The sequence below is a fragment of the Oncorhynchus mykiss genome, chromosome 31 (assembly GCF_013265735.2).
Source record: "Oncorhynchus mykiss isolate Arlee chromosome 31, USDA_OmykA_1.1, whole genome shotgun sequence".
Classification (NCBI taxonomy): Eukaryota; Metazoa; Chordata; class Actinopteri; order Salmoniformes; family Salmonidae; genus Oncorhynchus; species Oncorhynchus mykiss.
This window is the reverse complement of record NC_050571.1, coordinates 41870078-42014256: the sequence shown is the minus strand read 5'-3', so window position 1 is coordinate 42014256 and position 144179 is coordinate 41870078. Positions and strand designations below refer to the sequence as shown.

The following is a 144179-nucleotide window of genomic DNA, read 5'->3' as shown; positions in this document are numbered from 1 at the left end:
TGTGGAGGATGAGGACTGCAGCAGGTATCTAGGAAAGGGAGAGTAAGGACTGAGAGGGTTTTATAAATAAGCATCAACCAGTGTGTCTTGTGACAGGTATACAGAGGAGTATAGAGTGCAGTGATGTGTCATATAAGGAGCATTGGTAGCAAAGAATGTCTAGCCCCTTGAGAGCAACCTTACCTGCAGATCTATAATTATGACTCCGTAATCTAGCATGGGTAGGATGGCCATCTGAATCACGGTTATTCTATATTTAACTTTAGCCTGCAGCTTTGACATGTGCTGAGAGAAGGACAGTGCACCATCTAGCCATACTCCCAAGTACTTGTATGAGGTGACTACCTCAAGCTCTAAACCCTCAGAGGTAGTAATAACACCTGTGGGAGGAGGGACATTATTTTTACCAAACCACATTACCTTTGTTTTTGAGGTGTTCAGAACAATGTTAATGGTAGAGAAAGCTTGTTGGACACTAAGAAAGCTTTGTTGTAGAGCATTTTGCACAAAATCCGGGGAGGGGCCAGCTGAGTATAAGATTGTATCATCTGCATATAAATGGATGAGAGAGCTTCTTACTGTCTGAGATCTGTTGTTGATGTAAATTGAGAAGAGCGTCTGGCCTAGGATTGAGCCTAGGGGTACTCTCTTGGTGACATACTGAGACAGCAGATTTTCTGACTTTATACACTGCACTCTTTGAGAGAGGTAGTTAGCAAACCAGGTCAAAGACCCCTCAGACACCAATACTCCTTAGCCAGCCCACAAGAATGGAATGGTATACCATATCAAAAGCTTTGGTCAAGTCAATTAAAGTAGCAGCACAATATTGCTTAGAATCAAGGGCAATGGTGACATCATTGAGGACCATTTAGGTTGCAGTGACACATTGACACACAAGAAGGGACTTGGGGAAGCTACAAATACCACTCTGTTCATCCTCAGCACGCGCAGCTCCTCTTAATTTTCTCCCCTTAGTGGGCCTGTGAGCCACAGGAATCTCATGGCGTCTTTGTCTTTCTCTGCTAGGGATATCTGCAGGAAAGCCTTCTTGATGTCTGCCATGAATGCAATCTTGTGTAGTCTGAACTTCTTCAGAACGCTGAGCAGATCCGGATTCAGGTTCGGTCCTGTGAGTAGACAGTGGTAAGCAGTATTTCCATTGTCTGCGCTTGATGCATTGTCCTTGGGCACGCCCTCTGCCATATTGTGTTGTAAGTAGTCCTCTACTACTTCATTGCATCTGCTGTACAATGTCACATCCTTCTTCAGTCTCTTCTTCAGACCGTTTCTTGGCAATTCTATAGTAGTCTTGTAGTTCTGGCATTTCTCATTTCCAAGGCAACTCCACATGGCATCGTCCATCTTTGAAGGTGGTTGTTCTCTTGAACCTCTGCAGAGCCTCGTTTTCCTCTGAGTTCTGTGTTTTCTCGCTTGTGATACACAGAGTCTAAAGCTTCCAGAATGTATTCAGTTGTTTGGAGACTGGTGTGTCTTCATCAAATGGGATGAACATGGATGTTGCCTCGGCGACACTTGACATGGACACTGGTCCCTGCACCGACCATCCAAAGGTGCTCTCTAAAGAAACCAGCGCCTCTGTCAGTCGCTCCCTTCGGCCTGATACTATCTGCCAGTAGTAGTTTGCTCCTATCAGGATAGTTGTCATATGCTGGAAAGTCTGCGAGCTGCAGTTCCTTTCTATTGAGCTCATGTTGAATCTGCTCACGAGGAACCTTCATCACACCTCTATTTCAATTCTCTGCTGTTTGTCCCAGACATTCTCCAAGATGAATTTCACTGTGTTGCGTTGGGAATATCTAACAATTTCACAACAAATACCTAATGCACATAACTCTATGTAAAGGAATGGAATTAAGAATATATAAATATTTGGACGAGCAATGTCAGAGAGGCATAGACTAAAATACAGTAGATAGTATAGAATACAGTATATACATATGAGAAGAGTCATGCAAGATATTTAAACATTATTAAAATGGCATTATTAAAAGTGTTCCATTTATTAAAGTGGCCAATGATTTAAAGTATGTGTATGTAGGCAGCAGCCTCTCTGTGCTAGTGATGGCTATTTAGGAGTCTGAGGGCCTTGAGATAGAAGTTGTTTTTCAGTCTCTCGGTCCCAGCTTTGATGCACCTGTACTGACCTTGCCTTCTTGGTGACAACGGGGTGAACAGGCAATGGCTCGGGTGGTTGTTGTCCTTGATGATATTTTTGGCCTTCCTGTGACATCGGGTGCTGTAGGTGTCCTGGAGGGTAGGTAGTTTGCCCCCTGTGATGCGTTGTGCAGACCGCACCACCATCTGTAGAGCCCTGCAGTTGTGGGCGGAACAGTTTCCGTACCCGGCGGTGATGCAGACAAGCCACATTTTTTTCAGGCTCCTGAGGTTTAAGATGTGCTGTTGTGCCTTCTTCACCACACTGTATGTGTAGGTGGACCATTTCAGTTTGTCAGTAATGTGTACGCCAAGGAACTTTCCACCTTCTCCACTGCTGTCTCATCGATGTGGATAGGGGGCTGCTCCCTCTACTGTTTCCTGAAATCCATGATAATCTCCTTTATTTTGTTGATGTTGAATGAGGTTATTTTCCTGACACCACACTCCCAGGGCCCTCACTTTCTCCCTGTAGGCTGTCTTGTCGTTGTTGGTAATCAAGCCTACTACTGTTGTGAACAGTGAGTACAGGAACTGGCTGAGCATGCACCTTTGTGGGGTCCCAGAGTAGAGGATCAGCGAAGTGGAGGTGTTGTTTCCTACCTTCACCACCCGCGGAGGGGCTTAATGATGAGCTTTGAGGTTACTATGGTGTTGAATGCTGAGCTATAGTCAATGAACAGCATTCTTACATAGGTATTCCTCTTATCCAGATGGGATACGGCAGTGTGCAGTGTGGTGGCAATTGCATTGTCTGTGGACCTATTGGGGTGGTAAGCACATTTAAGTGGGTCTAGGGTGACCTGTAAGGTGGGTACTTCTTCTTTGAGTTTCTGCCTATCGGAAGGGAGGAGTCGTGGTCAGATTTGCCGAAAGGAGGGCGGGGGAGGGCCTTGTATGCATCCGGAAATTGGATTAACAATGGTTGAGTGTTTTTCCAGCACGAATACTACAGTCAATTTGTGAATAGAATTTAGGAATACTTTTCCTCAAATTTGCTTTGTTAAAATCCCCAGCTACAATAAATGCAGGGTCAGGATATGTGGTTTCCAGTTTGCGTGAAGTTCCTTGAGGGCAGTCGTGGAATCGGCTTGAGGGGGGATATACACAGCTGTGACAATAACCAAAGATAATACTCTTGGGAGATAATATGGTCAACATTTGATTGTGAGGTATTCTAAGCCTTTTGTTCAAAAGGACTTGAGTTCCTGTATATTATTACAATTACACCATGAGTCGTTAATCATGAAACATACACCCCGCCCGTCTTCTTCCTGGAGAGCTTTATTCTTGTTGGCGTGATGAACTGAGAATCCAGATGGCTGGATCGACTCTTGCAGTATATCCAGAGTGAGCCATGTTTCTGTGAAACAGAGTATGTTACAATCTCTGATGTCTCTCTGGAAAGAAACCATTGCCCTGATCTCATCAACTTTGTTTTCCAGGGACTGAACATTAGCAAGTAATATACTCTGAAGCGGTGGATGGTGTGCGAGCCTCCTAAGTCTGACCAGAAGACTGCTCCGAATCCCTCTTCTCCACTGGCGTTGTTTTGGGTCGGCCTCTGGAATCAGTTCAATCGCCCTGGGTGGTTGAGAACAAAGCATCCGCTTCGGGTAAGTTGTATTCCTAGTCGTAATGCTGGTAAGTTACCGCGCTCTGACAAACATTAGTTCTTCCCGGCTGTATGTAATAACACAACATCTTCTGGGCAAACAATGTAAGAAATAATACATACAAAAACTAAATACTGCAAAGTTTCCTAAGGCCTAGAAACGAGACAGCCCTCTCAGTCGGCGCCATTATATCTGCAACAATCTATCTTCCTGCCCAATGGGCCTTCTACCCATGCCTTTGCAGTTTGTAGCAACACATTGTTCTGTCTGATTTCATCGTCACTGAATCGGGAATAACTGAGGAAACAACAGCATCTGCAGAAACAGTAAGGGGTTGCACCTCACGGTACACTCAGCAATGTGTTGTCTGCTTCCTTCCACATGTTGGACATTACACATCTTTGACTTTAAAATGTTTTGCTCTGTGTTTCCTAAACATACAAAGCATTTAGTTTCTCTTTGCTTGCAGCAATATTGTGGTCTGGGCAGTTTTCAGATTTTTGGTCTGCACTGTCACAGAAGAGACAGTTTTGTTCCTTCTGGCTGGCTGTTTGCAGTGCCACAGCAGATGGCATGTTTGGTCTTTTTGTTTTCATTTCATTGGAGGAGCATGACTTGTTCCATGGTTTGCACTCTTTCTGTTGGTTGTATGATCTTGTCATGTGTAGTGCTCTCTCCCTGCTCTGAACCTCATTCTGAAAGAAACTGACTATCTCAGACACTTTCCATTCATCATCTACTCCCCTCTGACGACTATAGTTAAGCACTATGCCCTCTGGAATCAGCTGCAGTAAGATTGGGCATAGTAGGCTTCCAGAGGATTCTGACACTTCACCCGATGATTCCAAGCTCCTAATCTGAATTTCACATTCATCATATAGCCGTCTAAATGCATTTATGTCAGAGGATTTCTTTACAGGAGTGAGATTCAGCAGCTTTTGACATGTGAGCACTAAACACAAGATCCTTCCAAATATGCTCTTGAGCAGAGTGATTGCATCAACATAGTTATTGTCTATTAACAGCAGTCCTTCTACTACCATTGCAGCTGGTCCAGTGAGATATGTTTTCAGGTATGTAAACTTCTCTTTATTGCACAGTAAATCAGTGTTGTGAATAGCAGTCTCATACTGGCTCCAAAATTCCTGCCACATTACTGATTGTCTCTGTGATCTGTTTGAGTTAGCATCACTCAACCTCGCTGGTAGTGGATTGAGGTCCTGTTTTTTCTTTATCACTCATTGTGCACGGCTATTCAGCATGAGAACACACTCTTTTTAATCTCCCGTGCATGCAATCTCCGCCTCCAATCCGGCCAATGGAGTTATTTGTTCAATTCCATGATCAAGACCAAACAAGCTTTCCTCCTTAGCCTACAGTCGTGGCCAAAAGTTTTGAGAATTAAACAAATATTAGTTTTCACAAAGTTTGCTGCTTCAGTGGCTTTAGATATTTCTTTCAGATGTTACTATGGAATACTGAAGTATAATTACAAACATGTCATACGTGTCAAAGGCTTTTATTGAGGATTACATGAAGTTGATGCAAGAAGTCAATATTTGCAGTGTTGATCCATCTTCTTCAAGACCTCTGCAATCCGCCCTGGCATGCTGTCAATTAACTTCTGGGCCACATCCTGACTGATGGCAGCCCATTCTTGCATAATCAATGCTTGGAGTTTGTCAGAATTTGTGGGGTTTTGTTTGTCCACCCACCTCTTGAGGATTGACCACAAGTTCTCAATGGTATTAAGGTCTGGGGAGTTTCCTGGCCATGGACCCAAATATTGATGTTTTGTTCCCCTAGCCACTTAGTTATCAATTTTACCTCATGGCAAGGTGCTCCATCATGCTGGAAAAGGCATTGTTCGTCACCAAACTGTTCCTGGATGGTTGGGAGAAGTTGTTTTTTTCGGTTGATGTGTTGGTACCATTCTTTATTGATGGCTGTGTTCTTAGGCAAAATTGTGAGTGAGCCCACTCCCTTGGCTGAGAAGCAACCCCACACATGAATGGTCTCAGGATGCTTTACTGTTGGCATGACAAGGACGATCGCCTTGTCTTCTCCGGACAAGCTTTTTTTCCGGATGCCCCAAACAATCGGAAAGGGGACTCATCAGAGAGAATTACTTTACCCCAGTCCTCAGCAGTCCAATCCCTGTACCTTTTGCAGAATATCAGTCTGTCCCTGATGTTTTTCCTGGAGTTAATTGGCTTCTTTGCTGCCCTTCTTGACACCAGGCCATCCTCCAAAGGTCACTGTGCGTGCAGATGCACCCACACCTGCCTGTGTCATTCCTGAAAAAGCTCTGTACTGGTGGTGCCCCAATCCCGCAGCTGAATCAAATTTAGGAGATGGTCCTGGCGCTTGCTGGACTTTCTTGGGTGCCCTGAAGTCTTCTTCACAACAATTGAACCGCTCTCCTTGAAGATCTTGATGATCCGACAATGATTCCAAGCACCACCCTCCTTTGGAAGCTTCCCGTCTGTTATTTGAACTCAATCAGCATGACAGAGTGATCTCCAGCCCTGTCCTCATCAACACACATACCTGTGTTAACAAGAGAATCACTGACATGATGTCAGCTGGTCCATTTGTGGCAGGGGGGAAATGCAGTGGAAATGTCTTTTTGGGATTCAGTTAATTTGCAATTCACCTGATCACTCTTTATAACATTCTGGAGTATATGCAAATTGCCATCATACAAGCTGAGGCAGCAGACTTTGTGAAAATTAATATTTGAGTCATTCTCAAAACTTTTGGCAACGACTGTATATGGGGCTTTGGTGACAAAAATGGATGACACAGTGATAGACTGCATCCAATTTGTTAACTTCTTATGGGCAGGTGGGATGCTACCATCCCACCTGGCCAACATCCGGTGAAATTGCAGAGCGCGAAATTCAGACTACAGAATTAAAAATAAAGCTTAACTTCTTGTTAATCCAGCCGCTGTGTCAGATTTCAAAAATACTTGACAGCGAAAGTTCACCATGCGATTATCTGAGGACAGCGCCCCACATACAAAAGCATGAAAAACATATTTTAACCAGGCAGGTGCCATTGGGTTTACTTGATAACTACTTACACAAATAGCTAGCTAGAACAAAGTGTTAATAAGTCAAAGTCAGAAATAACGAAATATTATATACGCCTTACCTTTGATGATTTTCTTCTGTTCTTCTGCACTCCAAAGGGTCCCAGATAAATCACAAATGGTATTTTTGTTCGATAATGTCCTTCTTCATATCCATAAAAACTCAGTTTAGCTGGCGCGCTTCAGTCATTAATCCACCCAGTTTCCCTCCATTAAAATACATACAAAATGAATCCCAAACGATATTAATAAACTTTTCCAAACAAGTCAAACAACGTTTACAATCAAACCTTAGGGTACCTAACACGTAAATAAACAATACAATTTAGGACGGAGAATCGTTATTGTCTGTACCTTGAGAAAAATACCAAATAACGCTACTGCCAAAATGGGAGCCAACTAGAAAAACTACAATTTCTAGCTCATTTTTCCAAAAACCAGCATGAAACTCTTTTTAACTCTTTCTGACTGTTCCTAGTGGAAGCCCTAGGAACTGCAATCGGGGAGGATTTCGCCTTATAATAAAAGTGACAGCCATTGAAAACAGTGGTAGGCTGGGGGGATGGTTTGTCCTCTGGGTTTCGCCTGCCATATCAGTTCTGTTATACTCACAGACATAATCTTAACAGTTTTAGAAACTTTAGATTGTTTTCTATCCAAATATATCATTATATGCATATCCTAGCTTCTGGGCCTGAGCAACAGGCAGTTTACTTTGGGGACGCTTTTCATTTGGACGTGAAAATACTGCCCCCTACCCAAAGAGAGGTTAAGTAGAGTGTTGGAGAGCATTTTGTCAATGACATCGCCGAGTTCGAGGATGGATAGGATGGTCAGTTTTACAGCATGAGTGAAGGATGCTTTGTTGCGAAATAGGAAGCCGATTCTAGATTTAATTTTGGATTAATGTAAGTCTGGAAGGAGAGTTTACAGTCTAATCAGACACCTAGGTATTTGTAGTTGTCCACATATTCTAAGCCAGATCCGTCCAGAGTAGTGATGCTGGATGGGCGGGTGGGTGCGGGCAGTGATCGGTTGAAGAGCATGCATTTAGTTTTACTTGCATTTAAGAGCAGTTGGAGGCAACGGAAGGAGAGTTGTATGGCATTGATGCTCATCTGGAGGTTAGTTAACACTCTATCCAAAGAAGGGCCAGAAGTATACAGAATGGTGTCGTCTGCATAGAGGTGGATCAGAGAATCACCAGCAACAAGAGCGACATCATTGATGTATACAGAGAAGAGAGTCGGCCCGAGAATTGAACCCTGTGGCACCCCCATAGACTGCCAGAGGTCCAGACAACAGGCCCTCCGATTTGACACACTGAACTCTATCAGAGAAGTAGTTGGTGAACCAGTTGGTGCCTTGATGACAGCTTTGCACACTCTTGGTATTCTCTCAACCAGCATCACCTGGATTGCTTTTCCAACAGTCTTGAAGGAGTTTCCACATATGCTGACCACTTGTTGGTTGCTTTTCCTTCACTCTGCAGTCCAACTCATCCCAAACCATCTAAATTGGATTGAGATCGGGTGATTGTGGAGGCCAGGTCATCTGATGCAGCACTTCAAATTTGCGATTTTTGGTTCCTGCCGCCCTGTCTTTGTGAGACGCAGAGTAGGTGAATGGATGATCTCTGCATGTGTGGTTCCCACAGTGGAACTATCATTTGTTTTCAACAGGACAATGACCCAAAACACACCTCCAGTCTGGGTAAGAGTTATTTGACCAATAAGAAGAGTGATGAGTGCTGCATCAGATGACCTGGCCTCCACAATCGCCCCACCATTAACCCAATTTTGATTGTTTGGGATGACTTGGACCACAGACTGAAGGAAAAGCAGGGCTCAGCATATGTGGGAACTACTTCAAGACTGTTGGAAAAGCATTCCAGGAGAAGCTGGAGAGAATGCCATGTCATTAAGGCAAAGGGTGGCTATTTTGAAGGATCTCAAATATAAATTATATTTTCATTTTAATTATACTTTTTTGGTTACTACATGATTCCATGTGTGCTATTTCACAGTTTTGATGTCTTCACTATTATTCTACAATGTAGAGAATAGTAAAATAAAGAAACATCTTTGAATTAGTAGGTGTGTCCAAACTTTTGACTGGTACTGTACATGTTTTTTTTTGGGGGGGGGGGGGGGGGTTGGAAATGTGACCCCATTTTCATATCAGCCGGCCCCACATGGGGTCGTGTTCTCTACTTTGGGAACCTCTGACATGGGAGGTATGACATGAACTGTGAGGGGTAGCGTTAAAGGGATTTCTACTCTGACTTCAGTTAACCATCTTCCTGTTGATCCTTTATCTTTGGACTGTCTTTCAAATGACAACAGTATGACTATGGTATGCTCTCAAAGCAATAAGTGGCGTTTTCACTCTAATTTACTTTTGTAAACTATATGTAATGGTTTGAAGTGTAACATTTAAGTAAAAACAGTTCTATTTAGTGCCTTTTCACATCCAACTGTTTCTTTCAGGTGTTTAACAACTAAAATCACCCGAAATTCAAAGGAATAACTAACTATGCATTACTCTCCATGAGTCTGACTGAGGCATTTTGAATACATTACACTTCATGAGTCAAACTGAGGCATTTTGAATACATTACTCTCTATGAGTCTGACTGAGGCATTTTGAATGCATTACACTTCATTAGTCTAACTGAGGAATTTTCAAGACATGCCATATCATAGAACAGGGTTCACCAACTGGTCTTATTTGGCTCCCATGTTTTCTGAGAAAAAAGTATACAAATAATAACAACTTTAAAAACACCAGGAAATCAGCTCCAAGTGATTTTAATTTCAGAAATCTGTTCCCAAGTATTCCCACACTTTATAGAGTGACGTGATCTTATACAAATGTAAGGAAGGTTTAAAATTATTATATTTCAGTCAAACGTTTTATCTGTTCGGTCTTCTTGTGGTCAATTTGCAATCTACAAATTATTTGTAATTTTGTTCCGGCTCCCAACCATTCACTCAAGAGAGAAAATCTGCCCGCGGCTGAATCTAATTGATAATCTCTGTCATAGAAGATCAAAATGTTGTGTTTTTCCAGCTACTGTAGGCCTTCCGATATTATTTTGACCAGAATCTATGAAACAAGTTTATTTTGACCTTGACGTCCTGGTAATAGACATTCCTCTGCCGATGCTTCAATTCCAAGGACCGTCGGATACTCTGTCAGGCTATGACATCATGTGTCATCTGTACTGGACATTCACTTTGATCCGATTGCAGCAATGTGAGGTGTCAAGCCAACATGTGGCCATGATGAAATCATCCCGGCCTTAGCCTGATTCCTTTCCACCAAGAAACCATTATTACATGGCTGTCGCCTTAGATTGTTAATATAGAACTGACGGAGAAAGTGGAAAAAAAAGAGAAAGTAGTGAGAAGCTGCCTTGGCCTTAGTTGCCGTATTTTATGTGGACGAGTGACCTCACTAAGTCAACAATGGTTAATTTAGAGCCAACCAAGAGGAAAATAATTGATATGGTTGTAAATAAATATCACTTCACCAATTTTATAACACCCTCCACACCTTGCCTTATAATAAAGTGTGGGAAGAAATCACTGATATGCAGACAATCAATGACGGATGAAGTTATTCAGAATCCATGAAGAAAAGGAGAATCATTGATTACCTCAGAATTGAGTGGTGGACACTGAGAATGAGATTTTAGCTGCACTTTAATGATGTTTCAATTTCAAGACCTTAGACATGCATTCGACTCTCCAGACAGCCAATTGTAGATCACTTTGTGATCTACAATTGGGGAGCAGTACACACTACAACCATTAAATCTTCTCAGCAGTAATTGAGGGAGGGCAAGGGCGAGAGCAAGGCTCTCTTCGAGGCACACGGGCGACAGCTAGGTGATCGCTGTCTCGGCAGTTTGATACGTGCTCCGTTTGAAACTGAGGTCGACCTGGACAAGGCAGGAGCCTCCCCTCGCCTTGCGGGAAGCAGCTCTGCCTACCCAGACTCCCTACTTAATGGCAAATTGTCACTGTGGAGCACACCTCGTCCGTAGGGAGATGGCTTGAGGATGGCGGGGAGAATGACCTCGGTGAGGTTGGAGACCCACTGCCAAGGGGGGTATAAAGACACTATAGAGTTCCTTGCTAATCTCCTAGAACAACCAGGCCATGGATTTAAGATGGTTAGACTCCTATGATTAGTGTTTTTTGGGGATCGTGAGCTGTTGTTGAAGCAGCAGCTACTCTTCCTGGAGTCCACAAATGAACTGGATTAGACTCTTTATCATTTAAATTGACAAATATAGCAAAGCCAGCTCAGAAAGGGAACCCGAAAGCCACATCCCCTGAAATTGCACCAATTAGATGCTAGTAATAATCATGCCTACCTAGTTTGGTGATTTTGTTTTTTAGGCCAGGGTTTCCCAAACTTGGTCCTCAGGACCCCAAAGGGTGCACTTTTTGTTTTTTCCCCTAGCACTACAGAGCTGATTAAAATAACCATCCAATCATCAAGCTTTGAATCAGCTGTGTAGTGTACCCTTTAAGGTCCCGATGACCGAGTTTGGGAAACACTGATTTAAGCTGACCGGTTCTGCTCACACATCCTGCTAATCATCTAATCAGATCTGATGTGATTGGTCAAAAGACCAACAGTGGAAAAAAGATCCGAATTGGGCTGCCTGTCTAAATGCAACCATGCTGGTAAATGTGCATCACTGATCCAGGATAACCCATTCTACTACGTAAAGCGAGGTAATCACAATGCTGCACCTTCCATGTTATTTCTCTCTGATCACATGGACTGTGCTCTGAATGCGAAGTACTATCCCGGCAAGGCTCGTCACCCAGCCGTTCCCAGGTGGCAGTACATACTCTGCAATTAGGGCCTATTGCACGTGGCGGCTCTAATTTTTTGGAAAGCACACCAGTTTAATTGCAGCATAACCCCAACTGATGGAAATGTCTGGTCTGTCTAGAGCTACAGTCAGCTGAAAAACATTGCTTGCTAATTTGTGCTGGCAATTTTAGCATATCATAGCTGACTGATGAAAACCTCAGAAAAGCTATTTTGAATCCATTTTCCTGGTTCTAGAGTCATGACATTTTCAGAATACAATCAACACATTTTAAATTGGGAAAAATTTTTAAAAAATTGGGAAAAATGAAAAGAATTGATTATCCCTTCAGGTATTTTTCCAAGCACTCTGCATCAAAACATGCCAAGGCCCTATCATAGTTCAATGTGTAGCTACGTTGTTGCAATTACCGCCGTTCAACTACCTAACCTTTCTCCAAAATGAATAAAGCACTTCATATGATAGCGAGCATAGATATAAACACGCATCAATGAAAGCGAAGTTTCAGGGGCACGTGGCATTCTTTTCTCGTTACACACACACTCCTCTTTTGATGTAAACTAGCTCAACTCATTTTTTGGTCGGGTGCTCACTAAAGAGCTCAAGGTAATCTATCAATAAGCTTATACATTTGTTTATTAACAGAGGGCCATAGGATTTTGAATTGAGCCCAACTCAATGAATAATATTGCTACGGTGTGTAGCCATGCTCTATAAAGTCTAGTGACCCGGTGAGCTCTGAATAGGGTTGCAAAGGGAGCGTATATTACTGTAAACTTTCAAAGGTAATCAGTAAACTACCAGATGTTGGGTATCTTTCAATGATTTTATGTAATCTAACACAAGATGTCTAGTGGCCCTTTAGGGAACTTCAGATTGTCACATTATTGTCACATTATTGTCACATTATCTCTGGCCCTCTGTGGCCTTATCACATTACAAATATATGAAATAATTAAATAATATGATTTTAAAAAATTATTTTGTGAAATGTTACCCTAAATACAAACCATTGACCTAGTGAATACCATTCATTGGTGTTTAATATTAGGGTTTCAGCGTAACATATACTTTCCATACATTTTTTGTATGTATTTGTTGTCAATGTTTTGGTGTCAAACTGGTGGCAGTTGTGAAAAAAGTCAACAGTTGGAAGTATTGCATATAATGCCATGGTATTGTTGATCAGATGCTTTTTTTCATTAATTAGACTACTTTCTCTTCAACCATATGTTCTATCTACTAGAAACTCATGGACAGAGATATATTTAAAACATGTATAATGTGTATTAAAGTTATTCAAGTATAAATGACTAAAGTTACAATAGACTGCCATGGATTTTCTGCTAATTACCAAAATTACTGAAGTCTGAACTTTGGTAAATTATCGGTAGGTTTGCAACCCGATCTCTGAATGCAGTAAGGCACAATGACTTGATTGAGTCAGGGAGGAAGGGTGAGGCAGAGCAAGGGAGGCCACTCTCACACACTGAGGGTAGGGAGCATTGACTAACATCCTTGTTGAGTAGGACGCACTCGGTTAGCCAGCACCTGAGCGGTCTCTCACTAGAGAGGATTTCATTACTCGGAGGTTCGGTAAACACTTTCATCCGAGAGCTGCCCGGTGATCACAAACACTCTGGAGAATCATCTGTCTCTTTAAATTGTGTAAAGCGTTTAGTTCGCTGACTGCACATACCGGTACTACACAATGTCACTCACATACACACACACACACGTGCACCTCATTCACAACCTCTCTCACTGATACCCCAGCAGCAACCCTTCCTCTTCATTCTGTTTTTCAGCATGTGTTCATCTCATTTCGCTCTTAATTTCATTTTCAAAACCACTCATTTGAGACATATTCATAATTACTTGGATCCAACCTCATATTCATATTGATAAGCCTCGCATGTGACTTAAAATGAAAGGAGTTTATTAGTTAGTTCATTACGCATCTATTTAATCTATTTAATGATCAGAAATGTTTTTCCCACTGTGACCTGTGTAAGCAATATGCTGTAGTTCCATAATGGTTCAGTAGTTATTATATTTTATTTTGTTGTTGACAGGACTAATTGGTAATCTGCTGGAATGTAGTAGGAAAGATATTTTATAATTCAAGCAATTCACACACTACCAGTTCTGTCAGGTCATTCCTTCTTTAGCTCCTTGATACCTGGATCAGCGGAAGTTCTGTTCTGTGTGGTGCTTCTCAAAGTTCTGCAAGGTAACACCGTCATTAGCATTTCCTTGGTATAACAAGCGACCTAGGATACTGTGCTTTGAATGGAACACTTCCTGTGACATTCCTCTATTTGATTCTAGGCAGTAACCTTGGCAATAGGCTCAATAACAGCCAATTAATTCTAGTCACGGCCCCCGTTGTATCGGCCAATGCATTGTACTACCCAACCCTGATGCACCCTGAATACCAGCTAAGCCACAACGATTCCCAGGTCCCCAGACCCCCATCGGCACCTGTTTGCTCTCTCTCTCTCAAACTGGGCCACTTCTTTGTCTGCCCACCGGTTTTAGCTGCCAGATCATGAAAACTGGGTCCCGTGTGGCTCAGTTGTAGAGAATGGCGCTTGCAATGCCAGGGTTGTGGGTTTGATTCCCATGGGGGACCAGTACGAAAAATGAATGCACTCACTACTTCAAGTTGCTCTGGATAACATTGTTCGCTAAATAACTAAAATGTCAATGTAGAAACATTTTTTTTCCACCCAGCCGCCGATCATGTTGAGAAAAACTTTTTTTTTTTTGCCAAATCGGATTGGTGAGAGCATTCTGTCACTCAGTCCCTATGCATGAGCATGTGATCATGCGTACACCTTAGTGATTGTGCGTGCCTGTCTGCCTGTCTGTCTGTGTGTATATATACATGAGCTGGTGCGTCTGTAGTTTGCTGTCGGACTACCAATAAGGGCCGACACTCAGGGATCTCAGGTCACTACTCCAGAGGCTCATTGTACATTCAGGCCACAGCGGGCGAACAAAGACAGCCCACTCAGAGTGTGTTGAATACAGCCTCAGCACTAAGAGCAAGCTTCCCCTTTTAAAGGCCTTGTTTTCAGGACCTCCAATAAAGTAGCTGCTTTGATGCCCGGCAGGTAGCCCTCTCTGCCTCTTTCTTTGTTATGGACAATTAATGAGCCATCGCATACAGCAGCAAGGCATTCTGAATATTGTGTCTGCTTTCAATAGTGCAGAGATGTAAGAGACAAAGGGATGAACCGGGTAGTGGTTGGATAGGACATTTGACTGTTCTAAAAGGAATGGGTTATCCTTGTTTCTTATCTGACTCCTATAATCTGTATGTTTGTATGCTCCATCATAATATATTTGTATTGCTCTGCCATCTATTCAATTTTTGGTGCATTGACATTTATTACCTGTAGTTTTTTCCTTTGTTTTTTCAGTTATTCATTTGCCTGTGTGTTACCAGAGATGGTAAGGTTGAAGATGAGAACGTCAGTTGAGGAATAGTCTCTGAAGGCAACATGTGGTTTCACATGCATCTTAGTAAAAATTCGGACTTTCATTCAGCCACGTTGCATGACACATGACTTACAATGTTGTGTTCCATAGGGCACAAGAGGAGCATGTGGAATGTGGTTGGTCTCTATAATTTCTCTCAATTTGATTCTTCTTCTGCAAGAATCCATGTGAAACATTTTGAAGCCTTTGTCTGATACATCTCAGTCAGTCATAAAAACTGTAATTGTATGTCGGTTTGTACGTCCATTTCCTCAAGGTCTCCTGTCGCTGAGCTCCACAGTGTTCGAGCTAGAACAGCAGATGCCCCACAACTTCATTCACAATAACTGCAATACAACTGGATGGCATCAGACAATTTCATCTTGGAAAACTGCCATTACTTTCCACTGTTGTTAAAAACTGTATTTTCTATTTGTAGCAAAAAGCAATGCTGTCATGTATCAAAGTGAAGGGCACTGCAGTCGGAAGCAAATTCCAACATGCCATCATTTCAAATTCAAGTAAAGGGCACTACAATTGGTGACACATTTGGAAATTAGTGGCTATTTTGAAAGTCCCTCTACGGTCTTTGTCTACCCTTTCAATCGAGTGTTATTTTAAAAAAAAAATGCATTTGGACACTGCTGACTGGATTCATTTGCTACCTTTTTTGGCAATAAGCTGGCCCTTTGCTGATGCATCAGACACACTCTCTTTAGGGATCTATCACACCATGTTTAGTGGAAGCCCTGACCCCAACCCGCCGGGGTTCTGTTTGCCCATTGACAATGGGTCAACTGAAAATAAATGAGTTGTCGTTGTGTTGCATTTGAAAAAGAAACCAGGCAATAAAACAGAGGCCTGATTGGGGTGGACAAACAGATTGAAATTGCAGCACTTGAGGGTGGCAGCAATAGCAATTTGTTGCGTGTACGGCAGACATGCATTAGATTCACACTTCTGAGTGGGTCTATATATGCCTATTCTGTAATGGTTGAACTTTGAGACATACACACAAGCTAATGTTTATAGTATAGATTTTGTCAACAGGAAATTATGAATGGATACTGGTTGAGGAGAGATGGGAATTGAGACTAATAGATGGAGGGATGGAGGGGGGTGAATGACTCTACGGTGGGAGGTTGTGGTGGACCGAAGGCATCTGTCTGAGAGTGGCTGTAATTGGCTGCCGTGTGGTGCCGTCTCATCAATATGGAGCCCAGGGGATGGAGACCGCCAGCTTCCTCCCCTGTGTTGGACTGTTTGACGGCGTAGTCATTGCTGCTAAACGCTGCACACCCGGGGTGCCCCATGCCTGTTGCTGCTTTGCCTCCTTGCAGCCTTGCTTCTTTAGCAACCCCCCAAAAAATTATTAATACCACAAGTCAAACAGAGAGGCAGGGGGGGGGGGGGTCGTTAGCTCAGTCCTGGCCTGTTACTGAGCTTTCTTGTCATGCTTTCAGGGGTCCAATAGATGGATGCTCCAATCCGGCAGTGTCTACTTGGCCTCTATCAACATGCAAAGCGATTTGAAGAGGGTTGCCTCCCTAATTCGCCTGTCTGGAGAGTCTCTGGTTGTTAAGATGGAGCACAGAACCAGACCTTGGTTAAAGTACATGCATCCGTGAATGCTTGAAGAGGGATTAAAAGTAACTCAAAAGACTTTGGGCATGCATAATAGATTATAGTCCTATAGTCATACCAGACATGGGCCAAAAGGTGTTTGAGGTATACTTCACTGAGTTTTCCCTTTTGGGACTATTCCATTGGATCCATTGGTTCCACTTGGTTACTCAAGCGTAGCTCAAGCATTTTTATATAATTTGACCCAGGCCTATACATATTGTAAGAGAGTGTGTACTGTATGCTATCTAATGGACACTCCAACAATTGCTAGAGAGCACATCCTGAACACTCATTGGCTATCAGATCTGCAATAAGACCATGCAACTTTCCCCTGCAGGAAGGCCCAGTCAGCAAGGTCTTCTCAGTAGCCATTACCGTTATTTTAACTTTACTTTACCGGTTGTGTTGTCCCAGTAATGAAAATGTGTTCCACAAAGGCTTGCAAATCAGGCAAATCCTTCCTCCATTATACTACATACTGTAATTTAAATTGGACTTCTTCCGAACAAAATTTTACTTAACAGCTTTTTGCCATATCGCCAATCCTCAGTCCCTTGGAAAGAAGTAGTTTCGATTAATCTTGTACAGGATTATTTTAGTACATGACAAAATTATTATCAAAAATGATTAACTTTTGAAATATATGAATGTTTTCATAGAGTAGCATTTTGTTTTCTTTATCTTTTCTAGCAATAAGAATGAAGTATACAACACTTTACATGAGCAGAAAACAAAGTCATTCCATCTTTGTCTGACTCGTGCAATATGAGAAATTATGTCAGTCTAGCAATCAATTATGAAAGCCTTTACATTTTAAAGTGGTATTTCTCTTTTTCCTGGGTCATGATGAAGAGGATTGTAACAATAATCAATATCTGAGTACAATGTTATGATATAGATAATACTGAAGAATTTGTGAGTAACCATCAAGCTGAATTAAAGATTGTGGCGATAAATGCAGATGGTGAGAATGTAGTCATGATGAGAACGCTGCATTTTAAGTTACAAAAACGATGGCATAAAAATATAGCTGTAGCGGTTGCCTCTATACATGCAATAGAAGAAGAATCTGGTTATGTTACATAATCCGACGTGAAAAACTCATTAGGATTGAGATGGAGGAAGTGCTCCAACCAAAACTGTGTCACTTCCACTTTGTTTTACCCAACACTAGACATCAGTTAATCATTAATTATAAAATATGTCGGAATACACTGGAATTCCCACAGCAGCGCTTCGCTGTATCCACGGAGAAGAATCACGCAGGGGAGGCGCAGGTCAAATTAAATAGGTTTCAACAGGATCTATTTAATGATAAAGACAGGGAAAATGCCCATAATTGGTTTAAAACATTGAAGGACATGTGAAGGACCCATACTTGCCCCACGGACAAATTAGCATTTCTCGCAATCGTCTTTGAGCAAAGTTAATAAGTCTTCAATTAACCATCAGGGGTCCAATCTTTGATCATCTTCCTCTGATAAAGGTTGTGCTGAAATCAGTAGGAGGTACCTGGAAGCAGTGATGTAGTCAAGTCACTAAACCTCGAATCCAAGTCAAGTCCCTAGTGTTTTATATTTGAATCCGAGTCAAGTCACGAGTCCTGGACTCGAATATTTGAGTACTACTAATTTACTACTTTTATTAATTATTCAGTTGTGATACAAAGTAAATAGCTATATTTTAAGTAGTTACCGTATTTGCTGGTGCCTTGTGGATAAAGGCAGTCACTGTACTGAAAAAAATGCTCTTACAGTACATTACCAGGGCATGCCCTTTAATATTATGTTTCCCATGGTAAACTATACTCTACACACTCTCCCCATTCCTGAAATGCCCCCTTGAACTCCCCAAGCGGCTGGCCGAAACTCTATAAAATGGCCACCATATGAGAGACCTGATGATGTCACCTTGGTTAATGGGATCTGACCCCCAGATGTTTAAATTATTCAGTCCCTTTTTAAAGGAAAAAACGGATAAGCTCTTTAATTAATACAAAACCCTGAGTGAAAGGGACCTGCGGCTGCCTGCGCTTTGTAACGATGTTTGGGCCCAATGTCCATTGTTTTCTTCCTGCAAATTGGAGTTTTTTAATGAGTGACCACCATGTCTCACACTATTGTCTTCGGCACAATCAGCCACAGTTGGACCGAAGGGGCTGAAAGATGTTTCTCTGACTTAAATGGGATGAGTTGTAACGTTGTTGTTTTTTTCAGCCCTTTGGTCGACAGGAAACCTTTTGCAAAACTATTTTTTTCATGTTGCTGTAACTCTCTCCTCTTTTTTTCTGTCTTGCTGTGTTTCTGTTCTTGTTTTGTTTTTCCTGTCAGTCTTTTTTTCTTTGGTATACAAAGTCTGCATTGTTGTATTGTAACTTAAACTACATTTGAGACCAATAATTTGTTGTGCACATGTAGGATCTGTATTTCTTTTAATAACAAAGAAAGGAAATTACAATATAGTTCCTCTGCTTGGGAAATTGGTCCAATCACCAAGTCCACAGCCCAGCCACAAACTTATAGCAATGAGGGAAATAATTTCTCTCCACAAGAAAACATCAATTTTGTTTTCCTCAAACCTGATGCTATTAATTATATTCTCCCTCTCCCTCAGGGGCTTTGGGCTTATCTGATCTTTTCACATTGCGGACATTTTTTTTGTTTCAGTATATAATAATTGCTCCGGAGGGGGGGGGGGCTGTCGTTTTACTGGCTCCTAACCAACTGTGCTATTTTGTTAGTTTTTTCGCATTGTTTATAACTGATTTTGGACGTAATGTTGCTGCTACCATTATGACCAAAAAGAGCTTCAGAACAGCGACTACTCATCTCAAACTGGACAAAGATTTTTCCTTTAATGAGTCTGAATTGGAGGATATACTGCTTCATCGAGACGAGGCCCAAATCCACATCATCAGCATGAAGAATAGATAGAGAAAAAGTAGAGGAGGGTGGTAACTTGTAAGAATTTGCCAACAAGGGACATCCCGAGTGGCGCAGTGGTCTAAGGCACTGCATCGCAGTGCCACTAGAGATACTGGGTTCGAGTCCAGGCTCTGTCCAGGCTCTGTCTCAGCCGCGACCAGGAGACCCATGGGACGGCGCACAATTGGCCCAGCATCATCTGGTTTAGGCAAGGGTTTGGCCTGCAGGGATGTCCTTGTCCCATCGCGCACTTGTGACTCCTGTGGCGGGCCTGGCATGCTGACATGGTCGCCAGGTGTACTATGTTTCCTCCGAGACATTGGTGTGGGTCGCTTCCGGGTTAAGTGGGCATTGTGTCAAGAAACAGTTGGGTTGTGTTTCGGAGGACACACGGCTCTCGACCTTCACTTCTCTCGAGTCCGTACTGGAGTCTCGGCAATGAGACAAGACTGTAACTACCAATTGGATACCGCGAAATTGGGGAGAAAAATGGGTAAGAAAAAAAAGAAAAGAATTAGACGACAAGTAGGTAAACCATCACTACCGTCAGTATTATTGGTCAAAGTGCAATCATTTGAAAACAAACTGGAAGATTTACGATTAAGACGATTATACCAATGGGATTAAAAACTATAATACCTTATGTTTCACTGACACTTTGGTGAACGACGACACAGTTAATATAGATCTGGCTGGCTTCTCTGTGTTTTGGCATGACAGAGCAGCTACGTCTGGTAAGAGGAGGGGCGGGTGTGTCAATAACAGCTGGTCCACAATGTCTGATATTAAAGTCGCAAGGTATTGCTTGCCTCATGATAAACTGTAGACCACACAATCTACCAAGAGAGATCATCAAAATTATAGCCGTCTATTTACCACCACAATCCGATGCTGGCACTAAGACCGCACTCAAAGAGCTGTATAAGGCCATAAGCAAACAAGAAAATGCTCAACCAGAAGCAGTGCACCCAGTGGCCGGGAACTTTAATGCAGGCAAATTTAAATCCGTTTTACCTCATTTTTACATGTGCAACCAGAGAGAAAAAAACACTCTAGACCACCTTTACTCCACACACAGAGATGCATACAAAAGCTCTACCTCGCCCTTCATTTGGAAAATCTTATCATCATTATATTCTCCTGATTCCTGCTTACAAGCAAAAACTAAAGCGCGATGTACCAGTGACTCGCTCAATACAGAAGTGATCTGATGACGCTACACTACAGGACTGTTTTTCTAGCACAAACTGGAATATGTAACCGGGATTCATCCAAGTGCATTGGGGAGTATAACACCTCAGTCACGGGCTTTATCAATAAGTCAGTTGACGACGTCGTCCCCACAGTGACCGTGCGTACATTTCCCACAAGAAGACATGGATTACAGGCAACAGCTGCAGCGAGCTACAGGCTAGAACTGCCGCTTTCAAGGAGCAGGACCACTAATCAGGACACTTTCAACAAATCCCGTTATGCCCTCAGATGAACCATCAATCAGGCAACGTGTCAATACACTTCTAATATTGAATCCTACTATACCGGCTCTGATGCTCATTGGATGTGGCAGGGGTGCGTGCTTAGTCCCCTCCTTTACTCCCTGTTCACCCACGACTGCGTGGCCAAACACAACTCCAACACAATCATTAAGTTTGCTGACGACACAACAGTGGTAGGCCTGATCGTTGACAATGATGAGGCAGCCTATAGGGAGGAGGTCAGAGACCTGGCAGTGTGGTGCCAGGACAACAAACTCTCTCTCAATGTGAACAAGACAAAGGAGCTGATTGTGGACTATAGGAAAAGGAAGGCCGAACAGGCGCCCATTAACATCAACGGGATTGAAGTGGAGCGGGTCGAGAGTTTCAAGTTCTTTGGTGTCCACAGCACCAACAAACTATCATGGTCCAAACACACCAAGAGAGTTGTGACAGGGCACAATAACACATTTTGCCCCTCAGGAGACTGAAAAGATTTTGCATGGGTCCCCAGTTCCTCAAAAAGTTCTACAGCTGCACCATCGAGAGCATCTTGACCGGTTGCATCTCCGTCTGGTATGGCAACTGCTTGTCATCTGACCGTAAGGCGCTTACAGAGGGCAGTGCGTACGGCCCAGTACATCACTGGGGCCAAGCTCTCTGTCATCCAGGACCTATATACTCGGCAGTGTCAGAGGAAGGCCAAAACAATTGTCAGACTTCAGTCACCAAAGTCATAGACTGTTCTCTCTGCTACCGCAAGGAAAGCGGTACCAGAGTGCCAAGTCTAGGACTAAAAGGCTCCTTAACCGCTTCTGCCATAGGACCGCTGAACAATTAATCCACCCGGACTATTTGCATTGACCCCCCCACCCCCTTTTTGTTTTTACACTGCTGCTACTCGCTGTTTAATATCTAAGCATTGTCACTTTACAAATTACCTCGACTTACCTGTACCCCCGCACATTGACTCGGTACCGGTACCCCCTGTATATTGCTTCGTTATTGTAATGTAAATGTATTGTTACTTTTTGAATGAAAATATATTTTTTTACTTTAGTTTATTTGGTAGATATTTTGTTAGCTCTATTTCTTGAACTGTATTGTTGGTTAAGGGCCTGTAAGTAATCAGTTTTTGGTACAACACCTGTTGTATTCAACGCACATGACAAATACTATTTTATTTGATGTTGCACTGTGAAGATGGGCAAGCCAAGATGTGAGTACAATGTAATTGATCAACTCCATGGTGCATATGTAACAACATTATAGAAAAATTTCGAAAATCTTTATGGCCCCAATTGCTCTGATACCATACCTCAAAATACAACATGGACTAAAACATAAAAAAATGGACTTGGCTGTCAGGTCTTCTGAGCTGTTTATCTGGTTTGATGGGCAGAGCCTTCAAGGAGAGGTGTAAAACCTACAGCCAATGTGTATTTTAGCAGTAGCTGTAGGTAGATATTAGAAACAGTTCCTGGAGAAAACAACACTATTCTTTATCAACACTTATGAAGCCACATCCTCAATGTGATTGCCAGTGAAATTAGAAGCATTTAATAGCACACTTTGCCTACTGATAAAACTTGTCCCAAAACCTGTTTTAGCATGGACAGCGCAATGTACAGATTTCACCAATTTGAAGTAGTCACCTGGGTGGGACTTCAGACACTAATACATCTCCATGTACTACTATTAAGTTCTGATTTGTGTATAGCAGGCATATTCAGTAATACAGTACTTTGTTACTGCAGTCTGATTGGCTATGTTAATTCTAAACGCTATGTAATCACTCGGACAGACATAATGCACTGATAAGTCAACAACCCCAGAGGTTATATCAAGTTACTCCTCTCTTTCATGCTCTGTTCCACAAGTAGACAGTTTCTTATGTGACGTGTGTGATATTTTGTAATGGTGCCGTGATAGTAGGAAATGTATTTTGACCTTAAGTAAAGTCACAGTAAACTACTCAAGATCAAGTCAGATGGAGTTTTTTGCCGACGGCAGGGCCCGGCACGGACACAAATGCTCTGACATCCTCCACAGAGCTGAATACTTTCAACCAATGAATGTGGTGGTGATAAACCCTGACTAAAGCTATCAGAAAACCGAGATCAGGTATGGCCGCTGACCTGTGTGCTACCGATGAAAGCGTCCTGCTCTGAATGGCATTACTAATCTCCTGAGTCCTGGAAGAGCTTTGCTGTGTGGGGCAAAAATGGATGTCGCAAACGTTCATTCAGACTGGATTATACATTTACCGCTTTCGTACAGCAAAGCTGGGAATACAAAAATGTGTGTGCGCATGTGTGTGTGACCCGATCGGGTTTGATTGACAAGATGGGGATTGTGGATGTTTAAATGCAGGTTTCAGGCAAATTAAACTGAGGTCTCAGAATAGGAGCGAGGTGTGAGTCACACAAATATCAAACAAATGAAATGTCAAAGATGATACCTCGCACAAATACAATGTCAGGGACAATTCCTAGGTCTGTGGCCCCTCTCACTTGGCCTCATCATTCCCAGCCAGTCATATTTTTAGTTAGGCAATGCGAGGGCACAGTAATGGGCACTCTCCCAGGCATGGAAATGGGCATCCGTTTGACCCGTCAGGACCCCATTATTTGAACTGCTGAATGGAACATACCAGGGGCTCCTCCAATCTCCAATCCACCAGGTCACAAAGCATATTTTCTCCACCCCTCGCCACCCAGGCACTTCTCCTCTCTGTTTCTTCCTTCTCTCTGTCTGGCGCTTTGCCTCAGTTCCTCCCATCGCAGCATCCCATCCTCCCCTCCACCAACTGACTATCAAAACAACAGTCATTAGGCAAATTTGCTTTGGTGCAAGGTTATGTTAATTATCATGGAATTATCACTTCATTAAAGCGGGCAGAGATACATTATCTCAGATTAAATGGATGCGAAATGGGAAAATAATGATCTGGCGACGAGAGGAAAAAAATTTAAGCGACTACTTGACAATGGAAATAGTTAAATGACTCCCCATCTCGTTCCCAAAGAGCTGGCCAAACCCAAAGAGACAATGCGGGCACACAATGCGACATGACAGGGCACCCCCGTGCCCGAACACGACTCGTGAGGCAAAAGTTTCTTCGCAAGATTCCTCTGCAGGTAACTTTTTTCCTATAGTGAGTTGCAGGTATCCATTAATCACACCAAATACCAATTACAGTTTTAACGAAGGCTCTCATCAGCCTGGCGGAGCTCCTCTTTGTTTCCCAAACAAAGTATGGAGCTCTACGGCAAGACTGGGGTGTGTAATTCAGTGGATTGATGTCTCTATAATATTGATTCTAATAATGACCGTTATTATTATTGTTGGTATTATCATGGTGACAGCCTTAGTTTCAGTTTCTTTTCAGCAAAACGCAATTACAATAAGTTGAATGTCAAAGATGGAATGCTATGACAATGTACAATCGTGGTGTGAGGGGAGGTTTGTTATGTCGGAAGCCAGGGCTGTCTTATCTAAATATATATTGCATTTGTCACCCGGGTGATGAGCAGCACGGTGACCACAGGGACGCCGTTAAGGATACGCTCTACTGGTTGATCTGCCATCATTAAAGAGATCATATTGCTATGGCAACTTCAGCAGGACTCCTGTCTCCCCGTTGCTCGGTGATAGATAGTGACTTAGGCAGTTGGTCTGGCCTTCGACAGCAACCAAATCAGGCAGAGAATAGGAGGAATCACTCAAGCCGTGGCGGTCGGTTCTCTCTATCTGAAATTCCAAAGAGACACGGGTCAGAGCCATGATGTATAAAAATGAATAGTCCTGCTTTCACCTCTGTAACACTTCAAGTTATAAATATGGACCAGGGTTGTGATATATTTTGTGTTTGGATTTTCTTTATAATCCAATCAGCTGGATGCACAGTCCATGGGGGAGTGCTGTACAAATACATGAATACATGAATACACAGGGCAGGTAAGCGTGTTTCGGGGGTTACAAAAGCTTGTGAATAACAGAAGCAGTCTTGGTCACGATCCATGTACTAGAAAGATTCAGTTAGTGTTCTGCAGTATGAAGAATGAAGCAGATTGAAATTAGCATAATATTTGTCTTGCATGGGACAATGTCTTATGAAATGGAACAGTGGATGTAGTCAGTGAGCAGGTTCCAGTAGACTTATCAAGACCTCTTCTCACTAAAATCTGTGTAATGGACCTATGATTTCTAAAATGTGTGGTATTATCCAAGAAAGAGCCCACAAAAGGTTTCATTTTAGTTGCTTACTCATTCCCAAAGTTCCCGGTCTCCTCGCTCTTTGGAATTGTACCTTTGTGTGATCTGAGTGGGCATTCTATGTTGTCTGTCTAGTTTGTCTGTTTCTGTGTGTGGCCTGATATGGTTCTCAATCAGAGGCAGGTGTTAGTCATTGTCTCTGATTGGGAACCATATTTAGGTAGCCTGTTTGGTGTTGGGGTATGTGGGTGATTGTTCCTGTCTTTGTTACACCAGATAGGGCTGTTTTTGGTTTTTCACGTTTCTTGTTTTTGTATATTGTTCTATTTTCATCTTTATTAAAGATGTATCAAAATAATCATGCTGCGTTTTGGTCCGCCTCTCCTTCAACAGAAGAATCACGTTACACTTTGCATGACTTATCTGTGTTGGAGGTGACTTGAAAAACATTTAATGTATGTGACCAAGCATCGCTAACACCATTTACCCTCATTATAAAAAGTGCAAAGTTTGCTTGCTCCCATGGTTATTTCAAGTCTAAACTCAGGGGGAATAAGTCAATGTAAATGCAGCTAGACCTTATATTAATTTCACAACAGACTAAGGTAACTTTCTGCATTTGTTTACACTTTTTCAGATGTTTTTGTGTGGATTTCCATACTTTTCAATAGTTTTGATAGTGTTTTAATTAACATTATTTTAACAATGACAATTTCAGATATAATGAAGAGAAATATAAACGCAACATGTAACGTGTTGGTCCCATGTTTCATGAGCTGAAATAGAAGATCCTAGAAATGTTCCATATGTACAAAAAGCTTTTCTGCAATTTCTTTGCACAAATGTGCATATATCCCTGTTAGTGAACATGTTCTCATTTGACAAGAGAATCCATATACCTGACAGGTGTGGCATAATAAAGAATCTGATTAAACAGCATGATCATTACACAAGTATACCTTGTGAGGGAGCATGAAATTGGCATGCTGACTGCAGGAATGTCCATCAGAGCTGTTGCAAGAGGATTGAATGTTCATTACTCTACCATAAGCTGCCTCCAATGTAGTTATAGAGAATTTGGCAGTATGTCAAACCTGCCTCAAAACCGCAGACCACGTGTAACCACGCCAGCCCATGACCCCCACATCTGGCTCACCTGCTGGTTCATCTGAGACAAGCCATCCGGACAGCTGATGAAACTGAGGAGTATTTCTGTATTTGATAAAGCCCTTTTGTGAAAATACTCATTCTGAGTGGCTGGGCCTGGCTCCTCAGTGTTTGGGCATTGATCGCAAGTGGGTGGGCCTATACTCTCCCAGGTCCACCCATGGCTGTGCCCTTGCCCTGTCATGTGAAATCTATAGATTGGGGCCAATGAATTTATTTAAATTGACTGATTTCCTTTTACGAACGGAAACTCAGTAAAACCGTTGCATGTTGCCTTTTATATTTTTGTTCAGTGGTGTTATAGGTGTTATTTTGAATACTTGATCTACTTGATCTAGTCCCTTCTTTGAAATTTGGTTTGTGAGCTGTTGTCTGCCTCACCCCAGAGAAAGCACAGACACTTAAGTTAGTTTTCAAAGTTAGTTTTCAATGTAGATTTCAAACAGACATTCCTATTGTGATTTTACATTCCATCGAGGAAGGCAAGACCATAACGTAACCACTGCTACAATAGCGTCTCGAAAACCTTTTTGAACCTAAATTGTCACGTCGACTCTCGCTCCTCCCCTCCGGCATTCGACGTCGCCTTTATACTAACCACCGGTCCTGGGATTCATCATTACGCACACCTGGCATCAATCATTACTTGCACCTACAAGTCATCATGATACTCACCTGGACTCCATCACCTTCCTGATTACCTCCCCTGTATCTGTCACTCCCATTGGTTCTTTCCTCAGTCAGTATTGTTCCTGTGTTTAGTGTAGACACTACTGTTATGTTGTCTTGTTTCATGTTTGCAGTTTTATTCAACGTTTCACCTGCTTCTCGATTCTCAGCGTCTCCGTTACATAAATACAACTTTGCTCTGCTTTGTAACATAATTTGTCATTTTAGCTTGCTGTGTAATAGGAAGTGCATCCCTTTTGTAGAATGTATGGAATTTGGTCCTAATACTTTGTGACGGCCCTGAATTTTTCTGAACGTCTCAGTGCAGCTCCTTCCAATTGGGCGCTTTCCCTTTAATTCCCAATTAAATAGCCAGCATTAGCTGCGCAAAAGTGGCGTTGTGATGGAGACTATCTATTCGGTTTGTTTTGTAGCCTAATAGAGTTTACCTAGGATCGGATCCACTCTTTGCGTCCGTGGACTACACCTCTCCGTTCTTCGTGGCCTTTCTCCGATGGAGATATGTTGGCTGATTGGATTGTCTGACTGACTACAACCGTTTTTGTATACGGTATTTCATTTGTTTTGATGTGAGGTAAACTGTGATGATTTATGTAGTTGACTTAGTACGAGTTGATACGCTTTAAAGTTCTGTGGTAAAATAATTGTTATATTGATTGTATGATTAATACTGAGTTTACGCTACACTTGAATGAACGGACAAACATTGCGTGACTAAGGTCACGGGAGTTCCCTGAACTCCTTTACCGGGCTGGACTCTTTTTAGGCCCGAGGTACAGGACATTTCTAGAAGAACCAGAACTCATTGTGATATTATTAGATGTGTGTGTAATCATTGATGTTGCTAATACAACCCACGCAAAATAATATAGTTGTTTTTGAAGTTCTTTCCAATGTTTTAAGGGTTTATGAAAATTGTATTTCCATCCTGACTTTTACATAAGTCCTTTTGTATTGGTGTAGACTTGATGGACCAGATGGGACTCATTCCCTCCCAAACCAAAAGGAGAAACCAATGTTTTCTCTGGTAGGCACAACCTACCTGGCACCCCTATAAATAATAACCTCAAGTCAAAACTGTTACAACTTGTCCTATTTTTGAGAAATCATGCAAGAGAAAGACAATTTAACATTACATAGAACCTCTTACCTCTGCATATGCAGAGACATAGCCATCTTCCCTAATCTATTGCCCCTCCATTGGCCATTCCCCATTGTCCTGCACTACCACTACTTTCTCCTCAATCTGAGTAACTCAGTAGCTAACTGCAGTACGGCTCCATGAACTCCTCAATAATCCCCCCTCCCTAATGGCTAGCCCGATGTTCTATAAAAAGGCTAGTTTGTTTTCGGAATGGAGGTACAGGTTCAATAGCTGCCATTCTGTTGGAGAGTGGGCTCCCCAGTGGAGTGGTGGTAGAGGCCACAGGAAGCGCTGTTGGAAGGGTTGTGGTTCTTTCCATCTGTGTGGATCCAGGCTTTGTCGGGTCTCTGTGTGGTTCTTCCTCACCCGTGTCGTTGGTATCATCCAGGCCACCAGTATTGTTTTCAAGGCCACATCAAACAATGGCGCTCATCCCCAGGGTTTTTCTATATCAGTTCCATCTAGTACTTCCAACAATAGCTGTATTGCTAGGCTTAGCCACATCTGCAGTAGGCCTATACATTAGGTGCTATAGTTTAAAAAGGAAACCAAGGAATCAAAAATCAAACCCTCAGAGATACCGTTCTATGGTTCTGATATATTCACAATTCACCACACCTAGCTTTTTGCACTTTTAATGTTTGTTTTGTTTTAGGTGGCTTTTTAATGTTTTTTTTTCCGTTGTGGGGAAATCTGTCTTCGGCAATCTCCAGAAAGTTAGGCTCAGGAGAAACCAAATCCAATTTCCTCCACCTGCTGCACTGGAAGCTCGAGACACCTGTCCTCAAAGTTCCTGGCAAGCTCTCCATTGCGTTTGTTGGAAGATTTAATTAACATCAGAGAAATAAAGGTGGTGACAAAACACACACGCTCAGTCATACACGTAAACACACAGGTACACAAACACATACTCCTTCAAAATCTTGATAGTCAACCTGTTCAAATCTAAGAGCCTGTAGAAAAGCCTCTCTATACCACTCGTAACACTCAAACACATTAACTTTTCATTATATGGAAGAATGAAGCAAAAATGAACATGCATTTGCATGTTCTTCATATACAGTACATGTGTGGACACGCATGTTTAATACAGTACATTAATGCATGTATGCATAGCCTGTGCCATTGTGATGTGCAGATCTGCACAACATAAAGTGTTCATGTATGTGCAGATTTATGTTTCATAGTGACACATTCCTTCACGCTGAACCAGTCTCGTACATTTGTGACGTCATTCTGAGGAACACACTGAGGAACACTTCCTTAGAAAGCAAACTGTAAAAGCACACTAAACAAATGTTTGCACAGTGCTTGTACTGGAAAATGCATTATAGGTGTTTTTAAGGAATATAACACAATTGTGAAAGCTCATTGACCAATCAGATTGCGTGGTTGGAACTATCCAGTTGTATTTATTTATGGAATTAATTTGACAGGGACAGTGCACATTAATCAAATTGTTTGGGGCGACAGGTAGCCTCGAGGTTAGTGTTGGGCCAGTAAATGAAAGGTCACTGGTTTGAATACCAGAATTAACAAAGTGAAAAATTGGTAGCTGTGCCCTTGAGCAATGCACTTAACCCTGATTGCTCCAGGGGCGGTGGCTGTCACCCAGCTCCCTGCGGGTGTCTCAGGGGGAGATGGGATATGTAAGAAACACATTTGTGTATAACAGGACAACTATATTATACGCACCTCCAGAAATATTACTTCACATCCACAGAAATCTGCCAGAGTTAGCAATAGAGCAAATTTACGCCTGTCGTCCTAAATGAAGCTAGATATGCTTGGTCAACTATCCACTTTGTTGAACTCTTCAGAAATAGGGTAAAATCTATCCGCGTGGTTCCAAATTGACCCCTCTACACAACAATGGCTCTCTGTGAGTAAGCTCACTAATGTCTGTCCGACAGATGCAGAAGCATGCACTCTACACTCCCCATCCACATCTGCAGCCCCTTCGTCAGCCTTTCAATTGATTGGAAAGCTCTAATTATTTGCATTACAGGGAGAAAATGTAATGGTGTGTGAATGGGATTTGACTAGTGTTTGGATCACTCTACTTGGCTCGAATAGGGTGACTGGATGGAAATTGCCAGGTTTGTTGTAATTTTTGATGGGGCTCTGTGTGTTTAATGGTCCAACTGCACAGTGTATGCACATGTAGCCAGTCAGAGTAAGTATGCTAGCGCTAGAGTGGTGTTGTCAATCATATTTGTTCAATAGATCTGCAAGTTTGCTCGTTATGAGACAAGACCTTGTATTCACTCGCCATCTCTTGTTGCCATACCACAGTAAAAGATGGCTGCACGGGAGTTGATGGACAACTGCAAGTTACGTTGTCACATTTCACCATGAATCATGGCACACAGTGTCAAGGAAACGTTATAGTAAAGCCTTATGTAATATTTGGAGATCTCCCTCCTTTATTGTTAAATCACACTCCTCCGTTCATACCTTGTTCTTGTGAATCAGAGCCACCTGTTTATCTTCAGGGAGAGTTAGCATAGATCACTGTCATCTTTCAAGTTCCTCGGCATTAGACGATTTTTGTTTGTTCCTGAGGCGAAAGGACAACTTCCCCACACTAAATAGAACAGATTTTCACTAATAAAATAAACAAATATTGTTTTGGACAACACAGAAAAGCAGGATTAAACAGAGGAGTGTTATTGTTGCAGCCTGTGTGTCATCTTCCCACTGGTTTAATGCTTTCTCTTGCTGGTGTAAAAATATGTGTCCTTGTAGCTTCCTGCGCCTCTTGATCTCTTTTGGAGCTAATTTTCCTTTTTGGAATTGTTATGGAAATAGGAAAACGGGGGGGGTTGAATTATTTAGAGAACTTTCCCACTGTGCCTATCGATAAGTGGCTCTAGGGTTGGGGAAAGTAACTGAGCTCGCCTTAGGGGTAAACAAGGTCATGGAAGGAGAAAGCTGTCAATGTGTGTGTATTGTTAATATGTGATTCTTTCTAATCCAATTTTGTCCAATTTAATTTAAAGGCAGCAACATGTAAAGGGTGTGGAGACTTGAACTAGTCACTGTACATACAGCAAAAACATTAAGTAGAGAAAAGCTGTGAGAATTTTGTATGTTCTCATAGGCCCCTATCCAGCCATTTTCGAGAAGGTAGTAGCAGCTTTCTCGCTGACACCCTCGGGTTCAATTTATATGCCAACTGATCAGAGAGTATAACCACTTTTCCTACGCACCTCCACGCCTACGTCTCCACCTCCTCATCCCTCAGATTTATGACAGCCGTTATTCAACATAAGAGCTACTCTGCATTCGTTGTCATGTGTTCAGCTCTCAGTAAAGTGCTCAAGTACCTGGCCAAAACCACTGTCAACAATCCAAGTTTTTTTTGTTCAACGTGTGGGTGACATTCGGCTCTCCGACACACAATGACAATAATACCCTCAGTTCGAGCTCACCTTGGGTGTTTTGTCTCCAGGTCACCACTGGTGAGTGGCTCAGCTGTGTGTTCGATTCCTAAAGGGACCAGTACGGATATGTATGCACTCACTGGATAAGAGCGACGCTAAATAACTCAAATATATGGGCCCTACTTTATCAGGGTCAATTATGTTGGCACTGTTGCATGCATTGTGTACTATGATACAGCACACAACACTGCTTGATAGAAAGACGGAGCACCTACATAACATGCATGGATGGAAGACAGTGCTATCCATAACACAAGTGTTCATTGCATAATTATTGAGTCATTAAAGTTTTGAGTAATGGGCTTAATATTGGCATTTACACAATAAAATGTTGCAATTAACTGGCTATGGGGCCAATGTCAAAACAACTCAAATCACTGCTGTTATAGAGAAAGAGTGGAATGAACTGATATTCCATAAAATTCTACCCCCATGTTACAGAGCATACCTTCAGTATCCATGGGAACTGACATTTAAAGTGACATGCTCCTCTGATTTTAACTATCCACAGCGCATTTTGGGTCTCACTTTGGACTGTGATCCATCTTTCCGAATTACTGTAGTACCGGAACAATTGATCCGATCATTTTAAATCCCCTAGTATATTCCACTAAAAGGCTTTGCACAAGACAGGGAAACATTTGAGTTTGATCCAAAGACGGATTAAAAAAGTAGATCTCATTAAGTAGTCCTTGTTGAAGGAACTACTTTTGATTGTTTGTATCATACATCAACTGGCCTTCTATTGTCGCTCTTCTTAAACCACTTAAACTGTGACTCCGTTATGGTGGCATTTTCTAAATGACACATGACATTGTATACTACCCGGCAAGTAGCCTAGTCGTTAGAGCATTGGGCCAGTAACCGAAAGGTTGCTGGATCGAATCCCTGAGCTGAAACGGTACAAATCTGTCGTTCTGCCCCTGAGCAAGGCAGTTTAACCCACTGTTCCCCAGGCGCTGAATACGTGGATGTCTATTAAGGCAGCCCTCCCCGCACCTCTCTGATGTGGAAGACACATTTCAGTTGAAGGCATTCAGTTGTACAACTTTCCTTTCTACCCTCAAAGTGCATTTCGGTTTCAAAACTATACGTCCTACAAACACACGTGCTTTGTACTGTTATAAAGGTATCAGAAACAATGTGACTTACTGCAGAGCTCAAAACAAAGCTGAAATGTACTGCTTTTGTTTTTGTTTACCCAAAATTTGCAGGCCCTGTACAGGGACCCAAAACAACCGCTCAGAGTTTAACAGGTTAAAACTTCATCGGGATCTGAGAGGTCAGGGAGCTTATCTGTGCCAGCGTAAAATAAATCATTGGCGGGCAAGGAGTTAAGGTCAACAAATCATCCCTCCGATAATGCACGTCCATGGAGAGGCCCGGGGAGATTCATTGCCGTGCTAGCGTTGACCGTAATGGAGGCTTTGAAACCCCACACTCTTTAATTTCTAGTCCCAGCGTTTAGCGCTTTTATCCTCCAGAGAGAGGAGGGTCAATAGCATCTGTTCCCCAGCCCCAGAACCTCGTTTTGGGGCTTTGAGGGCTGCGAGAGATGCCTGGGGGTCAGTGTCTGATTGCTGCTGGAGATAGCAGATTGAGGGCAAGGGGGCTCGTGTCCAGACAGAGGATCCTCAAAGAGCCCTGTTCCCAGGTCAGCGTTATCCGGGAATCTCCAATGGTTAGGATATCATCTGTCTAGCATCAATGCCAATTACAGGGGGTGGAGGGTATCTGGTTCTTGAGGATGCAGCAACGCACCATGAATGCAAGGCATTGTTTGTCCTCTTCATTTCAGAAGGGCGATCAAAGTTTGATTGTGCTCACCACAAAAGGAAGCGGCTGGGTCTATTAGATATGTAATGGTGGCCGGGAGATGGAAAGGGTAATGAGTTTTTCACAATCTCACTGATAGCAATGACCAGCCCACCTCTTTGCTGTATTACAAGCAAAATGCACATCCCTTTCTTTGACATTGTATCTCCACAATTACAGGCTCAAATCTTAGCAGTTTGTCGGAAAGTAATAGTAACCCTCCTCTAGAGCAGAACACTCTCTTAAAATGAATGTCTCTTGTCAGATAATCTGCCATTCTTTGGCCCCGTCACCTCCATAAATGTGACCATGTAACAGCGGTACTGGAGATTCCTTATCCATTACTCCTGTGTGGTGCTTCTGAGCTCCACAGGCCTCATCCAGGCCCCACGCTGAGCCAAGTCTGAGTCCAATGTAGATGGGCTGTGTGTGGGCCGCATGCAGGTGTGCAGAGCCCCGGCGCTGGGTCGATCTGATAACTCTCCTGCCGTGAGGATAATGGTTTCTTTTTAAAGGTGTGGATCTTCAGACCAAGACCATTATCTGCCTGACACCCCCCACCTCTTCGTCCTTGCACCTTTCTATCCCCAATCTGAGGTCCTTAGGTCCTGACACTAGGTTGAAGCTAAATAGTGCTAATGCAAAACATGGAGAGTCCAGGAAGAATAAATAAAACACCTCCCGTTTGTCCTCGCAAATCAGTCCCTTCCCACGCCCCTTCGGCCCTCCATTTCAAATAAAATAAAAATGTATTTGTCACATGCGCCGAATACAACCGGTGTTGTAGACCTTACCATGAAATGCTTAGTTACAAGCCCTTAACCAACAATGCAGTTCAAGAAGTAGATTTAAGAAAATATTTACAAAATAAAAAACTAACACGACAAAATAACAATAACGAAGGTATATACGGGGGGGGGGTACAGGTTAGTCAAGGTAATTTGTACACGTAGGCAGGGTAAAGTGACGATGCATATATAATAAACAGCAAGTAGCAGCAGTGTCAATGTAAATTGTCCGGCTGGCCGTTTCATTAATTGTTCAGCAGTCTTATAACTTGGGGTAGAAGCTGTTAAGGAGCCTATTGGTCCTAGACTTGGTGCTCTGGTACTGCTTCCCGTGCTGCAGAAGAGAGAACAGTCTGTGACTTAGGTGACTGGAGTCTTTGACAATGTCTTTGGCCTTCCTCTGACACTGCCTAGTATATAGGTCCTGCATGACAGGAATCTTGGCCACAAAGATGTACTGAGCAGTACACACTACCCTCTATAGCGCCATGCGGTCAGATGCCGAGCATTTGCCATACCAGGCGGTGATGTAACTGGTCAGGATGCTCTTGATGCTGCAGCTGTAGATCTTTTTGAGTATCTGGGGACCCATGCCAAGTCTTTTCAGTCTCCTGAGGGGGAAAAGGTGTGTCTTTGTGTGTATGGACCATAACCGTTTGTTGGTGCCGTGGACATCAAAGAACTTGAAACTTTCAACCCGCTCCATTTCAATCCGGTTGATGTTAATGGGTGCCTGTTCGGGCTTCCTTTTCCTATAGTCCAGAATCAGCTCCTTTGTCTTGCTCACATTGAGAGAGAGGTTCTTGTCCTGGCACCACATTGCCAGGTCTCTGAGCTTCTCCCTATAGGCTGTCTTGTCGTTGTTGGTGATCAGGCCTACCACTATTGTTTCATCAGCAAACTTAATGATGGTGTTGGAGTCGTGTTTAGCCACGCAGTTGTGGGTGAACAGGGTGTACAGGAGGGGACTAAGCACACACCCCCGAGGGGTCCCAGTGTTGAGGATCAGCGTGGCAGATGTGTTGTTGCCTACCCTTACCACCTGGGGGCGGCCCATCAGGAAGTCCAGGATTCAGTTGCCGAGGAAGGTGTTTTAGTCATAGGGTCCTGGGCTTAGTGATGAGCTTTGTGGGCACTATGGTGTTGAACGCTGAGCTGTAGTCAATGAACAGCATTTACACGTAGGTGTTCCTTTTGTCCAATTGAGATTGCATCATCTGTTGGGGCTATATGTGAATTGGAGTGGGCCTAGGGTTTCCAGGATGATGTTGCTGATGTGAGCCATGACCAGCCTTTCAAAGCACTTCATGGCTACCGACGTGAGTGCTAAGGGGCGAAAGCAGAGGCTATAGCCTGTAGCTTGCTGTGGATGTTGCCTCTAATCTATGGCTTCTGGTTAGGATATGTACAGTGCCTTGCGAAAGTATTCGGCCCCCTTCAACTTTGCGACCTTTTGACACATTTCAGGCTTCAAACATAAAGATATAAAACTGTATTTTTTGTGAAGAATCAACAACAAGTGGGACACAATCATAAAGTGGAACGACATTTATTGGATATTTCAAACTTAACAAATCAAAAACTGAAAAATTGGGCGTGCAAAATTATTCAGCCCCCTTAAGTTAATACTTTGTAGCGTCACCTTTTGCTGCGATTACAGCTGTAAGTCGCTTGGGGTATGTCTCTATCAGTTTTGCACATCGAGAGACTGAATTTTTTTCCCATTCCTCCTTGCAAAATAGCTCGAGCTCAGTGAGGTTGGATGGAGAGCATTTGTGAACAGCAGTTTTCAGTTCTTTCCACAGATTCTCGGTTGGATTCAGGTCTGGACTTTGACTTGGCCATTCTAACACCTGGATATGTTTATTTTTGAACCATTCCATTGTAGATTTTGCTTTATGTTGTGGATCATTGTCTTGTTGGAAGACAAATCTCCGTCCCAGTCTCAGGTCTTCTGCAGACTCCATCAGGTTTTCTTCCAGAATGGTCCTGTATTTGGCTCCATCCATCTTCCCATCAATTTTAACCATCTTCCCTGTCCCTGCTGAAGAAAAGCAGGCCCAAACCATGATGCTGCCACCACCATGTTTGACAGTGGGGATGGTGTGTTCAGGGTGATGAGCTGTGTTGCTTGTACGCCAAACATAACGTTTTGCATTGTTGGCAAAAAGTTCAATTTTGGTTTCATCTGACCAGAGCACCTTCTTCCACATGTTTGGTGTGTCTCCCAGGTGGCTTGTGGCAAACTTTAAACAACACATTTTATGGATATCTTTAAGAAATGGCTTTCTTCTTGCCACTCTTCCATAAAGGCCAGATTTGTGCAATATACGACTTTGTTGTCCTATGGACAGAGTCTCCCACCTCAGCTGTAGATCTCTGCAGTTCATCCAGAGTGATCATGGGCCTCTTGGCTGCATCTCTGATCAGTCTTCTCCTTGTATGAGCTGAAAGTTTAGAGGGACGGCCAGGTCTTGGTAGATTTGCAGTGGTCTGATACTCCTTCCATTTCAATATTATCGCTTGCACAGTGCTCCTTGGGAAGTTTAAAGCTTGGGAAATCTTTTTGTATCCAAATCCGGCTTTGAACTTCTTCACAACATTATCTCGGACCTGCCTGGTGTGTTCCTTGTTCTTCATGATGCTCTCTGCGCTTTTAACGGACCTCTGAGACTATCACAGTGTAGGTGCATTTATACGGAGACTTGATTACACACAGGTGGATTGTATTTATCATCATTAGTCATTTAGGTCAACATTGGATCATTCAGAGATCCTCACTGAACTTCTGGAGAGAGTTTGCTGCACTGAAAGTAAAGGGGCTGAATAATTTTGCACGCCCAATTTTTCAGTTTTTGATTTGTTAAAGTTTGAAATATCCAATAAATGTCGTTCCACTTCATGATTGTGTCCCACTTGTTGTTGATTCTTCACAAAAAAATACAGTTTTATATCTTTATGTTTGAAGCCTGAAATGTGGCAAAAGGTCACAAAGTTGAAGGGGGCCGAATACTTTCACAAGGCACTGTATGTACCCTCGCTGTGGGGACGATATCGTTAATGCCGGTGATGAAGCCGGTGACTGAGGTAGTATACTCCTCAATGCACTTGGATGAATCCCGGAACATATTCCAGTCTGTGCTAGCAAAACAGTCCTGTTGAGTAGCATCCGCCTCATCTGACCACTTCTGTATTGAGTGAGTCACTGGTACTTCCTGCTTTAGTTTTTGCTTGTAGCAGGAATCAGGAGGACAGAATTATGGTCAGATTTGCCAAATGGAGGGCGAGGGAGAGCTTTGTATGCATCTCTGTGTGTGGAGTAGTGATCTAGAGTGTTTTTTCTCCCTCTGGTTGCACATGTTACATGCTGGTAGAAATGAGGTAAAACGGATTTAAGTTTGCCTGCATTAACATCCCCGGCCACTAGGAGCGCCGCTTCTGGAAGAGCGTGTTCTTGTTTGCTTATGGCCTTATAAAGCTTGTTGAGTGCGGTCTTAGTGCCAGCTTTGGTTTGTGGTGGTAAATAGATGGCTATGACTAATATAGATGGGAAATCTCTTGGTAGATAGTGTTGTGTTTAGCTTATCATGAGGTACTCCACCTCAGGCGACCAATACTTCGAGACTTCTTTAATATTAGTTATATTATCTCGCACCAGCTGTTTTTGACAGACACACACCCCCGCCCCTTTTCTTACCAGACGGAGCTGCTCTGTCCTGCCGATGAATGGAAAATCCAGCCAACACTATATTAACCGTGTCGTTGTTCAGCCACGACATAAGATGTTAGTTTTTAATGTCCCATTGGTAAGATAGTCTTAATCGTAGATCTCCCAGTTGATTTTATAATAATTGCACGTTGGCCAAAAGATGTATGGTACTCACTTGCCTCTGAAATATCACAAGGCACCCCAACCTCTTCCCCCTTTTTCTCTTCACGTAAATGAAGGGATTTGGGCCTGGTCTCGAGAAAGCAGTATATCCTTAGCGTAGGACTGGTTAAAGAAAAATATTTGTCCAGTTTGAGGTCAATAATCGCTGTTCTGATGACCAGAAGCTCGGCAGCAGCAATGTTATCTACAAAATAAGTTAAAAACAAACAAAATAGCACAGTTGGTTAGGAGCCCGTAATACAGCAGCTATCCCTTCCGGTACCATTACCATTTGTGCGTTCACTTGCTCCTCTACCACAATCACAAGCGTTCCAAATCATTGAGGGTGTAGGTGTAATGGCCGTTGGTGGTGGAAGAAGGTGAGGACCAATGCGCAACGTGGTAAGTGTTCATATTCTTTAATAGAACTCAGAACACTAAAATACAAAACCAACAAGAGAACGAAATAAAACGAAACAGAAAATAATCACCCACAACTCAAGCATGAAAACAGGCTGCCTAAGTACGGTTCTCAATCAGGGACAACAATTGACAGCTGCCTCCGATTTGAGAACCATACCAGGCCAAACAGAAATACCAAATCATAGAAAAAAGAACATAGACTACCCACCCAACTCACGCCCTGACCATACTAAAACATCACAGCGGAACTAAGGTCAGAACGTGACAGTAGGGAATAATTAGACCCTCCGAGCCAGCTAATCTTCCGGCTTCACAGCGAAGTGGTATCCACCAAGCACCGCTATTTCTTTGGTCACACAAATGACAGGAGAGGCGTTTTATGCAATGTGTACGTAACGGTTGTCTGATGAAGAAGGATCGGACCAAAGCGCAGCATGGTATGTGTTCATGATTTTTATTAACACTGAACACTAGAACAAAATAAAGTGAGAAACGAAACAGTCCTGTCAGGTGCAGAACGCTAAACAGAAAACAACTACCCACAAAACACAGGTGGGAAAAAGCTACCTAAGTATCGTTCCCAATCAGAGACAACTATAGACAGCTGTCCCTGATTGAGAACCCTACCCGGCCAAAACAAAGAAATGTAAAACATAGAATGCCCATCCTGACCAAACCAAAACCAAAAGAGACATAAAAAGCTATCTAAGGTCAGGGCGTGACAGTGCACATTTGTTTGTATCTTATCTTGAGGCGTGACAAATGCATTAAATGAAATACCTCCCAATTTAAATGTTTAATTGTTAATATCCTCTAAAACAACATGGGGAATATGTTACTTTGAATTTAATCCCTGTTTTATTGCTGGACTATGGAACATGAATTGCATCATTCAAATCAAGAGTGTATCCCGAAGTTGTTGGGTTTATTTAATCCCCTCGCCACTCTCAAAGTCACCCTCTGAGTTTTGTAAGTTACACGTGACAACAGAGGGCCCTCCAAACGAGTTTGTTGGGGCAAGGGGCTGGTTTGTGATTCATCGCATTAGCTTTAGATCTGTGATCATTTTTGTGTAATAGAATGGTTGCCAAAAAAGAGCGGGAACGTGGTGTTGTTTTTCTTTGTCCTTCATATGGACCAACATCTACTGTCCTTCTTTTGGTCATGGCTGAGTACCTTTTTCTCCTGGTCGTGGTTGGTGGAGCTCCAGCTGAGATGTGACTGGAGAGTTAAATAAGAGATGTGGGATGGGAAGCGCCTGAAGTTAAGCCGGAGCAACACCTCATTTGCATCCATTAGACTGAATGAGTTTGGCAATTGATAAGTAGAGAAGTGGAGAAAAAAGCACATTAGACCTTTGATATTTATGGGCCAGACACCTCCCCATAACAACTTATGGTGCCACTGGTAGTCCACTGTTGACTGGCAACAGCTTGGGCCTTCAAGTCAGCTTGAATAGTGTATGCATTTCAATGGACTAAATGCCTCCATTGTCCAGAGCTTAAGACCAAACGTGAGGTCTACATCCATTTTTGTCTCTACAAAAGCATATACAGTGCCTTGCGAAAGTATTCGGCCCCCTTGAACTTTGCGACCTTTTGCCACATTTCAGGCTTCAAACATAAAGATATAAAACTGTATTTTTTTGTGAAGAATCAACAACAAGTGGGACACAATCATGAAGTGGAACGACATTTATTGGATATTTCAAACTTTAACAAATCAAAAACTGAAAAATTGGGCGTGCAAAATTATTCAGCCCCGTTAAATTAATACTTTGTAGCGCCACCTTTTGCTGCGATTACAGCTGTAAGTCGCTTGGGGTATGTCTCTATCAGTTTTGCACATCGAGAGACTGACATTTTTTCCCATTCCTCCTTGCAAAACAGCTTGAGCTCAGTGAGGTTGGATGGAGAGCATTTGTGAACAGCAGTTTTCAGTTCTTTCCACAGATTCTCGATTGGATTCAGGTCTGGACTTTGACTTGGCCATTCTAACACCTGGATATGTTTATTATTGAACCATTCCATTGTAGATTTTGCTTTATGTTTTGGATCGTTGTCTTGTTGGAAGACAAATCTCCGTCCAAGTCTCAGGTCTTTTGCAGACTCCATCAGGTTTTCTTCCAGAATGGTCCTGTATTTGGCTCCATCCATCTTCCCATCAATTTTAACCATCTTCCCTGTCCCTGCTGAAGAAAAGCAGGCCCAAACCATGATGCTGCCACCACCATGTTTGACAGTGGGGATGGTGTGAGCTGTGTTGCTTTTACGCCAAACATAACGTTTTGCATTGTTGCCAAAAAGTTCAATTTTGGTTTCATCTGACCAGAGCACCTTCTTCCACATGTTTGGTGTGTCTCCCAGGTGGCTTGTGGCAAACTTTAAACGACACTTTTTATGGATATCTTTAAGAAATGGCTTTCTTCTTGCCACTCTTCCATAAAGGCCAGATTTGTGCAATATATGACTGATTGTTGTCCTATGGACAGAGTCTCCCACCTCAGCTGTAGATCTCTGCAGTTCATCCAGAGTGATCATGGGCCTCTTGGCTGCATCTCTGATCAGTCTTCTCCTTGTATGAGCTGAAAGTTTAGAGGGACGGCCAGATCTTGGTAGATTTGCAGTGGTCTGATACTCCTTCCATTTCAATATTATCGCTTGCACAGTGCTCCTTGGGATGTTTAAAGCTTGGGAAATCTTTTTGTATCCAAATCCAGCTTTTAACTTCTTCACAACAGTTTCTCGGACCTGCCTGGTGTGTTCCTTGTTCTTCATGATGCTCTCTGCGCTTTTAACGGACCTCTGAGACTATCACAGTGCAGGTGCATTTATACGGAGGCTTGATAACACACAGGTGGATTGTATTTATCATCATTAGTCATTTAGGTCAACATTGGATCATTCAGAGATCCTCACTGAACTTCTGGAGAGAGTTTAATGCACTGAAAGTAAAGGGGCTGAATAATTTTGCACGCCCAATTTTTCAGTTTTTGATTTGTTAAAAAAGTTTGAAATATCCAATAAATGTCGTTCCACTTCATGATTGTGTCCCACTTGTTGTTGATTCTTCACAAAAAAATACAGTTTTATATCTTTATGTTTGAAGCCTGAAATGTGTCAAAAGGTCGCAAAGTTCAAGGGGGCCGAATACTTTCGCAAGGCACTGTATACTGTATTCATGATCCCTAATTCAGTCCATAATTCATGTGTCTGAACTGAGATCTGACGTTGCTTTAGTGGCAACTCAAGCCTTTGCTATTTGATGGTGCTGGACTCTCTGGGCAGACATTTTGTTAGCTTCCAAATTAATCCCCCTGTGAAAGTGTTGTGGGGTTCCTGAACTGGTCCCATGGTCCCATAGGATCCAGTTAATAGGAATAGGGGGCCACAATAAGGCCTGTCCCTCTGCAGGAGAAGCAGCTGCATTTCCTTTTGAAATAATGAGGTCGGTGCAGAAATGGAGATCGGTGGGCGTGATTGGGGAAGGGAGGGGGGGGCTAGCGCACTCAAAAGGACAGGCGACAAACTGTTTTGTATTGGAGGAATTCTGCATGGCTGTGTCAGAATTAAATCATTTTAATTGTTCAATGATTTCCCCTCTCGCAATTTCGCTAAATGATAATTGAAACATTAATAGGACATTAATAGGACGTGTGTCCCGGTAACCTTTGATATAAATCTCTGCGCCGTAATGGGGGACAATTCACCCTGACCAATGGGAATCAGAAGTAATTAAATATGAGACAAGTGCCATTTGGGGATGGCTTAAATTACAAATACGGCTAACGATTTGCAAATACAGCTAATAAACTCGGGACTCGCTTGATAGAGAAGGGCACGGTTTTCACACAAGGCTGTGAGTCTGTGTGTGTGCATGTGTGTGTGTGTTATTGTATTGTGCTGCATACTGTAGCTTATTTGTAATGGTAATGATATGCGCTGAGTGTGCAAAATATTAGGAAAACCTGCTCTTTCCATGACAGACTAACCAGGTGAATACAGGTGAAAGCTATGACCCCCAATAGGTCCACAGACGATGCATTTCGCCATCTCACTGCACACTGCCCTACCCCATCTGGACAAGAGGAATACCTACTGTATGTAAGAATGCTGTTCATTTGACTCTAGCTCAGCATTCAGCACCATAATACCCTCCAATCTCATAATTAAGCTTGAGGCTCTGGGTCTCAACCCCACCCTGTGCAATTGGGTCCTGGACTTCCTGACGGGACGCCCCCCAGATTGTGAAGGTAGGACACAACATCTCCACTTCGCTGACCCTCAACACTGGGACCCCACAAGGGTGCGTGCTCAGCCCCCTCCTGTACTCCCTGTTCACCCATGGTGGCGTGGCCATGCACACTTCCAACTCGATCATCAAGTTTACAGAAGATACAACAGTAGTAGGCTTGATTACCAACAATGACGAGAGGTGAGGGCTCTCAGAGTGGGGTGTCAGGAAAATAACCTCTCACTCAACGTCAACAAAACAAAGGAGATGATCGTGGACTTCAGGAAACAGCAGAGGGAGCACCCCCCTAACCACATCGACGGGACAGCAGTGGAGAAGGTGGAAAGTTTTTTTTTCTTTTTTTTTTCGTTTCTCGGCGTACACATCACTGACAATCTGAAATGGTCCACCCACACAGACAGTGTGGTGAAGAAGACGCATCAGCGCCTTTTCAACCTCAGGAGGCTAAAGAAATTTGGCTTGTCACCTAAAACCCTAACAAACTTATACTGATGCAAAATTCAGAGGCTCTCCAGAGGGTGGTGGGGGCAAACTACAGCACCCCAGGATACCTACAGCACCTGATGTCACAGGAAGGACAAAAAGATTGTCAAAGACAACAACCACCCAAGCCTTTGCCTGTTCACCCTACTAACATCCAGAAGGCGAGGTCAGTACAGGTGCATCAAAGCTGGGACGAGAGACAGAATCTGTTTTTCAATCTCAAAGCCATCAGACTGTTAAACAGCCATCACTAACACAGAGATGCTGTTGCCTACATACAGACTTGAAATCATTGGCCACTTTAATAAATGCAGCACTAGTCACTTTAATAATGCCTCTTAATAATGCTTGAATATGTTGCATTACATACTGTTCTGTCATTGCTCATCCATATATTTTTATATTCTCATTCCAGTCCTTTACTTAGATGTGTGTGTATTAGGTATCTGTTGTGGAATTGTTAGATATTGCTGCGCTGTTGGAACTAGAAGCACAAGCATTTCGCTACGCGCAATAACATCTGCTAAGCATGTGTACAGTATGAGACTAATAAAAGGTGATTTGATTTGATCCCTTATTGATGTCACCTGTAAAATCCACTTCAATCAGTGTAGATGAAGGGGAGGAGACATGCTAAATAATTATTTTTAAACCTTGAAACAATTGAGACATGGATTGTGTGGGTGTGCCATTCAGAGGGTGAATGGGCAAGACAAAATATTTATCTGCAAGGGGTATGGTAGTTGATGCCAGACACACTGGTTTGAGTGTGTTAAGAACTGCAATGCTGCTGGGTTTTTCACACTCAGCAGTTTCCTGTGTGTATCAAGAATTGTCCACCACCCAAAAGACATCCAGCCAACTTGACACAACTGTGGGACGCCTTGGAGTTAACATGGGCCAGCATCTCTGCGGTACACTTTCAACACCATGCCCAGATGAATTGCGTCTGTTCTGAGGGCAAAATGGGGTGCAACTCAATATTAGGAAGGTGCTCCTAATGTTTTGTGCACTCAGTGAAGTTCCTACTTTGACCTTAAAGACAATAGCTGCTAGCTCCTAGTTAAAGGTACTGTTATGGGATCCCAGGGTAGACCCTATTAGGCATTTAGTGTATACAGTATGTGTGCTACTGTATTGTGGTTTTAGCTGGTTTGTAATGGCAATTATGACAATATGCACTGCCTTTGACCGTAGTTACAACCCTTTCCTGCAGTCAAATGACCAAAGTGCCCTCTAGTGGCCTCATGGGTGGAATGTTATTAATATTCCTCATTATTAATACACGTTTTTTCTTTTTTTTACCACCCAAAATCCTGTGTTCCTGTGTCAAATGGTTTCGTTATTATTCAGTTTTCTGTGATGTATATAAAGTGTAGTATTGGAATGCAAACTCAAAATGGAACACATTTCAACTCTATATCTGACATGGTACAGGTGTCTTCTTTTTTAAGCCCATAATCTTGTGTGAGAGGTGTAGATTTGTTTAAGACTACCAAGATACACTTAGTTCGATCCTGATTCAGCCCACTGCAGTAAAAGTAAAACCAGGCTAGCTCCAGGTTAAAGACACACTCCAGCTATTTTTGAACTTTTCCTTTTGAAAAACAATATCCCATGTATGAACACAGTAATGTACACACACATGTACACACACGGCTGTGAAGCCGGGTACAAAAATGTGTTTTGAGCAAAATTGAGTTTCCTTAGACACAAGTCCCGAATGGCGCAGCGCTCTAAGGCACTGCATCTCAGTGCAATAGGCGTCACTACAGTCCTTGGTTCGGTTGCAGGCTGTATCACACCCAGCATAGCCTACCTCGGCCAAATCCGGACTGTCATTATAAATAAGAATTTGTTCTTAACTGACTTGCCTAGTTAATAAAAATAAAAACCTGGTAACCTCTGGTGTCATCAGCCTCCTCCATGCTTGAGGAACAATAAAGAACAAAGAAGAAAGGCCTCCCACCCTGCTGTCAGAGGACACAAAAAATGTAGATGTCTTTTGTTAAGTAAATCGGTTGATGAATGAGCTGAAAAGGATACTGGAGTAGGACTGTAAATGTGAAGAACCCAGGGGTCTAAACAGTATTAAAACGGCATGAATCATCTAAATTAATGGGGGCAGGGCTACTGCTAGTGACGTAGGGGAGGAAAAGTTAGCTGGAGGAAACAAGATTCTCCTAATAGATTAATGGGACTGTAAGCGACTACGTTTTAAACTACTTTCATGTTGGCTTGACCAGAGGGTAGACAGGCAATGGCAAATTAATTAGAGAATATAAAAATGACCCCGCTCTCCACACTTATCTGCGAGGGCAGCTGTGTGGCATCAATTTTATCTCCATGCATTGGGGGTTCTCTTCTTTGTCTTTTTTCTCCTCCTCCTCCTCCTCTTCCATTAAGCTCTAGTTGTAGAATGTCTCCTTGTCAACCTGCATTTTCTCATTTGGAGCATCAATCCATTACAACTCGCTCAAGGGAGTCATCTGCACCTATGGGGGAGGTGAAGAGTGGAAGCACCATTGAGTGAATATGTCAAGGATAGAGAAAGAGTAGGAGTGGTAGATGAGTGAGGTCCTGACATAGCTTTTCACTTATTTCATCGCTTCAGGCTCTTCAGTGCATCAAAGGCAACTAATCAATTAATAAGGTTTGTAAGGAGAAAATCCTGTCAAAAGGATATTATGTTGCTGGGTACGAATGTGCATTACTCACTCACCTAATGCAAAAGGAATGGCCACGCAAGGCTTCACATGCCTCAAAGTCTGTTTCGTGACATCTAAGGAGGAGTTGGTGAATGCGAAATGCCTCTAAAATGGCATGGGTGACCCACTCCTGCAAATGAAAAGGGCTCTGCCATTAGAAATGGGCACTTTGGCTGGAGCAGTCCCAAAAGACTGGTTTGCTTTGCAAGCTTGAGGTGTATCTACCGCCCGTCGCCCTATACTGGTGGGCCTTCCTCATTTATTTCCTCAAATGAGTCAATCAAAATATCAACAAACAAAAAAATGTCACAGAGCACTTATAACGAGAGCAGCACCTGCCTGAAATGCTTAATTGTGACTAGAGTGAGCCTGAACAGAAACTATGAATTTCCATCGTGATAGACATAAGTCATCACTCTCTGCACTGGCATGCCATTTTCAAGAAAGGCTTCCAGACGATATTCAGATCACTTTATACATTTTAATGAATTATGGTAAGACAAAAGATAATTTAAAAAAATGGATAATTGCAATATGCTGGGATGCTGTCATGCTCATTAATTTACAACAATGCGCACACACATGTTTACAACACACATTTCATTTGATGGTAATTTTGAGGAGTGTTATCAAAGACGACTTTCTTTCTCATACTATACATTCAGGAAAAACAAGGAAACAAAGTGGAGAACATTTAATAGTTTAATAATAAGCTGCTGTATACATTCAGTGATTATTCAGATTTTCATGATGCCAGAAGCCATGGGTGAGACCAGCAAAAAACATTCAGCTACAAGATCTATTTCGTTGTATGCAAATGTGTCCTTTTTTCATTTACAATTGTCCATGTTGTACATGGGTTAACTGCAAAGCATCTGAAAACTGCATCGCTGATTTGCAAGACCTTGATTTCCTCCAAAACATACAATTCCACCAAATCTGTTTGGTTGTGATTGTAAGATTTGACTTGTTGTTCTTAATTATATTTTCAAACTCAATTCCAATGAGATGGTACCTGATGACACAACAGTTGAGCATTCCTTCATCCTTAGTCTCTTACTTGAAGTGTCAACAGGGCTCTCACCAGTGCTGAGGTGAGGAATTTACGGAGGGGTAACTTCGTCCAAAAACAGACACACAGAAATAGTTGGAATCATCTCAATAGCTGAAAAAAAAAGATCTTAAACCTCTTCATCTCACTTAAATAAATTAAGCAATCTTAAAGGTTTTGTTTGTGTCCTTTTTGGTTTATTTTGCTATCTCATTCTAAGCTCAACTGGCACACTACTGTTGCTGCTGAAATTGCTTTTTTTGTTTTTACATTTTCTATTTGCCCACACAGAAACTTCATGGCACGAGAACTGACCAATAAGAAACTCTTTACAACAAGGTAGACTGCAAGTCAACAGTTGCCAGGGGTAACACAGTAAACAAAATAATCCAAGTTTAATGAAAAGAAAATTATAATAATCATGATCAATAAAAAAGCTAAAATAAATGAATCAACAAAAGCCAGTTAATTTCAAGTTTAACTTACTGATAAAATAACTAAAATAACTACACAGCATTAAATATTCTCATTATACATTTTTAAATTATTTATAAAATATATTTTGGCATATGTTTTTTTATTTTTGTGTTTGTGTAAGAAACGCTACTGTAGCTTCAGTTGAACACCAATGTTTATTATTATTATTTTTTACTCTTGAAACAAAACATTAAAGGGATTGTCACATAACAACAGGTTATTAAAAATGATACTAGTATACCCTATACAGAGTTTCACATAGCAAGACGTGAGTGACGATCCCTCTATTCTAGCCCCATAGTCAAAACTCAGAAAAAGTACAAGACCAGAGCACAAAGTTTCTAATTGTGCTCCACTGGCTACAATCAAGATTGGGCACAGGAGATTTCTACAGCAATGTTTTTTTCCCCCTCTTCCATACATCTCGGTCGTGACGGAAGGAATCGGTCTGTCCCGAGTCCCAGTGTTTGGAGTGCCTGGGCAGATAACGAGTTCATTTAGCTCCATCAGTGATAAGCCATAAATACTGTTCCCTCCCTTCCATTCCTTTCTCCGTCTTTACTACTGAGCACTGTTCAAGACGCGCATGGAGGCAATTGTTCAAAGAAGATGTATGTCTGTCTGGTGCCATCTGTTAAACTGTGGTGAGCTCACTCTACAAAGGAAACAACAAGTTGATTTGACAGCCGAGCCAAACTGCAAACCAAAGAAGGCAATCTCAGTTAGTGATACAAAAAAAGTTCAAAAGGCATAACTGTACTTTTATATCTGTCAGTGTAGGTGTCCAATCCACAAAAATCCGAACGGTGCCAGCCTCGGGCGGGGAAAGAGGCCGAATCCGGCCAAAGGGGCACGATTGGGCGAGTCACACAGTCAACAGTAACCTGCCTGTCCACTGGCTACAGACGGGGTGAGCAGCAAACAAACGGAAAAGCAAACAAGAAAAGTACTGCGACTACAACAAAGCCACATCCAAGGCCTTCACTTTGATTGAGGAACACAACACAAAGCTCAGCATATTCCAGTACGGTTCCATATCTGGGCTGTCAGACCTGGTCGTTAGGTACTGTATACTATGCTCAAGGTGTCTCTTTCTTTCTTTCTTTCCTCGGCTTGAGTTTCTCCTGCGTACACACAGCTATGGCGGAGTGTGTGTATGTGTATATATATGTATATATATATATGTATGTATGTATGTGTGTGTGTGTGTGTGTGTGTGTGTGTAGACTCCCCTGAGGCCCGTTAGAGCACAATGTCCTTCAGGCGCTTGCTGCTGGGAGACTCCTTCTCAAGATGGACGCTGTCGTGGAGGAGCGTGTTGATCTCCCGGACGGCCGGCTCGCTGTCCTTTCCCTCGGGCTGTCGCAGCATGCTGTGGTTGGCGATGCGCTCAGCGTCGCGACACTTGAGCGTGTTGTAGCCGGCTGGCGCCTTGGCCAGCGGGCTTTTCAGGTGCACAGGGGAGGTGATGGGGCTGGCTGCCTCGCGCCCGTTGCCTGCCTCGCGCACGGCGCCGCCGTTGGCCTTGGGGCTGTATGCCTGTGACTCCATCATTGTCCGCTTGTTGCCCTTTAGCTCGCCCCGCTCTGGGTCCTCTGGGCCGTCCTTGCCGAAGGTGGCAAAAGTCCGTTTGATGGTGCCGGTGCCGCAGTCCTCGTAGTGGGGCACATCCACGGTGGTGGCCTCGATGGACAGGGCAATGACGTTATTACGTGGGTGGCCATGCTCAGGAGACTTGCCACGGGCTGGGCCGGGCACACGGGGCATCCAGCAGCGGTCCGAATGGCCCAGGATGCGACACTCATCCTGGCAGTGGAAGCCTTCGCTTGAGTCTGCAGAGAGGGGGAAGAAGGCGGGGGGGGAGGGGAGAGGGAAATCATTAGGTTTGTCTGTTGAACTGGCCTATTTTCCAGCGCTTTTAACTCATTCACGCTTTGCTTTCATGGATTTCACCATGGTTTGTTTCTGGTACTTTCATCTTATTGAAAGGTGTCAGAAATGTGAAAAAAACGAAGAAAAGTTTGTGGCAGCCTCAGTTTATATTTTTCGTGGGTAATTTGCTTTCTCTTTCATGTATGGCGTTTCTGCCATCTACACAAGACTCTTCTCCTGCTGCCTTGCCGTTGCTTCCAGACGACTCGAGATCTGCACGTTTGAGGCACTTTTAATGCGCCAATTAAAGGACGTATTATTAAATCAAAAGTCCATTTCCAGATCATGCACCATCAGGTTTTCTATAGCAACACTTGATGAATGCCAGGGTTTAAAAAGTGCAATCAGATATTCCCACTAAGAGAGACAGCAGCCACGTTGCCATATTGTTGCCTAGTTCATCTAGCCCAGTCTCTGTCATCTGGCACCGAGTTATAAATATATAATGATGTTTAAATGCTGAAAATAATATTTGGCTGAGTCTGCATAACTACATATCCTTTGTGTCGAAGGGAAGGGCTTTCAAGACGATTTTTGTATCATTATAAAAACAATAAAAGAGCCAAGCGCTCTAGTTTTGAGCTGTCGTCCTCTTTTTCTGTCTTTTTGTTATCTAAGTGAAAATTGTCTGTCATTTTGACATTCCCTTTTTTAAGATGTTTTTTTATTTATTTTATCCATATGCCAGTCGAGTGAGTTCTTGATGCTGAGGCCTTTTGAATCCATACATTCATTATTGGCCATCTGGACAAATAACCTAACAAGGGTACATGCAGGATGCCCTCGTGTTTACGAATACTATAAAAGAGTGTGAGCCTCTCACCAAATCACACACCCATCACTAAGCAGGCAAAGGATGGCTTTATACTGACATATTGAACGCAAGTGAAGGGCAAGTTCTGTTATGAGAATGAAAAGGATGTTTGTGGATATGTAGCATCTCACTACAATCGCACTCGTGAAAAAAGACTGAATAACATCTACAGTAGAGAAACCATGTTAATGCCCAAATATACACAGTCATTAATCTTAACCATTCAGTATGCCACTGCTGTGCCTCCGAGCTCTCTCTGTTGGCCTCAGCCTTGTAAAAGAAACTGACACGCAGATGTTCAGTGACCACATTTCTAAGCCTCCCGATTGGTCCTCGCCTCCTAAGGGCAAGGGGCCCTCCTCCCACACGAGAGGCCCAAGGTGACAAGAAGGGATTCTGGGTAGAAATTGCAGCGAGCCACACATTTACATATCACCTATTTAAAATCACTAATTACTGTTTCCTTCCCCTCTTTTCTGCACTCTGAGGAACACCTCTGCTTTGGGCGATCAGATCGATATTTAAAGATCGCGTTCCAGGGGCAAGGCTGCCGGAACTGTCTCCCTCTTAAACTGTGATCCTATGAGATTGAAAGATGACTGAATGGCTGGCTAACTGGCTGGCTAGGTTCATGGGCCATTTAAACCATGCTATGGCTGATCTCAGTGGAGGATTAAGTGGGTTTGCTCAAGGCCAGGGACACTGGAGCTCAAGAGGCCAAGCGGGCAGCCATGACCATGGGTGACCGACGTCAATTCCATCATGAATGTTTCATGGAAGTGCTGAAGGATTACCTTGAGCTTTGCAGTGTGTGTGTGTGTGTGTGTGTGTGTGTGTGTGTGTGTGTGTGTGTGTGTGTGTGTGTGTGTGTGTGTGTGTGTGTGTGTGTGTGGGGGGGGGGTTGTGTACCCTGACGCATATTGCCTGTGTCTGCAATATGCACACAGACACACCCTCTCTCCTTCCCTCTATTCACACGCTTGTCCATACACACTCCCGCCTACACACTCTGATTTGCACAGGGGAACATGGCGAAATTAAAATGGAATAGAAAATAAAGCTCTGGATCAACTAGAGTAAGTAATTACCAGGGCCTGTGAACACACACAAATCACCTGAAGTCAATGTTATCACCATGGAAACGAGTGGTTGAGCTTTACCATTATCCATACTGCTCTCTGTGGCAGAGACTGGCTGTAGAGCACCTGGCATATTGTACAATCCCAATCTCCCCTTCAGAACTTTTGCTCTCCTATGAGGATCTTCCTCCTTTTCCAGGGAAGCTAGATTTGACTGAAAGATCTCAGAACACAAAGAAGACCTATTTAAAGCCTATGCTTTATACTGAGCCATCCATGCAACATGCAGTGAATATACCCTTTCTCACCCACTTCCTTTAGGGGACCTCCGGAGAGAGAGAGCGGTTCTGAAAGCCTGAGCGCTATTAACGAAACTTTCACATCCTGACTCCGCTTAGAGGTTCACAACACAAGCAGATGTCATTCTCAACGGTTCCCCCCCAAAGACGACAAAACAACATTGAAAATAAAGAAAAATTAAGATGTACGACGGGTCTTCGGTCGACCCCTGACAAAGCCGAATCTCTTGGGGTGGGGGGGGGGGGATCTAAAGAAGCTAAATCTAATGCTCACAAATGAAGCAATTAAATGCTCTTTATAGCCGGATCTGAAACACCACAAGCTGAGAGGAAGAGCAAGAAGGAGGCACCCTCCTGCTGTGAATGCCTATTGAAAGTCATCAGGAAAATAAGCTTGCCAATCAGTTCCATGAAAAAAACTTAGAGTACAGACAGAGCCGTTCGTTCTATATCATTTCCTATCTAGGATTTAATACCTATTAATTACTGAGGGCACTCCGTCGGGAGTCGGAAGCTCGCCTGTGTTTTTCAGTCATTCCAGATTTGAAATAGAAATCGAGTTAAATGGAGAGAAGGGGGAAAAATAAATCACAACGATCCAAGTCCCTCAGTACTGCTGACAATTCAGAAATGTTGTGCCTTTAATTCAGCATTGGGGCGTCAACAGAATAGCAAAGGCTTTGGGGAGCACTTTAAATATGTATGCCCTTATAAACGTAACACATAGTGTAGGCGAAGAATACATATTGGCACTTCAAATGCAAAAGCATAGAACAACATTGGTTTTACATCAGCATGAAGAAGGGAGCCCACCTGTTTCCCCCTCGCTCCTGCTTTCTCTGCTGTATTCATTCACTTGGAGCTCCGCTTATTCTGCCACCTCACTTTCTGCCCCCTTCCTCATTCACAGGAATGTGCCAGAACCTTAGGTCACGGCAGATAGGAAGTCAGCGGGTAGCTCTTTGAGCCTCTCACAGCCATCCCTCAGTGTACCGTTGCTAGCAGACCTTTAATGATCCACCCTAGTTGATCACCTGGAGGTGCTATTTGTTTGTGGCTAATGTAGCAAAAGTGAGAGAGTCGGCTAAACTAGTAGATGGTTGAGGATGAAATCTCCTCACAGTGAGCACAAAAAGGGAAGTATTTTGCTCATGTGTAGAAAAGACTCTACCCCCATAACTCGCGCCAGAAATCTGTTGCCTTGTTTGGCAGGGAAATGTGCTTTCACTTGGAAAACAAACACTGTTTTCCATCTAAAAAGTGCCACAAGCGAACCTCCAGGTAATCCTATAAAATGAGGGGGAAGAAGGCAGAGTAATGTCTTAACGAATAAGGCGGCTTTGACTAGAAAGCCAGGGGTGACTCGCTGCAGGCCCAAATTCTGGAGACGACTCACACTCGGTTTCTATTGGGGGGCTTAATTGCAGCCATGGGGCTGTGAGATTCTCTGTATGACATCGTTCAGTCAGTTTGGGTTCTCTGAACTATGAACCCTAAAAAATGATTTAGAGCAGTAAGACTCTTTAAAAAGTAGTATTAGAAAAAGGTGGATGAGGATATATTCTTAAAGATAATTGTATATAGTCATATACCCTATGGTTAGGACCATGTACCATTTTATTCCACTTTATTTAGCAACGATTAGTGCTATTGATAATGATTATGATAGCACAATAATACCGTAACAACACTGTGCTGCCCCAAAATAAAGAAACTTGTCAGACGATACCATGTTGAGATCATTCATCAGACGCTACACTGGGAAAAACATGATTTGGAGAGATTTTCAACTTTTCATTTATTTATTTTCATTTACTGCCCCAAAAGCTTTACTTGTCTACTGTAACTCTGTTTGTTGTTTCACCCCCACCCCCCGTCATCTTCGGTATTGGTCTATGTATCCAATGGCTGAAACAATGAATTTACAGCTTGTTTGTGTGAGAAGAAAAAGTGATTGGCTCTGGGAGAACGAAAGACCAAACTGTTATGGCTGATATTCTGTTTTGTCTCTTTCACTTCGAGAGGTGCTGCCTGTAGCTGACTGGTACGAAATCTGAACAGTTATCCAGCCACTGACCCCTTTAACCTTTTACTGCAGTGGGCTAAATCAAGGTAACACAGTGTGATTCTTTGTAGTCTTAAACAAATCTACTTTGAAACAAAGTATACACCTCACACACATGGTTATGGGCTTAAAGAAGAAGTCACCTGTACCATGTCAGATATAGAGTTGAAATGTATTCCATTTTGCGTTTATATCCCAATATTACACTATATACATCACAGAAGATTGAAATATGACATAGACATAGACATATTAATGATGAAATTGTGAAAAAAATATTGATAACATTCCACCCATGAGGCCAAAGAGGGGGCTTATGGTCATTGACTGCAGGAAAAGGCTACGGACAAGGCTGTTGGCAGGCCGCCTCTCCTCCTCCATGTCTGTCTGTCATCACTCCTCATGCACCACAACAAAGTCCACACGTTGCTGCACTTGAGGTGCCAGTCCCTATCTGTGACAGTGGAATTGCTGTTTTGTAATTGCTCTCCATATTAATTTTCCATTCTACCAGCCAGAGACTAAATTACCAAGATTACATCTAATTTGTCCCACAGTCTCTCAATGCTCAACTGCTGATGCAGAAGCTCCCTCAGCAGAAAAATCTGAGAGAGACATTTCAGAAATGGGGAATTTAGTGTCTGTGTGGTTGCTTGGTGCTAGAGCTAAGTTGAATTCTCAGGCAACCCTGGACTCTGCTGAAAACCTGGGTTGTGTATATTAGGCACCAAGTGAAAGAAAGGGGACTGAAACAGGGAGGCACTACCTTTAACAATAATATATGCAAATTTTTCATTTTCCATTTGCAAAATGTTTAAACCCTGTGCCCCAATGAACACAACCCTGATTAACTTGGTCATGGCTTACCCAGACACAGTGGGTCAGGGGCTTTACAGTCTGGTCATGCTTTAGCTAGCTCTAGGGCTAATGCTATTTGCCATCCACTATTACTGGGCTTGAGCGGGGCCTGCCAGTGAGGCAGCCTCCTCCACTACTACCCACCAGGGAGAGTCCAAGCGCTGCTGTCATCCCAGCCAGCCAATTCAGTCGGCCGGTGCCATTAATCAGCCGTGAGCCCTGGTTCCTGCGGGAGTGCAAGATGGAGTGTGATGGTCTTGTTTTTACAAACATTGGAGGGGCATCCTTACCGTGCCGTGCAAGCCCATCATTCTCCCAGCACCGCCACGGCAGCCGAGGCCTTTCCCTTCTCTCCATCCACTGCCTCCTACTCCCAACAGCATCTGGTTCACTCAACCCCCTTCCTCCTCCCAACCGCGAGTCTATCCCTCCTCCCCATCCACTGTTCTCCCTCCCTCTTCCTTCGTCTCAACTTGTCTCTTGTCTTCCCTCGTCTTACATAAAGCACATCACTTTTATTAAATCTACCTCTTTTTTTGGTGTCGTTATCCGACCCCTCCAGACTTCCTTCTCCTCTCTTCCTCTCATCCTCTTTACCGTCAGTCAGATTATTAATTATGGAGGAAATTAGAGTCGCTGGGAAGCCGTGTTAAGACTGTCATACGGATGGGGAACTGAGAGAGCGGGGGGCCCTAAGCTGCCTCCATTTCGGAGCATTAGTACCAGTAAATTTATCAGGGAAGTGATTTGCTATCTAGTCCATCGAGCGGCCGGGTGTGTGTCTGACAGGCCAGTCTCTTCCGTGAAGGCCCCGGCTGTGTGATTAGTTGGCGGCTAACGTAAACTGACATGTTATCTTATATCTCTGGTCAACACCACCAACCACTACCCTTACAGCCTGTTTATTTTACAAGTACCTCTTTCATTAATTATTTTAAAAGCTAAACTATAAATCATGCCAAATTCCAGAGAACGTTCTCCTTCTCCTCCTCCCAAGTCTCTGTTTTACTGCCCCATCAACTCCTGGCGTGTGTGCATTCCATCGCAGGTTCCTCTTTTTTTAAAGAATGAATCTCCAAACTGGTGTTGACAAACAATGCAATGGCTTCTAAATTGGTACAAACACCATATGTTTAACAGCTGTGTAACTGCGACGGGGAGAAGAAAATATATATAATATATTTTCCTATGTTGTTTTCATAAATCACTTTGACCAAAACGCTGCAGTAGGCAGCGATGACAAAGGCAGAAGTGGTGAGCCAATGGACTGCTTTATATAGTGGTAACGAACATGAGCTGGTTGTCATTATGAAATACGCCCAAGTGGGCTGGCGGGATGTTTTTTCCAAGTGCCCTGACAGGCGACTAATTCTATTTTGCTGGGAGGCACCTTTCCGCACCCTATCCAACAGTGGCTCTATATAGGAGATATAACCATCAATGGCAACTAGAGGTCACAGAAGCCTGGTTAAAGGTTCTAAAAATGCCATCACTGGCTCCAGGGGCTCAGCCTTTACTGGGAACATGGCATAGGGAGATAGAGAATGCTCAGAGGGGCAGATTTTAAAGTGATCATGACTGATCTTGTGTGAGCTACTGGGATGTAGGATGTAGGCAACTTGGATCACAGCGTAATAATTCCAGGGGTGGTTGGGGTCGGCTCACGCCCAAGACTCTAATTTGACGACAGCCTGACACACACACACACACACACACACACACACACACACACACACACACACACACACACACACACACACACACACACACACACACAGCCAGCTCAGGCCAACATATCAACAAGAGTAGGATCTGTACTGCATCCTAGGCGACCGGCTAATTAGATGAAGGATACCATTCTAGGGGTGCTGCTCACCCTATTGGCAGACCCTCAAATTAACCTGTCTCATTGCAGGGCCACAACAACAACAGTGGCACGCACCCCCAGAACACTCAATCCCCATTTTCTCCACAGTCCCAATCCCTGACCTGCCATTGGCTCTCTCATTTCCTCTTTTTGTAATGGCATCTTTAAATACATTGTAACAAATGCTGCATTTCTGCTGTGTTTAAGCTTGACCGAGCTAGCGAGCTAATTTGCTTCTGCAAAAACCCTTGAGTCTGGGAAAGGGATCGAGGAGGGACAAACGCAGACAGTAAATTACATCTGTGATAGGGGGACAGGGACGAGCTGGGCTTTTGGGGTTGAGGGATGGAGAGGGGGGAGTAGGCAGAGGCAGGAAGACGCAAGTCCCTTTGACGAGGTAAGCAGGATATAATCATCGCTGAGGCTTTCTACCCATCTCCAGGGAAGCAGTCTTAGCTAAGGAGTCCCTTATGGGACAGTTCTCAAATGAGTCTATTTGTGGAATTTGTAGAATCAGAGTTGGAGTCTGAGAATATTAGAAGAGTAGCAAGGGTAAAAGATGCTCTACCTCGCTTTAACAGCTGGGTGCTCTGCCATATATGACAATAAGGTTTCTTCAAAAAAGCCACCCCACTCTCACCCCAGTGCTACCATAGACCAACTTCCCTTACATTTTGTATTTTTATTTCCAAGTGTGGTGTTTTATTCACTCAGGAAACACAACACAATAGCTCAGTTCCCATCTGACCACGAACCCACCTGGACATCCGGCAGCCTGAGTTCAACAAATCAATGCGTCTTCCTCTAAACAGCTGGGCCCAGCATGCCGAGACATTGAATATACTAACATCGCTAGACTCCATGGCATTCCCTACATAGTGTACTACTTTTGACCAGAGCTCTATGGCTCGGTCTATGAGCCATGGTCAAACGTAGTGCACTAAATAGGGAATAGGGTGCGATTTGGCACTCAGGCCATCTCTGTCTCTACCCAGTGAGACTCGGCACTGCTTGAACAGAGGCCCCCTTACATAATTAATGTAATGTGCCTTCTCATTCAGTCATGTTCACTCTGTGTCTGCTGGGACTATGTGTTTTATATTCCGTTTTATCTCCCAGCAGAAAAGACGCCAGAGCATTCATTCTCTCCCTCCCCCTCTCTCTCTGTTCCCTCTTTCTTCCCTGTATCTCACTCTCTTTCTCACCCTTCCCTCTTTCTTCCTGTTATTATTTCTTTCATTGTCCTCCATTTCTTTCACGTCCCTTTTTCTTCATGCTCGCTTGAACAATCTATGGAAGTAGAACCATGTGGGTGAGGTTGGTTGTGCATGTAGGAACACAGTGAAGCAGGGGATGGCCCCCCTGGGGAGAGCCTAGCGGTCCAGTAGAAAGGCTTGATAAGAGGCCTGGCGCAGGTCACCGGAGCAACCCCTAGCCAAAGTAAAGTGCAGGTGACGCATTGAGGCTAATGTTGCACAGGGGCTTGTTGTGATTTTCTCCAGTCACAAAAAGGCCATTTTTGTTTGGTGTCTGGGGGCCTGCTGTTTCTCTCAGAGGGTCTCCATTATTCACAGCTGAGAGGGCGCTGGCTGTGATGGCACTTAATAGCACTGAGTCCGAGCCCATCTCCACACCACTCTGTTTCTCTAGCCATTGCCTCTACGACGGAGAGGGGATTGTCAGCAGTACAGCAATCCCAGAGAACTGCGGTGGGCATGTATCACCCACAGCAGACAGAGTGGTTGAAGAAAAGAAAACCAGTGAAGTAAGAAAGGAAGAGGGAACCAACAGTTATGTATTTTCTCGACTATGGCATAAGGTAGATGGTGGGGAGGAGGGGTGGGGGCTCCTTACTGGATGCTTTGTGTATCGTACATTGGGTACGGTTACATGCACACAATAAAACGATTATTAAACTAGTTTGGTTTACATGTGCAAGAAGATATGCAAGAAGATTTGCCTAATAATCCTGTTTACATGGGCAGATCTAAAATCAGGCAACTTGATGGGACTTTGATAAATGCAGAAAATTGCCAATCAAAATAAACTTTCTACCACAGCGACCATGTTATTTTTGGGAAGACTAGTTTGATTCTGGGTTTGGACATATAAAGTTTATTGTGAAACTATTTCTATGATGAACACTTTACTCAAGCAAAAGAGGTATCCTTTGGCTGGGGCTAGCACATGTGCTAGATGAAATACACAGCTAGAACTGTGATTAAGGTGTTTACATGTCCTAATAATTTGGAAGATCAGAAATCCAGGTGTTTTAATCGGTGTATGCTTACTTCGATTGTGACTTTACTCCGATTAAGCTAAACAGAGTAAGTTATTTACATGACTAATGCCATACTCTTCCTACTGCCATAATCAGTTTAATATTGAATTATTAGTGTGCATGTAAACATACTCATTATGATTAAATGGCCTATATGTGGCAAAGAAGCATGCGCTTAGCTTGGCACGCTGCCACCCCCTATGCAACTTAGAATGCCCCATTTAGGGATGGGGCCACACACACGCACAACAAGGTTTGTTGCATGGGGGTTGGGTTAGGATAGGCCCATTCATATCCTCAAGGAAACCCATGTCATTAAACTCATAATCGTGTGTGGTGGGATATTAAATTAGACGTCACCTGTGAGTGCTGAATGATATCAGTGTCATCTGAGACTTAATTTGAGAATTAAGTTGTTTAAGATCTCTTTGTGATGCTAATGAGAGCCAAACTAGGAGAAGGTGTCCGTCCCAAATGGCACCATATTCTCTACATAGCGCTCTACTTTTGACCAGAGCACTATGGGCATTGGTCAAAAGTAGTGCACTTATATGGGCAATAGGGTGCCATTTGAGACGCAGCCAAGGAAACACAGGATTCCCATTATGGTCATATGTGTCAGTCTTCTCCAGGCCATATTAATAAGGGGCTTAAGTCCCCTATATACGGCGGCTCTTGTTCGTTGTCTGGGGTATGGCGATCAGTCTCTCTGCTGTCTATGTGCAGTCTGGCTCAGAGATTTAATGGGGAATGCATGAGAACAGGACGGTGCATCATAAAAAAAAGCAATTTTGTGGGTTTCCTGTCTGCCATTAAACTTAACAGCCAACCTCTCCCATTACTTTTTATCCTCCTTTTTTAAAGGGGTGGAAGGGTGGAAGACGAGTAAGGGCTGAAAAATCATAATTGGCTCACCAAGGAGAATTAACTGATTAAATGGAATGTCTTCCTTTCCAAGGGATAGCTATTTGATTGGCATACCTTGAACATTCTTGGGATTTTTGTTTTCTTAGTTTTCTCATGGAGGAATGGAGGTTGCGTGCATTCAGAGTGGACAAATGGATCTTGATTGGAGAGAGGGAGGCATGTGCAAATGTTGGTCTGGGCTGTGTGTGTGTGTGGTGGAGGTGGAGTCATCAGTTTCAGCAGGCCACTAGTTTATCAGTAGCGGCCAGAGGCCTTCTGGCAAGGTTGGGGAGGTGAGGGGGGTTACAGGTGTCCACAGGCCATTTTCTGATCCCCTCCCTCTGTCTGTCCCTTTAATCTTTCATCAATAGCTATTAATCTGGACCCCAGCTGGCCAACAGGCTTGCTATAGCTGCGGTCATTCTGTACCAAGGGAAAGTCCCTCCCAACTCCCTCTACCTACATTTTTTCATCCTGTTTAATTTAAATACTGTGAGCTTATCCGGCCGAGGTCATCATTGGGGACAACCAAGTGGACTTCAGACACTAATCAATGAGGCTAAGAGGGAGAAAATAGGTTTGTTTCAGTTTCCTCAACCTGTGGCCCCTACAAAGGAGATAAGCGAAAACACCACCTGCTATTATGCATGTTTTATAGGTGGGTTGGCTGGGCTGGTGTGCTAGTATTTCTTCATTGAAAAATGGGGTCTGCTTTCCAAATGTTTGAATGTTTAAAGAATAAATAGTTTGCTGCTGAATATACATGAAGCAGAGTGAGAGATAAAGGAAATGCCAGCTGCCCAGGGTAGTAACCTTTTGTAACCACCTTAATTACCATAGAAGGAGAAGGAAGTGGCTTCTACAACAAATTCCATATATTTTAAATACACTAAGTGTACAAAACAATAAGAACACCTTCCTAATAATTAGATAAACAGAAAAGCCTCAATTTGTCTGGGCATGGACTCTACAAGGTGTCGAAAGCATTCCACAGGGATGCTGGATGATTTTGACGCCAATGCTTCCCACAGTTGAGTCAAGTTGGACCATTCTTGATACACACGGGAAGCACAAGAGAAGGTGAGACTGAGGGATATCTCACACAGTTAGAGGAGGAGAAAAGCTTTCTCCTATCTGTCAGGAAGTGTGAGACCCAGTTAAAAGCAGAGATGCACACATTGCAGCAGTGGAGAGATGTGCCTCTCTCTCGCTCCCTCTCCCTCTTTTCTCTTCTCCTCCCCTGCTGCAGTGATAAATGTCTCTTTGTATTCTGGACAGAAAACTGCAGGGCTACAATGTACTTGTCAGTAGACAGCTCATTTTCTCTCCCTTAAACAGAGCACAGTATATGCTTAATCTTTCCCTTTGGTGTAGGCAGGAAATAAAACAAACGCCTATTGCCAAGGACTGGAATGCCCAGAAAATCGAACCCCATTCATTGCGTGTGTGTGTGCATGTGCATGTGTGGTGTGCGCATGTAAGTGTGTATGTATCCGTGCGTAAGCATATTATGGGCTTGCCTGTATGCACACATGAGTGTGTGCATGCATGTCTGTGTGAGAGAGTAGCATATTAAATCAGTGTTGCGACTGCATGGCTGTTCATATCTTTGTGCCTCTATAGCCTATTGAGACGTTCTGACTGTAGTACTGTAAAGTATTCCTACATGGGAGTCTACAGTGTAGCAAATAGAGTTGATTAGAGCTGGCTCATTGCAGGCTAGCTGCCAGGCTTGGCCCGGTCTAGACCGAGCGCATACAAGCTCGTGTCTGATACCCAGGGATCCCTGTAATACGAGGCCCAGCTTTGCTTTGGCAGCAACGCACGCACATACACACGCATACGCAAGCAAGCAAGCACACACATATACACACACACAGCCTCTCCCAGAGATATTTGTCCTGTCTGCTCAGTTATTGCCACACACACAGCCTCTCCCAGAGATATCTGTCCTGTCTGCTCAGTTATTGCCACACACACAGGTCCCACCATTATAGTTCCAAATCATCATCCTCAATTCAAAAATAAAATTCTCTGTGTCATTCTAAAATGGGATTATATGGTATTTCAATCAAGCCAATATACACCGAGTGTACAAAACATTAAGGACATGACAGACTGACCAGGTGAATCTCAGTGAAAGATATGATCCCTTATTGATGTCACTTGTTAAATCCACAATCAGTGTAGATCAAGGATGACCAACCGGTCGCCCCCCTTTTGTAGGCCCGCGGACCAATTTCAATCTGGGGGGAACTCAGTCGGGGTCTCAATTTACTGTTGAGAAATAGAATACATTAGGTGCAATTTATACATTTTTGTTGTGAAGTCACTTAATTAGCCCATGTCAGCTAAAAAAATGTATTGGTAAATTAGTCTAGCGGACAGGTATAGAAACTTGTAGTAAGCATGATCGAATTACCGATCGGGGTGGGGGCAATTGATGATCAGCTATCGCATAAAAAAAACTGCAAACAATTGCCTCCACCCTATGGAAAAAATGTGTAGACTCGCAGGAATTGAACATTAAAACCCCCAAAAGTATCTTTGCTGTCACGAGTGAAGCTGCTGAAATGTTTTGCTCGCAAGGTGTGTGTGTGTGTGTGTGTGTGTGTGTGTGTGTGTGTGTGTGTGTGTGTGTGTGTGTGTGTGTGTGTGTGTGTGTGTGTGTGTGTGTGTGTGGGGGGGGGGGGGGGGTATGGATGTGTGTACGCAGACCCATGATGCACTGTGTGGCCCCTCATGATAAGTTCAGTTCTTTTGTAGCCCCCAACCCCATCAAAGTTGCAAAGATGTAGATGAAGGGGAGGACACAGGTTAAAGAAGGATTTTTAAGCCTTGAGACAATTGAGACATGGATTGTGTATGTGTGCCTTTATGAGGGTGAATAGGCAAGGCAAAATATTTCAGTGCAAGGGGTATGGTAGTGCCTTTGAATGGGGTATGGCAGTAGGTGCCAGGAGCACTGGTTAGTGTCAAGAATTGCAATGCCGCAGTCTTTCACACTCAACAGCTTCCCACATGTATCAAGAATGGTCCACCGCCCAAAGGACACCCAGCCAATTTGACACAACTGTGGGAAACATTGGAGTCAACATGGGCCAGCATCCCTGTGGAACGCTTTCGCCACCTTGTAGAGTCAACGAATTGAGACTGTTCTGAGGACAAAGGGGGGAGATGCACATCGCAATATTAGGAAGGTGTTCTTAATGTTTTGTACATTGTATAATCATGCCATTTCCAATGTGTTTCGATTAGTGATCCAGGACAGAGCATCCAGTAGGGGTCTGGAATTTACCCCCAGACAGAGCAGAGATGGTCAGGTCATCTCTACTGGGCTCAGCCCCTGGTTCCAGTCTATGGTTTCCTGGCCATTATTTAGTGTCTGATTTAGACTACAGAGATCTAGCCTGCAGACCTCTAGCTATACCCCCTGAGCCTTGTTACCAGTGGAGACTGTGTTGGAATGGAAATGGCGCTTTGCCAAAGCAAGGACTCTGGAGGTACTAGGACAGGAGTAAGGGGGAAAGGGGAGTACCTAGTGCTGTCACAGGCTTCCACAGTCCAAAAACACAATCATTCCGAACCACAATAGCCTGCACAAGCGGTAGACTGCAGACAGCTAGCACGAGGCCAGGGATGGGGTACTCACATTTCAGTCTGTTTTCTCTTTCCTCCAAGCACAGTTATCTCCTCTCTCGCTTTATCGCTCTACCCTACTCTCTCTCTCTCATTAACCTTTGAACACACACACTCATTCGCTTGATCTAACACACAGACACAAACAGACACATACAAACACCAGCGTGCACATAGAAACAGGCAAACTCTCCCTCCAGACATATTGCCCTCTCTCTCTCACTCACACACACACACACACACACTCTCCTTTTCTCTTTTTCCCTCCCTATCAACTTGTCACATGACCTGTTCTTAATCTCTCCCCCTCTGTTCAGCACTGCCCTGATCCCCCCTGTGCCCTCCTCCATTGGCTACTAGCTGTGTGTTCGACAAACAATTGTGATTCTGCTTGGTTTCTGAGGAGATTATTAACACACCTAGCCTAGCATGCCTAGTAGCTACAGCGGGGTCATGAATAAGCAATGGGAAGAAGTATCCAAGAGCCGTATTTTCTCTCTTTCTCCCCCGCTCCCAATGAATGCAAGGGATTGTGTGGAAAATGAGCTGTCAGTGGAGGAGATACATCAGGCTCATTGGCGAAGCCCTAGGAAATAATGAAGGACTCCACCATTTCTCCCTCATACGTTCAATATGCTCCTATCCATGACAAGTGCAGGGGAGATAAGCAGTCATCCCTCTCGAGCTGATTAAATACATTAGGTTTATTGAGGAGGGCTGGAACGTTAGGGTAATGTAAAGCCGAAGGTTCAGGGGAAGTTGATACAACATTAGAGCGATGTCTTGTGAGTCACAGGATGGAGTGGAGGGGAGGCGGAGAGAAATATTTTGTGTGTGTGCGTGGTGCAGAGCGAGTAGCTATGTCAGGGGTATAGAAAGAGAGGAGAGGGCCTCAAGCCTGAGTGGAAGCCGTTATTCTTCCCAACGGAATCTGTAATTACCTACATGGCACACTGACTGACTGAGGGGCCTGCTTGAGGCATATACTGATAATAACACGAACGCACCAGGGCCTGGATTCCCAAAAGCATCTTAAGGTTAAGTTAATCGTTCGAACCTTCGTAGCAGCATCTGTAAATATCCAAGCTGTTTCCCAAAACCCTTGTTTTTAACAATGCACTTGAAAATGTTCGTAATCTAATGCCTGCCTCAGACCAATTTTAGAACAGCTACAGTAACTTCAGAAAGTATTCACACCCCTTGGCTTTTTTCACATTTTGTTGTGTTACAGCCTGAATTGTAAATTGATTTTAAATTGAGAATGCGTGTCACTGGCCTACACACAATACCCATAATGTCAAAGTGGAAAAATGTATTTGTGAAAATTTGACAAATTAATTTAAAATGAATAGCTGAAACGTCTTGAGTCAATAAGTATTCAACCCCTGTAAGGCAAGACTGAATATATTCAGGAGTAAAACTTGCTTAACAAGTCACATGATAAGCTACTGTACATGGACTCTGTGCAATAATTGTTTTTAACATGATTTTTGAGTGACTACCTCATCTCTGTACCCCACACATACAATTATCTGCAAAGTCCCTCAGTAGAGCAGTGAATTTGAAACACAGATTCAACCAAAAATACCAGGGAGGGGTAAAAATAAAGAAAGCAAACATTGAATATCCCCTTGAGCATGGTGAAGTTATTAATTACACTTTGGATGGTGTCAATACGCCCAGTCACTACAAAGATGCAGGCATCCTTCCTGTGATACAGGCGTCCAATGGTGACTTTAAAACAGTTACAGAGTTGAATGGCTGTGATAGGAGAAAACTGAGGATGGATCAACAACACTGTAGTTACTCCACAATACTATCCTAATTAACAGAGTGAAAAGAAGGAAACCTGTACAGAATAAAAATATTCCAAAACCTGTATCCTGTTTACGAGGCACTAAAGTCATCCTGCAAACAATGTGGCAAAGCAATTACATTTTTTTGTCCTGAATACAGTGTTATGTTTGGTACAAATCCAATACAAGACATTACTGAGTACCACTCTCCATATTTTCAAGCATAGTGGTGGTTGCATCGGGTTATGGATATATTTGTAATTGTTATGGACTGTAGTTTTTCAGGATAAAAAAGAAACATAATGGAGCTAAGCACAGGCAAAATTTTAGAGGAAAACCTGGATCAGTCTGCTTTCCACCAGACACTGGGAGATAAATGTAGGACAATCAGCAGGACAATAACCTAAAACACCAGACCAGACCTAAAACACCAGACCAAATCTTGCTTGCCAAGACAATATTGAATGTTCCTGAGTGGCCTATCTACAGTTTTGACTTGGCAAAAAACTATGGCAAGACTGTCTAACAATGATCAACAACCAACTTGACAGAGCTTGAACAATTTTTCAAAAGAATAATGTGCAAATATTGGATGTTCTTCTGACTTTCTTTCCTCTGACATTTATGTAATTCTAGTTTTTATATTAATTCAGTTGGCTTGTTGTCAGCCATTTTGTCTACAGTTTTTCAAAAAAGATACACAGACTAGGAAAATCAAAATGGACGTTCCCAATTCATGTCTATGTATGTTAATATAATAACAGACGACGGACTATGGGCGGGCATAAACAACTGCACGTTTTTGGAGTTTGATGTTTAATTCAATCAAATGTTAATATTTGGTTGAGCAGCCGTCGGATCCTCTGACACATTCATGGGGGTATTTTGCCTTCTGAGAAGGAGAGAGAGGACGAGAAAGAGGAGAGAAAAAAATACTCCTACCTGTCAGAGATTTTTTATTTTCCCTCGTCAAGTCTGCTTACTAGACTCTCAACTCCTCTCCCTCCCTCCCCTCTCTCAGGTTGTCAGCACAAACCCCGTTCCTGTTGCTGTCCTGATTCTGACACCTGTCAGCATTTTCATTAGTAGATCAGAGGAGTAGCAAACTCAAAATGTTCCCTGTGTTGAATTTAGGGCATGTTTTGCGGCATAAACACGCAACACTGCTTTACTGTTTCTTTAATTCAACAGGGGAATGGAAGTGCTTGACTGGCAGGAAGTTGACTTGGCAGATGAGGGTTTTGTGTGTTGAGATATATGGAGAGAGAGAGAGACTAGGAGAGCAGTGAAGTTAAGATGGGGGAAGCCTCGTGAAATCAATTAATTAATCAATTAAGAGCAGTTGGACCCTGGTGGATCTGTGCTCCATTGGCTGAGCTTCATTCCTGGGCTTCTGCTTCGGGAACACACCCACGAGGCGTGGATGGGATTAATGAGTGGAAAACCCCCTCAGGGGTGAAGGATATGGAATATGTGTGGAATGAGAGAGACTATTGCCCTGCGACTGCAAATGTAGCTGACAAGAGTCCCTGTGGTGCTAAAGACCGGAAAAATTGGTTTTCTGACCAACACTTTTCCCCTAGAGTCATAATCCAAGAACCAAAGACCCCTGGTAAACTAAACCCTCAAAATGGCCACCAAGAAAAATACACAAAAAGGCAAAAAAGGACATGGAAAAGTTGAGTTTCCGTGCATTGATCATTTTTGCACTTGACTAGAGAATCTCGAGCCCTTAAAAAACCCATGGCTCATCCGTGTCTGCAAGGAATTAAGTAAGAGGTTGGATAATCAAAGGATGTGGGGGTAAAAAAAATGGCCGCTTCTGTTTGTTACCAGAGCCCTGTGCGGCTGTTCGCCCACTTCTCCTGTGAGACACTAATGGTTCTCTAGAGCCAAAGCTAGCACATTGTATATTTTTTCAACAAAATCCCCTTGACATTCACAGTCACGCCTATAGAGGTAATTTTATACATTTTTCTCCAGCTCCTCTCCCTTCCCTCAACCATTTTATAGCTGGGCGATATCATCCATAGTCAATCCATAGCCAGATACTGTACAAGAGAAAGCATTAATAGTTGAAGATATTTGACGATATGGGGCCTATATATTTAATGTAATGTGCTTTTTAAGATATTTTATATATTTCCCTAGTGTAATCCATTGGCAGAGTAGATTTCAGACCAAGGTATTCTTAGGAAGAACAGTACCTTCTTACAATGTTTGGTCTCGTCTCAGTGTCACTCTGTTGATTATGGACAAAATACCTCTCCACGAAGTCAGCCAATAGTTTAGCTACTGCTGGATTCCAGAGACACAATCCATTATCGAGTATCACATTTCAAATTGAGAAGGATAAATAGAAACGCAGGAAATGGACAAACAAGTCCGTAACATAATCAAAAAGTGCAAAACGGAAGCCTGTAACAAAGGAAGAACTTTGTATTGTGCGAGAGAAACCCAGAGCCTCGCAGAGAGCTCCATGTCTCATATGAGCGGAATCCCACACTGAGACTTTTAAGGAGGGGTGGGGGGGAGGGATGTGTGTTTTCCTATTTGTCAAAGGTAACGGTACGTCCCACTGTGCAAACACCACCTTTACATGGCCCCTATGAGAATGGTAAACATTTGTACTGTAAAAAGCTTAGGGAACCCACATGAGGGGAGTTTACTGTACTCCATCTATCCCCCTCCATTCCTTCCTGTTAGCGTTTCGCTTCCGAACACAAGGAAACATCACAATAAAATCACTTTGTATCCAGAGCCTGTCCTTTGGGGCAATTGCTGTGTGTTATGTTTTTTTTTTTTTTTTTTGCTGTAGTACCAGAAGGAGAGGCAAACTGCAGATCTAAGTTATTCCCTATAGAACATACAGTATCTAAATGGCGGGGTGTTTTGCGAACAAGACTATTTGTTTTGTTCACACAGTTCCCTTCGCCAAACAGGGCTACTGCATGGTCGGTGCCCGGTCGGTGCCCGCTCACATTCAATTAAGACGGATGTGTCCGAACAAACCACATTTTTACTTCACTCCAAACCATCGGGGCTCTCACATCTAGTATATGTTGCAGCTGTAACTGAGCTATCCTGATCTGCTCCTACTTCTGTAAATATATAGGATGCATCCCAAATGGCACCGTATTTCCCAGTGCGCAATTTGGCCAGCAAATAGCCTAGTGGTTAGAGCATTGAGCCAGTAACCAAAATGTTACTAGTTTGAATCCCTGAGACGACAAGGAGGGGAAAAAAATGTGTTGATGTGCCCTTGGCACTTAAGCCTAATTGCTCCAGAGCCTCCATTGATAACGGTACTCCCTGAGGTCATCGAGAGCGATGCAAGAAAAACATTTCCATTGAAACGGGACAAATTTAAGCATCCACCAAAATGTTTTTATATGACTTTTGACCAGGGCCTGTGGAGACTCTGGTCAAAAGCAGTGCATTATGTAGGGAATAGGGTGCTCTTTGAGACACAGTATTGGTTCAGCAAAGTATCTTCTCTGCCTTTCATATTTTCTTAGGGCCGCCACAATTGTCTGACTTGTCTCTGTCCTGCAAGTCGATTAGCTTCGGCAAATACATAGCAGCGATTTCAGCGAGCTAGTAAGGGACAATCATTATTCGTTGATGCTAGCGGAGTGGAACTAACCTTCCACGGAGTGCATTGTTTTCCAGAGAACGCATAGAGCCGCAAATTAAATATCCCTTTCATACTACGACTATAATTTAACACATTTGCCGCGAGAAATGTATTCAACATCCACTAAAGTAGCTAGCAAGTTTACTTGATGGCGATAGTAGTTGCCTTGGTAACCAAACAAACTTGCTAGTTTAGCTAACCAAACCATCAGTCCTAGCTTGCTATTAAGACAATATAATCAAACAATAAAAATAATGTTTTCAATTCGACTTAGCTCAAACATGGAACATGTAAGAATGAAACATTGCCATGGAATTCTACCGGGGAAACGCATGGTGCTTTATAAGTAAATAATGCACACTCTAGAACGCCCTTCAAGCCAATCAGAAATGAGTATTCATAGCTAATATCCTCTTGAAAAAGGTAGGAGGATGCAACAAGGGCCTTGTCTGTGGGGTATCGGAAGTATAGTATAGTGTGGCCGTGCCGATTCTGTCGAGCTCAGCCCCGGCCCCATCATACTCGTTAACTGTGTAATTAGAATGCTGAGATGTTAAGGAAAGGACAATTCTATTTGGCTATGTCGTTACGTTCATGCATGTGTAAGGGTCTTTTGGTCAATTCATTTAATAATTATGAACAAGCCCTCAATACTGACGAACCCTCATGCTGATTTACTGCCACAGACTCCCTTTAAAGACAGGAGAGAAGACAGACATTGCCTGCATTCCATATGGCCCCCTATTTCCTACATAGTGCACTAATTTTGTCCAGGGCCCATATACCCACTATATAGGGGATAAAGTGCCATTTGGGATTCAAGTTTAGAGAAAAATTAAGCCATTTTGTTCAGTGCTTCTCACTGCTTCTTTTTCAACAGAGGGAGACATTGGCCTGTTGAAAGACCATATTATAACTAGGTCTGGAGAAGGGGAGTGCAATAACAATAGCAACAAGGATCCAATTGCAAATCCAAATAGATATTTTGTACTTATCTATTGCTGCTATGGTCAAAGCAAGCAGTGTACATCTGCCTGGTAGCGGTAAATGGTCCCCGTCGTTCTGTTTACCAGTAGCGTTTATTTGTTTACATACATTCCAGGAGTTAGCATCCATCTCGCGAGTGATAATCAAAAAAGCCTCTCTCTCTCTTTCTTTGTCTCCCCCACTCCTCTCTGTCTATCCCTGTTTCTCCACTTGTAATATTCTTCATGTACATATTTTCTAATTGTCTCAAATAATGACTTTGCTAGACTGTTGGACCTGTCAGTATGCATGTTTTGAAGAGGGTTGTGAAATAATTACGGCCAGCCAACCAAATAGGCAGTGAACCCACTAATCATTATTCATTACTATCTGACACTGCCAAGGCAGCAGTCCAAGGCCTTTTCAGGCAGCATTTCATTGCAGGACGTCACAATTAGCATGTCCCAATCCTAACGAACCTTAAAATGCTGCCTAAGGTGCCTTCATTCGGGCATTTTTGAAGCTGGCATCCCATTTATCCTTTGCTGGGCAGGCTGTACCAAAAAACCTTGCGGCGCACCGAAAATTCGAAACAATTCTGAATTAATAGAGGACACAAGTCCCAGCATAGGAGAACATTTTCCAGAAGAATAAGGAATAGCTGAGAAATGTAAGTAAACTCAGCAAAAAATAAATGTTTTTCAGGACCCTGTCTTTCAAAGATAATTTGTTGTGTTTAAACACCGTTTCCCATGCTTGCTCAATGACACATAAACAATAAATGAACATGCACCTATGGAACAGTCGTTGAGACAGACGGTAGGCAATTAAGGTCACAGTTATGTAAACTTAGGACACTAAAGAGGCCTTTCTACTGACTCTCTGAAAAATACCAAAAGAAAGATGCCCAGGGTCCCTGCTCATCTGCATGAACATGCCTTAGGCATGCAGCAAGAAGGCATGAGGACTGCAAATGTGGCCAGGGCAATGAATTGCAATGTCCGTACTGTGAGAAGCCTAAGACAGCACTACATGGAGACGGGATGGACAGCTGATCGCCCTCGCAGTGGCAGACCACGTGTAACAGCACCTGCACAGGACCTGAACATCACACTTGCGGGAGAGGTACAGGATGGCAACAACAACTGCCTGAGTAACACCAGGAACCCACAATCCCTCCATCAGACTGTCTGCAATAGACTGAGAGAGGCTGGCCTTGTAGGCCTGTTGTAAGGCAGGTCCTCACCAGACATCACCGGCAACAACGTCGTCTATGGGCACAAACCCACCGTTTCCGGACCAGACAGGACTGACATTAAGTGCACTTCACTGACGAGTCGCGGTTTTGTCTCACCAGGGGGGATGGTTGGATTTGCGTTTATCGTCGAAGGAATGAGCGTTACACCGAGGCCTGTACTCTGGAGCAGGATCGATTTGGAGGTGGAGGGTTTGTCATGGTCTGGGGCGGTGTGTCAAAGAACCATCGGACTGAGCTTGTTATCATTGCAGGCAATCTCAACACTGTGCATTACAGGGAAGACATCCTCCTCCCTCTTGTAGTACCCTGGCTGCATTTTCTACAATTTTGATTAGATGAAAAAAAAAAGTATGTCTTACCTCCAAACGAGTAAGTTCATTCTAGGCTTGCTAGCCAGTGAAGTTGATTGTGCATTTGGTTTACCTTACGTTAAAGTTAGCTAACTTTCTCTTATCACTTTTCCTTCCCCTATTTTGTTACATGATTGGGTTTAAAATTAGAGGTTAAGTTATTCAACTCTTACAGTAAGTAACTAAACAAGCCCTAAAAAAATGCTGAACTGTTGACAAAATGATTTGCACATTAATAAAGGTAGTTGTAGCTTCATTGACTTGATCCAGCACTGAAATTTGAGCAGCGAGGTTCATTTCAACCTCCATTGTCTCCACTCGCTCCAGCTTTAAGGACGTCACCCTGCCATCCAGAAGATGGGACAGCCTTTGTTGGGAACTTCCCCAGCCACCAGGACAATCACCATATCCCAGGGTTTTCATTTTGAAATGGGCAAAATCACAATCTTAAATAGAACCAGATTTCCCCCCATGTTGTTGTTTATCATGCAGATTTGTCAGAACATTTGTAACTTATGAAGCTCATTCTAAAATACAGACGTGAGGGGAAGTCTTCAATGTAGTCCACAATTCGTTGAAATGAGGTGTTAGTAAAGGACTGGAACTAAAAATTGTGTATAAAAAAAACTGTGGCGGTCATGACTAAATAAGCTTACTGTATTTACTGTATATAATTATATTGGACATTTTGTGTTCCTTTATTATATGCCAGTATTTTTATCCAATGCATTTAGCTTACATTAGGATGAAGTAGCCTAGGCCTTCAAATCACCTTTCACAGTGAAACACCACTATTCTTGTTATTAATCATTCTTAAACCGTCAGTATAAAAGCTATCTCAAAAATTCCTGTATCCTGCATGCAAGCTTACCTATCATGTCCACAGTTGAGCTGCAGACCAAGCAATATGTGAAAGGGGACCCTATACCATAGGATAACTATTCTAGTTGGTGTTAACTTCATGCATGAATAGGTACTGAGGAGATCGATTCTGTTACTTGCTATTCGTGGCAGATACAGTATTTCCATTTTGGGATAGTTGTTCACTGAAGGTAAACAAATGTCTAGTGCTCGGTGGAATGCGAATGCATTGTCACGTGATGCTCCCTTTCGAATCCCATCACAAATGGCAGTTACCTACTAGAAAAGTGCTACCTATTAAAGGTTGAGGCCTTTGGATTGGGACACAGCTAGCCTCCCCATGCAGCTAACATACAGATAGACACGCATGCAAACACTCCCTGCCACTCTCTGTTAACCCCCCCCCCCCCCCCCCCCCACCCCACCCCACCCCCAACCAAGCAGTCATCACAACATCACAAGACATGTTCAAGTTCAACACCAGCAACTGAACCAGATCCGCTTCAATCCACATGCCTTTACAGCAGCATCCGCTCCCAGATGAAAACGGAAGTAGAAGAGACTGAACTTACCTATTCTTCTCCTATCATGACATCATAATGTCTCTTTCCCATACCCATAATGCCTTGCGGTAAAATGGCTGGCTAATTAGCTCAATTCAACATCCGTGCGTGAGTCCATGTGATCCCGAGCTAACTTTCTAATTTGCTAATTCCCCACGATGGAAAATGTTGCCAGGAAACAAATCCCTCATAAATAATTTGGGTTAAAGTGTGATTGTTTAATTTTTCTTCATCTGTTAGTCCTTCATTCATTAGATTCCCTTTTTCGGAGCAAGGCTAAGAGGAGTGAGCAGGGAGCATTAAAATGGAAGACTCAGAAAATGTGAACATATAGCTAGAGAGGATCTAGAGGGGTTTTGAGAATATTGGAGGGAAAAAATCACAGAGGTTTAGCGTAAGGTGTGTGTTTGTTTGTTTGGGGGGAGGGGTAAAGGCTAGGGTTATTGCTAAGAAAGTGCCTAACACTAGACGCCACACTTCGACTAGAATTTCAACATATTTCACCAAACCTGTCCTAAATTTTCCTCTATAGCAGAAGCCAATGACCAAGGTGTAGGCGAATTCAAACCAGACATAGACACTGCGACGTGAAGCCTCCTGGGTAATATGCAGATGTAGTTTTCCCTATTGACCAATGGAGCTGTTTGATTGTTTCAAATTGCTAAGATGAGAGACCTAGTCATCAAGACTGAACAAAGCAAGGCAATTCACCAGCTTCCTGTCTCTTCAGAAAATAAAGCAATTGTTACCTGGAGTAGGAGGCAAGTCAGTGAAATGGCTGCCGTTCATTTTGAGTTCATGCACTGAATCCACTGCTCTATGCTCTCCCAAGTCTGAGCACCTGTGTGTGTTTCCTTTTGAGCTGGATAAACACCCCCATGTGCATACAATGGTAGCATACAGGTCTGTGCCAGTTTCTATCCACCTAATTCTCACCCATTCTTGTTCTCTCACTCGCTCTATCTCCGTCTACAGGCATATCTTTAATTCTCCTTCTCTCTCAATTCAATTCAATTTCTTCACAGGTCGGTGCCAGTTCTACCCACTACCTTTTCCTCAAATACACACCCTCTCTTTCTCTCTCTCCCCCTCACCCTCCCTTTCTCTATGACACTTCTTCACATAAGCTCCCCCTCTCCACTACTCTAAAACCATGGAACCAGGAAACACTAACATGACCACCTCCACTTCCTCTGCCAGGGAATCGGATGTCCTCTTAAACGTTGGAAGTCGGCAAAGAAACATCAACATTATTTCCTCTGCTAAATGTTCCTGCTGAATAATGTATGAGAGTGGTTACAACGCGATATGTAGATTTCAACCCACCTTTGTCAGCCTTTCAAGCGCATCAGAAGTTGGCTGCCACCAAATACTTCCAGACAGACATGGCTAGGCCTACAATCAGTCAATAATGTTACCAGAGCATCATATAAAGGGAAGCCTTGGTAGGGGGAGATCCCTCTACATTAGCAGCCTTAGCACCGAGACATCAAAGGGAAAGTACTAAGTTGTTATTCACAAAAACAGATCTGAGGGGCCTTATCTGAGAGTGGGCACAATGCTACCGCTAAATGTGTTCTGCTTGATGTAAGCACACGAATACACACACAGGAACGGAATTAATTCAAATTTTATAGATACAGAGAGACACACACACACTCACAGGTCTGAGGCCTTATGTAGGAGTGGGTATAATGGACTGCTGAAGCTGCTCTAGTTGGAGGTGTAAACAAGCTTCGTTTTACATACACAAGCTTTGACCAAGTATCTGATGGGGTAATTCTAACACTAAGGGATGAATGATGAGTAACACACACAGCTTTCCACAAACCTTTTCTCCTACCTTGGTCAGGCAGCTGGCAGACGTTGGGGGGTACGGTCATGTTGAGCACGTCGTTGACAGCCGTGTCTATGTAGTGGCCCCTCTGGACATCGTGCTCACTGTCCGTCTGGTCGCTCTCTTCGTGCCCGCTGTCCTTCAGACTATTGCCCTCCAGGTCCTTGAATGTTGATGTGCTACAGAGGGAGGGAGAGGGGGATGAGAAAGGAGAGAATGTTGATTTACTGTCACATCAACTTCTATCAGATTCTCTCCTCTCTCCTTCATCACCTCTCCCTCAATCCATTTCTCTCCTGTGTCGGTCTCTTTTTCACTATTTCCTTCTTAGCGCTCTTCTAAAAAAATCGAAACATTTTCTTCATATTGTCTCTCTTTCACTATCTCATCCTTGACTCTCTAACATGTGTCTCTCTCCACATCCTCCTCTCTCACACATTTCTCACAGCACTCGGAATCTTGAGACAAGGAGAGGGATGATGGGAATCTTCAGAAGGACTCTTAACTCTGGCCTCAGCTGTCTAGAAGGACACGACTTCACAGCGTTCCACATTTTATTTCTGGAGGGAAACGAACCTTGCTACTTCTGTAGTAATCGGCGGGTTGTGGTGGTGGAGGCACAGATTAACTCTGTTGGGGATTTTTGGGATTAAGAGGCCATTTTCAAACTCTGCTGATAGTGGAGCAAAGAGGCTGCAGGCTGTTTTAGTCTGTTTCTAAAAGGGACCGTGTGGATGGCGATGCACTGACTTCAAGGGCATCTCTAGTGTGAACCGCTATAAAGGGCCTGTCCGGATATTTAAATCCTGTTTTTTTTATCATTTAAATGTATGTAATTATATACCCATTGATTAATTAAGAATATCAGACGTAAATGCCTCATGAACCCTGTCCCTCAGCTTTATAGCAAACCAAGAGTTGGAGACTGCCGTTGTGTTTTTCAAATAACAGAGTGGGCTTTTAAAACGCCTTGCAATTACACTCTACTGTTCAACAAATCAGATGATAATCAAGCATTCCAGGAAGGAAAGGAATATAGAAAATGCTATGAGCATGTACGTATGTGCACAGATTGAATCTGTCTTGTTTGGGGCTTAAAGTCAATCAACAGCTTCATAGTGTATGCATGATTTCTGTTCATTTGATTGCCGCCCCACTGGAACAAATTGGGCTATACAAACAAGACTGCTATTGAGGGAGGAGGCGAATGTATACATCAAGAACCTCACGTAGGAGAAGAGAGGAGAATGGAGGAGAAGAGAAAAAATATAAGAGAAGGAAAGAGAAGAGACATAAAGAAAGAAAAAAACAGTAGCAACAGCAGTTCCCAGCTTTCCTTTGAGAGGTTTGCCTGGGAAAGGGGGAGAGAGAGAGGTACTGCAGTGACGGTAATGCTGGCTTTACCTCTCTCTGATGTTATCAGTATAATTGCACCTGTCCCAGACTACAGGCCCACAGGCTCCTAGGGGATAGCTTTGTAGTGTGCTGCAGAGGCCCCTCACTTAAATGTGCTTTTGTTTACATAAACATAGGGATTTTTTGGGGAGTAAAATTGCCATAATGGCTTTTCAAAAAGCCGGGGACGGCCTCAAACAAAGGGAGGTTGGAATGTTCCGCAGCTGCAGGTAAAAAGTGAGAAATTATAGGCCTGGCCACAACAACAAAAAATAAATTGCTGCAGGGCGTTATTAGAGTTGTCTACACTACCCCGCCGGAACCACAAGCTCACCTTATATCCTGCTTCAGGTGGAATCAGGAATGCACCATTAGTCCCATACCCCATACCTTTATATCCTGCTCAATGTTCTCAAAATGGGCAACTCAAATGAACTTAATTATTGGTACTTTGGTATTAGCATTGAGCTGATGTAAAAATAAAAAAAACACACTGAGATCCAACTGTGCTACGAACCTCTTGCAATATTGAAATCACGTTCCTGGCCAAAATTCTATTTGATTTCTTTAAATCTTATTCACGATGTATAAGTCGTTTTACGAGCCGTGTTTTAGCAGGAGTTTTTCATATTGCTCAACGTGTCTTGATTTATGTTTTTATGGGAATGGATGGAATTATTCATGATAATGTTAAAATATGTGCTTTGAAGACACAGACTTGAAAAAATGTACCTAATATAGTAGTGAGGGATCATTTTAGAGTCTAATTCCAAATTAGATTATTGACTGTGTGAATTTGTAGTGAATACACAGAACAAACACGGGTCTTCACAACATGCACACTCATGCATTTGCAGCCCATAGCATATGACAATTACGGATCACAACGGGTGACAGCGGAAAATATCAAATTGCCTAATCAAGACATACCTTTTGATAAGATGTGCTCGGCTGTTCACATAGCTGGAGTCGATATAATTATCCGTCTGTAACAGAAGATTGGGGGAGGAGGGGGAAGAGGGGGAGGAAAGTAGAGAAAAAAAACAGAAGAGATGCATTTAATTTCGTAGGGAACCAAATAATGTTACAACGGTAATTGCCTTTCAATAGAAATGTTATTTTACACAAAGTGAGCGAGCCTCAGCTTTCAAAGGTGGAAGCCATTCTCTTTCAAAGTACCTACACAGAGACAAGGAGAGAGAGAGAAAGAGAGAGAGGGCCGGCTAGGAGCTGAGAGAACTAAGGAGAGTGCTGCAGTGAGGAGACACTCCTCCATCCCTCCCTCAGTCCTCTCCATCCCTCCATCAGACCAAAGTCACAAAAATGTGATCATTAGGGATGACAGTGCATCATGCAGAGATAAAATGACGGAGGGAAGGAAGAAAAGTTTTCCTTTTTCTCCTCAACCTTTTTGAGAAGATCTGAATCTATAAATTCGAAATAAATAAAAGTGTAAGAGGAGAAGAAGAAATTGAGAGCGTACCAGGGGGAATCTTAACTTTTAGCAATTGCAGATTAAAAGCAAGCATGGAGGAATCTGCATACGATGGATCTCTATCCCACATAGTTCAAAGGCATTGTGCATCATTCTTGGAGAGGGGTGTTATGACAGGGGAGAGAAGGTACATTGAGACGTCCCCTTGTGTCTGGTGAGCATCTACTCAGTCAAAGGCATCCTGTATTCAACATAAAAATAAAATCCCCCAACATTTATAGAAAGACTGTTATAGTAAGTTAGACAGGAGAGTGACAGGGGAGAGAGGGGACATTGAACAGGTAGTCCCTTGTGCCTGGCCAACATCCACTCACGCCCAGATAACATGTCAAGAGGGTATCAAAGGCACTCTCAAAGGACTTCCCCAGCCTGCCCATGAAAACTCCATGATCCGACCCTTTCAACATACTTTGATGCAGGTGTTTTCCTGTGGGAAGAGGGAGAAAAGGACATCACTCCTCTTAAATTCCACTCTCATAGACTCATGATATGCTATCTCAGATAAAGGATAGAGGGATAGTCAGTGGCTCACATCCGGTGATGAAGTGTTTCCTCTGACAAAAGAGTCACCCCTATGATAAGAGATGTTAATGCAGGCGGTGGCACGAACTCACTGATTATCAAATGAGGGACAATATTTGCCAGCTCGGTCCTGCTGTTCGGGGGAGCGGGGAGCTGTGTGCGACGGTGAGGCAGTGAGGCAGGGTGACCAAATGCATTTGTATAAAAAAATGTAGCTTGTTAACTGGTGATGGGGTTGGCTTTTTTGAAAAGTGAAACCCTTCCCCAATCCCCACCCTATTTTTTTCCAACCTGTGTAGGTCGAGGCAGAAACCAAAATGCAAAACCACAATGTAAAAGTTAGAGAGAGAGAGGCTATTGATGCTTTTTATTGAGACATCCTGACTTAAACATCTTATGAAACACCCCCTACCCCCTCATTAAAAAGGCAAGAGTGTGTGAGAGAGAGGGGAAGGAGAGGCAGGAGACGGGAATATAGATGCAACACTAGCCCTTGTGTTCTTGTATGTTGATGTGGCTTTTAAAAGGCACTACACAAGAGCAAGGAGGCAGGCTGGTCTCAGAGCAAAATGTATTATATTTTACTCATCTGTTTTAGTAGTTCAATTAGTATGATACGTTAAGTTACATTATTTGACCTGTTTAGTATGACATATACAGTATTACATTTGACTCCTTTAGTATGATATGTTACATTTGGTATGTTTACATGAGACAGAGTTACTTTTTTGTAAGATGGCACCGGCTGATATGGAAGCTCTGCTTCTAGCTCCTAAGCAACTTGGCAGTATTTCATTTTTTTTTTCAATTTCAGTTTTGCGTGAATGCTGCCATCAATCCACGGTTTCTGATTGGGGAAGGTTTTAATTGTCGCCGTGGGTACAACATCACCGATGCACTTGCTAATAAACTCGCTCACCGAATCAGCGTATACATCAATGTTGAACAGACTTTAGCACAGACTTTTCCTGTTTTAGTTCCTGTCTATAGGCTGGGAGCAACAAAATGGAGCCGTGGTCAGATTTGCCGAAAGGAGGGCGAGTGACGGCTGTGTATGCCTCGCGGAAGTTAGAGTAACAATGATACAGAATGCTACCAGCCTGGGTCGCGCATTCGATATGCTGATAAACTTTAGGGAGCCTTGTTTAATCCCCAGCTACAATAAATGCAGGCTCAAGATATGTGGTTTCCAGTTCATATAGAGTCCAAGGAAGTTCTTTCAGGGCCTTCGAGGTGTCTGCTTTGGGGGGTTGGGGGGGGGGGGGGGGTATACACGACCGTGATTATAATCGAAGATAATTATCTTGGTAGATAATGCGGTTGGCATTTGATTGTAAAGAATTCTAGGTCACGTGAACAACATGACTTGAGTTCCTGTATGTTGTTATGATCACACCATGACTCATTAATCATAAGGCATACACCCCCGCCCTCTTCTTACCAGAGAGATTTTTGTTTCTGTCGGCGCGATGTGTGAAGACACCAGGTGGCTGTACCGACTCTGATGACATATCCCGAGTGAGCCATGTTTCCGTGAAACAGAGAATGTTGCAATCTCTGTTTCTCTGGAAGGCAACCCTTGCTTGGATTTCGTCTACCTTGTCAAGAGACTGGACATTGGCGAGTAGTATACTTGGGAGAGGTGGGTGATGTGCCCATCTATGGAGCCAGACCAGAAGACCGCTCCGTCTGCTCCTTCTGAGGCGCCGTTGCTTTGGGTCGCCTGTTGGGATCCGATCCGTTGTCCTGTTTGGTGGACCAAACAGAGGATCCGCTTCGGGAAAGTCGTATTCCTGGTCATAATGTTGGTAAGTTGACATTGCTCTTATATCCAATAGTTCCTCCAGGCTGTATGTAATAAGACTTAAGATTTCCTGGGGTAACGATGTAAGAAATAGTTCCTCCCGGCTGTATGTATTAAGACTTAAGATTTCCTGGGGTAACGATGTAAGAAGTAACAACATTAAAAAGAAAAATACTAGCCGGCTTCCACCCGGTTACGCAATCCTGCACCTTAGAGGCTGCTGCCCTATATATTGTACATAGACTTGGAATTCCTGGCCACTTTTAATAATGGAATTGTTGTCACTTTAATAATGTTTATACACTGTATTCTATTCTACAGTATTTTAGTCAATGCCACTCCGACATTGCTCAATCTAATATTTATGTATTTCTTAATTCCAATCTTTTACTTTTAGATTTGTCTGTAGTGCTGTGAATTGTTAGATACTACTGCACTGTTGGAGGTAGGAATACAAGCATTTTGCTACACCCACAATAACATCTGTTAATTATGTGTATGTCACCAACAAACTTTTATTTGGATTTGATTTAGAGCAAAAGCGAAAGCAGGGTGGTTGGTCGCGAATGTCTAGCAAGCGAAAGGTTGTGTGTTTAAATCTCATCACAGACAACTTTAGCATTTCAGGTAATTAGCATCTTTGCAACCACTTACATTTGAACTACTTTGCATGTTAGCTAAGCCATCCCGTTACCTTAACCCTAACATACTGCTGACCTACAAAAGCAGTCCAACGCAACATATCATCCTAAAGCAGTCGAACATAGCATATCATAATAAGCGGGTGACCGGGCTACCTACAGTGGCTTGCAAAAGTATTCACCCCCCTTGGCATTTTTCCTACTTTGTTGCCTTAGAACCTGGAATTAAAATACAGTTGGGTTTTTTTTTTGGGGGGGGGGGGGGGGTTGTATCAGTTGATTTATACAACATGCCTACCACTTTGAAGATTCAAAATCTGTTTTATTGGGAAACAAAAATGAAATAAGACAGAAAAAATTGACAACTTGACAGCGCATAACTGTTCACCCTCCCAAAGTCAATACTTTGTAGAGCCACCTTTTGCAGCAATTACAGCTGCAAGTCTCTTGGGGTAGGTCTCTGTAAGCTTGGCACATCTAGCCACTGGGATTTTTGCCCATTCTTCAAGGAAAAACTTCTCCAGCTCCTTCAAGTTGGATGGGTTCCGCTGGTGTACAGCAATTTTTAAGTCATACTACAGATTCTCAATTGGATTGAGGTCTGGGCTTTGACTAGGCCATTCCAAGACATTTAAATGTTTCCCTTTAAACCACTTGAGTGTTGCTTCATCAGTATGCTTAGGGTCATTGTCCTGCTGGAAGGTGAAACTCCGTCCCAGTCTCAAATCTCTGGAAGACTGAAACAGGTTTCCCTCAAGAATTTCCCTGTATTAGGCGCCATCCATCATTCCTTCAATTCTGACCAGTTAGCGTTGTCCTTGATGGCCAAAAAGCTCAATTTTTGTGTCATCTGACCAGAGTACCTTCTTCCATATGTTTGGGGAGTCTCCCACATGCCTTTTGGCGAACACCGAACTTGTTTGCTTACTTTTTTCTTTAAGCAAAGGCTTTTTTCTTGCCACTCTTCTGTAAAGCCCGGGTCTGTGGAGTGTATGTCTAAAGTGGTCCTATGGACAGATACTCCAATCTCTGTTGTAGGGCTTTGCAGCTGCTTCAGGGTCATCTTTGGTCTCTTTGTTGCCTTTCTGATTAATGCTCTCCTTGCCTGGTCCGTGAGTATTGGTGGGCTGCCCTCTTTGCTTGTCTCTGACCTGTTTGGAGAGCTCCTTGGTCTTCATGGTGCCGCTTAATTGGTGGTACCCCTTGCTTAGTGGTGTTGCAGACTCTGGGGCCGTTCAGAACAGGTGTACAGTGCCTTGCGAAAGTATTCGGCCCCCTTGAACTTTGCGACCTTTTGCCACATTTCAGGCTTCAAACATAAAGATATAAAACTGTAGTTTTTTGTGAAGAATCAACAACAAGTGGGACACAATCATGAAGTGGAATGACATTTATTGGATATTTCAAACTTTTTTAACAAATCAAAAACTGAAAAATTGGGCGTGCAAAATTATTCAGCCCCCTTAAGTTAATACTTTGTAGCGTCACCTTTTGCTGCGATTACAGCTGTAAGTCGCTTGGGGTATGTCTCTATCAGTTTTGCACATCGAGAGACTGCATTTTTTTCCCATTCCTCCTTGCAAAACAGTTCAAGCTCAGTGAGGTTGGATGGAGAGCATTTGTGAACAGCAGTTTTCAGTTCTTTCCACAGATTCTCGATTGGATTCAGGTCTGGACTTTGACTTGGCCATTCTAACACCTGGATATGTTTATTTTTGAACCATTCCATTGTAGATGTTGCTTTATGTTTTGGATCATTGTCTTGTTGGAAGACAAATCTCCGTCCCAGTCTCAGGTCTTTTGCAGACTCCATCAGGTTTTCTTCCAGAATGGTCCTGTATTTGGCGCCATCCATCTTCACATCAAATTTAACAATCTTCCCTGTCCCTGCTGAAGAAAAGCAGGCCCAAACCATGATGCTGCCACGACCATGTTTGACAGTGGGGATGGTGTGTTCAGCTGTGTTGCTTTTACGCCAAACATAACGTTTTGCATTGTTGCCAAAAAGTTCCATTTTGGTTTCATCTGACCAGAGCACCTTCTTCCACATGTTTGGTGTGTCTCCCAGGTGGCTTGTGACAAACTTTAAACGACACTTTTTATGGATATCTTTAAGAAATGGCTTTCTTCTTGCCACTCTTCCATAAAGGCCAGATTTGTGCAATATACGACTGATTGTTGTCCTATGGACAGAGTCTCCCACCTCAGCTGTAGATCTCTGCAGTTCATCCAGAGTGATCATGGGCCTCTTGGCTGCATCTCTGATCAGTCTTCTCCTTGTATGAGCTGAAAGTTTAGAGGGACGGCCAGGTCTTGGTAGATTTGCAGTGGTCTGATACTCCTTCCATTTCAATATTATCACTTGCACATTGCTCCTTGGGATGTTTAAAGCTTGGGAAATCTTTTTGTATCCAAATCCGGCTTTAAACTTCTTCACAACAGTATCTCGGACCTGCCTGGTGTGTTCCTTGTTCTTCATGATGCTCTCTGCGCTTTTAACGGACCTCTGAGACAATCACAGTGCAGGTGCATTTATACGGAGACTTGGTTACACACAGGTGGATTGTGGACAGGTGGATTATCATCATTAGTCATTTAGGTCAACATTGGATCATTCAGAGATCCTCACTGAACTTCTGGAGAGAGTTTGCTGCACTGAAAGTAAAGAGGCTGAATAATTTTGCACGCCCAATTTTTCAGTTTTTGATTTGTTAAAAAAGTATGAAATATCCAATAAATGTCGTTCCACTTCATGATTGTGTCCCACTTGTTGTTGATTCTTCACAAAAAAATACAGTTTTATATCTTTATGTTTGAAGCCTGAAATGTGGCAAAAGGTCGCAAAGTTCAAGGGGGCCGAATACTTTCGCAAGGCACTGTGTATATATACTGAGATCATGTGACACTTAGAATGCACACAGGTGGACTTTATTTAACTAATTATGTGACTTCTGAAGGTAATTGGTTGCACCAGATCTTATTTAGGGTCTTCATAGCAAAGGGGGTGAATACGTATGCACATTCCACTTTTCCAATTTTTTTTTTTTTTTTAAACAACTTTTCTTTCTTTTTTCACTTGAATTTGGACTATTTGTGCATGTCCGTTAATGAAATCTAAAGACAAATCCATTTAAATTACAGGATATAATGCAACAAAATATGAAAAACGGCAAGGGGGATGAAAACTTTTGCAAGGCACTGTATTAAATCGGTAGGCCTATGTAACATATCTTTCTAAATGAAGTGGTGTGGATTTTGGTCAAATATTATTAAGTTTTGCTTTGAGACCAGGTTGATGCGGACTTGATGCGGCCTTCCAGAGTCGTGTTTACCTCTGGCAAATAGCACCCAGCTATGGTCTTTGGAACAACATTTTAAAACAGTGAAATGCTTACTTACGGGTACTTTTTCAACTATGCAGAGTTAAAGGTAGAGTTAAAGTGACTAGGCAACATGATAGGTAGTACACAGTAGCAGCAGAGGGTAGCCATTTGATTAGCTATTTAGCAGTCTTGTTTTGCACTCGTATGGCTTGGGGGTAGAAGCTGTTTAGGGTCCTGTTGGTTTCAGAATTGGTACACTGGTACCGCTTGCTGTGCAGTAGCAGAGAGAACAGTCTATGGCTTGGGTGGGAAAAAGTCGGCCTTCATAGCATGGTTTAGAGGTCTTGGATGACAAGGAGCATGGGCCCAGCGATGTACTGGGTTGTACTCATCACCCTCTGTAGCGCCTTGTTGTCAGGTGCCTTGCAGTTGCTGTACCAAGCGTTGATGCAGCCAATCAAGAATTCTCAAAGGTGCAGCTGACAATTTTTGAGGATCTGAGAGGCCATGCCTCTCTTGAGGGAGAAGCGGTGCTCTCTTCACCCTCTTCACAACTGTGTGGGTGTGTGTGGAACATGTTATTCATTCCTTGGTGAAGAACCGAAGATGAACTGCATGCCCCACCAAAGAACTTGAAACTGTTGACCCACTCCACTACAGCCCCATGGATGTGGATTGGGGCATGCTCGCCACTCCGTTTCCTGTAGTCCACGATTAGTTTCTTTGTCTTGCTGTTGTTGAGGGAGATGTTGTTGTCCTAGCAGTGCCAGGTCTCTGACACTGGCAGGTCTCTGACCACTGTTGTGTCATCAGCAAACTTGATGATGGTATTGGAGTCTTGTGCGGTAGTCATGGGTAAACAGGGAGTATAGGAGGGGACTAAGCACACACCCCTGAGGGGCCTGTGTTGATGGACAGTGTGGAAGATGTGTTGATGCCTACCATCACCGCCTGGAGGCGGCACATCAGGAAGTCCAGGATTCAGGACTTCCTGACGGGCTGCCCCCAGGCGGTGAGAGTAGCCCCTCATGGGTGTGTGCTTACTGTTTATTAATGCTAGGGAAATGCATGTCTGTGTTTGTTTTACTCTTTAGTAGACCTGCCATTTTCTCTCCTAGCTTCAAGGACAAACACAATGCGATCAAATATATAATAATGTCATCAGCTTTAGCAATGTACTGTACTATAGGTTAAAGAAGTATTGTTGAAATATCACGTTCCCCCCAACAACTTACATACCAGCTATACTGCAATGGTTAAATGTCAACATTTTGACAAATTAAAATGAGACCAATGTAAATCAGAGACGTAATTGTGGTTGAAATATCACGTTCCCCCCAGCAATATAAGTCACAGTTGTTATTGTGGTTGAAATATGGTGTTGCCTCCACCCCCTCTGTCCAGTAGACTAGGCCCGCCAAAATACCTCAATCACTGACCAAATAAGGCCATTGTTTGTCGTCTCACCTCCACACCGGCTAATTACATCCATAGCAAGATAATATTGTAATTAGCGACGACGGCGGGGCAGGCGGCCTCCTGATTGCATCGTCATCTCACAAATTTCAATCTTAATTCATTAAACCTTAACTCATTGTCATCAAGGAGATCATTCGTGAAAAGCTATTTTAATTAACATTTTATTAGCCGCCCTTAACTCATCTGTAATTATTGTTGATAGTTATTTTGTGGTTGGATGTGTATGCACTGTACATAGACATATATTGTATTGTGTGGTTTTTTTGGCGGAGCGTTCACCTGTGCTCCACTTTGGTCCCAGTGAGCACTCATTATAATGCCTGGATCACAGAAATATAATGAATGTATTATATTTCTATGGCCAGGATTTCCATCTAGCCCAGGCATTCAGTGAGATGCTAATGAAAGTGCATGGCGAGAGTAGCAAGGGGAAAACTTAATATACATTTCCTGATGAATCTCACTTTGGCTCAAGCCCTGTAATTGGTTTGGAATAGTAAGCTCAGCATTGAGTGTCGTCAGTCCCCCTGGGAGTAGCGATGGTGGGAGGGATGATGCTTAGGCACTATAGTGGTTTAGTAGTCTACACACTGGGCTACGTCATCAGGACTGCATTTCTCCAAATGCACTGCTCCGTATTCACCACAGGTAATCCTATTGTAATCCCTTCAAGACACCCTAATGCCCCCTTATATTCTTGGTTTTCTGCCCTTTATAATGATTTGAACTACTATTCAACCGTTCAGTAGAGTAGCTTCAATGGACCTGTGCTCCACCAAGGGACTCTAGTCATCAGTAAAATCAGAGCAGCAATAAAGCGAGCACATTTTCTCAATTATCACATAGTCAATGGCAATGCGCAAACACAAATCAGAAAAGGGCACAAACTTGCCTACTGCGTTCATGAGGAGGCACTCTGGAGAGGGTTTTTCTGAGGGAGAATATGGCCAGATAAATTAGCAGGGCGGCTTCCTGTAAAGAAATGCCCTCCGCCCACGTCCGCCTTTATCTATCTGACCAACTAACTTTAAAAAGCGGAGGAGGAAATGTCGATATTTCTTGCGCTGAGATCGAGTTTCAGGCCGATGGACTTAACTATCGCTAGGCCACTGCAAATGGCTACTTAATCAAGTTGGACAATGTGTTGTTGTGATCTGAGTGGCCCAAGTTTGACAGCCAGAGTCACTCTATCCCTATAATTATTGTTCCGTTTCATCTGGAGAAGAGGAGGGTTAAAGCGCTTGGGGGAGTAAAAAAGAAGATGGGTCGAATGAAAGTGGTGAACGAGGGAGGGTACAAGGGAGGGGGAGATAGGTGAGACTTCTCTTTCTACTCACCCTCTAGCCCCAGCCCTAAGGCCTCCCCTTTCCCCTTCTCTCTTCCTCCCTCTTTTTCTCCCATGAAAGGGGCACTAGTGGGATCCTCCTCGGTGACACTCTTTCTGCCGCAGCAGAGAGAGGAAAAGCAATCTTCTCGCTTAGTCTCTGCCATGAGATTTGATTTACCTTCCTACCTAGCGTGACAATAGGTATTCATTGTATATGGGAGTGGAGAGGGGCACCCAGTGTGTGATTGTTTGTGTGTAGGAGAGGACGGGTTGGGAGCAAACACAAGCACCAGGCAAGTTCTGGAGTTGTCGGGAAAATATAAGAAAGAATGTAGAAGAAAATATTGACACAAAGTCACAATGTTGGTTTCTTTAAAAAAAAATCTCCGCCGTGGCCTGATATATCAACCAATACAAATCAACTTGCATTTACAGATGAGGGATGCAAAAAAAGTAATTGACTAATTGAAGCGGCACGCTTAAAACTCAAATGATTAATTATCGTGCCCGTGTCCTTGTTTTCAGTTTCCAAAGATAAAACTCCTATAAGTTTGCCATTTTAAATCATTTAAGATGAGCGGAACACTTCCACAAACCTTCCACAAATGTAGTTGGAATGGAAGAAGTGAGTTAGTGGTGGTAGACAAAAACGTGTTTGGAAAAATAAGCACTGGGGAAAAAACAAGGTCTGGACAGAGGAACTCAATGCCCGTCGTGGATGCAGGCCTCTAATCATGTTAAGTTGTTCTGCAGAAACACTCAGCCGAGGCTGTATCAATTAAGTCAGCCACACAGCCTCTGGCTACACCATTCCCTCTGTAGGCTACTAAATATGAAAATAGTCCACAATATCATCAACATAGAAAAAAGCACAAAGTCCCACGATTAAAACAGACTGTATTTTCATGCCTGATTTGGTCTTTCACACTCTCAGTCTGCAGTCTTGGGTCATCTCATAGCGGGGCTTACTCATACGGTCCCTTGAGTCCCGGGAAGGAAATGTTACCCATAATGAGCCATGTTGTTTCTATACTCTTCCCCAGGAAGGGGTCAGATATTAGGGCTCAGTGAGCGAGAGGGAGGGAAGGGGGGGACAGCAGAGGGAAGGCTTAGTGTCTGAAGAAGCATCTGTTTACACACGTATGTATTCCTCCTTGTATAATGCTTCAGTGAAGCTGCAGAGGAGATTGTGTGTGTGTGTGTGTGGCCTATCATCCCACACCCCGCTCTTGCACATTCCGATCGCGAATAGAAACGCTCACCCATAAGCCTCTCACACTCTCTCTGTCACGCACATCTTTCTCTCTTTCCAAAAAATACTGCTCTGACAAACTCTGATTTGCATGCCTGTGCTGGTGCCCCCACCACAACTGCTACTGCTAACACGGCCGCCACACCAGACCTGCCACTGTATAACCCACTTCTCTAACCAGCTCGGCTTCGCGCTGTGTGGCACTACCCATGACAGCACACCAGATCAGCACAGTACCTGCTAGGAGTGAGATTTATGCAGCATTTACCAACGGGAGAGGGTAGAAATGCTCAACTAGCCTGTAGACAATATCCCCACATTCACCACTCTCTTCTCCTCCTATTTCCCAACACACACACACACACCTATAGAATGTCCTATAGATCCTCTACATCTGCTAGATTATAGATGTCCCTTTTCCCAGCCAGGAGGCTCAACCAGTAAACAGGGGTGAAAAAGCGCCCAAGGTACCACACCCATTGAACTAGTGGATGAGATTACACATTCCATTTCTGGAGCCCTCCCCACGATGAATACGAGGGAGTTGTTACCATTTAATATCAATCGGCACCCTGCAAACTAATTACGGCCGATCCGTGGGCACGTGTAAAGTTCTCAGCATCATTTCACTTTATCACCTGTCAATTCAGCCCCCAATTTGGAATCAAACGTATTATGAAAGTGAGTGACTTTTTGCGAGTAGTGAAGGTATGTAACGGCGTTCTGAAAGCAGAGCTAAGAAATGCATTTTCCCCATTCTTTGTGTCTGCAGGCACTGTGGTAGTGCTACTATGTTCACACAGAGGATGTGTCCCAAATGGCACTCTATTCCCTATACAGTGCACTATTTTTGACCTGGGCCCATAGGGCTCTGGCCATAAGTAATGTACTATGCAGGGTATAGGTTGCCATTTGGGTCACAAGCACAGATACATTAATAGCAGACAGAGTGAATCAAACGCGATCACACCACTGCCCTTGACCACGTGTTGGTGTCGTCGGCATTGTTTGAACCCGACTATACAACCCGTCCGCCGAGGGAGGAAACACAATGAAACAGTATATGTCAACACAATGCTCCTACTTCCTGATTCCAGTCTTTCTCTCGTTCAGTCTCTTTCTCTCCGCCTTCCCGTGTGAAACGGAACAAACATTTGCCCATTCTGTTCAGAAACAATCTGCTTGTTTTAATAAACTGAGGGAAAGAAAAGACAACGGTGTGTGGATACTTTTTTGAGTACTTTTTTCCTGCCTTGGCATCTGTAGCTACAAAGAGCGAGAGGAGGAGGCTCTCATGCCCTTGAGTTTTGAACCAGCAATAATGTAATAGCCTCAATAGCCAATCCCAGGCTATAACATCCCTTATAGGCATCATCTCCTTCGGCTCCATTTGTGTGCGAGTGAGTGGAGATGTGATTAATTATACATACATTAATAGCAACAGCATTCATAATTCATGAGGTCGTCAAACGTTAACGCTGCTTTCCCTCCTTTTCCGTGTGATTAAAATATTTAAAATAATATGCCCACGTCGAGATGTCTGTTGCTGCATTCTGGAGGACGGGGCTGAGAGCGTTGGTTTTAGCCTGGTCTTGTTGTTGTTGTCTTACTAGAGAGGAGCATTGTTCAAGCCCACCGCTCCCCTGTTTCTAAAGTGTCAGTCAGTCGGAAAGGATCGGAATAGCACCTGTGTTGTGCTTTGTCAGTGTATCTGCCTTTGTGGTAAAATGCAAATGAGACCGAGACAATGTATCCACTGAGAGTAGCAGGCTATCAGCGTAACATCCCGCTCAGTAGATTCACACCACTGACACAGAGAGAAGGGAGTATGGGGAACTGTGGTTACATTTCACAACTGTGTGTGCCTGTTTGTGTATGTCAGTGTGTGCCTTTTTTTTTTTAAAGCTATCTATCTGCCCGTCTGTTTTGAGCGAAATCCTGAAGGAATGTGTCAAGATTAAGATTTGGGGTTTTACATACTAAAAAGGGGAGGGGAAAACTCTTGGCTATCACATGCTAGCTTTTTCAAAGGGGTAAATAGGCTTACTTTCCTCTTAAGCCTGCGAAACCTAATCAAACTCAAATAGCAGGAACTTCCCCTGAGGCAGTCCCAGGGGATTTTCCTTAATTTGGATGTCAGGATAAAAAAAGAAGAAAAAAAACCCAACCTTTTACACCCTCATCCCAAACTGGGGAAGTCTGCTCGGATGTCAACTGGGACAGGTGGACATTTGCATCGAAATTCCCTGAACAGGCCCTGGAATTCCAGAATGATCATTCAAAGGAAGTCGGAACATCTAATCAGAATGTCGAATCCACGCAGATTTCCTCAGTTCTCCATTCGTCCGGTGGTAGGCGTGAAACCGGTGTGGTTACTAACCATTTTAGCTTTCCAAGTTAATTAACCTAGTGAGGATTTCGGAGGGCTTCGTCTCAATTGTGGATTTTCTCTGTTCACCAATGTAAAAGGGGAGAGGGGAGACTGTAATTTAATGTTCTTATCATTCCCACCGCTTTTGGTGAACATTACTTCCCTGTCACTAATCCCAAGTCTCAAATAGGAGCCCCTTTGCAGTATCTCTCCCACATTCTTAGGTCTAATAATCCTACATACTTAAAAGTGGCACTGGAAGTAGGCTGAGCTTTCATGATTAACACAGTCAGAAGACATTCAAACTGTGCTCCTTTACTGTATATTTACATTAGAGTGTAGAGTAGAAAAATACCTATTGTAGGATACAGTTGTACTAATACAGAATACTACCGTAAAACTTCAATGAAACACCAAGTATCAAATGGCATATATAATGTGAAAATAATATAAAAATAGCCTCATAAGCCTCATAAAAATGATCAATGGAAATCAAATTTATCAACCCATGGAGGTCTGGAGTCACACTCAAAATTAAAGTGGAAAACCACACTACAGGCTGATCCAACTTTGAAGTAATGTCCTTAAAACAAGTCAAAATGAGGCTCAGTAGTGTGTGTGGCCTCCACGTGCCTGTATGACCTCCCTACAATGGCTGGGCATGCTCCTGATGAGGTTGCAGATGGTCTCCTGAGGGATCTCCTCCCAGACCTGGACTAAAGCATCCGCCAACTCCTGGACAGTCTGTGTTGCAACGTGGCATTGGTGGATGGAGCGAGACATGATGTCCCAGATGTGCTCAATTGGATTCAGGTCTCGGGAACTGGGAAATGCCTTCCTCTTGCAGGAACTGCTGACACACTCCAGCCACATGAGGTCTAGCATTGTCTTGCATTAGGAGTCTGGGGTCTGAGGATCTCATCTCGGTACCCAATGGCAGTCAGGCTACCTCTGGCGAGCACATGGAGGGCTGTGCGGCCCCCCAAAGAAATGCCACCCCACACCATGACTGACCCACCGCCATACCGGTCATGCTGGAGGATGTTGCAGGCAGCAGAACGTTCTCCACGGCGTCTCCAGACTCTGTCACGTCTGTCACATGTGCTCAGTGTGAACCTGCTTTCATCTGTGAAGAGCACAGGGCGCCAGTGGCGAATTTGCCAATCCTGGTGTTCTCTGGCAAATGCCAAACGTCCTACACGGTGTTGGGCTTTAAGTACAACCCCCACCTGTGGACGTCGGGCCCTCATACCACCCTCATGGAGTCTGTTTCTGACTGTTTGAGCAGACACATGCACATTTGTGGCCTGCTGGAGGTCATTTTGCAGGGCTCTGGCAGTGCTCCTCCTGCTCCTCCTTGCACAAAGGCGGAGGTACCGGTCCTGCTGCTGGGTTGTTGCCCTCCTACAGCCTCCTCCACGTCTCCTGATGTACTGGCCTGTCTCCTGGTAGTGCCTCCATGCTCTGCACACTACGCTGACAGACACAGCAAACCTTCTCGCCACACCTCGCATTGATGTGCCATCCTGGATGAGCTGCACTACCTGAGCCACTTGTGTGGGTTGTAGACTCCGTCTCATGCTACCACTAGAGTGAAAGCACCGCCAGTATTCAAAAGTGACCAAAACATCAGCCAGGAAGCATAGGAACTGAGAAGTGGTCTGTGGTCAACACCTGCAGAACCACTCCTATATTGGGGGTGTCTTGCTAAATTGCCTATAATTTCCACCAATTTAAACTCCACCAACGTAACTAGATCATGACATTTTAAAATGTTCAGAAGAGAATTTCAGGAACACGGAGCTAAGTAACAAACTATTTATACCACGACCTGTTCTATATTTTGGTTCTGTTAGAAGCAAATGAGAATGGGACCGTAATTGATATTTATTTACCGACCTGACTAAAAAAGAGCAGAGATAAAATGGCATTTTACCCAATGTGGCCTTATAAATCAGAGTATAGTGTTTAAGCCCATGCAAGGTCAATGACTACCAGCCAACAGCGCTGTAGAGATCACAATGATGTGTTAGACGTTTCTGATTTGTAATGAACCTGAGGGCTGCATGATACACTGAATCAAGTGCTCTCGGGGTAGTGGTTGAGGCCTGCATATATATATAACATCACTATTTCAGCAAATAAACGCCTGCTTCAAATAAACACTGGGACTAAAGTAATTGTTTATGAAGTTGGCATGAATAATTTACAAGTTTTATTGTTTGATTTGTTACATGAAATAATTCAGTAATGACAACAAAAAAAATTTTAATCATTACTTTTTATCACTAGTAAGAAACAGCTGAGAACTGCTGGCTAACTGGCAAGAATGAAAACGGCCAACAACTTCGGAAGTACAGACCCCTATAAATCGTCAGATTGCCCTCTAGTGGTGGAAGTAAGAACTGCTGAAAATGCACAGTCGAAGAGGAGAATAATTATTCTGCCAAGGAAAAGTTTATAAATAAATGTGAGAGAGTTTGTAAATGGATTAGAATGCTGGAATTAAACAATTAACTATGCAAATGAGCAAAAGCTGTGTGCATTAAATACTTCCCTATGACACAACATTCGACGTCTCCGGGTCCTATCAGCGTAGGGAGAGCTATCAATCGAAGACAGTGAACACTGTTGTGATCGCTTGACACAACAAAGTGAAGTAATGAAATGGTTCATCGGTGGCTATACCCCCCCCCCCCCCCCCCCAAAAAAATATCTAGCAGGCAGGCAGGCGGCTGCCATGTTGGGTTGTCTCTTCAGATTCCAACCCCCTCTCTCACTCGCTCTCCTGTCCTCGGGAGACTGACAAGGCATCTTTCCAGACATTTTTGTTGGATTAAAAGCCAATTTATGCTTGATCCGAAAATGTGGTTTGAAGCACCGTATGGATGGTTTCACGCAATTGCGGAACCTCCGGAGGCATACAGAGGCCAAATTGAGCTCCGTACCGCATTGTCGTACGTCTCTCCATTTTTTAACAATGCGGTAGGTGATGGTGGGAGGTTCTGTATCAACACAAACAACTTCCTTCACAATGGCTCTTTGCTGCTCTGCGAAGCGCAAAACGTATGTTTGCTCAGACCTCTGTCGGAGGCTGCATCACGGTAAATGATGTATGGCAGACGTCGGATTGACCATGCAGTGCCTTTAAGATTTGCAGCAGCTCATTACAGACTGGGGCTCGGTGAGAGGATGCACTCACTCTGAGATGGATTGAGTGGGTCTCGTTATTGACATGCGTTAATCTGACACTTGCTGAAGGATGAGTCTCACACACACTGGTTAAGGGAGTAACAGTTCTCTCTCTCTCTCTCTCTCTCTCTCTCTCTCTCTCTCTCTCTCTCTCTCTCTCTCTCTCTCTCTCTCTCTCTCTCTCTCTCTCTCTCTCTCTCTCTCTCTCTCTCTCTCTCTCTCTCTCTCTCTCTCTCTCTCTCTCTCTCTCTCTCTCTCTCTCTCTCTCTCTCTCTCTCTCTCTCTCTCTCTCTCTCTCTCTCTCTCTCTCTCTCTCTCTCTCTCTCTCTCTCTCTCTCTCTCTCTCTCTCTCTCTCTCTCTCTCTCTCTCTCTCTCTCTCTCTCTCTCTCTCTCTCTCTCTCTCTCTCTCTCTCTCTCTCTCTCTCTCTCTCTCTCTCTCTCTCTCTCTCTCTCTCTCTCTCTCTCTCTCTCTCTCTCTCTCTCTCTCTCTCTCTCTCTCTCTCCAGAGGTTGCGTCTGATTTGGATGCAGGTGGAACTTCATCAGTGCTTATTAATCCTTCTAGCCCTGAATACTCACTTAAACAAACCACATGTACACAATGGGCTTGGGCTGGCCACTGTGACAGGAGAGATGGCGGGGGTGGATTTGATCTAAGGCATGTATACAGGTGCTAAGAGCTTCACACACACACACACACGTATGCACCTACAGTACACAGTTCCCATTCCAAAGACCACACACACACACACACACACACACACACTGCATACATCCAGTCAGGGAGTGAACGGTGAGCAGCTTGAGAGCGCGGCCAGGGCAGAGAGCAGGCCAGATACAGCGGGTTTGACCCACTAATTCAATGGGGGGGGGGGGTTCAAACTGGTGATACACAAAGGGATTACCCTAGCCTGCACTGTCTTGATTTAATTTGTATTAGGCCCTGTCTTTGGGGGCAAACAGGTTTTTACAGAGAGAGGAACGCCAGGGCCACTGAAAACAACAACAACAACAGAAGGCCCGTCTCTCCGGTGCTCCCAAACCCCATGTCTCCATACTGCAGTCCTGGAGCCGCGTGGTCTGCTCCATACTGCAGGGAGGCAGGAGTCGCCAGGACACAATGTTCTGATGCCCCTAGCATGCCGGATAGCATCTTGTTTGCGGCTTGAATAGGTCTGCTGCCTGTGCTTTACCTCTTTGACATAATGAAATTGCTCGCCTGCCTTTAATACACACCTTGACTTCCTTGAAATGAAAAGCTCAAACCCTTTTGTTCTGCCATTGTAAACAACTTGTCGTAATTGTTGTTGACTTATCAGCTGAGCTGTCTGTGTGTAGGTGTGCGTGAGTGACATTGTGCGTGTGTGTGTAATTGCACGTGTGTGCGTTTGTGTGCACTTACACTGCACACAAACATTCTCAGTGGTTATCAGATGAAAACATATCTTGGGGGTTGATGTTTATCCATTCTGATGCAGATTGGGTGAAGTTAGTCTTTGTCTCAATGCGGCAGCTATGGCAGGATAATGTAATTCATCTTATCCTTATTCATGGCTTCTGATTAACAGGCAATTTTATTCACTGCAGGCTGATGTAGTTTGATATCCTATAGCGGATAGAAGAAACATTCTGTTTACCCCGTAGATATCTAATGTGCTTTTATTTGTAATCTTGGGAATTAATTAAATGAAAAGGAGGTAGGAATCTGCACACAATATAATCATTTTACATTCCCCTTTGTCCACAACTGGCGAAGTCGACAGACGATGACTTACAATGTTAAGCAGAAGAGAGAGAAAAAATGATACTGTGGAGCTGAACTGCGGGCCTAGTAAAATGAAAAGTGAAAACCGAGCAGCCGGAGAGTAACAACAGAGAGTAGGCGGAGTATGTGGGCTATTCCAGTGAATAAGTAGACATCCTAGTGCCTGACCATCTACAATAGTGTGCTGTGAAAAATATGCCAATGCTGTGTAGCCATCTAGTCTGTTAAAACCCAAAGGCATGATGGTCTAAAAGCCTCCTTTATGTCTTCTCGCTCAGGTGACAGGCTCCATGAGAGCGAGCTAATGTACCATGCACTGGGAAAAGTTGTTTTATTACAAGGCAGATCTAAACAACATTAAAGGAAAGAGAGAAAAACCTTGGGAGAGCTACAAATGCATTTGGAGGGTCCTTCTGACAGGAAAAGAAAACACTGTCGGAGTTCCTTCATTCGAGACTATCAAGCGGCACTCAGAAAATAGATGCTTTTTCATCCTTCCCTGCTCCTATCGGAAGATATTACGGTGGGAAATGTCAAAGAAAGAAAGAGAAAAAAAGGGGAAGAGAAGAATTCTGGTTCTATTTTTTTGATCGCAAGTAGAATAATTGGGCCTCAGACTCTTTACATGAGTGGCACGCCAGCCAAAAGAGTGCTCCGACTGTCCCCGTTCATTCATGTGGGACGCTTTGAAAATACTGCTTCCTGCACTAACCTGCTCACTGTGAGATACAACAGATCTGTCACCTGCGGGAGGCGCTATTCTAACCCTATGTTGATGGGCAATTTCACAAATCTTTGAAAATGCCTCTTTCATTCCATCCCGTTCTTAAAACATCTATGGTGTGGTGGTGAGGTAGTAAAGATGAAAAAGACAACGATCTGACTCAGTAATAAGGTCATTAGAATGAGCATTACAAAACAATGTTTTCACATTCCCTCTCTGTGTCTGTCTCTCTCTCTCTCGTTATTTGGCAGTACATTTTCCCCTCATTTGCATCTAGTATTGTAATTCGTGTACCCAGGCTAATTCGGGCCCTATTACTAATAGCTAATAGCATGATCCTTATTGTTGTTCTAACTACCCATGTTAATGATTGTAACTCTAATTACTGTTGCTGTATTACCCAACTTAACCTATTCCGGGGTGTAGATCACCCGCATTGACGGCAGTTCCGTCCCAAATAGCACCCTATTCCCTTTATAGTGCAGTACTTTTGATGGGTGCCGATAGGGCTATGTAAGGAATAGGGTGCCATTTTGGACTTAGACCATGACAAAGCCGGTGAGGAATCGCAGAATTGCCCCTTCGATCAAACCTAATTAGCAGTGTGGTTTACGAGAGAGAAAGAGAGACAGAAATGGTGTCACACCGTAAACAAGTATCCACACACAGGAGCACCTTCTATTTCTATCCCTCCCTCTATCCTCACCCAAGACCCAGAGGCTCTCAGGCTGTACCCACAAGGGATCCAGTCCAGCACCTCCTTCCCTCCCTCTCTTTCTCCCTAATGAGATGCATGATGGCTTCGCACTTTCAGAGCATCTAAAATAACACATCAGGTGGCAAGTGCTAGATTGGTGCCAATTCCCTTGGTAACTGTGTGACAGCCAGTCAGCCAACCAAAAAACAACACTTCATTAGCAAGGTAGTGAGACAAACAGGCTTAAATTGGAAGAAGACTGCTATCACTCCTATTCCTGCTCCATTTCCTTAAAACAACTCTTCTTTGTTCCTAGATAACACCCAGATCTGTGCGATAGCAACTTCACAGCAGCTATAGTTCACTGAATGTGCTGTGCTTATTAGTGTAGGCTGTAAAAGTAGAGAAATAACAAGATAAACTTTCTGCAAATGTGCTAATTTCAGAATGCTTTTTTGATCTTTTTGCCTCTGACATTGAAGTATTTACGCATTCCCATTTGGCTTAAATCCACATTTTCCTTTACATAAACACTCAGGCAGTCATGTCAAATCGAGTAACTAAGTGCATATGTTGAATGTGATTATAAAGGCGTAAACCGTACAGCTTAAACAGATCAGCTGGACACGCCATTCTGCTGCTAAATTTAACAGGTTTTTCTTACTGCTGTGCTTATTAGCGGCGTAAAATAACACATCACCACCTGGCACCCTCTTTTTTTAAATAGGGGAGAACAATTAAAAGAAAAACCTCAAAGCCATGAACAAAGAAGAAGATAGTCAAGGACCTCAGTTACCCGAGCCACAGACTGTTCACTCGGCTACCGTTTGACAGACTGAGACAGTACAGGTGCATCAGAGCTAAGACAGGGAGACTAAAAAACAGATTCTATTACCGGGCCATCAGACTGTTGAATAGCCAACACTATCCGTTTACCAGGTGATGCACACACACAAGCTATCACACACACACCTCATGCACACACGCTGTACACAGCCAATGCTGCTGTCCCATGTTAGAGAGATGTGAAACCACAGGACACTTCCTGTTTCACACTGTTTATTTAAATCATGTATTCTCAACATAGCTTATTCCAATACTTCTACTACTGTATATTGCATTTTAGTTACACTGTTTATACAGACTACACACATACACTGAGTTCTTGACATAGCTCGCTCAGTACAGTATCCACTGCTACATACTGTACCATTCTTAGTGTACATCCGTGTACATACGTATAGATTGCATTTAGATTACTGTTACAGTCCTATTTGGGTTGTTAATTGGATTCGTTCGAACATTTCTTGATAATTTTTAAATTTGTGTACTTGACTGACATTTTACTGCATTGTCAGGAGCCAGTAACATAAGCGTTTCACTGCACCTGCTATAACATCTGCTAAACTGCGCATGTGACCAATAAACTTTGATTGAAAAGTCATTTCTACAAGGAAAAAAAGTAAATGATCATATATTTTTTCTAGATCAATTGATTTCCTGAAAGGAAATGCAAAGTGTTTACAAAAAAAAAACAGCGGGTGTAAATATAGAGAAATAACAAGATAAACTGTCTGCAAATGTGCTCATTTCTGAATGCTGTTTTACCCTTTTTGCCTCTGACATTTAACTATTTATGCCTTCCCATTTGGGCTTAATACATCCATATTTGCCTTTTCATTAACGCTCAGGCAATCGTGTCCAATTGAGTTGCGAAAGTGCATGCGCTGAATGTGATTATAAAAGCATGAACCATACAGCTTAAACAGAACAGCTGGACACGCCACTCTGCTGCAAAATGGAACAGATTTGACTTGCTGCGTTAGTTGGGTGTGAGCATGCGTGGCCGTGTCTGTGTGCACGCGCGTGTGTTTACATGATTGTGCTTATATTAAAATCCATATACCTTTTTAAAAACTTCACAGGTAAAAAAAATATATATACAAAAAAAAATTGTGAATATCCCGATTATCGTTCATATTACTTGTCAGGTGGCATATTCGAGAAGACACAACAAATAAAACTGCCAACATTCTATGACGTCGCTATCTCTCACCCTATTTGAAAAGTCACTGTTAGAATGTTACATCCCAAATTTGTACCCTATTACCGATATAGTGCACTACTTTTAACCAGAGCTCTATGGGCCCTGGTAAAAGTAGTGCACTAAATAGGGTGTAATTTGGGAGGCATTCAAAGAGTTGAGGGAGGCAGTGATAAGCAGCCCCTTATCCGTTTAGAGACACCACCCGGTAATCCAGCCGAGGGGAAACTGCAGCTTTAAAAGACTTAGTCTGGATTAGGTCTAGTCCTTCCAAATTAAACCAAAAATCAGCTTTCTAGCCATTGCTCTTGCAAGTTGCTGCTTTCCCTTGATGGCCTTTGTCCCACCAACCAACCACAACAAGGAAATCGGAAAAAGGGTTAGGGTTAGGGCTATTATTAGAATATTAAGAATATTCAAATGATATTGTTCTGTTGTCTGACGCTGGCCAGGATAATTCTAAGGAACAAAAGAGTGATCAAATTAAGATCCAACATCTGTACATCAACCATGGCTGTGCAGTAGAAAAACAGCAAAAAGCAATGATTTGTAATTTATCTCTTCCCGCTGCTGGGGGAAAAAAGTGAGAGCAATGTGCAAAATCATTACTCATGCAACTTGTAAAAACCCTGGAGAACACAATGTCTTGACTCATGTCATGACATGCCCAAAATGTAATTATTAGAATCTGATGTGGCTCAGATTAAGACAGTTGTGAGAAAAACTACATGAACCCCCTTTCTCCTCAAATACATTACAGCTCTGTGTGTGTGTGTGTGTGTGTGTGTGTGTGTGTGTGTGTGTGTGTGTGTGTGTGTGTGTGTGTGTGTGTGTGTGTGTGTGTGTGTGTGTGTGTGTTTGTGTGTGCTATTAATGTCCCTGTCAGGCTGCTTTAGGATAATGATCCTTCAGTGTTAGTGGGTGTGATCAGAGCACCTGAACACAACTCCATGGTGACCCTTCTCCCATAAGGAATATTCAATCCCAGTTGTTATTACAGCAAGCGAAACAAGTCCCAATTTCCGCTGCCTCCACCATGGCGGCGCCACATCTTCCCCCACTCCTTCTCCCGTAAGGCAGGTCTGGCAACAGCTGGCGATCAGATAGGAGTAGGTGAGCTTAAGGCTCCTGCTGTAGGAACTACACTCAGAACACCCCAGAATGACCCAGCGTGTCAGAGCCCCGGTGCTTTCATACATTAACTAGGCCACTTGTGCAGCGGGATTTCAAACTTTGGACATGAGAGGAAACTAAAAGCTTTACTTCTATTGTGTTTCCACCAACACTGGCAGCTGGACCCACGAACATCGTTTTCTGACTGAGAAATGGTGGTATAGTGATGAACTCACAACCATAGCTACTATAATTATTAATTGTTTCTTTTGAGTGTTCAGCTAAGGGTATATAGCCCAATTTAATATACACCACCGTTCAAAGGTTTGGGGTCCCTTTTTTGTCCATTAAAATAACACCAAATTGATCAGAAATACAGTGTAGACATTGTTGATGTTGTAAATGACTATTGTAGCTGGAAACTACAGATATTTTTATGGAATATCTACATAGCTGTACAGAGGCCCATTATCAGCAACCTTCACTCCTGTGTCCCAATGGCACGATGTGTTAGCTAATCCAAGTTTATCATTTTAAAAGGATAATTGATCATTAGAAAACCCTTTTGCAATTATGTTAGCACAGCTGAAAACTACGATTCAAATATTTACACATGTTAAATTTGCTGAAAATTGACACAGAGGACATTTATTGTTTTGCTGAGTTTATATTTTATATTTTTATACATTTATATATTTATATTATATTTTATAAACTCAGCAAATAAATAAACGTCCTCTCATTGTCAACTGCGTTTATTTTCAGCAAACTTAACATATGTAAATATTTGTATAAACATGACAACTGAGACATAAACTGAACAAGTTCCACAGACATTTTTTTTTCTGAGATGAAATGTGTATATACTATATATTTACAGGCAGACATTCTTGTCTTTCCAAGTTGACTGCTATCAGTCAAACAAAGAAATGACTCCTCCGTCTCCCAGGAGTCTTGTCTTGTCTTGTCTTGTCTTGTCTTGTCTTGTCTTGTCTTGTCTTGTCTTGTCTTGTCTTGTCTTGTCTTGTCTTGTCTTGTCTTGTCTTGTCTTGTCTTGTCTTGTCTTGTCTTGTCTTGTCTTGTCTTGTCTTGTCTTGTCTTGTCTTGTCCTGTCCTGTCCTGTCCTGTCCTGTCTTGTCTGTCGCCTAATCCAAGCAAAACAAATCGGAGGGAAACAATCCCACCTGAATTGTTTTCAGGGAAAACCGGATAATCAAAATTCAAAACAGTTGAGTCACTGGAGATACCTATACCTATAACATCTGCATTCATCTTCATAAACTTCGTAGTCATCTGCTTTTTTAATGTAGTATAATATAGTATCCCAGACCCTACCAGTCAATGTACTACATCTATTATCTGAAGTCTCTTTATGGCCAGCAGAATAGAGGATTGCCTGCTCTGGGGCCTTCCAGGCATTATGAATACAAAAGCACTAGAGGCATTGTGACACATTAGGGGTCCCCCCATCTCTTTAGACAGGGGGACAAAAGGAGGGGAGGAGAGCGAAAGGGGAAAGAAAAGAAGGGAATGTGGGTAGGGGCAGGGGCAAGAGGAAGGGGAAGATGAGAAAGGGAGATAAAGCCCTGAGAAGTAAAGACAGAGGCATTGGCGACATGGGATGGAGAAAAGAGGGGAGTAAAGAGAGGAATGAGGGTAGGAGGAGGAAGGGGAGGAAATGAAAGAGAGGGTAGGGCAGGGGAAGATAAGAGACACACAAAAGAAAGAGATGAGACCCAGAGACACAAAGATAAAGAGGCATTGTGACGTGGGGTAAAGAGATGCATGTGGGGGTTAGCTCTGAAAGGCCTGTGAGTCCTATGGCCAGTCACAGCCCATTAACCCGGCGCGGGGAGAGAGTGCTACAGCTCATTACATGCTCTGACTCCTGTTCTGGGGATGAACAATGCACAATTACGCCGGCCTGCTGTTTCCACAGCCCTACCGCTGTCTGCCTCTGAGGCTACTGCTGTGGCTGTAGCATGCCAACAGGCTTCTGTGTTCATTAAACTACCCCTATAGCTACTAGCTATGCTATTGCTAAATCTATGAATAGGTATAAATGGCTTACTATGAAACGAGGGGAAGTATGGTGTACCATTCAAATAGATAATAAAGTAATACAACAAGGAATGTGCTGTGTTTTATCATGTGGTTTTTCATATGATTTCTTTAAATTTTCTTGGTCAGCTCGATCTTTAAAGATGCACTATGCAGAAATTGCTCCGCCATTTCCTGGTTGCCAAAATTCGAATAGTTTGCCTAATGGGAAGCATGGAAATAGCGCACATAGAACAGATCTACTGCTTCATAGACTTGCTTTCAATGAGAATGACAGAAACTCCCATTTCTATGTGATTTTGGTCTGGTCACCCAAAAAGCTACATATTTCAGCTTTAATAGATATCAAATTCAGACATTAAAGTAAGATGACATGTGAGGAGTAAATGTGAGCCTAATTCCTTTATTTTCAATTGACTTAGGGAATGGACAGCCAAATGACATCTATCTCTTATTATATGCAGATTCAATGACATTAACATGGGCCCAGTCATGCTTAAAGTGCATGACTATAATATAACGATGCAGATAATTGATCACGTTATCCACTACAGTGCTATTTTCCTAGCACTGCCGAGAATAACAAGACAAAAAATCAATTTCACCAGCAAATTGGTTCATCTCTCTCTCTTTTTTTATCCTGTACCATCCAACAATTACGCATGCAGAAGTTGACATTTAATCGGATGGTGGGAAATGCTAACTAACTAGCATCCTCCTCCCTACTTCCTCTTTGTTTTAGGTCATTCTCTACTAGTTGTCTGAGTTGGATGCCTGGAAAAATAGTGTTTTCAATTACCCTCCTTCACAATGAGCATTGTTGTGTTCTCACCACGGCCCTCCCCCATCACTCTAGCCACCACACAGTATCACCACTTCAAGCTGAGGTTGTGAGAAACCTTGTCAGCCAGCGCAGTGGGAAGTCTGGTGGTGTAACTAGCAATTCAGCTAAGAGTGTGGGACCCCGAAAGAAGAGCCACATGTAGTTATGCATCCATTTTAATTAATACCTTTCCTACTCCTGCATTTTGGACTAAACAAATTTTTTGTGCACTCGAATAATAGCGGTCATTATATAAAGTCTAAATTAACTACGCTTTTCCACGATGGGAACGGTTAGGTTTTGTTGTTCCTCACACTTTGGTAGAGAATTTACAAAGATTTCCCCAAAGAGGACTCAGAGCCTGTAAGTCCCTTGTCAGTCTTATCACTAACAGGGACAAACATATTGGAGGGATGGCTACGTCCCCAAATCCCAAACAAAACACCCATCACTCAATATTTGTCCGCCTATATTATGAGGGGCAGTTTAGCTAGCAAGATATCTTAGCTAGCTCCATTGCTACACTCTTCCTACCCCATGCGTTCTATAATACATACACTATATATACACATGTGGAAACCCATTCAAGTTAGTGGTTTCAGCCATTTCAGCCACACCCATTACTGACAGGTATACACAGTGCATTCTGAAAGTATTCAGACCCCACATTTTGTTACGTTAGAGCCCTGTTCTAAAATGGATTCAATTGTTTTTTCCCCTCATCAATCTACACACAATAACCCAGAATGACAAAGCAAAAAACAAAATATCACATGTACATAAGTATCCAGACCCTTTACTCAGTACTTTGTTGAAGCCTTCTTGGGTATGAAGCTTGGCACACCTGTATTTGGGGTGTTCCTCTCTGCAGATCCTCTCAAGCTCCGTCATGTTGGATGGGGAGCGTTGCTGCACAGCTATTTTCAGGTCTCTCCAGAGATGTTCGATCGGGTTCAAGTCCGGGCTCTGGCTGTGCCACTCAACGACATTCTGTGAGACTTGTCCCGAAGCCACTCCTATGTTGTCTTGGCTGTGTGCTTAGGGTTGTCCTGTTGGAAAGAGAACCTTCGCCCCAGTCTGAGGTCCTGAGTGATCTGGCTCAGGTTTTCATCAAGGATCTCTCTGTACTTTGCTCCGTTCATCTTTGCCTCGATCCTGACTAGTCTCCCAGTCTATGCCACTGAAAAACATCCTCACAGCATGATGCTGCCACCACCATGCTTTACCGTAGGGATGGTGCCAGGTTTCCTCCAAACCGGATGCTTGGAATTCAGGCCAAATAGTTCAATATTGGTTTCATCAGACCAGAGAATTTTGTTTCTCATGGTCTTAGTCTTTCGACGACTTTTGGTAAACTTCAAGCGGGCTAAGGAGTGGCTTCGTCTGACCCTTCGACCATAAAGACCTGATTGGTGGAGTGCTGCAGAGATTGGGTTCCTTCTGGAAGATTGTCCCATCTCCACAGAGGAACTCTGTAGCTCTGTCAGAGTGATCATTGGGTTCTTGGTCACCTCCCTGACCAAGGCCCTTCACCCCCGATTGCTCAGTTTGACCGGGTGGCCAGCTCTAGGATGAGTCTTGGTGGTTCCAAACTTCTTCCATTTAACAATGATGGAAGCCACTGTGTTCTTGGGGACCTTCAATGCTGCAGAAATGTTTTGGAACACTTCCCCAGATCTGTGGCTCGACACAATCCTGTCTAGGATCTCTACGGACAGTTCCTTCGACATCATGGCTTGGTTTTTGCTCTGACATGCACTGTCAACTGTGGTGCCTCTCTAAATCATGTCCAATCAACTGAATTTACCACAGGTGGACTCCAATCAAGTTGTAGAAATAGCTCAAGGATGATCAATGGAAACAGGATGGACATGAGCTCAATTTCGAGTCTCATACAAAGGGTCTGAATACTTATGTAAATAAGGTATTTCTGTTTTTTATGTTTAATACATTTCCAAACCTTTCTAAAAGCCTGTTTTCGCTTTGTCATTATGGGCTATTGTGTGTATATACCTGAGGATGTTTTTTTAATTTAATCCATTATAGAATAAGGCTGTAATGTAACAAAATGTGGAAAAAGTCAAGGGGTCTGAATACTTTCTGAATGCACTGTTTAATCGAGCACACATACATGCAATATCCATAGACAAACACTGGCAGTAGAATGGCCTTACTGATGAGCTCAGTGACTTTCAACGTGGCACCGTCATAGGATGCCACCAACAAGTCAGTTCGTCAAATTTCTGCTCTGCTAGAGCTGCCCCGGGTCAACTTTAAGTGCTGTTTTTGATACGTGGAAACGTCTAGGAGCAACAACGGTTAAGCTGCGAAGTGGTAAGCCACACAAGCACACAGAAGGGGAATGCTGAGTGCTGAAGCACGTAGCGTGTAAAGCGTTGGCTGGAGTGGTGTAAAGCTCACCGCCATTGAACTATAGAGCAGTGGAAACACATTTTCTGGAGTGATGAATCACGCTTCGTCATCTAGCAGTCCGACGGACAAATCAGGGTTTGGCAGATGGCAGGAGAACGCTACTTGCCCTAATGCATATTGCCAACTATTAAAGTTTGGTGGAGGAGGAATAATTGTCTGGGGCTGTTTTTCATGGTTCGGGCAAGGCCCCTTGGTTCCAGTGAAGGGAAATCTTAATACTACAGAATACAATGACATTCTAGATGATTCTGTGCTTCCAAATTTGTGGCAACTGTTTGGGGAAGGCCCTTTCCTGTTTCAACATGACAATGCCCCGTGCACAAAGCGAGGTCCATACAGAAATGGTTTGTCAAGATCGGTGTGGAAGAACTTGACTGGCCTGCACGGATCCCTGACCTCATCCCAATCAAATACCTTTGGGATGAATTGGAACACTGACTTTGAGCCAGGCCTAATTGCCCTACATCAGTGCCCGACCTCACTAATGCTCTTGTGGCTGAATGGAAGCAAGTCCCTGGAATTATGTTCCCACATCTAGTGGAAAGCCTACCCAAAAGAGTGGAGGCTATTATAGCAGCAAATGGGGGACCGACTCCATATTAATGCCCATGATTTTGGAATGAGATCAACGAGCAGGTGTCCACATACCTTGATTTCAACTGAGTGTAAGCTACTATGTGAAAGTCCATAGCCTTTCCTCCCTAACCCATGGCATTAACAAGTGGTTTAGCTTGTGTCGAAGAATGTAGGCCGACCTTTCCTATCCCATTAATTGAACTGCAGGCGTAAAAAAGGAAGCTGGCAGCCAAATCTGTGTTAATGAGAGAAGAGGCTAAGAGAGGCAAAAATAATTTAATGAAGTTATTTTTTCCTCCCTCTCTCCTGCAGCGTTAGACACCAAACACTTCTTCCCTGAGACCAGTGGTATTTTATTAGGTGTTCTTCCGCAGCCACCTTCCTTTGAATCATTTCCCACCAAAGGCAGTAAGAAAACTCACATATGAATTGTGTATGATATGAAAAAAGTGTGTTATGTTTCTTGCAACCCTCAGGGATGGTTTCCAAAGGCTTGTCTTAAAAATTAGAGGAGATGTGAAGCCTTCTGTTTATTGGACTTCTCTCATACCGACAGGCATCCACAGGAGATGCTACACTTAAAATCTCACCTAAGATTAAGATGAGAGTAGCCCTTTCCTGCAGGCAAATGACCCAGTGGCCTCATGGGTGGAATGTTATTAATATTTCATATAAAGGTTTTGATATATTTCAGTCTCTTGTGATGTATATAAAGTGTAATATTGGGAACTCAAAATTGAATACATTTCAGCTCTATGACATGTTACAGGTGTCTTCTTTCTTCTAAGGCCATAACCATGTGTCTGAGGTATATACTTTTGTTTCAAAGTAGATTTGTTTAAGATTACCAAGACACACTCTGTGTGACCCTGATTTAGCCCACTGCAGTAAAAGGTTTTAAAAGATACAACGATGCTTGTAGGAAGATAAACATGTCTATATTATTTAAGATATTTAATGCATATGGATTTGTGCAAATCATCTTCTTTTTTTCTAACCGTGGCAAACTGTGTTGGAATACCTTGCCCGGTTCCATGCAAGACATAGTGGGCTGTATATCTTTGATTGCCCACTATTGACATAGTACCTCAATGACCTTCAACATCAATGTACCTCAAACTGCCAATATTACCAACATTGAATGCAGTAGGCCTACAGATGCAGAATACATATGCTGAAATGTATTGTTCCATAACAGACAGTAGAATAGAGTGAAAATGATAGAGTTGGATCTGCTAAATCAATGTACCTTAAAACGGCTAACATTACTGACAGTTAGTGGTAGTACAGATCCCTGACTAAACATGCTCAAAGGTATAAATCCACAACGTACGTAAAGTACAAATGCTGGAGGTATAGGCCAGGGTGGACGCAAACCGAGTGTGGCATATTTGTGTCACAGGCTTTAATTTAAAAAATAAAATAAAACAGTGGTTGGAGGAAAGTCCTTTAAATGGGTAATTACGTCCGAGGCTCGGCATCGCTGGAAGGGCTTAACAAGGTGCATAATGATGTCCCCCCTTCCCCGGGGATAAACCTCACCCTTCTCTCGCCCTTTCTCTCTGTCCATTTCACTCACTCCATTTATTTGTGGTGGTTTCGGTCTCGCCTCTCATTTACCCCTCTACAACCTTCAGTCCAGACCCAAGGTCATTATCTCCTTATTGCCTTTCTGGGATCTATGAAAAAGCTTGGCTGGTTTATGTTGCTAACGTACGGCTCGTAATGCTCTGATTCCATTGTGAAACTAATTTGGTTTGCGCACAAAATGTGCTTTGTTGTCAGCAATGGATCACGGGTTGGATCACAGTAAGTATAAGTTCAGCTTTAATTGAGAAGTGTAATATATTTCACATTGCTTTGGATTTATAAGTGAGGTTGTTGTTTTTGTTCTGTGGGTTACGACTGCTGGATGATGCATTGAAAAGTGAGAAAGTGATTCAATAGGTGAATTGCATTTTGGGATGTGTGGTAGGATGTATCATTATATTAGTGCATATTATTTTGTTTTACAAGGGGGGGGGGGTGCTCAAAGCACATTAGTGCTTACCTCTTCGTACTGTCTACCATCTAAGGTTTACAGTTTGGACTGCCATTGCTGCCAGGCAAATTGTACATGTGCTAAAATAAACATTTTGGTGAATGACTACAGTATTTTCATGTACAATGCACAACTTCATGGAGGTGCTTGATATGGATATTTTCTTTAGCAGACGTAGTGCATGCTGAACCAACACTAAAAGGGAGCCATTTTCTTTCCCTCCTGCTCTATAGTTTCATTTGGGTTATATTTTGAACAAAGGATGGGGCTTTCAGTATAATAACTGTATCTGTACTTCACAATAGAATTACATTTCAGAGGGAAGAAGAGAAAGAGTGTTTTGGAGTCAGACTAATACAGGTTATGGAAAATCGTTCGGGGTCCTATAAATAGACTTACAGATAAAGCTGAGGTTCTCTCTCTTTCTCGGTCTCCCTCCCTCTTTGGAGACTGTGTTGCTCTCTCTGTCTTCTTTCCTCCCTCCTCTCATCATAATTCCAGCCTTTTTCCGTGTCCACAGTTTCCCTGGCCTTGATTCACCCGACAGAGGGGCTGCTCAGCCATCACATGTGGTTACAGGCGGGCTTCAGTGACATGCATATGACAGGCCCTCTCACTCAAGTACTGTATGTTTTGACACCTCAGCTGTTGCCTGCACCCCCCAATCCTGAGAAGAGGGCAGCAGCCTGGGGCTTGAGGAGGCTACCATTGGCTGCTAATGTTACATATTTATTGTACATCCTCTACATACAAAGCAAGGAATAGTGTTTCAGGGGCAAGGCTATATATATATATATATATATATACACTGAACTGGCATTGGCTTGTCAATCATGTTGACCTGAACCGTACTGTGCTGGCATGGATGTTTTCTTTTCACATTGTTATTTGCAGCAAGTTGCCAGGAATTATGGTGGATGCGCAACCAGGCCAGTCCAGTACAGGTCAACTTGGCTATGTAGTAGGAACAGGGTAGGCCTATCCCTGGGAATTAAAGCATCCCATGGGTTAATGTTACTCATCCATAAAGGCTCAAGTGCAACCCATTTCAGTGTTCATCAGAGCATAATTTCAGTCACCGAAAATTAAATGGCCCGACGTGGCTATTGGTTGACACATATACAGTACCACTCAAATGTTTGGACACACCTACTCATTCAAAAGATTTTTTTTATTTTTACTATTTTCTACATTGCTTAATGTTAGCTAGCTAAGCAAATGTCTCTGAGATGCGAAAAATAAGATCATAAATGTAACGTTAGCTAGCGAGCCAGCCATCTAATGTTAGCTAGCTAACAGTACACTTTAACTTGAAATGAAACCATTTTCTGTCAAAATTAGAAGCGTGTAATATCTGAAAATTTAACTAGCTAGACTATCTTACCCATATACATCATGGATGGATGTGTCTCCTGTCGGATGCTATGGTTTCTCTTAGTTTGAAGATGTAATCCGGAGACAGGTCAATCAGGAACATTTCAAGAACTTTGAACGTTTATTTGCGTGCAGTAGCAAAAACCATCAAGCGCGTGATGAAACTGGCTCTCATGAGGACCACCACAGGAAAAGAAGACCCAGAGGTACCTCTGTTGGAGAGGATACATTCATTGGAGTTAGCATCTCAACATCAACTGTTCAGAGGAGACTGCTTGAATCAGGCCTTCAAGGTCAAATTTCTGCAAAGAAACCACTACTAAAGGACACCAATAAGAAGAAGAGACTTACTTGGGCCAAGAAACACGAGCGATCGACATTAGACCGGTGGAAATCTGTCATTTTGGTCTGATGAGTCCAAATTTTTGATTATTGGTTCCAACCGCCATTTCTTTTTGAGACGCAGAGTAGGTGAACGGATGATCTCCGCATGTGTGTTACCCAACGTGAAGAATGGAGGAGGTGGTGTGATGGTGCTTTGCTGGTGACACTGTCGTGATTTATTTAAAATTTAAGGCACACTTACCCAGCATGGCTACCACAGCATTCTGCAGGGATACGCCATCCCATCTGGTTCGTGCTTAAATGGACTATAATTTGTTTTTCAACAAGACAATGACCCAAAACACACCTCCATGCTGTGTAAGGTCTATTTGACCAAAAGGAGAGTGATGGAGTGCTGCATCAGATGACCTGGAATCCACAATCGCCCGACCTCAACCCAGTTGAGATGGTTTGGGATAAGTTGTGCCGCAGAGTGAAGGAAAAACAGCCAACAACTGCTCAGCATATGTGGGAATTCCTTCAAGACTGTTCGAAAAGCATTCGAACAGCATTCCAGCATTCCAGAAACTGGTTGAGAGAATACCAAGCGCGTGCTAAGCTGTCACCGTGGCAAAGGGTGGCTACTTTGAAGAATCTAAAATCTCAAATATATTTTGAGTTGTTTAACACGTTTTTGGTTACGTCAAAGTGTTGATGTCTTCACTATTATTCTACAATGTATAAAATAGTGAAAATAAAGAAAAACCCTTGAATGAGTAGGTGTGTCCATACTGTACATGACTGTGCATTAATGTTGAAATATTTGTTTGTTTCGCTGACTGACTAACTGACTGTCAGACTGACTGATGGTTTTGCAAGAGCGTTCCCAAATCCATGGCTCACTCACAAATCAAACCTTTCTCGCTATAATTCCTGCGCTCATCTGCCAGTTACTCAATCAGGGGCTTCAGATAAGATGCTTCACTCTCTCGTATCCCTCTGAAGAGGAGACATTAAAGCACGCAAAGGTTCGCCCCCAACTCCTTCAACAGATAAAACACACTAGCATTTCAACATTTCAAGTTCAAGCAGCCAAGAATCCGTCAGTTGCCACTCTGTAAAATCTTTGTTTCGCTTTTTCACCACCTGATTATTCTCTTTTCTTCTTCCTGAGCTTCGAAAATCCCCTTTTGAAATTGTTTAAATGGTACTCCCTCATCAGAGCTTTTTCCTGGAGCCTGACTGAGATTTCTTCTCAGCATAAAGCCCCTCAACGAGACAGCATGCTTTGACCTTTACTTTATCGTATGGATTTAGGGATGATTAATTGGATTAGCCTGATGAAATTTAGAGAAATACAAAAGCCCTAGTCTGTTGCCTCGATGTGAGTCATAGAAAATGTACAATTCTGTAGTTCGCAACATATTATCCCGCCATATGTGTTGTCACATGTATTAGTCAGTGGCTTAAAGAGGAAGGCAACCAGATTAGAGAAGACAGACATTTTTCTCAGAAAAAACTAAGTGAGATGGAAGGAGGGAAACAGGGGGCTTGGATCGTCCAATTACAATAGAAACATCACAAGATCAAAGACTAAATGTAGAGCGGCCTGAGTTTGTGTTGTGCCAGTCAAACCAGACCCAACACTCTAGTAAAAGGCAATAGGTCAGGCACAATCTGATTAGCAATAGCTCAAGATTATGATCAAGACTGCTAACTGAAATTAGCACACTGACTAAGTAGCATTTGATCCAGCATCCAAGCCTGAATATCCAGAGACACGACAATGTGCTTGGAATTGAGTTTTTTATCTTGATTCCTCTATGGTTTTCATCGGTAATGTAATTATATTTTTTATGGCAGAGCTGCAGTCTTTGTCTGTGTCTCAAATGACACCCTAATTCCTTTAAAGTTCACAACTTCTGACCAGGGCACATAGGCCTCTGGTCAAAAGTAGTGCACTGTATAGGCACGGATGGGGGGGGGGGGGTGATTGGCAGGCACAGCAGATGTGAAGTATGTGTTGACAGCACGACATCTACTTTGCATCCTCAATGTGGCATGTTGGAATGTGTTCTGTGCATATTGTCCTGATGTGAAGTGATTGCATGGGGGGGTGGGATGATGTTCAGGCATGTAGAATATGGAACCCAGTACCGCTCTCCATCACCTCTCTTGCAGCAATATCAACATGTAGGCAATTTCAAGCTATCTTAGAAAACAGTTAGTGATTAACAAATTGCTGTAGCTAGCAACCTTGGTTTTGTTTACAGCATGGAGATCTGCTGTTGACTGTGAGAGGAACAAATTCAAGACAGTAACAGAAATGCCTTTGGTTTTGCCAAATGCTCCAAGTGCCTAAACTCGTCACACTGCAGAAAGCCCGAAATTGAACTGTACGACATGTGCCATTTGCTTACAATAGCTAGTTATGTAGCCATCTTTCAGGTAACAGAATGGGAGCATCTGGATGTGATTTTACCTCAATTGGCAATGAACTAAACTTGGCAAAAAATATCTGCTTACAGTTTCTCCACAGAAAGTCTCACACTTTAACAGCACAAAGACTGCCTCCCTTTTTTCTATTTCATTGAACACCATAATGAAACCCAATAAAATAAAAAATATGCAATCTGTTTCCCGCATAAGGATGAGCGTAAACTGAATCAATACCAGAGATAAGTTATTTTTTTCCCTGAACATATTCATTATCTGGAATCACAGGTGGAGATATAATAAAGCCACAGTAGTACACATTACCCATTCAAAAACACGTTATAGCCAAAGGACATTCCTTTACTGTCTAATTTACTGTCTAATTGTCTCCCCCACCAACTGATCTGCTACAATTAAGCCATGGAAGAAGAAGAAATTAAACCAGCGACCTATAGTCTTTTAATCTGCAACCACAACCACAGGCAGGTCAACCATCTCTCAGCTGGTAATACATAGGTTATTCCTGTTTAACTACCATTTTACCATGTAGTTTCTTAGTACACCTAGCTTGAAATAAAGCACTGTTAAAAATCTCTCTCTCTCTGAAGTAGGATAATACAACCAATGTCAACAAGCCTTAGTTTCTCTAATGACCTGGTTCACTAACTACTTCTCAGATAGAGTTCAGTGTGTCAAATCGGAGAGGGCCTGTTGTCCGGAACTCTGGCAGCCTCTATGGGGATGCCACAGGGTTCAATTCTCTGGCTGACTCTTTTCTCTGTATATATCAATGATGTCGCTCTTGCTGAGGGTGATTCTTTGATCCCTGATGCCGTTCTTTGGACACTGTGTTAACTAACCTCCAAACGAGCTTCAACGTCATACAACACTCCATCTGTGACCTCCAACTGCTCTTAAATGCATGCTCTTCAACCGATTGCTGCCTGCCCAGCATCACCACTCTGGACAGTTCTGAATTAGAATATGTGAACAGCAATAAATACCTAGGTGTCTGGCTAGACTGTAAACTCTCCTTCCAGACTCACATTAAGCATCTCCAATCCAAAGCCTCCTTCACTCATGCTGCCATCCTACCAATCCTTGACTTCGGCGATGTCATTTACAAATTAGCCTCCAACACTCTACTCAACAAATTGGATGCAGTCTATCACAGTGCCATCTGTTTTGTCACCAAAGCCCCATATACTACCCACCACTGCGACCTGTTTTCTCACGTTGGCTGGTCCTCGCTATATATTTGTCACCAAACCCACTGGCTCCAGGTCCTCTATCAGTCTTTGCTAGGTATAGCTCCGACTTATCTCAGCTCACTGGTCAACTTAGCAATACCCACACTTAGCACGTGCTCCAGTAGGTATATTTCACATCCCCAAAGCCAACACCTAATTTGGCCGCCTTTCCTTCCAGTTCTCTGCTGTCAATGACTGGAACGAATTGCAAAAATCACTGAAGTTGGAGACTAATATCTCCCTCACTAACTTTCAGTGTCAGCTGTCAAAGCAGCTTACCGATCACTGCAGCTGTACACAGCCCATCTGTAAATAGTTTATCCAATCAACTACCTACCTCATCCCCATATTTGTTTTTGTTTTTCTGCTCTTCTGCACACCAGTATTTCTTCTTTCACATCTTCATCTGCACATATATCACTCCAGTGTAAATTGCTAAATTGTAATTACTTCAACACTATTGGCCTATTTATTGCCTTACCTCCTTACTTCATTTTCACACACTGTATACAGATTTTACTATTGTGTTATTGACTGTACGTTTGTTTATCCCATGTGTAACTCTGTGTCGTTGTTTTTGTCGCACTGCTTTGCTTTATCTTGGCCAGGTGGCAGTTGTAAATGAGAACTTGTTCTCAACTGGCCTACCTGGTTAAATAAAGGTGGAAAAATACAAAACGACCTAATACATGTACTGGGTGCTGATGAGACCCATATACCTGAACACCAATAACACAAATCCGATAACATTAATGAATCTCATAAAATCAAATCCTCATTATTACATATGAAGTCTTTCACTCTCCTGTTTTCGATTATTCGTTTTTTTATCTTATTCAATTCCTAATGCCATTATTCCATGTGGCTCGGCTTAGAGTTCATACAATAAGTTGGAAATAAACAAATATGATGCCCTAGTGTAAAACTGTAAAACGGTGGTTGACTCACAGATGATTACAGGAGCGCCCTCAGGCCAGGGTGAAGACAAACGTTTTTGAGGATAAAGCATGAACCTCACTAATCACAAAAGTGCCCCTGTGTCCTAGCTAGACCTCGTGAAAATGTGGACTTGTGGAGTCAAGTGGGTTTGCTCACCGTGACAGAGCTATTATTGGTCATTTCACAGATGCACTGTTTGTTTGCGGTCTACATTAATGGCTATGCAATTGCAATTGACAACACTTTTTGTAATTTAACAGCAATGTGTGAATATTTAGCTACTGTCTTCTAAATGTCAGAATGGAGAATAAATATTTGGCTTTAGCTGCAGCCTGCTTGAGGGGGAGAATGCAAACACACACAGATACATGAACATACTCCCTCCCGCCTCTCTCTCTCTCTCTTTCTTCACCCAGCTCATCTATCCTTTTTCCTCTTTCCCTCTTTCCCGCTCTCCCATTGACTAACAATCAGCATCTCCTCTCTCCGTCTGTCCACAGGAAATATGCACAGGGTCGCGGTCAAAGGGATGTTTGTCAACGTCATGTGGAACGCGGAGCTGCGACAGAGCTTGCATGTTAAGCAAACCCTCTGCCTTTATCAAGCCGATCACAAACGGAAAAAAAAAATGTAAAAATGTGGTGGAGCCCAGACACCTGGCATTAAGACACTCTCCCTCCCTCCTTTCCTCCATCCCCTAACCCATCCCTATCAGACACCTCCAAGCTTTGCATATCAGAACCTCAGACCTTTATTTGTCTCCCTCTCTTCTCTTTTTCATTAACATAAACAAATAAAGGCCTCTCTAATCCCCCAGAAAATGTGATTTTTTATTGGATGCTTTAAGCCTTCAAGACAGGCTACTCCACCTGGATTTTACAACCACACAGTCATTTCTTTGTGCCTGCCGGACTGAAGTTTTTTCCTGTGTTTTGCTCATGGAGAGGTCTGTGACCTGAATGCTACCTGCGGGTACATAAAGGCCTGGGCACGGCATGGTGGCATGCACTTGTTCGACCCTACCAGGACATCTCTTTCTCTCCTTCTTCCTCTCACTCACCCTCTATCTGGCTCCATCCGTCCCAGACAGTCTGCAGTAAATCAGTGTGGCTGTAAGTGGGGCCTCATCGACCCCGCGGGATCCGATAGGAGCTCAGATCCTCAGTGGATCAGCCAATCAATGGCTCAATAACTGTTCTTATGTTTCTGGTTTTGATTTTAGGCTTTTCCACACTTCTTCTCACTGAATGTCAAACGAAGATTGGAGTCATCAAATATGTGATGGCTGGGGTTGCTTTATTTGGGACTGAACAGGATTGTGAGAACCCCCTACCCCACTGAGGGCCATAGAAGTAGGTCAAGCTAGAGAGGATGTCCAAGGAATCCAATAGACTATGGCATAGAGGCAAAAATCTATACTCTAAAGACCAGCTAGTCTGTGTACACTCTTGTCAGTTTAAATAGCCCACTCGAGCGAGGCCTTTGCTGTCATCAGCCATACATCGCTACGTCAATACAATCAACCCTATGCATAGTGAGTTGACTATAGCTCTATAATAGCTGGCTGCGTGGGGTGCAAAGCTGCAACCTTGGCCTTGACTGCATGACTAACACTGGAGCCTATTGGGCCGTTCGCACTGTTTGCACATGGAGCATTTAAGCAATGATTATTCTTTCTTCTACCACATGTGGTGGAGCTGATTAGCAGGGTCAATGCGTCTGGCAGGTGTTCAAACTCCTGTTCTTTTGCAATAGCTCAGCTCACAAAAAAAAAGGCAGGTAGGTGGAAGCCAAATAATCCATTTTGTCAGGCCTCCAAATTCGCGCTTGGCACGGCTCGCTCTCATCCACAGGTCAATCCCTGTACCTGGGTAAACCTCTGACATGCATTTGATTTATTTCTCTCAAATGCAGCTACTAACACACAAGACCACACATGGCGGATCAGATTCTATTTCAAACGAGTAGGAAATGTACTGTTACACTGAGGTTATAGAAGTATGATCTGGTACGTTTCTGTTGAGAGAACATACCTGGTCAACGTGACAATTCATTCACATACACCAGGCGAACCCACAGCGACTGTACTCCCTACAACTACTATTTTATACCCCAAAATGACTATACTCCCACTGGAAGCTGAAGCACAACGCAGTCATGACAATGACTAGTGAGACTATGTAAGAGTTGACCGGACATGTCTTAACCATCACTCTCCCCTGTCCCATACACCCAACCCCGTACATCCACCCTCTGTCCCCCCCTCTTCCCAAGGGCATTGGCACAGATTGGCACAGCAGCAACAAGACGCAGGGACAGATCAGAGCGAACTAAGCGTGGTCTCACCTCAGGCAGCGGCATGCCGTTGATGATGAGGTCAGGCTGCTGGGGGCCCTGCCCGCTGGCGAAGGTGTGCTGCTGATAACTGCCGTGGTTGGGTGCAGCATTGCGTGAGTTCTGGTTGTCCACGTTGATGAAGGTGCTCTCGGAGCGCCTGCAGCCCAGCGGCAGGCTCTGCTGGTGGTAGTCGAAGTAGTTGAGGGAGGAGGTGAGAGATGAGCAACTCACCACGTTCATCTTGTCCGTCTCCTCCACGTCGCGCGGCACGAGGCGGATGTCGTTCTTGCTCAGCTTCTTCTTCTTGCTCGACTTCTTCTGGCTGCCATATGAGTACTCCGCCACCCTGCGCAAGTAGAAGAAACTGAACAGACTCAATAAAGCAGTGCTCTGTTGTATCTGCCCACAGGCAAACGCCATTCAGTCAGAGGCGCCCCGCCCGGCCATGCCAGGGTGCTGACCAAAAGTTCCCATGGTGGTGGCCAGCTCATTGGTGGGCATTCAGGGTAGAGAGAGAGGAGCCATGCTCAAGTCACCCCAAGCCTGACCGCCTTCCCCATGCCACCAATGGAGCCATCATCCCTCATTTGTTTGCGTTTGCATGCTCGGCACAATTGACATGTCTCACAAACAACAAGCACACACAATGCAAACATGCCAAACCACAAAAGCACACGTACACACACACAGCAACAACAAGACAACAGACAATACTGAAGAGCACCAACCAAATTTTGCAATCATATTTAAAGCACAGCCCTAACGTTAATTCCCTTTTTTCTTTCATTACCAAGCGAGGCCCACTGGCAATATGGAGTGCAGGAAAACTGTAAAATCAAATACATTTAGAAACTAGTGTCTGTGGCTGTTCCCTGACTGGAGCAGAGCATTTTGATTCTAATCAGCCTAAATGAGAAAGCCGGAGATTCTTTATTGAAAGGATGCTGCTGATGCTCAGGCTGGAAGAAGACAATTTCCATTCTCCATCCAGGCTTGTAAATTCTTATGAGGGGAAGTTTTATTTTAAGCAGAATCCCTTGAATCCCTCCTGACCCAAGCCTATGCCTCTGAGTTTTTAACATGTCAAACATTTGCATGGACTCCCACTCTCCAATAATCTATTTTTAGCCCTGGTTGGATAGATTGTTTACTCTTGTTTCTACCGTGCATCTAATAAAACTTGAGGCCCTGGTTGCTTATGCACATGTAGGACTCCCCCATCCTTAGTATTTACTGGATGGGTTCTCCTTTTCACTTAAGATGCTTTCCGGGTCTGTTCCTCCCTGCCTTCATTCTGGAAAATAAAATGTCAATAGCAGCAGCCTTGGACTCTATCGTTTTCGGGGCATCTCAAAACTGTTATTTCTCTCTCTCGCGCACGTGTGTGCTCTCTCGTCTGAGTAGGGGAGAGAAGAGACTGTGAGGATCAAAAAAGAGAGTGCGTTGTTCTGCCATTGTTCTCTCTAGTACTCCTGTGCCCAAAATCGAAAAATGGACAGAAGAAATCCTCCCCGACTCAAAGAAAATTAGTAATAAATTGCAGATAAGTACTGCATAGGTTTGAGGTGGTAGCTAGCTACTCAGGAGCACTGCACAGCAATATAGATTAAAGTACCCAGCAGGAAAATGATTTTTATGCCACAAAACAGGATTTTTTAAGGTGGTTAGGTAGTGTTGGGCAGATATTATTTTATTTAGCTTCGTTTTTTTGTTTGATTGGTTGGTTGTGTATTTTTCTTACAGAAATAGAGCCTTGTGGGTCATATCCAAATGAAAGAGCGTGCTGGGAAATGTAGTAGGCTATGTTTTTCAATGTGGCAATGACAGACATATAAACGCCCTAAATCCCCTTAAAGTTGGCTTAATAAAATTACTTATGTCCAGAGTCATTTGCTTCACTCTCTAAGAGCATTGTTTTTTCAGAAAACAAACAGATGTTTTTATTCCAATGTCATTAATTACTGTCTGTGTGCTGTTTGTGTTGACAACAATGTGACTTTGAAACAGGAAGCTATGTGACATAACAAGTGAGGCCCTAGGGGTGCTATCCATACCGTACATAGAATATTGAATGTAAAAGGGATCTCCTACTATGTGAACCCCTGATCAAATCTACATCTCTGAAGAATAAGGATTGGAAAAACATGATGCAAATCCATGAGTGCTTTAGATTTTAAATCAACACTGACCAATATGAACCATAATCCATGATCATGTGTGCCTGAGAAAGTCCACACTTTTTTTGAAAAATAAAGTTGTCTGCACACCTTAAGTATTTCTAGGTGAATAAAGGAAAATAAAGTACAACACAATGTCCATTCTTGTAGGCTATGCTTCACAGCAGGGGTTCCCAACCTTTTTTCCCCAGGGGTCCCCTCAATAATTATTGTTAATTGAGATAGCCTATATTAAATACAACACTAATTTGGTTTCATTTGAGGAACCTAGGAAAATGTTGTTTTGAAACTCATTTCCTGCAATTCTACATAGTTTAACATGACCCGTGACATATTTTAGGAAGGTTATTTAATGATTATAATAATAACAAATAAGGAAAATAAAGTATAGACCCGATTTCCCCAAATATTATTCTATTAACAGATGTGTTTTATAATTTTTATGTACCCTCAACCTGATTTTATGTATTCTCTTTGACAGAAAGTGATTTGATCAATTGATAGTGACAGAGTCACACATTATATGAAATTACTTACCAAGCAAAGTCCAATTTCTTTGACTCCTGGACTTTAGAAGGTCATAGCTCAGCTTCTGATTGTCATAGAGACAAACCAATACTCCCATGTGCATCAGAGTCCCATCTTCGTCTGGCATTTTACAGCTTGTTTCTAGCCTAAAGCATTGCAGATTTATGCGTAGTTTTAGATCAAGGAAGGTCAAGGAAGGTCCCGAGCATCCCATGAAACGTTGGCGCCACGTTTGGGGGGCATGCCCCCTGAGTTGGGAACCCCTGCTTCACAGTGTGTTTAATGGATCTCAACCCAACATTTTTGTCAATAGTCCTTTATCCGCTAGAGCTGACTGAGATATGTGCATTTGCCTTACTTTATGGAAGAACCATACAAGGTCAGCCAATTGCCACACGTTTGAAACGGCCTGATGTAGCAGCACAACTAAAATGCTGTTCAGAGTAAAATATGAAATATGATAATAGCTTCAGGTTAAATCCACAAATGCAATTTGGACATTTTAAGTGGTAATGTATCACTAGGAAATCAAAGTGGAAGCTGATGCTTTACAGAAGAAAATCATATGTTTATTATGATGATCAAGATAATAATGTGCTACATAATAATGTATGTCTCCTTCAGAGGCATAGTGGGTTCAAAGGTGGATGACATTAGTTTTAGTAGTAGATCCCTCTAGCATTAATTGTATTATTATTATTATTAGGCTATCATTATTGAGTTTATCATTGTGATTAGTAACAGTATTATTGATAATGATCATTATTATGTAATCGTTCTCACAGAATGGTAGGGTATGCTGTCTCCTTTAGAACATCCATTTGAACCCTTGGGAATAACATGCGCCATAAATGAAATAGCTGTAAAATTCAGATAATTGTCAGAATCTAGCCAAGATTATTAGTCCTAGGTAATGGTGAGGATTTGCAAAAAAAAAAGGAGTAAGCCAAGGACGCTTGGTCAAGGAGTCCATAAGCCATTTTTGCTTTACCAATTCGGAGCACCTGCATTCCTTAGTAGCGCCTAACATTCAGGCCCCTGGACATGCACTAGATATACAGCTACGTGCACTCAGTACCAGCCTGAACTCACTCACTCTCTCACACACACACACACGCACAACAATTATGCGCACCACTGAATGGGTACCAAAATGCGTACATGTAGGCCTATATGGAGGAATAAAATAAAACAACAGGCCTATAACCATGACCGACTGAAACACCAAACTAATGAGATGGATATGAAGGGGTTGTTTTCAGTACCTGCAGTTGTACGTTCGGATCTCCTTGTTATCCCTTTTGCACTTTACTGCCACAAAAATCATAGTGACAAACAGGATAGCAGCAATAGAGCCCAGGGCAATGATGAAGATCAACGACAGGTTTACGGGTCCAATAGATTCCTGCGCGTTCAGGTCCGGTGAGAGGTAAACTACAATGTATGCCGAGGCCGACAACGACGGTTTCCCGTGGTCGCGTGCCACCACTGTGATCTCGTAGGTCGACTTGACCTGCTCTCCGAACATCTTGGTGGACCGGACCTCTCCATTCACTTGGTCTATCTCAAAGAAAAGCCTGTCCCCCTCCGAGATGGTATAGGTCAGCCTTCCATTCTCCCCCTCGTCATAGTCGTCGGCCTTGACTTGGGTAACCAGGTAACCCACTCCTGCATTTCTTGGAATGGATACCTCCGCGGTGCCATTTACCAGGGATGGAGTGGTCATAACAGGTGTATTGTCATTCACATCCAAAACGACAATGCGCACCGTTGCGTTACTGGACAAGGACGGATTCCCCTGGTCCCTGGCCAAAACTTTGAAGTCAAATGTCCTAGTGTACTCGTGGTCGAATGATCTCATGGAATAAATACGCCCTGAAGGATTTATGCTGACATATGTGTTTACGTCCATGTGTTTAATCTCACTGGGCACGATGGTGTATGAAACTGTGCCATTCATGCCCAAATCAGGATCTATAGCTGACACAGCCAGCAAACATGAGCCAGGAAGGTTGTTTTCTAGGACCATCTCTTGGTAATGTGGTTTTAGAAAGTGGGGAGGGTTATCATTTTCATCTGTGACTTTCACTACAAACGATTTAGTGGCGCGTAAGGGGGGGGTACCACTGTCCTCTGCTTGGATAGTTAGATTGTACGTGTCCCTCTGCTCTCTGTCTAGCCTGCCATCAACAAGGATGGTTGAGAAGCTCTCGTATTCCTGGAGCCTGAAAGGAACGTTGCCTTGTAGTCTACACTGCACCTTACCATTCGCGCCCGCGTCCTTGTCTGAGACCCTCACTAATGCAATAACGTATCCGCGAGGCGCGTTCTCACTAACTTCAATAAGCTCCGTGTTCACCGACAATAAACTAATGACAGGTGGGTTATCGTTCGCATCCATCACATTGACAGTGACTTTACAATGAGCCGGAATAGAATTGGGACCTAAATCTTTAGCTTGGACATCAATCTCGTAAATATGGGTTACTTCATAATCCAAAGGGCCATTTACAGTGATAATACCGGTTCTAGGGTCAATTTTAAATACGTCTCTCGTTTTCTCGGTGACGTAACTGTTAAACGAGTACACAACCTCACCATTAGTTCCCTCGTCAGGGTCCGTTGCATTCAAGTCAATTACAAGTGTATTAATAGGAGAATTCTCCATCACGTTCACTGTATACACAGGCTGGTCAAAAACGGGATTATTATCATTTGAATCTATTACTTTAACATTGAGCTGGACTGCGCCAATCTTTGGGGGGTCTCCACCGTCTTCTGCACTGATTTCGTATGAATAGTGAGACTGAGTCTCCCGATCTAAAGATTTTTGAACTACGAGCTCGGCAATCTTGGACCCGTCCCCCCTAGTCTTAATCTCCAGCCCGAAGAGCTCATTCGGGGTGATCGAATATGATTGCACACCGAAGATCCCCGAGTCCGGATCGCTTGCCCCCTCTAGGGGGAACCTGGTACCAGGGGAGGCGTTCTCTGAGATTTCAATGTCAATGTGGTTTGTGGGGAATCTGGGCGCATTATCGTTCAAATCCACAATTTCAACTTTAATGACACATATCTCCATAGAGTTTGACATCACCTCCAGAGAGACAGTGCACTTTGCCGTCTGTCGGCAAGCCACGTCCCGGTCTATTTTCTGATGTGTGAGGAGAAGTCCAGCAGGGCTGAGTTCCACCCATCGCGGCTCTGAATTCGAGATGACCCGCAAGTACGGCGCTCGCGGTGCAATGGCAAATCCTTGCGTTTGTGCGTCCTTTGTCACGTTTCCAATGATATACCCAGCTTTCTGCTCTTCGTTTATCGAGTATTTCAAATTAATAACAGAATCAGCGCCAGTCCAGCATAAAATAACTATCCAAATAATTTGTAGAAAATCCATCTCCCTGGCGTACATTGTACCTGTTGATTTTCCTTATATTTAATTGGGACCTTGTATGATCACGCACACCTTTGCATGTCAGAGATAACGGGAAAAATCATCCAGTTATCTCATCGAAAAGTTATCCAGGGAATACGTTTCGATTAAAGAAAAGGCTCGTATATGACATAAATGTTACTTGATTATATCGATATGGTCTACTTCATTGTACTCTTCTGATAAAAACCACATTCTCCAATCTGCTGCAACGCGTGAGATTTTGGGGAGGATAGAGCTTGGAAAACATTCTGAATGATCTCAGAACACTGATTTACCCATGTAAATCTGAGCAGTTCATATCAAGCAACAACTATAGCGATTGACACGATAAACCCAACCATTTCGATGCAGGGTGAAAAACCATGCAAAAAAATAATAATTTAAAAATCAAAAGGGAGGAACAATCCGATGAACAGGTATATCAAAGGATAACGTTCAATGGAGATAAAATAATTGGCTAAAACATTTTCCAGTTAAATTCTTCCCAGCGTCATGATTCCGGTACCAAAACCACAAGGCGCATTTTAGACAAACTGGATTTTACGCATGCGTTCCATTCATTCATATTGACGATTTTTTCAAGTTGTAATGACTTTTCCTCTTCATTGGGCAATTATATCACACCAGATATCCGATTGAAACGTAAAAATGAATCCGTATTGAGAAAAGCCCTGAATAGCCAAAGTCCAGTTATCGAACGTAGACCAAGGATGCTGTTGTCGGAACTAGTCTTATAATGCTATTAGTGAAGACCACAGTTACCTTTTTATTTCCAGGCAAGCATTTAGAGGTTTTACTCTCTCTCTCAAAGTAGTGTAGCTTATTTTACTAATTAATTTCCTTGGATCGCACACATGGAGACACCGAACACATTCCGCGGCGAGATATGGTCCATATCAAATCCATTGTGAAACTATATAGAGATAAAAGGATGTTATACCGTCACAATAAGAAGCAGATCGTTTCAAGCTCGCAGCAGAGCAAAATGCATGAAAATATCCGGCCTGAATGAGCTAAAAAGCACCACTCGTTGTCAGTAGGCTGCTAGTTGACTCCAATACGCGCTCCCGGCTCCGCTCGCATCAACAGTACACACTGCCCCAATGCACAGCTCAGCGCCGAGCGCTCAGTCTCAGGACCCGCAATCCCCTCAACCAATCAGAGGTTACACAGGAGGTTTGGATTTGCTGGTGGGTGGGGCAAACTACAGCAACGAAAACTCGGCCGACTACCTGCACACTTGTACAGCTGTAGATGGAATGGGTTAAGTAGGGTTGATATAAATAGGCAACATTTGTTTACTTATCACTCGATGTTTATTATGTATTTAAAGAGATTGAACAGGATCCAAACCTAGTACCGTAGTTCTAATTAACTAACACAGACACGCACATATATATATAACGGGTAGACCTCTTGGTATGTTTACTATATTTAATATTTCAGGTTCTCTTTGTGTTTCTTGTCATTTCAATGCAATCGGAGTGTTTACATGCTTTCTTTTGAAATACCGGTGTGTATTGAGGCTTTGCCAAAATGCAACTGCATTTTCTATTGGGATCTGAGTCCAATCCTTCAATGATGATATGGCTTTATGTATCGAAATAATATTTGATCTACACGTGATTGCTGATGACATCAAGATGATATAAGCTTTATTTACATAATGGACGTAGCATATAGCTTATTGTAGCCTATTTTGTTAAAGTGGATAGAGTTGATCATGAAACGCTGTAAAGCGGTTCATTTTTGGCGGCTTCAGACTGCGTTAGATGCGCGAAATGTAACACCAACCTTTCTTGAGAATCAGGTAGGTGTAGTTTGCCATGTAAAACGAGGACAATTTGTTAACAATATAATGAGGATAAGTGTCATGTTGCATGTTATTTGTGGAACATAGTGTCTGTATTGCCGGACAATGAAACAAATGTGCTTCTAGTTGCAGCCTGCAAACTCCCCCTCTGTCAGAGCGGGCGCCACACGCACGCACGCGAGCGCGCACACACACACACTGCATTCCTTAGATGTGAATAAAATGACATGGTCACTAAAATGTATAATTAGGCCAACAAAACAATGCGATTGCTTTGATGTAGCAACATGGCATGCTCTAATTAAAATAATTTGCAATTATTGTTTACGATACTGCAGTCATTCGGTCTCCTGAAAGGAACACTTTTTATGTTTCACATCAGTCTATCTCTGATAAGACTAGGCTACTTCGATCTGCCTTCGGGTGCAAACAGCAATATAACTTCCCACGTCATTCCATGGAAATGTAGTTGATTGTTGTATTAACAGCACAGAAAGCACACATATTTTCGTTTGCATCATGTCTATATTTTGAGGATACGAGGGGGGGGGGGGGGGGGGGGTAGGCCCAGCATGCCTGTTGTAAGGCATATTTGTCCCTCGTGTGTTTTGCTGCCTTCTCACTCCTCAGCTCACTCCTCCCCTCCAGTAAACATGGTTGCAGACCATATCGAGTGCTAACAGGTTTCAAAGTCACAAGGGTGACACCTAGCGTCCTTTTGCTGCTTGGCTCAGTTATTGACATTGACCCAACTACATTTATGTCAATCATTTTGCCCATTGTTAAATTGCTGCATAATTTTCTCATTGTCGCAGACCAACTTGCTCTGAGATATGCGGTTATTTTGCTTTTCAGTGTTTTATTCAGTTTGGAGGTAATTTGTTTCATTTATTGTTTGTATTAGGCCTACAGGTGTTTATTGTTTTGTCGTCATCGCCATATTTGTCCATAAGTTATGCTTGAAAAGACATGTTTTGTATTCCTCATATCTTACTTGAGATGTTCTGAAAATTAAAAATAGCCAAACATCAAAAAACTATTATTACCATATTTCTGGAATATAACACACCCTAACAGTTGTGGCTATTTTACATTTATTTTCATATTTATTATTTTCAAACCTCAAACAGCCATCCGATTCCAGAGTGAGATAACTGTTATATTCGAATTACAGGATGTACATTCCATTGTGGAAGTTGCCAAAACACTGGTTGCATGTGAAACACAGTACGAATCACAGTACCTTTCACAGTCATATGCCATGTGAAAAAAAAGGCTCTACTAACACACTAATCCCTATAGATCTGTAACATTATGTGGATATTGAAAGTGCTTGATGGATAGATTTTATTTTTGATTTTGAGTTATTTTACACACAAAACCGCCAACTGTGGGCTACTCTATTCTCTTTTAGTCTTGATAAGCAAAACAAGCTTTCTGAAAAAAGTACCTTCAGAAAGTATTCAGACCCATTGACTTATTCCAACAATGTGTTGTGTTACAGCCTGAATTCAAAATGGATTAAATAAACAGTTTCTCACCCATCTAGACACATTACCTCGCAATGACAAAGTGAAAACTTATTTTTAGAAAAGTTAGCAAATTTATTTTCAAAAATGTAATACGGTAATATCTACTGTAATATACATAAGTATTCACACCCCTGGGCCAATACATGTTTGCATCACCTTTTGCAGCGATTACAGCTGTTAGTTTTCCTGGGTAAGTTTGTAAGCGCTTTGCACACCTGAATTGTACAATATTTGAACATTATTATGAAAAAAATGATTTAACCTCTGTCAAGTTGGTTGTTGATCATTGCTAGACAGCCATTTTCAAATCTTGCCATAGATTTTCTAGACTATTTAAATCAACTGTAACTAGGCCACTCAGGAACATTCCATGTGGTCTTGGTAAGCAACTGCAGTGTACGGCTGATGTCGGAAGTTTACATACACCTTAGCCAAATACATTTAAACTGAGTTTTTCACAATTCCAGACATTTAATCCTCGTAAAAAATGCCTGTCTTAGGTCAGTTAGGATCACCACTTGATTTTAAGAATGTGAAATGTCAGAATAATATTAGAAAAAATGATTTATTTCAGCTTTTATTTCTTTCATCACATTCCCAGTGGATGAGAAGTTTACATACACTCGATTAGTATTTGGTAGCATTACCTTTAAATTGTTTTACTTGGGTTAAACGTTTCGGGTAGCCTTCCACAAGCTTCCCACAATAGGTTTGGTGAATTTTGACCCATTCCTCCTGACAGAGCTGGTGTAACTGAGTCAGGTTTGTAGGCCTCCTTGCTCGCACATGCTTTTTCAGTTCTGCCCACAAATTTTCTATAGGATTGAGGTCAGGGCTTTGTGATGGCCACTCCAATACCATGACTTTGTTGTCCTTAAGCCATTTTGCCACAAATTTGGAAGTATACTTGCGGTAATTGGCCATTTGGAAGACCCATTTGAGGACCAAGCTTTAACTTCCTGACTGATGTTTTGAGATGTTGCTTCAACATATCCACATAATTTTCCTCCTCATGATGACATTTATTTTGTGAAGTGCACCAGTCCCTCCTGCAGCAAAGCAAACCCACAACATGATGCTGCCACCCCTGTGCTTCACAGTTGGGATGTCACGTTTCTTCAAAATCGAACCCAGAAGCAGACCAGGACAAGGAGAGTAGGAAGAAGGTGAGTATTTATTTACAAGTGAATGTGAATGGGTAGATATATCCAGGTGGCGTAGCGGGTAGCGGTGGTGAGTTGATGGGAGTAAATAGGTGGATCCAATGGGGAAGCGGAATCCTCCGACGACCAGGCGGGAATGGGGTAAATGATCCGGGTGAGTAACTGAAGACAGAACAAACGGAGGTAAGTTCAAGGCAAGCAATACGTAACAAACAACAAAACAAATTCTATCAAACTTGAGGCTGATACTCTGGCACAACATACTGTTCATGGCTAACGATCCGGCAGGGAATGGATGTCAGGTCCGGGCTTATGAAGAGGAGAGATGATGATCAGGACCAGGTGTGCAGATAGCTGATGGGATACAGGTGCGGGTAATCAGAAACCCCAACTGGCTACATTGCCCGGCAACCAGACAGGGTGCGTTCCAGGACGCCGGAAAAAACTCTCCAGGACAGAACATAGGCAAAAAACAGACTCAGGAAACGGGATTCGTGACATGGGATGGTGTTCTTCGGCTTGCAAGCCTCCCCCTTTTTCCTCCAAACATAACGATGGTCATTATGGCCAAACAGTTCTATTTTTGTTTCATCAGACCAGAGGACATTTCTCCAAAAAGTACGATCTTTGTCCCCATGTGCAGTTGTAAACCGAAGTCTGGCTTTTTTATAGCGGTTTTTGAGCAGTGGCTTCTTTCTTGCTGAGCGGCCTTTCAGGTTATGTCGATATAGGACTCCTTTTACTGTGGATATAGATACTTTTGTACCTGTTTCCTCCAGCATCTCCACAAAGTCCTTTTCTGTTATTCTGGGATTGATTTGCACCTTTTGCACCAAAGTCAACCAAATCAATCAAATGTATTTATAAAGCCCTTCTTACATCAGCTGATGTCACAAAGTGCTGTACAGAAACCCAGCCTAAAACCCCAAACAGCAAGCAATGCAGGTGTAGAAGCACGGTGGCTAGGAAAAACTCCCTAGAAAGGCTAGACCCTAGGAAGAAACCTAAAGAGGAAGCAGGCTATGAGGAGTGGCCAGTCCTCTTTTGGCTGTGCCAAAAGTACCTTCATCTCTAGGAGACAGAACGCATCTCCTTCCTGAGCGGTATGACGGCTGCGTCGTACCATGGGGGTTATACTTGCGTACTATTGTTTGTACAGATGAACGTGGTACCTTCAGGCATTTGGAAATTGCTCCCAAGGATGAACCAGACTTGTGGAGGTCTACAATTTTTTTCTGAGGTCTTGGCTGATTTATTTTGATTTTCCCATGATGTCAAGCAAGGAGGCACTGACTTTGAAGGTAGGCCTTGAAATACATCCACAGGTACACCTCTTATTGACTCAAATCATGTCAATTAGCCTTACAATTTCCTGGAATTTTCCAAGCTGTTTAAAGGCACAGTCAACTTAGTCTATGTGAACTTCTGACCCACTGGAATTGTGATACAGTGTGAAATAATCTCTCTGTAAACAATTGTTGGAACAATTGGAACAATTACTTGTGTCGTGCACAAAGTAGAAACTATAGTTTGTTAACAAGAATTTTGTGGAGTGGATGAAAAACGAGTTTTAATGACTCAAACCTAAGTGTATGTAAACTTCAACTGTATACTTGGCCTTGTGTTTTAGGTTATTTTCCTGCTGAAAAGTGAATGTGTCTACCAGCGCCTGTAGGAAAGCGGACTGAACCAGGTTTTTCTCTAGGATTTTGTCTGTGCTTAGCACTTTTACGTTTCTTTTTATCCTCAAAACTCCCTAGTCCTTGCCAATGATAAGCATACCCATACGATGATGCAGCCTCCCCCGTGCTTGAAAATATGAAGAGTGGTACTCAGTGATGAATTGTGTTGGATTTGCCCAAAACATAACGCTTTCTATTCAGGACATAAAGTTAATTAATTTTCCACATTTTTTGCAGTTTTACTTTTGTTCCTTATTGCAAACAGGATGCATGTTTTGTAATAGTTTTATTCTGAACAGGCTTCCTTATTTCACTCTGTCAATTGGGTTAGTATTGTGGTGTAACTACAATGTTGTTGATCCATCCTCTATGTTCTGCTCTCACAGCCATTCAACTCTTGAAATGTTTTATAGTCACCGTTGGCCTCATGGTGAAATCCCTGAGCGATTTCTTCCTCTCCTCTAAAATCCAGTATTTCTATGTCAAAGTATTTTTTTATATTTCAGTCTTCTGTGATGCATATAAAGTGTAATTTTGGGATGCAAACTCTAAATTTAGTACACTTCAATACATATAGCTGACATGTTACAGGTGTCTTCTTTTCTCAAGCCCATAACCTTTTGTGTGAGGTGTGTCACGGCATTGCATGGGCGGTTCCTCATGCAGGCAGAGGAGGATCGTTAATTATTGTAGCCACCTGGGCTTAGGGTATTTAAACTGCTTCACTAACCACTCGTCTCTCTCTCTGCTCCTCCAGGTATGATCCTGTTTTGTTTGTTCCTTTGTAGTTTTAGTTAGTTTTCACTCAGTCATATTCACACACACAGATTCACGCATCCCTGCACTTTACATACACCCCACTTTATGATACTTTCACACCTCATTCCTTTTTCTTGGTTTAAAGTTAATAGTTTTTGGTTTATAATAAAGAACCTTTTTGATTGGCCTGTCGTTCGTGTCCCCTCATTTTTGCCACAGACTATGAGCCGGCCTGTGACAGGTGTATACTTTTGTTTCAAAGTAGATTTGATTAAGATGACCAATAAACACTCTTTGTGACCATGATGGCTAAGGGCTGTTCTTAGAAATGATGCAACCCTGAGTGCCTGGATATAGTCCTTAGTCGTAGCATATTGGACATATACCAAAACCCCTCAAGGTGCCTTATTGCTATTATAAACTGGTTACCAACGTAATTAGAGCAGTAAAAATAAATGTTTCGCCATACCCGTGGTATACGGTCTGATATACCATGGGTGTCAGCCAATCAGCATTCAGGGCTCAAACCACCCAAACCACCCAGTTGCTGGTGCTTTTACAAGACACTGGGTGGATTCTGAAGCTAGAAACAATACCTTTTTAATGGACAGGGAATTAAAACAACCATCGGTGATGGTGGGGCTTTTTACTCAAGGCTTTTATTTAAAACATGTGGCATAGTAAAGGTCTGCAAATCAGCCAGAGGATTTTATACTGTATAATATTCCATTTGAAATTGTGCACAGGTTGATAAACAAAGTTGCTATGTCATAGGAGAGTGGAAGGGAAACAAATCAATAATTTCAGTAGGCTAGCCACTCTGTCTCCATGAAAGTGGTGGCATATAACATAGGTGATGAGTTATAGAGGGGAGGAGATTACTGGACAAATTACATTATTTTGTTTGTCCTTTTGATTTGAAATGATTTGAGTGCTTTTTTTTAGTGGTTGTAAACATAACTGTTTACATTTTCTATGCTAAGTATCGTTGTCATTTCATCTGTATAATTTGGTCAACGCAATATTTTGATTTCAGACACTAATCTACTAATCTACTGTATATTCTTCTCTATCATCTAAGAGGAGATGATGGCGATTGACTAGGCTACGTCTCCCTTCATTATAAGTATGACTTTTTATTGTTTCAAAGTATAATTACCCAGAAACCTCCAGCTCTCATGAACAAAGTGGCCATGAAAATATGTTTCTCCACAGCCACAGATATTGGACCACATGTGGAGCACAGTTGGCACACCCCTACAGTGCATGTGGGAGGTGGGGGGGGGGGGGGGATGTTACTTGTTTGCAGTTAAAGGAACCATATCTGATGGTCCTGGGTTCTGTTTACGTATGAGTCATGACGCACACCTAGATTTAATTAATTTGTGCCAATAATAGATTGGAATAGATACCTTGAGTCCCATTCAGGCTTTCATAGAGATAGATATAGGTCTTTGTCTCTCTCTGTTGTACTAAAAAACACATTTAGAAATGTGTACTCTCTCTATCATACTTACAAATGTGCTCTACCTTTGACAGACAGACGACAAGGGTTTTGTTGAGCTTGCGATATGTAGTGATGCATTCGAAATTGGGTTTTTAATCTATCTTGGCTCTATTCTTTTTAATGGAACAGAAATGGGAGCGAGGCACACTTGCTGTTGTGCGGAGACTGAGACAGTCAGATGGGTTCTGCTGTGACGATAGACTGAAGTGGGGAGATGAGATGGCTCGCTGTCAGAAAATGCAGAGACTTGACTGCACCTAGATGCTTTGAAGTCAGGGAGAAGAAAAGTTGCTAATCAGAGATGACAAAGGCTGTTACGGTCCTTCTCAAAGGGTTGGAAGTGTTTGAGGCAGCTCAGAAGTTTTTCTTTGTACTTTTATAGTGTACCACCATTGCTGACATTTGTTTGTTGCTCTCTGCACTGTTATCACCTCTTTCTAACCCTATGTGAAGTACGGCACTGTGGAGGAGTATGACGACGGACAGATGGTAGCAAAAGCTAGGCTAGTTAGGGTGAAGGGGAGCATATTTATACTTTTTTTTGCCCAGAAGACTTGAACCTCCACAGTTCAAAGTACAGAGAGAATGATTGATTTTGTCTCTCTCAATATTTTTCTCTCCACCAAGGCATGTCTGCATGGCACACGCTTCTGTAGTCGGACTCCTCTGTCCCTGCTGCTTGGTTCGAAAGGAATAGCTGAGTCCCTCTGACGTTGCGTTGGCACTATCCTCACCCCTCGCTGCACAGCCCACCCCACCTGTCCATGCCGGTCTGCCCGCTGAAGCTTGGCCTGCACTCAGACACACGCCTTACAGGTAGCTAGCGGAAGACAGAGACCGACAATGGAGCGTTGATTCGGAACGAGCTTGTTTTGGCTTTTAGAACGACCTTATTATTAGTCTTCAACCACACGGCATAGCGAGAAATGTATTCCCCCTCACTGTCCTGGCCAGATGCTGAAGGCAAAGGAAGTGACAGGCTTATTCTGTCTACGGGCCCTGTCCATGAATAATGTTATGCCTTCCACTCCACGCTATGGCGACTGTGATGATACATCCGTTAATATCTCCTCTACTCTTTTTATCAGTGGGCACAGTCCTAAAAGCACTGGTATAAGTTGCATAACAATGTTTTTTTTTTCTTATGCTAATATAACCAAGCATGTTGTTGGTTTTCCACAGTCTTAGAAGCACTGCTAGGTGGATTCCAGTCAGAAACTATATACACGAAACATTAAGAACACCTGTCTTCCATGACATGGACTGACCAGGTGAATCCAGGTGAAAGCTATGATCCCTTATTGATGTCACTTATTAAAGCCACTTCAATCAGTGTGGGTGAAATGGAGGAGACAGGTTAAAAAACGATTTTCAAACTTGAGACAATTAAGACATAGATTGTGTATGTGTGCCATTCAGAGGGTGAATGGGCAAGACAAAAGATTTTAAGTGCCTTTGAACGGGTTATGGTAGTAGGTGCCAGGCGCACCGATTTGTGTCAAGAACTGAAACGCTGCTCGGTTTTTCACTCAACAGTCCACGCCCCGAAGAATTGAGCCTGTTCTGAGGGCAAAATGGGGGTGGGGTGGTGCAATTCAATATTAGGAAGGTGTTCCTAATGTTAGGTATACTCAGTGTATGTCAGCATAACAGTGATGTTGTTTTGCCACAGAATCCAGTTAGATAACAAAATAGTTTTTCTTCTTCTCAATATGTCACTATAACTGGGATGTTGTCCTTTGTCAATTTTATGATGTTTTTTTTTTTGTGTTATGTGGTTGATAATAAGCCATGGTCTGGATGGAAGCTCGTTGATGATGAAAGGCACAGGGAGATCATCCTCGCTTGGTGTCCCTCACCACACTGTAATACCACCCTTCTCTGACTTCTCTGTGTAGCACTCAGGGTGGGAATGAAGTGGATGCATTTGTGTTTGATGGCATGTGACTATTACATTAGTGTAGTAGTATACAGTGGGCCAAAAAATGATTTTGTCAGCCACCAATTGTGCAAGTTCTCCCACTTAAAAAGATGAGAGAGGCCTGTAATTTTCATCATAGGTACAGTTCAACTATGACAGACAAAATGAGAAAGAAAATCCAGAAAATCACATTGTAGGATTTTTTATCAATTTATTTGCAAATTATGGTGGAAAACAAGTATTTGGTCACCTACAAACAAGCAAGATTTCTGGCTCTCACAGACCTGTAACTTCTTCTTTAAGAGGCTCCTCTGTCCTCCACTCGTTACCTGTATTAATGGCACCTGTTTGAACTTGTTATCAGTATAAAAGACACCTGTCCACAACCTCAAACAGTCACACTCCAAACTCCACTATGGCCAAGACCAAAGAGCTGTCAAAGGACACCAGAATCAAAATTGTAGACCAGCACCACGCTGGGAAGACTGAATCTGCAATAGGTAAGCAGCTTGATTTGAAGAAATCAACTGTGGGAGCAATTATTAGGAAACGCAAGATCTCACCCCGTGGGGTCAAAATGATCACAAGAACGGTGAGCAAAAATCCCAGAAACACACGGGGGTACCTAGTGAATGACCGGCAGAGAGCTGGGACCAAAGTAACAAAGCCTACCATCAGTAACACACTACGCCGCCAGGGACTCAAATCCTGCAGTGCCAGACGTATCTCCCTGCTTAAGCCAGTACATGTCCAGGCCCGTCTGAAGTTTGTTAGAGAGCATTTGGATGATCCAGAAGAAGATTGGTAGAATGTCATATGGTCAGATGAAACCAAAATATAACTTTTTGGTAAAAACTCAACTCGTCGTGTTTGGAGGACAAAGAATGCTGAGTTGCATCCAAAGAAAACCATACCTGCTGTGAAGCATGGGGGTGGAAACATCATGCTTTGGGGCTGTTTTTCTGCAAAGGGACCAGGACGACTGATCCGTGTAAAAGAAAGAATGAATGTGGCCATGTATCGTGAGATTTTGAGTGAAAACCTCCTTCCATCAGCAAGGGCATTGAAGATGAAACGTAGCATGACAATGATCCCAAACACACCGCCCGGGCAACGAAGGAGTGGCTTCGTAAGAAGCATTTCAAGGTCCTGGAGTGGCATAGCCAGTCTCCAGATCTCAACCCCATAGAAAATCTTTGGAGGGAGTTGAAAGTCTGTGTTGCCCAGCAACAGCCCCAAAACATCACTGCTCTAGAGGAGATCTGCATGGAGGAATGGGCCAAAATACCAGCAACAGTGTGTGAAAACCTTGTGAAGACTTACAGAAAACGTTTGACCTCTGTCATTGTCAACAAAGGGTATATAACAAAGTATTGATCAACTTTTGTTATTGACTAAATACTTATTTTCCACCATGATTTGCAAATAAATTCATTAAAAATACTACAATGTGATTTTCTGGATTTTTTTTTCTGATTTTGTCTGTCATAGCACCTATGATGAAAATTACAGGCATCTCATCTTTTTAAGTGGGAGAACTTGCAGAATTGGTGGCTGACTAAATACTTTTTGGCCCTACTGTATGTGATGCAATCCCTTTCTGCTCTTTGCACCTTATTCCCTATTATCCAGGTGTTTGTTAGCATCCCATCCCACTGGGCAAAAACTGGTTGCATTAGCATTGTTTCCATGTAATACATTATTATTATTATTTTTAACTTTGAACTCATCTTAGTTGACATCTCCGCTAAATGTACATCAAAACTATATGTTGAAAGGACGTCTAATGCCCAGTGAATGGCTGGCGTTGACACACAATGTGGCTTTCTCTGCCTGTCATTGGCACGGCAACCAGCACATTTGCATTTCAGTTTGATTTGGATGTTTCTCTTATCAAATATGTCAAGGATTTCTGGAACCGTGCTCTCACAGGTTTAATGACCCAAATGTTATCCCCTCTATCCCCTATTGTTTTGGCACTGGATGGGAATTATGTGCAGATGGGATTTGGATAAAGTTGGGAAATGGATAAAGAAATATTGTTGAGTCTGTGTGTTTGAAATGTCCAGGAGAGTTGGTAGGGTTCCTGGTCATCAAACGCTTCCATGATTAAATACTGTATCTGGTTTGTCAATATGTAAGCAGTTAATAATTAGTCACCGAAAAATCTATTTGCTTCTGAAATTAAACATGTTTAAGAGAAATATGTTCTATTTGTGCATGATTCATCAGAATATTTATGCGTTAGATGACGATTAGGATAAAATAACCAACATTTATCTGCCTTGACATTAGATAATTTAGCTTGGTAAGAAAAAAAACAACGAACACATTTTAAGTGAAATATCACTCAATATAAGATATTTCGTCTGGCTCAGATTTCATTGTTTGCAGTGCACGTCAATAATGCCATGAATAAGGACCCAACTCAGAATGAGTTTGCCCTATTGATGTCTGCTAGCCCTGAATAGACCTCATGTTATTGCTTTGCCTGTGTGTTTGAACCCTGATATTTTGCATTCCTCCAACTGGTTCCGTAGCATTTAGCACAATAGGCCCAATCACACACACAATGCAGTCCCAGAGATGTAGATTTTGATCAGATTACCCCTATGTGCAAAATCAGTAGGCTTTGTTGTGAGGGACATGGCACCTGAAAAGAAAGCCACACAAACACAACGTCCTGAATGCACAACAACCCGGTTCTATAGTCATATAGGGTGCGTTGTACACCTGGTGCACGCACAATTCAATTAGCTTTGTGCTCTGTGTGTATATTCAGTGTCACCCTCCCTGATTAATTGGGTAACATGGAGCATGGTAACACCTAAAACAGAATCAGGCCTGGGTGGGGCATGCCTCTCTGTCTGATAGCATCTCCACGACCCACCACGGGAGCGCTTATCTCCGCATCCCCTCGGGTGTCTTTACAGCTTTTTTCTAGTCAAGACAAATTAGCGCTCTGCTATCAATTGTGTTCCTCTTAGATGCAGAAAGGCGGATGTTGTTAGCATAGAGATATATTTCATAATATTGCATTATTTTTAAATCTATGGAAGGTAGATACTATTATAGTCTCTCTATGTATCTGTACTGATCCATGAGCTAATGCTTAATTTAAAGGCCACACAAGTTAAAGGCCATAGACAGGAAATGAAGGATAAAGAGGTCATTGACATGAGCCTAACTACAGTACAAGAGCAAAGTATACTGTGTAGTGGCTATATCCGCCAGCATGTGTAAGTGTGTTTGTGAATTGACATGTATTTACGGCACCGGGGGACTTAAGTCTGAGAAACATATTGACTGTGTTTATTTTCCTCCCTAAATCTGTCTCTATCTAATCTAATATCTAAATATCTAGTTCATGAGCAGCTGCTGTGGCTGATTTACATCCACAGTAATACTCTAAATCCCTCCCTAGTCTCAGTTGGCTATTGTGTGGCTTATCGGGAGGACAAGAGGTTATAGTGACAGGGGTTAACCCTCCTCCCCTCTCTCTCTTTGACACCGGGGATTGAGAGTGGAAACCAGGGAAAAGCTTTGTTGATATTTTCTTGCCTCATAATACCTCTGATGAATGATGAACTTTCACCGTTCCACTGTCCACAGCACTGTGGTTAACACGTCCCCCGCTTTTGGGCCACACATATGTTTAGCACTTTTGATAAATGCGGACGCGAGTAGGCCGTCGTATTTATTGCTTTCCGTAATGTGCCACCGAGCTAGGCGGTAATGCGCTATGATTGTGCCAGGTTTAAATGTTTCACTTCATCACCTTTGACGTCGGACTCCAGCAGGGCTCGAATGTACACTTCTGACAGGCACTGTAAGGCAGGTTTAATCGGAACCCCTGTTTATTTCTATAGCACCTTATCAACCAACCACGCATCTTCACTTCTCTGCTAAGAGCCTATTGGTGCTCTAAGCAATGTAGACCTCCCACACTGTGGCAATAATGGATGGTTCACTGAGTATTGGTTATGGGAGATGTGTGTGTGTGTGTGTGTGTGCGCACACAGAAAAGAATGTCATTTTATTTTATCCCCAGAGACTGATCTGGCTTAGCATTCAGTGGCGCTGGTGGGGATTGTTTGCGCTGCTATGATTGGCACAGGTCTGCTAACTTGGCCTCGTAACAGCATTAGCCCCAGCAGCACTGCAGTCTTTGGGAGGGCTGGACAGTCCCATTTTGTCTTCCCTGAAGGAGGGTTATTAATTGTCCCTATGTTGTATGTCGTCTGCCTGCAGAGATGCCGCCTGCGTTTCCCTGACATTCTGAATTCCGAGCGTGTATCCCAGAATGCAATTAGTCTTCCGCCATTGGATAGAAAGACACACACGTCTGCTAGCCTGGCACCCGGCGCTGGAATTAAGGTAAGTGAGGAGAGAAGAAAGAAATTAGTATGGAAATTTGCCCCCTGAAATGCAGCTGGCGATTAAAAGGTGGTTTAGGGAGCAAGCCGAGAAGGTGGCAGTTTCCTTTGCAGATATCTGAGGTGTAGAAAACAGGAGGATACGGGGAGATTGCTTTCCTTGGGAGACCCATTTTTCCTCCCTTGAAGTGCTGGGGGATTAAGGAAATAGCATATGAAAGGCATGGCATTCTGTTTAGTGTAACCTAATTGCACATGCAGTATATTGAAAAAGTCTGGGGTGGCCAGATTGTATGTTACATCATTGTTTTTTTTAGATGTGTCGGGGCTCTAATATACGTATGCTTCGCTCTGAACTCATATGGTCCACACAGTTTTATCTGCACTGCAATTGCATCCTTGACCTAATTTCTGTTTGCATGGGGATGTATATGGCCAGGCCAGATGAGGTAAAGCAGATACAATGACTGTATTTGATATGTTAAAAAGAGGCAAACATCCCATTTTTGCATGAATAGTTCAACAATAGGTCAGAATGCCACAAAGTCAACACTGCTCTGCTAGATTGTTCTACCTCTTTATCCCGTTTTCTCTCCCAGTCGCATTTTAGTACACCCACGGTGTGATGCTCGGCATCCTTGAGGCATTTTCTAAATGGCTAAACTCACTAATAACCATCTCCCTGGTTTTGGGCCCTCTGGAAATTGCTGGGTCCCATTCCTACTGGCTTCATTATCTGAGGAAAACACAGTACCGCCGACGCTCTCGTTCTCCGTGGCCGACGTGAGTAAGACATTTAAGCGTGTTAACCCTCGCAAGGCTGCCGGCCCAGACGACATCCCTACTCATGTCCTCAGAGCATGTGCAGACCAGCTGGCTGGAGTGTTTACTGACATATTAAATCTCTCCCTATCCCTTTGAGTGCTTTGAGAGGCTCGTTAACCGATAGGGCAGTTGCCATCATACTACACACGGCCCTATCCCGTCTGGACATGTAAGAATGCTGTTCATCAACTACAGCTCAGCCTTCAACACCATAGTAGCCTCTAAGCTCATCACTAAACTCAGGCCCTGAGTCTGAGGTTAAAAAAGTATCAAATTGTCAAACCTGAGTAAAAGTAAAGATAGAAAATGACTCAAGTAAATAGGAAAGTCAACCAGTAAAATATTACTTGAGTAGAAGACTAAACGTATTTGATTTTAAATATACTTAAGTATCAAACAATTTTCTTAATTTTTTACGGATAGACGGGCACACTCAGACATAATTTACAAACAAAGCCTTTTTTTGTGAGTCCGCCAGATCAGAGTCAGTAGGGATGACCAGGGATGTTCTCTGGTTAAGTGTGTGAATTGGACCATTTTCCTGTTCTGCTAAGCATTCAAATCTAAGGAGTACTTTTGTTTGTCAGGTAAAATGTACGGAGTAAAAAGTACATTATTTACTTTAGTAATGCAGAGATGTGTAGTGAAGTAAAAGTATAGATTTTTTAAAATATAAATACCCCAAAAAACGACTTCAGTAGTACTTTTACTGAGGTACTTTACACCACTACTGGGTCTTGGACTGCCGTCCCCAGGTGGTGAAGGTAGTCAACAATTCCTCCACTACACTGAGGTAGTGAGGGCTCTGGCAGAGTGATGGCAGGAAAATATCCTCTCCCTCAACGTCAACAAAATGAAGAAGTAGATCGTGGACTTCAGGAAACAGCAGAGGAAGTACGCCCCATCCACGTTGACGGGGCGACAGTGGAGAGGGTAAAAAGCGTCAACAGTCACCACTAGCCGGACTCCACCCAGTACCCTTCCCTGAACTTCAGTCACTGTTTCTAGATGGCTACCATGCGGTACTCAACCCTGCACCTTAGAGACTGTTGCCCTATGTACATAGTCATTGAACACTGGTCAATTTACTAATGTTTACATACTGTTTTACCCACTTCATGTCTATACTGTATTTTAGTCGAGGCCTGTACACTATAAAACTACCGCTGTACACACATTTTCTATTCACATAATGCCCATTTTCTGGACTCTGACGTTGCTCGTTTTAATATTTCTATATTTCTTACTTCCTTTCTGTACATTTTGGAGATTTGTATGTTATTACTGCACTTGTCACGACTTCCACCGAAGGTGGCTCCTCTCCCTGTTAGAGCGGTGCTCGGCGGTCATCGTCGCCGGCATACAAGCTGCCACCGATCCATTTTTCTTTTTTCGTTTGTGTATGTCTGTTTTGTTTACACCTGTGTCCTATTAGTTAATTTCGGTGGGTTTATTAACCTTCGCTGCCTGCTATGCTTTGTGCGGGATTATTTTGCTGTTGTTTGATCTGTTAGGGGTGCGTGTTTGCGCCACAGGGTTTTTTTCTCACGGTGGTTGTACCGTTTGGACTGTAATTAGGAGTAGAGGTTTCTCCTCCGTGTGTTACGTTATTTCCCTGTGTGTGACGACTTCGTTGGGTGTGTTTCCCCACCTGTTGTTGTTGTGTTAGGACTTTCAAATAAACATTGTGCTACTGGGACTTCCTTGCTCTCCTGCTCCTGACTCCTGTACCTACCTCTTCTTAGGAGGCACGTAACAGCACTGTTGGAGATAGGAACATAAGCATTCATTTTAATTCCAAAACGCTATGTATAATTTTTTTGAAATGTTGGTAAATTAGCTTTTATTGTCAGAGATTGGTGTGTATTTTCACTATCTAATCATGGCATGGGGTTGTTCAATGACATCACTTGATGGTTTCATTTCAGAGAGACTAATATATATTAACGCTATATATAGTACCAGTCAAAGGTTTGGACACACCAACTCATTCAAGGGCTTTTCTTTATTTATACTGTTTTGTACATTTTAGAATAATAGTGAAGATTTCAAAACAATGAAAAAATACATATGGAATCATTTAGTAACCAAAAAAGTGTTATATTTGAGATTTTTCAAAGTAGCCACCCTTTGCCTTGATGACAGCTTTGCACACTCTTGGCATTCTCTCAACCAGCTTCACCTGGAATGCTTTTCAAACAGTCTTGAAGGAGTTCCCACATGCTGAGCACTTGATTGCTGCTTTTCCTCCACTCTGCAGTCCAACTCATCCCAAACCATCGCAATTGGGTTGAGGTCAGGTTATCTGATGTATCATTCTCCTTCCATCACACAGTCTGGAGGTGTGCTGTGTCATTGTCCTATTGAAAAAGAAACGATAGTCCCACTAAGCGCAAACCAGATGGGATGATGTATCGCTGCAGAATGCTGTTGTTGCCATAATGGTTAAGTGTGCCTTGAATTCTAAATAAATCACAGACAGTGTCACCAGCAAAACACCCCCACACCATCACATCTCCTCCTCCATGCTTCACAGTGGGAGCCACACATGCAGAGATCATCCGTTCACCTACTCTGCATCTCACGAAGGCATGGTGGTTGGAACCAAAGGACAGATTGTTTCTTGCCCATGCAAGTCTCTTCTTATTATTGGTGCCCTTTAGCAGTGTTTTCTTTGCAACAATTCGACCATGAAGACCTGATTCACGCAGTCTCCTCTGAACAGTTGATGTTGAGGTGATTCTGTTACTTGAACTCTATGAAGCATTTATTTGGGCTGGTACAGTAACTGGACGTATCCTCTGCAGCAAAGGTAACTCTGGGTTTTCCTGTGGCGGTCCTCATGAGAGCCAGTTTCATCATAGCTCTTGATGTTTTTTAGTTTTTTTTCTCCCCAATTGGTAGTAGTTACAGTCTTGTCTCATCGCTGCAAATCCCATACGGACTCGGGAGAAGCGAAGGTTGAGAGCCATGCGTCCTCCGAAACATAACCCAACCAAGCCGCACTGCTTCTTGACACAATGCACCTCCAACCCGGAAGAGAGCCGCACCAATGTGTCGGAGGAAACACCGTACACCTGGCGACCTGGTCAGCGTACACTGCACCCGGCCAACCACAGGAGTCGCTAGTTCGTGATGAGACAAGGATATCCCTGCCGGCCAAAACCTCCCTAACACGGATGACGCTGGGCCAATTGTGTGCCGCCCCATGGGCCTCCCAGTCGGTGCCGGCTGCGACAGAGCCTGTGCACGAACCCAGAATCTCTGCTGGCACAGCTAGCACTGCGATGCAGTGTCTTAGACCACTGCGCCATCCGGGAGGCCCAGAGCGCTTGATGGTTTTTGCGACTGTACTCGAAGAAACTTTAAATGTTCTTGAAATTTTCCGCATTGACTCACCTTCATGTCTTAAAGTAATGATGGACTGTCATTTCTCTTTACTTATTTGAGCTGTTCTTACCATAATATGGACTTAGCCCTATTTGGTAAAAGACCATCTTCTGTATGCCACCCCTACCTTGTCACAACACAACTGACTGGCTCAAACGCGTTAAGGAAAGAAATTCCACAAATTAACTAACAAGACACACCTGTTAATTGAAATGCATTCCAGGTGAGTACCTCATGAATCTGGTTGAGAGAATGCCAAGAGTGTGCAAAGCTGTCAAGGCAAAGGGTGGTCACTTTGAAGAATCTCATATAATATATTTTGATTTGTTTTACAGTTACTACATGATTCCATATGTGTTATTTCATAGTTTTTATTTCTACATGTAGAATAATAGTGAAGACAATCGTAAAAATAAAAACCCTGGAATGATTAGGTGTGTCCAAACTGGTACTGTATATCTGCCTCAGAGAAATAAGTAGTACTGCTAGGTTTTACAGTCAAATGTAACTACATTTATGACATAAAAAAGAGTTAATGAATCAATATAGTAATATGAGATCTGTATGTAAACATTACATTTAACATTTAGAAGATGCTCTTATCCAGAGCAACTTACAGTTAGTGCATTGAGATAGCTAGTTGAGACAACCACATATCACAATCAAATATACCATTCCCATGTTTAAGGACTAGACATTGAAATGGGTTTAGAATATTTATTGAGGAAATGGAATGGATGTGAGAATGAGGATAGACCGAATGATGGCTGCAGATAAAGGGCCCAGGGGGTTGATTTTGTAGAGTTTGGCTTGGAATCTCAAGTAGACATCATTGTCAGGCTGTGATTGTTAGGCTTCTGTGGTGATGACAATCCCCACAGGAGAAGCTTGGAAGAACCTACATGACAAAAGATGGGCTACAAACCTTGATAAGACTCGTAGCACACTGTGCCATGCAACGCAACATGCATTGCAGAACAAAGAGGAGGAATGTTAATTTGGACAGGTTAAAGTAGGGCGGCAGTGGTGCTCAGGAGAGTGAGGACAGGCGTGGAGGCTTACAAGCAACAACTTGCAGCTGATGCTTGTTGTGGAGCTGCATTCAAGACAACTAGTTGAAGTGTTGCAAACAGGTGTGGAGGATGATTGGCAATTAGTAACAGCTTGTACTTGTTGAGTTGCTAAGGAGCTGCATTCAAGGCAACTAGTTAGTGTTCTCTCCTGAATTTAGACGATGGATATATAGTGTTTTGCAAAAAAACTAACATTTAAATACACGTCTAAACTCCATTAATAAAAACATCTGAGAACAGTTATATATTACACACACATGAACGTACCCACTAGGATTGATTTTTAGTGAAAATAATACAAATGTGAAAAATTGGTGGATATAGCATCTTGGAAATAAACTCTTTGTCTACTAGTTAGTAGTCAGTTAGCCATTGCTAGGCCCATCTCCCGGGTAGCCGTAGAGGCCCATCAGCCACTCATTGAGCTACAATACCTGGGCTACAATACCTGGACCCCCGCCGACCCATCACGACTGGACTGCCGACGTGTTTTATTCACAATCTATGCAATCTACTGCAGGGATAGCCTGCAGAGTTCTGTCTTACTATCCAGGTCTGTGCCCAAACAATTTGAGCTTCTACTTTTTAAAATCCACCTCTTCAGAAACAAGTCTCTTGCCGCTTGCTATAGACTACCTTCTGCCACCAGCTGTGCCCTGGACACTATATGCGAATTGATTGCCCCCCATCTATCTCCAGAGCTCGTGCTGTTAGGTGACCTAAACTGGGACATGCTTAACACCCCGACAGTCCTACAATCTAAGCATGATTCTCTCAATCACACACAAATGATCAATGAAGCCACCAGGTACAACGCCAAATCCGTAAACATGGGCACCCTCATAGATATCATCCTAACCAAACTGCCCTCCAAATACACCTCTGTTGTCTTCAACCAGGATCTCAGCAATCGCGTCCGTAATGGGTCTGTGGTCAAGCGACCACCCCACGCCACTGTCAAACGCTCCCTAAAACACTTCAGCGAGCAAGCCTTTCTAATCGACCTGGCCCGGGTATTCTGGAATGATAGTGCCTGGTTATTCTTTAAATGTGCTTTCCTCACCATCTTAAATAAGCATGCCCCGTTCAAAAATATCTAGAACAAGGTACAGATATAGCCCTTGGTTCACTCCAGACCTGACTGCCCCTGACCAGCACAAAAACATCCTGTGGTGTACTGCATTAGCATCGAATAGCGTCGCGATATGCAACTTTTCAGGGAAGTTAGGAACCAATATACATAGGCAGTTAGGATAGCAAAGAGTAGCTTTTTCAATCAGAAATTTGCATTCTGTAGCACTAACTCCAAAAAGTTCTGGGACACTGTAAAGTCCATGGAGAATGAGAGCACCTCCTCCCAGCTGCCCACTGCACTGAGGCTAGGAACCACTGTCACCACCGATAAATCTGCGATAATTTCAATAAGCATTTTTCTACGGCTGCCCATGCTTTCCACCTG

The 144179-nt window shown here is 43.0% G+C and overlaps 1 protein-coding gene across 7 annotated transcripts; it reads right to left on the bottom strand.

The window, feature by feature from the left end:
- Positions 1 to 46953: 46953 nt before the first annotated feature.
- On the bottom strand, positions 46954 to 123767 carry LOC110505190 (protocadherin-19). Of its 7 annotated transcripts, none has more exons than XM_021584230.2 (5): positions 120509 to 123767; positions 116548 to 116902; positions 77126 to 77181; positions 74795 to 74979; positions 46954 to 49624 (listed from the first exon to the last, which is right to left on the bottom strand). In XM_021584230.2, the coding sequence occupies exons 1-5, from the start codon at positions 122653 to 122655 to the stop codon at positions 49035 to 49037; spliced, it is 3333 nt and encodes a 1110-aa protein (XP_021439905.2). In that variant the 5' UTR covers positions 122656 to 123767; the 3' UTR covers positions 46954 to 49034. The 7 variants fall into 7 exon arrangements, with proteins under 7 accessions (XP_021439905.2, XP_021439906.2, XP_021439910.1 ...); XM_021584231.2 differs by having other exon boundaries at positions 74807 to 74979; XM_021584235.2 differs by having other exon boundaries at positions 116770 to 116902.
- Between the last annotated feature and the right edge of the window lie 20412 nt (positions 123768 to 144179).

Excerpts from the sequence above, each read along its gene's own strand:
- LOC110505190 (XM_021584230.2), bottom strand. The coding sequence starts at position 122,655 with ATGTACGCCAGGGAGATGGATTTTCTACAAATTATTTGGATAGTTATT. Across the intron at positions 77,182-116,547 it reads ACGGCATGCCGCTGCCTGAG|ACGGATAATTATATCGACTC; the intron begins GTGAGACCACGC and ends CTTCTGTTACAG. Across the intron at positions 49,625-74,794 it reads TGACCAAGGTAGGAGAAAAG|ACTCAAGCGAAGGCTTCCAC; the intron begins GTTTGTGGAAAG and ends CCCTCTCTGCAG.